Source organism: Lepisosteus platostomus, chromosome 2, assembly GCF_059453375.1.
Source record: "Lepisosteus platostomus isolate fLepPlt1 chromosome 2, fLepPlt1.hap1, whole genome shotgun sequence".
Classification (NCBI taxonomy): domain Eukaryota; kingdom Metazoa; phylum Chordata; class Actinopteri; order Semionotiformes; family Lepisosteidae; genus Lepisosteus; species Lepisosteus platostomus.
The window spans coordinates 24,329,600-24,473,778 of NC_142612.1; positions in this window are offsets into that span (position 1 = coordinate 24,329,600).

The window sequence follows — 144,179 nt, forward strand, 5'->3', positions numbered from 1 at the left end:
TGTAACATGCTGTAACAAGATCGGTTAAACTGCAAAGAAAATGCTTTCAGAGAAAATGTTTCAGGTGTGAAGAACATAGATCTCCAATGCAATTTCAACCAAACCTGTTCCCACACACCCTGCCCCCACTACCATTAGAATATACACAAAGCACTGAAATCTTTCAAGCTAATGATCAGGTGACCCGAGAGAGAGCGAGAGAAACACCAAGGGGTGCAGAACCAGGGAACTATTTACATGGAAAACAGGCGATCTCCCCAGACTGTACGCCTGTTTCACTGTTACCTGGATACCTCTTTATTTAGAACTCACTAACACTGATTTTTAGTTTAGAAGGATTCAAGTAGGGTTTTAGATGAAAGGCAGCGACCTTAATCAAGCCCAAATCATAATTGAACCCATTCAGAGCCTACATTACATTTTAGCGTTTCATTCTGAGCAGAAGACCCTCACACCTGAAGAAGGGGGAGGTGTCTTTCGCTGGAAATCTCGCCTGCTTCTACTTTACAACCGGAGTGCTGGCTGTGACGAATTAAACCGGTTTCACAGTTTTCAATCACAGACCATGTGACATGGGAGTCAGGAAACTAACACACAGTGCCACCGGATTTGATAACGCTATAAAAACACTATAAAATAATGTGACAAGGCACAGAACAAGTTTACAGCACAGTACAATAATAAATGCTGACCATGACTTTAGAAGCATAAATTGCCTTACACTCAATTTAAACACAAGCTGTCTTTAGCCCTCTAAGCTGGTTCATACAGAAATGTAGAGAACCAGGCTCAGAACACACAGCTTCATTAGCGAATACATATGCAGGACAACTAGAGAAGACGTTTTACAGAGGATGGATTTTTAGAAACATCCCATCAGTGACATCACTGAAGTCAACTCCTAGGTACTGTAACTGTCGTGTGGATAGTTTCACAAGAATCAGACAAAGGTTTAAGCATCGCTTGTTCTAGATAAAACTGCAAAAAAAAAACAACAACCCATAATGTACTTCTTTGCGGCTCTGTTTGCCCAAATCATATATTCACAACGTGAAATCTAGAAAATAATATTACGTAACCAAAATCCGCAATATGGAAACAGAACCTGTGTAATTGTTGATAGATGATGTACTCGTAACATTTTTTCAAGACGAACTACAACATTTAAAAAATGACTTGTATGTACTTGATATCTCTAATCAATCCACAGGTCCCAGCACAAAACGAAACTAAAACGCATACCGTTTTGCACTTCTTATTAGTTGCTCAAAAGTAATTTGACCGTATGAAATGCATAATATAAACCTAGAAACATATACGTGAGCAGTACTTAAGCACTGTAGTATCGGTGTTAAGACATACCTCTCAAATACTGTAAATCAAGTTAAAAATATCTCAAGACCGATTCTGGTCATAATGAAGCCATGTTTCGTGTATGTTTTCTTTAAAGTACCGAGAACAGCCATATACTGTATGTTTATGTTCCAAAATTAATATTGTTTATGGCCTTCACACGCGTTGCAGTATGCTCCTATTCTTTTTATGCTCCGCTACTAAGATTTCCCTTCAGTGGTAAAATTAGATATGAATATTCAATACTTAAACGGGCACAGTTAAGACATTAAATATACATATACATACTGTATACAGTAAAGTTTTCATACGGTAATATGTTTATGTTCCTAAATCAATCTCTTTTATGAGCATGTGAAAGGCATGGTGAATCGATTCTCAAAAATTACTGTACTTTGCATGATTGGAAACAAATGCGTGATTGCGAAATGCTGTGGTGTTACATTTACAAAGACGGTCAATGAAAAAAAGAATGTTGACCAGGGCAATACTTTGAGTTTACACTTACAGCTTGTCCAAGGTCATTCATTATTATACTATTAGTAATATCTTCGTTAAAGACTGATGGCCACAGCTCAAACATGAGAGGTTGAGCGTTATTAGCTCCACCTTGCGGAAATTCCGGATACTATTATTTTGCTTGTCGTATTATAGGAGAATTTACGGTAACTAGCGGTATTTACCGGTAGCTTGCGGTAGACTGCGTACAGCGTACCGCAAAATAATGCGGTATCGCCCGCGCATTTTGAATGGCTGCATCTGTAGGTGATGCCGGGCAAAGGCTCTTTCTCTCTCTCTTCTGGAGGGTCCCAGTACAGAGAAAATGCCCCTGACAAATCCACCCAGTTCCTTTTTACCAGCACAACGTTTAAACTTATCAAGGACATTTGGACAATGGAATAGTTGAGGAAAACTTCATTATTCACATTATTCTCAAAATTGAAATATTATTCTAAACAAGTTTGATGTTCAGTTCACGACAATAAATGCATATTTACTTGTCTCTGGAATTTAATGTGATTTAATTATATGAGACTGAAGAATCTATGAGTTATACTGTAACAAGTTATAGTTGATGCATATTTTAATTATGAAGTTAGTAACACTGATCTTTGTGATCTCCGAGGGAATGATCAACATTCCATATCACGGCAGATTGTTTTACAAATATGTGCTTTTGTGTTGTTGATTGTTGCATATTTTGATTATATCAATAAATAGTACATTGCATTGTATATTTAGAATCCAGTTTGTGAGACTGTAAATTATTATGTTTACTCTTGCAATTTACTGTTACAATTTCTGATTCTTACAGCAAATTAAAGCCCCCATCTTTTAAATAATACATTTAAGTTTATATAGTGCCTTTAAAACCACCTTCTCAAAGCTGTTTACAGAAAAGAAAAATGTTAAAACAATGAAAACCGCAACAATGATAGGGAATAAAATTTGCAAAAAGAAACAGAAGGGTTTATAATGTAATAGAAGATGCAAAGGAAAAAATAGACATCAATTAAACAAAAGCCTTTTTAAAGAAGGTTTTGAGTCTGGATTGGAAGACTTTGAGGGAAGATAACTTTCTGATATCCTAGGGGATACAATTTCAGAGTTTTGGGGCATAGTAAGAGAAGATCCTGTCACCCATAAAATGTAGTCGGGCTTGGGGGACAGAAGACCAGAATTAGACGAACGAAGGTTGAGCGGTGGGGAGAAGAATGATAGTAAATCAGGCAAATACTATATGACTAGCCAAGTAGAGCCTTATAGGTGACCATGAGGATTTTGAAGTTTACACAAAACTTGACAGGAAGCCAGTGCAAAGACTCCAGGACAGGAATATTGTGATCCCTTGCAAGAGACGTGTCAAATTCTGGACATACTGAAGTTTGTTCAGAGTTAATTTAGATACCCAGTGAGTAGGGTATTGCAGTAATCAATTCTAGAGAAGACGAATGTGTTGACCAGTAAGAAAGGCACCAAATACGTGTTAGACTGCAGTAGACATGCATACGCAGGTCAGTATACCATGGATTAGAGTGAGTTGGTTCAAGTTATGAGAAGAGTTAAGGTGTCACGAGTAAAAAAAAGAGAGCTATTAAATACCTGAATCTTCTTTTCCAGAGGATCAGAGTTAGAAAAGCAAGGTGAGGATAGAGCATAATCAGCAAACCTAGTCTAGTCAACTGATCTCCAGTATTAAAAACATACATAGTGTGGGGGTGAAGAGTAAGAGACAGGGAATACTAGATCAAAGAGGACAGCTAGGTAGAAAAACCTAGGTCAAGATAAGTGACAATCAAAAGAGTCATTTGCTATTATTAAGTCCAAGGTGCAATCTTTGTTGTGAGTTGGACTGAGAGCAAACTTTATGAGACTAAAGCATTCCAACTAAGCTAGAACATCTTTAGCTAAATTGGAAGGCTGAGAATCAACACTGATATTTTTAAATGACAAACGTAAAAGAAAAAGTAAATCTAATCCCCTAAAAAGGTACTATTATGGTTGGGGGGTTTGTAAACCGTAACAATGACAGAAATATTTAAACAAGTCACTCAAATGAAGAAGGCAGAGGTACAGTAACATGACTTACACAGAAGAGGAAATTATACAGATAAAGCCACTCAGAATTTGCAGTATTACTTCCAAATACGGTAAAAGTTGTGCAATGCATTACAGTATGTAATTTACTGGCCAAAGATGATCAATAGGTGACACTTGGGATGTATTAGATGTTAGTGAAATGATGGCTTTATTTAATCTCTCTACTATTTTTTTTTTAAATGCACTTAATATGGAAAAATAATTTGGAATTTTACAAGTAAAGGGAAATTTTGGTACCTGAGCATAAAATGAACAAGAACATATTGTCTCTGAAAATCATTAACAATATTAAATAAGGAATATAAATGTATAATACATACTGTATATAGCTGGTAGTGGTAGCTAAAATAAAAAAAAACAGTATTGCACTTTCTTCATATACATTTTATGCAACACAGTCTTTAACTCAGTCACTTACTATGGTTATTTCTAACTATATTAAGTTTATATAGTTTATAAAAAGCTATAATGTTTTAACCTTTTCTATGAATACTTGTGCTTGTTATTGCAGTAAAAAATGTGTACTTTTTATAATCTACTTAATAGGGAATATAATATCGTGTATCTAAAGAAATGAATAATGATATTAATTTAAGGATTTATATATATAGTAGCTCAAAGTATAATCGTAGTCCACTTTCTTTGTAAACATCTGCATCAATTTGACTCATTCACTCATGTTTACTTGGAACAGCCAGCAGCCATGTCACCCTGCAGCTTGCAATTGGCAGCCCACTGAAGCTAAGCAAGTGTGAGCCTGGTCAGTACCTGGATGGAAGACTTCCTGGGAAAAACTAAGGTTGCTGCTGGAAGAGGTGTTAGTGAGGCCAGCAGGGGGTGCTCACCCTGTGGTCCATGTGGGCCCTAATGCCCCAGTATAGTGACGGGGACACTATACTGTAAACAAGCGCCGTCTTTCGGATGAGATGTAAAACCGAGGTCCTCTCTCTATGGTCATTAAAAATCCCAGGGTGTTTCTTGAAAATAGTAGGGGTGTAACCCCTTGGTGTCCTGGCCAAATTTCCTATGCCTCCTAAAAATCCCCCTCTATGAACTGGCTACATTATTTTGTTCACCATCCCACTCTGATGGCAGCCAGAGCGACGTGCCGGATGGAGTATTCTCGGTCGCATTTAATGGCAATGTCAGCTCAAGACTTGGTTCAAACCACCAAATGGAGATGGGCGTGCCGCCAAGCGGACCCTGCTGATGCGGGATTAACGCTAGGATGAGAGAGAGACTAATGTTTACTAGGAAACATTTTGCCTGTCCTTTTCAGCTATGGTTTTAGCTGCCAAGGGGCTTGTTAGCATAATGGTTTCAGTGCGTGCACCTGTGTCAATCTAAGTGGTTTTATAATAAATAACATAATAATAATTAACAAAAAAAATAACAATTTGAATTCCAAAAAGATTAACTATAGAATGTCTTTTTTTTCTGTTTCAGCTTAATGAGGCAAATATGAAGTCAAGTCAGTCAGGTTCTCGGAGTGTAACAAGTACAAAAACATTTCGCATATAAAAACCGTGAAAGCAGCAGTCCTTAAATTTAGATTGGGTTTCTCCGTAGGTGTCCGAATAGTTCAACGAAATAAATTGCAATACATTCAGGCAGACAGATTTCAAATTCTTCAAGCATAATTAGATCTTTAAGGTTTGACGAAATCAGATTCTTTGCAATTATTACTTGACTTCTCAAAAGATACTGTACCTGTTTCTCATTTCTCTCATCTTTGCAAAGGTCTGATTTTAAAAAAAATTTTGAGACCTTGGATGGCATGCCTCAGGGACATATTCGTAGTATAATACAAACAAAAGAGCAAAAGGGCACACCGTGATCTTGACATGCAGGTGTGAAGTAGGGTTATAATTTTCTGTTTTATAAGGTTTTGGATTCATGTTAATATTTGTATCTGTTGTAACAGGAAATACAATGGCAAATATAATTGAGGTTCTACTGTTTAAAGTTTAAGCTTTTAAAGTCATGCAATGTCTAAGTTAGGCAGGAACATGCCATTGTTTTTTGTTTTTGATTTTCTTTAAAAAAATGTTTTAAAAAGTCAACTTCCCATTTTCATCTAGCCGTAACTATAGTGGGAATGTAGCATATTTGAGGGCTTCTTTGTAGTGGTCCTTTGTATTATGGTACTGCAGTTTGTATTTCATGTAATTGTGGTGTCGGTTTGGCAGATTTTATTCTGTGCCAAACTTTGGAGGAGTCTGAGAAATGTTGCAAGACATATGTTTTATCGATAGCGGTTAGTGTCTCTGTTTACTGGGGACATATCAGATGTTAAACTGAGGAAGGCATTCACCCCCACACCCCAGAAAGATGAAGGTGATAAAGGTGATACAAATTAATTCAAAAGGGTTCAGTGTGTTAACATGAACTCTAACAGAGCCACTTGTGAGAGCAAGGTGACCTTCTGCTCAGTTAGTCTTCAGTCCACAGCATATTAATGTAGAATTAATAAGGTACATCTGTTTGTTCCTTTGTAAATAAAAAAATCATCCAGCTCCTAATTGTCTGAAGAAACACTATTTATCTTCATCACTTATGTTTGTAGCAGCATGTTCTGTAGGTTTTTTTCTTTAGTTTATCATTTTAAAAATCTTGCCACCATTCATTTGGGATGTATTTTTTTTTCTGCTACTTCAAGCTAGGTTTGTGTATCCTCATACTTCAAAGCACATTTTTCAATAGATGATAAAATCTTTTGTATCTTTCCAGAGGTCTAATCCATCTGTGTCCTGAAACAAAATAAAAAGAAACACATTATCCATCTTAAATGTTTGTTGGAGTAAAATGAATAAATGCATCAATACAATAAAATGAGTATGTAAATATTTCTGTGTTTATAATGATATTCTCGGGATCACTAAAAAATGGGTTGTTCTCTGGGTAAAAACGTTTCTCTAGCATTACTGATATCAGCACTCTACCCAAACCCTGCTTTTATTCCCTGTGTTATTTTTGACTACTAAAACTTTGAAGGGATACCCATGTTTGAATTTCATCCATCCATTTTCTAACTGCTTTAACAGCCAGCAGCCATATCACCCTGCAACTCACAACTGGCAACCCACTGAAGCTAAGCAGGTGTGAGCCTGGTCAGTACCTGGATGGGAGACCTCCTGGGAAAAACTAAGGTTGCTGCTGGAAGAGGTGTTAGCGGGGCCAGCAGGGGGCGCTCACCCTGCGGCTCATGTGGGTCCTAATGCCCCAGTATAGTGATGGGGACACTATACTGTAAACAGGCGCCGTCCTTCGGATGAGACGTAAAACCGAGGTCCTGACTCTCTGTGGTCATTAAAAATCCCAGGGTGTTTCTCGAAAAGAGTAGGGGTGTAACCCCGGCATCCTGGCCAGGTGGATGCTACACATTGGTGGTGGTGGAGGGGAGTCCCCATTACCTGTAAAGCGCTTTGAGTGAAGTGTCCAGAAAAAGCGCTATATAAGTGTGAGCAATTATTATTATTATTTATCCAATACTGTTCATGGGAGAGCTGGAGCCTTTCTCCACAAGCAACGAGCTCAAGGTAAGGACATACAAACTTCACAGTGATAGCGCCCCAGGTCTGGAATTGAACCCATGGCCCCAGTGTCATGAGGCAGCAATGCTGTACCGCCATACTGATCTACTTTTTAATTTCTTTATTTAAATTAACCTTCTTAAAAGCTGGCTATATAAAGAGATTGATTCTTAGTCATCATATTCATGACTAGTAAATTACTGGAGGAAGGCAGAGAAGACAGAGAGAAGATATACCATCATACTCCTTCTAAACTTGTGTCATCCAAGAGGACCTTGTTATGAAGAGTCTTGGAGACCACATTCTGGCTAAGTAATCTGAACCTAATTTTAATGCCCTGTTTATTTTAGGAAATTCTGATTTATTTTGTGTAGAATAGTCCAACTAAAACTGTTCTCTCCTAGTTTGATGATGCATTTTTAAAATAGGGAGATTGATTAACATTCATTTTTGGGCACCTATTTTGAAAGAAAGGAGATTTAGTCCTGAATTATTCTTCTTGTAGGAAAAAGGCCTCTAGTTTGTTCTCTTTTTGATCTAGGCATTACACAATGTTTTATGATACAGGACTAGCTAAGCCCTGGGAGTGTAGAACATAGGCCTCTGTGATGCATACTGTATGCAGTATATGTTAGATTGTAAATGGTATATGTTGCTGTAACATTTATTATTATGTGTTATATGTTGCTGTAACATTTATTATTATGTGTTGTAGGCTGTGATTTTATTGTAAAAAAAATGTTCTGTTGACACTGACCCTGAATTAAGTATTATTTCACCAGAGTTGTGCCAGATAATATAAAGAACACACATGCATCAAATTGTTACCTACCATCAAGTTATACACTTATATTTTAACTGCTGCCCCTGTTCTGTAATAAATGTCAGCAAAAACTATTGAGACAAAAATATTTGGTGGATGCACCATTGGCAACAATTACAGTCGGGAGTCTGTTTCTTTAAAGTCTCTACCAAATTTGCCTACCAGATTGGAACAATTGTTGTACATTCTTCTTGGCAGATATGCTGAAGCTGTCTTAAATTGCTTGGGAATTGTTTATGGTCAGCAGGTTTTCCTGCATTTGTTAATGCTTTGCTCCATCAATATTCCCACCAGTCTTGACAAACTTCATAGTCCCTGCTGATGAGAAGGAGAACTATAACACAATGCAGTCACCATGATTAACAGTACAGATGGTGTTGACTGAGTGATGGGATCTATGTTGGGACCAAAAAATTCTAATTTTGCCTTCTAACCACAAACTCTTTTGCTACATGTTTGTAACAAAACTGAGATACTTAGTTGCAAACCCCATGCAGGATTTGTGATGATCAAGAATCTATGGCTTGTCATCATTAGCCTACTGTTTCATCTTCCTCTGCTCCCACATTATTCCCCTTCCATCTCCCAATACTGTGACCCTTGCTATCAAATATTTAACTTTTGGTAGATTACAAAAGACTGTCTATAATCATGGAATTCCCTTCAAAAAGGAATGCACCTAAGGTTTTTTATTTCTCTCTTTGCCTCTCTCAGATCAAGCAAGTTCTGTCACCCAGCATAGTACCATTTTCTGTGCAATGATATCACACAGCTTGCAGCTAGATGCCAGTTATAAAAATTTGGATTGTCCAGCTACTGCAGTACTCGAATAAAGAAGCTAAAGTCTCCAGCGTAGGTGCCTAGCCAAATCTACTCAATCAAATAAGCTCAATCCATTCCATGCTACATAATGGATGCTGCACATTGGTGGTGGTGGAGGGGAGTCCCCATTACCTGTAAAGCATTGTCCAGAAAAGCGCTATATAAATGTAAGCAATTATTATAATTATCACTGGGTTAATCGCGTCATTTGACGTCATGCTGGAAATTATCCGGCATCACCTTGTAAAACCACCAGTAGGAGCCAATAACGCTTAACCTCTCATGTACAGCATTTGAGCTTTTAAATTTAAACTGTGTATTACAGCATGTTAATCATCAGTCATTAAAATGTTGGTATATTTTATGAAAGCAAGATTGCTCAGTTGGACAAAAGTACACAACCTACCTTTATCAGAAATATTTATGCATCAAAGCCTTTACCGAAGATATTACTAATAGTATTAATAATGAATGACTTTGGACAAGCTGTATACTCAAAGTATCATTTCTTTAGCACATTTGTACAAGCACTTGGAATCTGTCCAAGCCCTACTTTGTCAGGCATTTTATTTTACTTCAATGGACATAAAAACTTGCTTTTAACAGGGCATTTCATAATTTCTAACTACGAAAATTATTTAAAATGCGACACTTATCATTCAACTAGAGCTCAAAATATCACAAGGATCCTCAAGAGCACAGCAAAGACTGTATTAAAAGATACTTGTATCAGATACATGAGAATCCAGGCTTTTTTATCAACGCTTTCTTGTCCGTATACCAGATATTATGGAACCACTTCAGAAGGGTGTCAGCCTGTCAGATTCCAGGAATCGGTGCTTTAAAGAAACAAAAAAACACCAGTATTCCATTTCTCCCTAAACATTTTAAGCATCGAAGTATTTAACTAACGTGAAATAGCGTGTAAAAAAGTGGTAGTTTTAAGCTTTTCTGCTAATATGGAATCGCATATCTAAAGAAATTAATAACGATATGATTATATTTGTGTACTGCGACAGGGCTGTGTAGGGCTGTTTCGCCTCTCTATTCATGTGACTTCCCTTGTAGCCTACTGGTCTATGTGCCTGATTACCAACTTACGGGTTGTGTGTTCAAATCCAGCTCGCAGTGTGACTTTTCTTTTAACAAACATTTCTTCAAAAAAATAGAATAGCAATATTATGGACAATCAATTGACTTTTATATTTCTAAATATCACAACATGATCGAATCTAAGTCATTTTTGATAACAATGAATAGTCATCTTCTTCCCTTATGACAACGGTCCCTGCTTCTGCTTCCTGCTTCTATTGTGTGTGTGTGTGGGGGATCCCTTCAGGTCTCAGATGTAAACCACAGATTACAAAGTAAATACCTAGACAAACGCAAACGCGTTTTTAATAAAATGCTTTTACTCATTCAGCAGAGAGAGAGCGTAAAACCTGGGCGTAACAGCTGTTCCTTTTTCTGATCACTTGCTCTCTGGATAAACGTCTCACCTCTCCTGTTCTTTGTTTTCCTAATTTGCCGATTATGCCTTCTGCGATCCACTCCTACCCTCACACCTAGAATAGAAGACTATTTTAAATTTCCCTTGTATGTGCTGTCCTTAAGGTGATATCACATAAAGGTGATATGTAAAATTATGTTTTTTTATTACTGTATGTTTATGTTCCAAAATTAATATCGTTTATGGCCTTCACACACGTTACAGTATGCTCCTATTCTTTTTATGCTCAGGTACTAAGATTTCCCTTCAGTGGTAAAATTCCATATAAATATTCAATACTACAACGGGCACAGTAAAGATGTTTACTGTAAATCTTTCTACGACAGACCAACGAACCACGAGTGCCCCTGTCGGTCAACCAATCACGTACCGCGGTACCGTGCATCATCTTGCGTCACAGTGCGCGACGCCGTAGTCGATTACCTCCGGTACGTGCCTGTACCAAGCACTTTGAATGGCTGCATCTGTATGATAATATTTTTTATGATGGATGACACTTGAAGCTCAAGTGTAGTATCAGCCAGTTGACTGTAACCTTACTGTAAAACATCATGCTGATCATAGCTCAAATTGCTTTTTGATCTGCCTCTTTGTCAGATTTTTCTCCCTTCATTCTAGCAAAAAGGCTCTTGTTTTATTGACTGCTAGACACAAATTTGACAATTGATGAAAAACCCGATAATGCAAGCTTTGGCCAATAGAACAGTTGTCTCTAAGTAACAGAAAATACCAGTTAGAGTTATGCATTGAGTTCTGAAAAATCGAAATTGCCATCCACCCATCCTCAAATGTACCCAAATATATTATATATACAAATAATATATAATAATTAAAGCTTCATAAATTCCATATTTATTTTAAAATGATAAATATTCATATAAAACTGTATATAATATCACTGTGCATTGTCAGATATCAACTGTTTTTAAAGATGTGTTATCATAAGGATATACTAAAAGTATGTGTTTTTCTCTGTCTGTTTCGTTCTTGTCAATTTTGACAATTATAACGCTTTTCTGGACACTCCACTCAAAATGCTTTACAGGTAATAGGAACTCTCTTTCACAACCACCAAAGTGTAGCACCCCATTGGATAATGTGTGGCAGCCAAAGTGCTCCTATACACACACCACACATCAACGGGAGGAGAACAGAGTAATGAACCCATTTAATAGATTAGGATTATAAGGAGGCCATTATTGGTAAATACCAGGGGGAAGTTTGACCAGGACACTGGAATAGCACCCCTGCTCTTTTCGAGAAACACTCTGGGATTGTCATCTGAAGGACAGCGCCTTTTTTACAGTATACAGCAACCTTAGATTTTCTAGGAGGTCTCCGATCCAGGTATTGGCCAGGCTCTTGACCTGTTTAGCTTCATTTGGTTGCCAGTTGTGAGTTGTAGGGTGATATAGCTGCTAGAAAATATGTTGAGTACAAAGGTGTCTCCTGTTCTCTGTTTTAAATGCTGTTCTCTTAGTTTCTGCACTCTGTGTCTCTCTACTTTCTGCTTGACTTTTGAGACATTCTGAGGACATCCGTTAGGTAGATTGTTTACATGAATTTGAATACTTGAATTATTTTATTTTGTTGTAAACCCTTTTCAAAGACTTAAAAGATTTAATTATTTCATGCTGTCAGATTAGGACATTCTTTAAAGACTGAGAATGTATTCTATCACTCTTGTCTGTTTTGATCCCAGAATAGCACTGTATTTTGTAGCTTGACAAAATATTTTGTATACAGTATTCTAAGTGGGAACTTTCTATTGCATTGTATAATTTTTATTTAACATTCCTTTATATAAATTAAACACTTTTGATTATGTATAATATTATTGTTCTTATTGCTTACCCATATTTCCTAGAAGATTAAAATGATAATTCAACACATATGCCTAAGGCTTTTTCATACATACAGATGCAGCCATTCAAAGTGCGCGGCACAGACACGTACCGGAGGTAATTGGCTATGGCCTCGTGCGTCACGATGCAAAAAACTGCGGTACGTGATTGGTTGACCGACAGGGGCACTCGTGGTCGGTCATAGAAAGATTTACAGTAAATGTCTTTACTGTGCCCATTGTAGTATTGAATATTCATATGGAATTTTACCAGTGAAGGGAAATCTTAGTAGCTGAGCATAAAAAGAATAGGAGCATACCGTAATGCGTGTGAAGACCATAAACGATATTAATTTTGGAGCATAAACATACAGTATATGGCTGGTCTTGGTACTTTAAAGAAAAAATACACACCAGTATTCCATTTCTCCCTCAACATTTTAAGCATCGAAGTCTTTAACTAACGTGATACCAGAGTCAACAAGCATACTTTTAGAATTTGATTAAAATGGAATATAATATGGGATCGCGTATCTAAAGAAATTAATAACGATATAATTATATTCATGTACCGCAACACAAGAATAGTACACGCTGTACATTGTCTGTCGATAATGTTTCTGTAGTGCTTTTTCAGCACTCTGCATGTGACCTTGTGGGTGGTGCTGTGGGTTAGGTTCCTGACTCCTAAGTCACATGGTCTGTGATCGAATCCTACTGGAACTATGACTTTATTCTTTAACAAACATTTCTTTGAAAAAATGAAACGTTTCCCTTGGTCAGAGATTAAATAAAACCTCACTCACACCAAACAAATTTATATTTCTAAATATCACAACATGATCGAATTTAATCTTTTTAATAACAATGAATAGTCACCTATGCGTTACAAAATAAACATTTATATTGATTTGAATCGCGTTTTGATTTAAATCGTAAACGCGTGTTTAAATATATGTGTTTAAAGGCGATATACTGTATAAAAGCGCTGATTCTTATGGAGTGTGTTCCGCCGGGGAGTCAAATTTTTTTTTTTTAATCGCGTATCTAAGGAAAATTGCAGTATAACTTTGTTCATGCACAAACAGTGGCATGTTACATTATTAATTTGGGTGTCTCCTCTTGCCAGAAAGCTCTAAATTGCATTTTGAGTGCGGTTTTTGACTTTTTCTAAATTGCAACCCATAAATAAAGCTGATACAGTTTAGACTTACTGTATTTTAAACTGTATTACAGCAGCACATTGGACAATGCAACGTTAATTGCAAAAATGCACTTGGAATCTGTCCAAGCCCTACTTTGTCAGGCATTTTCTTTTACTGCAACGGACATAAAAACTCTCTTGCTTTTAACAGAGCAGGAAGGACGTCCTGAAAGCAGGACGATTTCAGGAAGCTTTCTGGAGCAGCACTGTCAGAACTGAGTGCTGACAGTCAATCTGGACAAGACCAGAGTTATGGTTTTCCAGAAAAAAAGCCAGACCTCCAGAAAGCTTCCTGAAATAATATATATATTATATATAGAAAGATATAATGATGTGTTCCCGCTTACACATCGCACGACTTTAAAAGCTAGAAAAACAGGTTTCGATTCACATTATCTGGTGAGCCTTGTTTTGTCAAAGGACAGCACAAAAAAAAACAGACATTGTGTGGTATTGCACGGAGCTCAGTCAATTCAAACAAGTTCAGTTTAAAAAAAACTGCAACAGACATAAAAACTCCCTTGCTTTTAACAGAAGGTTTCATAATTGCCAACTACGAAATTTATTTTAACTGCGACACTTATCATTCAACTTTAAATAAACTTTATTTTATATAGCGTTTTAAATGAATAAGTAATTAGATTGCTCATAAACCTAATCGCTTTTTCTACATAAACACAGCGTGATTGCTCTCTGAAAATGCTTTTTCTTTATATTTAGGCTCAGATTTCAACTATAGTTCGTATTATTATAAACTTTCTTGGAAAAATGTCTTTTATGTAAACCATGTTTGCTATTAATTCATTTAGGGCTAGAATATGTTCATTGTCTTCCAATCGAGTCGAGTTGACATTAGAAGCTTGCCAAGCCCGGACTGTTACACCAAGGCATTAGCATGTTAAAGTGATTTCATTGAGGAGCCTAGCTTTCTTAACTAGTAAGTACTGTACTTCCTACTTTGAAAATACCTGTGAAACAGGTTTAATTCGTCACAGCCAGCACTCCCACAGAGAGGGGGGTTGTACTCGTTAATGTCTTAGCACAAAGCAGAAACTTCTCGTATTTTCCGATGACATACAAGTGGAAAGATTACAGATTTTAATCGTCTTTTTTCTGAACCAGGGAAAATCTGATCATGTTTTCTATAACAATAATAAAAAACTTTATTTTACATATCACCTTTAAAAGTGGCATCTCAAAGCAATACAGTAGATGTAAACCACAGATTACAAAGTAAATACCCAGACAAACGCAAACGCGTTTTTAATAAAATGCTTTTATTCATTCAGCAGAGAGAGAGCGTAAGACCTGGGAGTATCAGCTGTTCCTTTTTCTGATCACTCGCTCTCTGGATAAACGTCTCGCCTGTCCTGTTCTTTGTTTTCCTAATTTGCCGATTATGCCTGCTGCGATCCACTCCTACCCTCACACCTAAAGAAGACTATGTCAAATTTCTTTGTGTGGTCCATTGTGCAATTAACCCTTGTATGTGCTGTCCTTAAGGTGATATCACATAAAGGTGATATGTAAAATAATGTTTTTATTATTGTTTTAGAGAAACATGATCAGATTTTCCCCGGTTCAGAAAAAAATATCTAAAGTATACTAGTTTGTCACTAGTATACTTTTAATACAGTCTTTGCTGTGCTTTAGAGGATCCTTGTGATATTTCGAGCTCTGGTTGAATGATAAGTGTCGCAGTTTAAATAAATTTCGTAGTTGGCAATTATGAAACGCTCTGTTAAAAGCAAGGGAGTTTTTATGTCTGTTGCAGTTTTTTTTAAACTGAACTTGTTTGAATTGACTGAGCTCCGTGCTGTACCACACAATGTCTGTTTTTTTTTGTGCTGTCCTTTGACAAGACAAGGCTCACCAGATAATGTGAATCGAAACCTGTTTTTCTAGCTTTTAAAGTCGTGCGATGTGTAAGCGGGAACACATCATTATATCTTACATATGAAAAATACATAATATAGCTCCCAAACAAACGCAAACGTGTTTTTAATAAGATGCTTTTATTCGTTCATAATCCGACGATCTCAGGAAGACTAATGGGGATCTGTCTTTTTTTCTGGAAAACCATAACTCTGGTCTTGTCCAGATTGACTGTCAGCGCTCAGGTCTGACAGTGCTGCTCCAGCAGCGCCAGGTTCTGCCGCAACCTCTGTTCTGTGGGCGACAGCAGGACCAGGTTCCTGCAAAGAGCAGGAACTCGATTTCTGTAATTAATGCAGATCAGTAAATCAATTGACAAAACAGTTATTGCGCCCGGCTCCTCAATGGGCTTTGACGTGCTAATGCGTTGGTTTAACAGTCTGGGTTTGGCAATGTTTTTTATTATTGTTATAAAGAACCATGATCAGATTTTCCCCGGTTCAGGAAAAAAGATCTAAAAGACTGTACTGTATACTAGTTTGTCACTCTTCTCATCCCCTCTTTGCTAAATGGCTTTTGAATAGAGTCACATGAAGAGAGAGGTGAAACAGCCCTACACAGCCCTGTCGCAGTACAAGAATATAATTATATCTTATTAATTTCTTTAGATACGCGATTCTTTTAATACAGTCTTTGCTGTGCTCTAGAGAATCCTTGTGATATTTCGAGCTCTGGTTGAATGATAAGTGTCGCAGTTTAAATAATTTTCGTAGTTAGAAATTATGGAACGCTCTGTTAAAAGCAAGGGAGTTTTTATGTCCGTTGCAGTTTTTTTGCAACATTAATATAATTATATCATTATTAATTTCTTTAGATACGCGATTCCATATTATATTCCCTTTTAATCAAATTCTAAAAGTATGCTTGTTTACTCCGGTATCATGTTAGTTAAAGACTTCGATGCTTAAAATGTTTAGGGAGAAATGGAATACTGGTGTGTATGTTTTCTTTAAAGTACCGAGACCAGCCATATACTGTATGTTTAAGTTCCAAAATTAATATCGTTTATGGCCTTCACACGCGTTGCAGTATGCTCCTATTCTTTTTATGCTCAGGAACTAAGATTTCCCTTCAGTGGTAAAATTCCATATAAATATTCAATACTTAAACGGGCACAGTTAAGACATTAAATATACATTTACATACTGTATACAGTACAGTTTGCATACGGTAATATCTTTATGTTCCTAAATCAATCTCTTTAATGCGCATGTGAAAGGCATGGTGAATCGATTCTCAAAAATTACTGTACTTTGTATGATTGGAAACAAATGCGTGATTGCGTAATGCTGTGGTGTTACTTTTACAAAGACGGTCAATGAAAAAAAGAATGTGGACCAGGGCAATACTTTGAGTTTACAGCTTGTCCAAGGTCATTCATTATTAATACTATTAGTAATATCTTCGTTAAAGACTTTGATGGCGACAGCTCAAACATGAGAGGTTGAGCTTTATTAGCTCCACCTTGCGGAAATTCCGGATACTATTATTTGGTTGTGGTATTACAGGAGAATTTACGGTAACTAGCGGTATTTACCGGTAACTCGCGGTAGACTGCGTACAGCGTACCGGAAAATAATGCGGTATTGCCCGCGCACTTTGAATGGCTGTATCTGTATAATATGGAATCGCGTATCTAAAAAAATTAATAACGATATAATTATACTCATGTACCGCAACACAAGAATTGTTACATAATGTTTTGTAGGGCTTTTTCAACAGTCTTCATGTGACCTCGCCGGTGGCGCTGTGGGTTAGGTTCCTGACTCCCATGTCACACGCTGTGTGTTCGAATCCCACTGGAGCTATGACTTTGTTTTCTTTAACAAACATTTCTTTGAAAAAATAAAATGTTTCCCTGGCTCAGAGATTAAATAAAACTTCACTCGCACCAAACAAATTTATATTTCTAAATATCACAACATGATCGAATTTAAGTCATTTTAATAACAATGAATAGTCACCTAGGCGTTGCAATATAAACATTTATAGTGATTTAAATTGCGTTTAAATCGCCTTTATTTAAAACCCATAAATAAAGCTGATACTGTTTAGACTTTTAATTATTTAAAACTGTATTACAGCAGCACAATGCACAATGCAATGTAAATCGCTATCTTTGTCTTTTGCGTAATAATGTTCACCTCTCTGTCCAGCAAAATAACAATTGTAATAATAATGAACTTTATTGTATATGGCGCCTTTAAAGCTGGCTCCTCAAAGCGCTTTACAGGATAAAAACAATAACAACAACACTGTTAGGCTGGGCAAATGATTTTTTTTAAAGAAATACAAAATATAATGATGTGTTCCGGCTTAGACATTAACGAAGAGCATAACACGTGGGCGGCCTGCGGGAGTGCTGGCTATGACGAATTAAACCGGTTTCACAGGTATTTTCAAAGTAGAAGGGGGCGAGATTTCCAGCGAAAGACACCTCCCCCCCTCCAAAACCAAGGAAGTACAGTACTTACTAGTTAAGGAAGCTAGGCTCCTCAATGAAATCGCTTTAACATGCTAATGCGTTGGTATAACAGTCCGGGCGTGGCAAGCTTCTAATGTCAACCCGACTACAGCGAAAGGAACCCTTCTTTCATTGGAAGACAATGAACATATTCTAGCCCTAAATGAATTAATAGCAAACATGGTTTACATAAAAGACATTTTTCCAAGAAAGTTTAGCCTTTGTCACTAACGAAACCACTAAATAAAGACATAAATGAAGAAATCTTAAGATTTTTAAAATACATGACTTTGCTAAAATTTATTTAAATATAAAAACGTTTACAAACACCAGCATCGAGAGAGGGAGAAGGGGATGGGTGTTGGTTTTGCATAAGGGGCGGGGCTATGGAAATGAGGTCTATTTGGGAATGTGGAGTTACATGTTCTGGCTATTTGTGAATTATCGTTGTTGAGTATGGAGTGTTGAGGTACTGATTTTGTGTAATGCTTTATGTTGAAAATTGAAAAAGCCCTACAAAACATAATGTAACAATTCTTGTGTTGCAGTACATGAGTATAATTATATCGTTATTAATTTCTTTAGATACGCAATTCCATATTATATTCCCTTTTAATCAAATTCTAAAAGTATGCTTGTTGACTCCGGTATCACATTCTTTATTTATTATTATTCTTTATTAGCTCCACTTTGTGGAAATTCCGGATACTATTATTTTACCTGCGGTATTATAGGAGAATTTACGGTAACTCGCGGTAGACTGCGTAAAGCGCACCGCAAAATAATGCGGTATCGCCCACTTGTTTTGAATGGCTGCATCTGTATATTCTTCAAGCACAAGTTTTCCATCTTAAATTACAGTTTAAATGTCTTCTAGTTGCTTGTTCCAACAGCTCCTACTTTAGTCATTTGTCTGGTGTTTTTCTGGTGTCTAAATTTATTTTTATGAAACTGTTTTATTGCCCTTCATAATTTGCTTATATTGTGGTATCATCTGAAATCTTACTGACTATACTAGAATCAATATAAAACATTCACCTCTTACACTCACTGTTTACATCCATTAAACCATCCTCGACCCAAATACATGCATTAATTTTAAAGCCTACCACCTGAAATTTTAGAATGAATGTTTTATGAAGAGATTTATCTAATGCCTTCTGAAAATCTAAATATACCATACCTCAGGCCCTGTTTGAATTTAAGCAGGGAAGTCTGACACCTTAGAACAAGGTTCTGGAAAGTATGTGGTGAAATAAGGTAAAGACTTATCAATATTGGTGCTCAGGATGGATGGCTAAAATTGGCATTAATTTCTCCCAGTTACTGAATTTGCACTAGTTAAAATATACCTTAACATATCACGCATTAAAAGAGTGGTTTATAAAAAATGTTGTTTTTTTAGGAAAATTGATTTATTTAAATATTTTGATGAATGTATTTCCCTGAATGTATACTGCTTAGGTAATAATTTTCTGTCTACATACATATCGCCTTACAAATGACAGTTCATGTTCTAGTTCTGGGACAGCATGCCAAAAAATGACTTGACTCAGCACATGGACCTCAGACTAGGCCGAGTAGTAGCAGCATTTTAGAAGTCTAGGGTAATGTTTGCACATTTCAAATTCCATGTCACTACATTTTACTCCTTAAGTATGTATACACACCATATTACTTAATAATGTAATGCTAACCTTAGAAATGGTGTTAATCTTCGTGCTAATTCCCCTGATTAAATCAATAGCTTTATCTTGATTGTTTTACATTTTCCATACTAATCCTCTCTGATTCTTTGCATCTGATACAAATCCTTAAAAATAACATAATGGATTTTTAAGTAAAGGTTTCCAGTCAAGAATAAAGAATGGATCACGTGAATGTCAACATAATAAGAGCTATCCTTACCTTATTTTGAGAAACAATTTATAATACAGTATGTACAAAAATGGTATTGAACTTGAGAATGTGGATCTGTATCTGGGATGACATTTTAAAAAGTTAATTTTCCATAGAAAAGTAAACATAAAACCAATTCAGCTGTGAAGCTTGAAATGTTTTTATTTTATTTTCATTTTACTGTTCAGCATGGAATTAGACTCTAATTGTTCTCATTTATGTTAAGGCCATGTTTACTCTCATGGAACAGTTTGAAAAAATACATTTATTTTGTTTCTAATAAAACTAGATACTAGATGTTTAGGATCTGACATTGATCTATCAGTTTCTTTATCAATGGAACACTGTTGAAAGTGGGGGGATGGTAACAACTTGATAACCTGATGCAGGCCCCACTTCAGCTTTGCCAGTTAAAGGAGTGCTAAAAGAAAGTTAGAGATTGAGATGCCATCATGTTCTCGGAATGTACAGGAAAGGAGCAACTGTCAAGAGTCCGTGTACAGATGATCTCATCATATTTAAGATTTATAATAGCAAATAAAATACAAACTTTTCTCAGTGATGGTATAGGCTAACAAGTCTAAATAATGCTAGGATGAGTAAGATTGTTTTCAGGTTACAGGCTTTTTATTATTTCCCTGGAAAATGAGTAAAATATTGTTACAAATGGGGGGTCACGAAACTGATGAAAATCAGGATTTGACTGTGCAGTTTGGTCAATAAGAAAAAAATAAATGTTTATAACTCCCAACTTATAAGTAATTTCTAGCAAAATACCCTAGCAGTTTGTATAATTAGAGATGTGTGAATTCTTTGTTCTCTGGCAATGTTTTGGTGAGAAGAGTAATAATCCAGGCACACTTGGCTAAACAAATATTTATTAATGATCACAAACTACACTACATACAACAAAACATACAACACACAAGTTACTCTATGTACAGTATTTACAAACAAGGTGTTTCAGAGGCCTAACTTTTGGTCACCCAGAAAACCCCAGATTGCTACTAAGCATTAAACTCTTAATGCCTACTGAAGCCACATATGAGATAAACTGCCTTCTAACTAAATACAATGCAACCTGCAGTTAAATCTCTCTCTCTGCAACAAAATGGGAGCCTATATCCCTAACCATAAAAATGCACTATAAGCAGGAAAGATGTTTCTAAATAAGGTATTTCTTACCCAGGTAACCCAAGTTCCCTAAAACAAACAGAATACCACGATCTCTCTAGGAAGGTTAGAATACTTAGCTCCAGTCAGGTTTGGTTTGGATAGGTTGATACTTTATTGATCCTGTGAGGGAAATTGCAGTGCAATAGCAGCTTAACACAGACAACACAGCCACAGTGTAACGAATGATACAATAATAATAATACAATACATACAATACAATCAGTACAGTGAGGGGTGCACTAAAAGAGTTACTCACAGTCCAGGACACACAAAAAACAAACTAGAACAGAACAGTACGCAGAAAAATTGTATTGCACATATGAATATAAATATAGGTGTAAATATAGATATAAATATAAATATAAATGTATTGCACGGGTCCCTGGCATATATTGCACAAAAAACGGTTGTAAACGGGAAACGAAAAAGAACAGATGTAGCAGTAGATGTGTAGATGTGTTCAGTCCAGAAACAGGTCACTGTCAATGTTGCCTCTGCCCAGACGCAAGGTGGATGCGTTGTACAGTCTTATGGCAGAAGGCAAGAATGACCTCCTGTAGCGCTCCCTGTCACTGTGGATGAATAATTCTATTGCTGAACGAGCTCTTCATTTCTACAAGCCTGTCATAGAGGGGATGGGAGAAGTTGTCCATGATAGCCTCTAGTTTGGACACCATTCTTCTCTCAGCCACTACCTCCAAGGGGTCCAGGTCAGACCCAATGACAGAGCTTGCTCTCCTGATGAGCTTGTTCAGCCTTTTAGAATCCACTGCTCTAATCCCAGGGCCCCAGCATACCACTGCGTAGAAAATGGCGCTCGCCACCACCGACTGATAGAACATATGTAGCATCTTACTACATACATACAAGGACCTGAGCCTCCTCAAGAAGTAAAGTCGGCTCTGTCCCTTCTTATAGATGGCCACGATGTTCTAAGACCATTCCAGTCTATCGTCAATGTGCACTCCCAGGTACTTGTACGAGTCCACCATCTCCACGCCACTCCCATGGATGTAGAAAGGAGTAGGTTTGACCTTTTCCTCCTGAAATCTACCACCAGTTCCTTTGTCTTTGTTACATTCAGTTCCAAGTGGTTCTCCCCACACCACTCCACAAAGCTGCTGACCAGTCCTCTGTACTCCTCCTCCTGCCCACCCTTGATGCATCCCACAATTGCAGAGTCATCTGAGAACTTCTGCAGGTGACATGACTTTGAGTTGTACTTAAAGTCCGAAGTATAGAGGGTGAAGAGGAATGGAGAAAGAACCGTCCCCTGAGGAGCCCCTGTATTACTCACTACCTGTTCAGACACACAGTTCTGAAGTCTCACAGACTGTGGTCTGCCTGTCAGGTAGTCAGTGATCCACGAGGTCATGGAGGCATCGACTTGCATCTCCTCCAGCTTCCTCCTTAGAAGTAAGGGCTGGATGGTATTGAAGGCACTGGAGAAGTTGAAAAACATGATCCTTACAGTGTTGCCAGCCCTATCCAGGTGTGAGTAGGCCCTTTGCAGCATGTAGATGATCGCATCCTCCACACCAACATTGGGCTGGTAGGCGAACTGTAGGGTGTCCAGTGATGAGCTAACCAGGGGTCTCAGGTGGGATAAGACCAGCCTCTCCAGTGTCTTCATGACGTGAGAAGTCAGTGCAACTGGTCTGTAGTCATCGAGGACAGAGGGGCGCCCTTTCTTTGGTATCGGGACCAGGCATGATGTCTTCCAGAGCACAGGGACTGTCTCCAAGCGCAGGCTCAAGTTGAACAGTCGCTGGAGCACTCCACTCAACCGATAAGCACAGGCCCTCAGAACACTAGGACAGATGTTGTCTGGTCCTGTGGCCTTACCCTGGTGCAGTCTCTTCAGCTCCTTCTTCACCTGGTCAGCCATGATGGTCAGCCTGGCCTGGGGGATGCTGCTCATTGCGCTGTCAGTGCTGTAGGTGTTAATGGTGGAGGTGTTGGAGAATGGCAGCTGTGGGGGATGGGGGGGTGAGTAGCTGTTGGGGGTCGTAGCTGTAGGCGGCCATAATTGTGGGGGGATGGATTGGTAGACTCCAAAGCACCACGTAGATCCTCCATAGCCTCCTGAGACCATCTCCTCACAGTCCTCATGGTCGCAGGTTGACGCTGGACAATAGGTGTGTATAGTGGTGTAAGCAAGACAAGGTTGTGATCTGATCTGCCAAGGGGGATCCACAAACTGGTGGAAAGTAGGCAAAGTGGTGGAAATAGAGACATGGTTAAAGTCCCCTGAAATAGCTATAAAAGCACTAGGGTGCTTTGTTTGTAGCCTGGCTGTGACTGTGTTTATGACTTCACAAGTTGCCTCTGCATTTGCTGTAGGTAGAATGTAAACAACAACAAAGATGGCGCATGTAAACTCCCGCGGCAGATAGTATGGATGATCATGAACTAGGAGCTCTTGCCTGGCGAGACTCTTGTCTCTCCTCTTCTTCTTCCCTGTTTCTTGTTTCTTCTTCTTCCTCTCTCTGTCCTCTTAATGTGATCTTATATTGTGTGTTTCTGTACTGCTCACAACGTATTTAGGTATGTTATGGTAAACATTACAATTGTTTCTGCTCTAGGGACCCCCTAGACCTCAGCACACATCCTCTCTATTTTGAAGCTAGAAGCGTTTACTCTGCCAAATGTCACCAACTAAAGTATTAAAGTATACTAAAATACTATTCATGTCATTCAAAACCCCCCCAAAAATCTGTTTTTTAAAACTGATGAAAATCCTGAAACAGAATATATATTGTTCTGATAAAATCGATTTTGATTAATCTGATTAATTTAGCATATTATTATGAACGGGTATTAAAAGATGCCCAAGACTACTACATAATACATAACCTCCTCTAAATTTGGTTTCAGAAATTTGTTGTCCATATATATTTGTTCTTTTGTGAAAACTGCATGATGGCCTTAATCATGCATTATGGAGAACAGATTGTAAAGCACCTGAACCCTACCCAGGACTCTGGGAAGCTTTAGGGAAGAAAAAGAAGTCATAAGGGTGATGGGAACCAACTCTCTGGTATGAGCATTGTGACAGACTAGCACTGCCTCTCCTTGTTGACTGGACCTTTGCCCCAGACACTTGAGGGTGGTGTGAAAAGTGTGCTGGTCCTACTCATCAATGGGTGTAATGCCCTGAAAGGGCTTTAGATTGATCTGGCAGCTGTGAGGGGTCTGGGTAGTATTGCTGTCCCAATCCACTGATCACTACCATGCATGCCTTCCTGGTCAGGGAATTATCTGGGTCAGGATCATAGTATTTAACTGCTTTCTCAGAAATGTTATTAACAGTTTTTAATTAACATTAGAAAGGAGTTCATTGTACATTATTTAATCAATTGGCAGCAATTTCAAGAGATACATTGTTGTAATTATTTTTTTTACATTGTTACATCTACTGACTGATGTTTAATTACATATGGACAGTATAGTAAGCTTTTACAAAGTTAAATAGTGCCTTATTTATATGACTATGAATAGAGAATTTTTAAGTGAATCCTGAGTTTTATTAAAGTTTGATAAATTATATTTACTGTGAACCACATTGTTTTTGAGTAAGAATGTAACAAATTGTGAAGCCACGTGCAAGTGTTGCTATTGTAGCTGCACATAGTGGCCACGCAAAAAACTACCTGCAATTGTCTTTTCTTATGGAAGCCTGCTGCAAAAGTTAACAATTTACCTTATTTTATTGTCAAACATTGACTTCTAAGTCATTTTTGTAGCCATATTATTTTCTCTGATTAACCTTACTACATCTTCTAAAAACATAGAGGTTGTAACTTCTAAAGAGAGACAGGTTGCTGCTGTTAGTAGTATTGTTGAACTGGTAGGAGGAACTTTCCCTTCTGGACCAGAATTTCTACACTAAAATAAAGTAGGGACATTGTGCTGTAGGATGTTTTTTCCTTCCTATTAAACATTATACTAAGTTCTTGATAACTAGAACTTTAAAAATCCCAAGGTATTATCTTCAAGAGAGTGATGTTAATTTCTACTTCCACAGAAAAAAATCTGGTCTACTTATTTAACTGGTAAAGTAATTGCTTACTTCTCCATCAGATCTGCTTTGAAGTGGGGCTGCTGCACATCACCTTCCTTGGTGTTGCATTTGGGAAATGCCTTTATGATGTGAAGCCCAATATAAATGTGAGTTATTATCGTTATTCATAACCTCCAACTTGTCAGAGATTTCTTCAGAATATACCCAAGTGATTGCTATAATTAGAAGTATGTGAATTCTTTGTTCTCTGGCACAGCTTTGGTGAAAAGAGTAATAATCCAGGCACACTTGGTTAAACAAATTTTTATTAACAATAACAATACAAACACTACACTACAAACAAAATAAACACAAAAGTTAATCTCAGTATGTACACACAAGGCCAGTTCCAGTGGCCAAACATTCTAACCTCCCAGGAAACTCCAGGACTGCTACCAAGTGTGCAATTTTTAAATAAAGCCTACAGAGACCAAAATAAGAGATAAGCTGCCTTCTAAAATAAGTGTAATACAAACTGCAGTTAAATCTCTCTCTCTGCAAACCAGGATGCCACAAAAGAAATCTCCCTAGGGTAAAAATGCACCCCTAAGCAGGGAAGACCATCTTTAACCTAAGTATTCTAGAGTAAGGACATTAAAGTTCCCTAAAAACACAGAATAGTAAGCTCTCTCTAGCAAGGTATAAATACTTAACTCCAATCAGGTTTGTCTGGATGATCATAAAGTAGAGGCTCTTGCCTTGTGCAAAGTTCAAGTTCCAGCTCCTCCTGACTCCTTTTTTCATGTGGTATGACCTTTCCCTTCTCCTTCTCTTCTATGGTCTTCACCTGATCTTCTGTGGTGTCTTTCAGGATTGTTGATTTACAGTTAATAAGTTACCCAGGACTTAATTAACAAAGGTAAACCAAGGTAAGCTTTATGATTGCTTTTAATCACAGGTTCAGGACCCCCTACATTTCTGCTAACAACCTCTATACTTTGAAGCTGAAAATGTTTACAATGTCAGTTGTTACACACTTTATCTAAAACCCTTGAGACACTTCCATCTCTTATAGCTGAAACATTATTATTATAATAATAACATTCCTGTAATAACAGAACATACCTGTGATTTATTTCATTATCACTTTTGGAATGATATATTGTAGGAGATATGAATTGTGTGGGATGCAACAAATTTGCTATGTCGGTGGCCTCTCTGTAGTTTCAAAACAAGGATCCGCTCTCCAGTCTATATTTTTAACAAATTGGAACATTTTGTTTAATTACCTTGCAAGTTATTTTCTCAAAGGTATGTGCATGAAGTTAAAAAACTGAGTAAAATATACTGTATGTAGGAGTCCACATAATCTCATTATAATTAAAACATCCTTTGATATTCACACTTTTAATTGATTAAGAAAGGGAAGAAATGGATCTAAAACTTGATTTGACTGTAATTAGTAAGGCTGGGATTACATTATTATGTGAACATAATCATACAACAATATAAATTCTGCAATGGATTGTTCCTTTGGGAAAACAGTTTTTTTTTTCTTTGATATTTTAATTACATGTTTTTAAATACATGCTGTTTACGTCCCAGTGTGTGTTCTGTGTGTGTTTTTTCTGTTATGTCCACACTGCTGACCCTTGATTGTTCTCCCTTCCCCATTAGACCCACCATTACACCGTACTTTCAGTATGATGTCATCATCAATTAGCTCTCAGCCAATCAGAACACATCTTATTCAGCATATAACATGGAGGTTTCAGGAAGAAAAGGCCTTTCCTTTGACTTCGGTCCTGTTTGGTTTTGGTTACCACTTCGCTTCTGGTTATTGCTTCGGCTTCGTTCGTTCGTTCGATCGTTCGTTCGTTCGTGCGTTCGTGCGTTCGTTCGTGGTCTACAATTAGTCTAGAATGAAATTCTAATATACGTCTAAAGTTATACGTCAATTTTACGTCTATGTTTAGACGTTCATTATACATAAATGGTTGGAGTTCTATTATACGGATAAATTTAGAGGACTATTATACATATATGGTTTGAGTTCCGGATAACTTTAGAGGTCTATTATACGGATAACTTTAGAGGACTATTATACGTATATGGTTAGAGGTCTATTATACGTATAACTTTAGAGGTCTATTATACGTATATGGTTAGAGGTCTATTATACGTATAACTTTAGACGTCTATTATACGTATATGGTTAGAGGTCTATTATACGGATAACTTTAGACGTCTATTATACGTATATGGTTAGAGGTCTATTATACGGATAACATTAGAGGTGTATTATACGTATATGGGTAGAGGTCTATTATACATCAAAGATAGATTTTATAGGTGTAGAAACAAGTAAACCAAGCCAATGATTAGGTTTAGAAATTTATTCTGAAAATACACATTCACACCTGAAACATACGTATTTCAAATTATACATTGTATACAATCAATCAACAATCAACATATGGGCAATAATCATAAAAAACACAACTAGTCTTAAACTTCAGCTACAAATTCTGGTAACATGGCAATATACAGTATAGTAATGACAAACACAAAACTAATTACATTAACACACTAACTCAAAACCACATTTTGATTCAAATATACATTTTAAAATGTACAACTTCTATATTCCCAAGAAAAAAAAACATTACAATGGAAGTTAAGACGATTTTTGTCCACTATTTGCAAACCCTGTCTAATTGCCCTAACAGTTAGAACCAAAAACCTATTATTTTCAGAGTCCAGATCTCCTGGCCCCCTGCCTTGCATATGCATTCTTCAAGTAATACATTGCGTGCTCCTTTATTTCTTTTTCTGTTGATGTAGGGTGGGACTTCAGCACCGCAGCTAGGAGAAAATTATATAATATTACTTCCCAAATAAATGATGATTAATATCTTATTTAGTATCATCTAAAAAATGAACGGTTTACTAAGCTCAAAGCTGAAATAAATGTATAAAATTTGGCTTGCATCATAGCAGTTGAGCAATAAAGTCTGTCCTAATTAAAGAGTACCCAAAGTTTGAAAGTACAACATAGAATAAGAATAAGAGAAACGGCAAAACGATTTTGTGTCATCTTCCCCATTCACACTATTTTATGTGCCATTTTTTTGCTTATTCACGTACTATTTTAATCAAAATAATATTAAGAAAGATCTGTATGTATTCAGATAGTATTATTATTGTTCATACTTACTCGTCAAAAGAGGATTGCTGAGATATTTGCGGATATACTTCTACGTTTGAAAAACGTGTCCAAAATGGTGACCAACGAATACTAGCAATGCATTGTGGTATATAACCGGAAAATATGCTGGGTTCGATATTTTCTCAACGTATGCGTTTATTAATGTTGTCGATATTATGGTTGAAATTTAACATTGATAATACATCGCGGCTATGTGCCCCCTGCTATGAGCTGATGTGCAATTTTAACGCATGCAGTTAGTAAGGATCGGTCACTGTTGTATGGTATTATATATAATGACATTATGGAATAGGATGGGGACAGGCCTGGCAACATGGGGGGAGGGGGGAATGTCGTCCCTTCAGTTTTGGGCAAAAAGATTTACCTAACTTAATTTGCGCCCTAAAAAAATAGTTGTTCTTTGTCAATGGTCAGACAACACTAAATGACACGAACAGTCACTCAGTCTGTTTGATGGGCAGGAGGGCTATCCGTCCAGGAACTGCACATATCAGTGTCGTTATTGAGTGTCAACATTACGATCCTGTTTGCTCAGGTGGACCGATTCCTTGCAGTAGTTTATCATTATACTTAAAATCGTTATATAACTAGGACTAGTTATAGCAGTCTGTGCTTTCTGTTGGTTTTACAACATTTTTTTCTTAACGATTCAGAACGTCCATGTAGCTGCAAAAATGAACGCTTATGGTACTTTTCGCTCCAGGCAATACAAACCGTGAGAGTGACGAAAAATGTGAAACTGAACTTCATCGCAAATACCAGATTGCTAGTCGTATCTTCTATCATGAAGCACTAATCAATGGCATAGCTGCGAGATTTCATTTGGGTAGCTGCACTGTACAGCTCCGTTTCAACCGAAATATCACTCCCCCCTCAGAATTTCAGACGCCCCCCTACAGATTTTTGCCCGGGCACCGCGCACTGATGGGGGACGGGGTGTCCAGGAAATGGTATCAACTTTTGTCAAGAAAATAAAAATAGAAACTCTATAGGCACTCAAACATTTTACTGTTTTTTTTCAGGCAGGTGGCAAGACCCCCTCAGCAAAACCCTTGTATGCCAAGCTGTGGGCATTGATTCGTCGAATATCCGTATATTTACGGCGAAATTATGTCTATACGTATATATACGTCGCCTCGACGTATAATCAACGTCGAATTGCAACCGTAAAATCGACGACATGAATAAACGCATATATAACGTCGAAAACACATCTAACACAGTGCCTGAGGCTTTTTACTGTATGTATCGTGTGTGCGGCAACTAGGAGTATACGGCACTCTGCACAGTGCACGAAGTAAATTATTTTGGCAGTAATTAATTTACACGTGTATAATAAATATAGTAAATATAATAAATTAATTACTGCCAAAATAATTTACTTCGTAATTTACAGTAAAAAGCCTCAGGCACTGTGTTAGATGTGTTTTCGACGTTATATATGCGTTGATTCATGTCGTCGATTTTACGGTTGCAATTCGACGTTGATTATACGTCGAGGCGACGTATATATACGTATAGACGTAATTTCGCCTTAAATATACGTATATTCGACGAATCAATGCCCACTGGGTGTTTACATCTTCCGCCTGAGAACAGTCACCCATTGCTACCCAACGCAGAAACACGGCCACTAACTAGCAAAGAGAGGACATTAGCTAGCCAATATGATAAAGAAATAAATGATTATTTTGTTTATTTCTTTTGCACATTTATTTGAACATATCCATTGAGTGTACAAGCACTTGGAAACTGTCCAATCCCTAGTTCATTAGGCATTTTCTTTTACGCTGCGGGCATTCTCCCGGTCTGGCGCCGGTCTGTGTCTTCTAGGATATAATGCCAGTGATGTTTTGTTAAATTTGGGTTTCCAATAACGCCGCAGCAAACTCTTGTTTTTATGTCCACTGTAACAGACAATCTCCTTTGCTTTTAACCGAGCGTTTAATAATTTCCTAAAATGAAAATGATATACTTTATTTCCCTCATGGGATCAATAAAAGTATCTATCATCTATCTAAACTATGGGACAGAATTCTGGGGTCTCCCTATACCAGAGATTACGGTAGGGCTTCAGAATGGTGATTGGCTGACACCATCTGACACCCCTCTGATTGGAGAAAAAAGACGTGCTGGTCTGCTATACATACTGTACCAGGAAGAGGATTTCTTTCTATTCGAAACGTGTATTTTAAAAGTTTAATTAAGAAGTAAAAACCTTACAGCGTACACAGATTTCTAAACTGATCAGGAGGAAGAAAAATCACCCGTGTTTCATGCATAAAAAGTGGTTATTAACTATGGAAACCTGTTTTATTTATTTTATTTTTATTTAGATTAAGAGTTCCCGTCACCCCCATTCACATTTAAATCACAAACCCGTGTTTAATTAAATATCTTTTAACGTAAATCGTTATCTTTGTCTTATGCATAATGTTCACCACTCTGTCCAGCAAATTAATAATAAACTTTATTTTATATAGTGTTTTAAACGAATAAGTAATTAGAATGCTCATAAACCTAATCACTTATTCTACATAAACACATCGTAATTGCTCTCTGAAAATGCTTTTTCTTTTTATTTCGGCTCAGATTTCAACTATAGATCATACACTAATTACTAGCAGTAAATACTGATGTTTTGCTCCCTCTTACCACAACAATATTAAAATGTATTGTAGCTGGGATGAACTTTTTTTCGAACGTGTCTCTACCTGCAGCGACTCAGACACAGAATGGTTAAAGATGGCTGGTTCAGTAACCTAAAGTATATATCTAAAGTAATAATTTAACAATATGTGTAAATGTTTTAAGATATGTTTATGTTGTGAATGTCTGTAGATTGTATCTTATTTTTAGTTTTTGTTTCAAATGGCCCTGCAGATAAGATACTGTATCAAGGAACAAAACAATTATCGCGCCCGGCTCCTCAATGGAATCGCTTTAACATGCTAATGCGTTGGTGTAACACTCTGTGTCTACAGTACATTGTGAACAAACTGGTTTCACAGGTATTTTCAACCCCCAACCAATGTTGTTTCATCGGTTGTTATCCTGTAAAGCGCTTTGAGGAGCCACCTTTAAAGGCGCTATATAAAATAAAGTTTTTTATTATTATTATTATTATTATTATTAATATTGATCATATTTTTCCTCCCAGAACTTCTAAATTGTTGTTGTTATCCTGTAAAGCGCTTTGAGAAGCATACTGTCCAGCTTGTCAGATGCATTCTTTTGTAAAATAATAAGTAGAGCTTTGGGCTTATTAGTGCTCCACTTACAGCAACCCAATGTAAATACATTTTGTCTCCAAATCCACCACCACTTGAATGAATCATAGCCCTGCCAAAAGATGCAAATTCCACTGCAATGGTAGTGTGCAGGAATTATTCAGTTTGGCAACTCCATGTTCAAGTAAACAGTGCTCTGTGTGCAAATGCAAATGCATTTAAAAAAAGTTTTTTTTTTAAAAGCCACCTTTAAAGGCGCTATACAAAATAAAGTTTATTATTATTATTAATATTGATGATATTGTAATCATAGCCGGCCCAGGGACGCCAAATATGTAACGTTGCCATAGCCAAAATGTAAATGTAGTGGCTCTCTGAAGGCACCAGTTCTGTAGGGTTTGGGCATTTACTGAGACAATTATTAATTGTAGCAGTAAATCACAAAGTTGATTCTTTTGATGGCTTTAGAATCCAACCATGCAACATAACTCAAACAACGCACACACACAGGTACTAATACACGAGGATACATTTATTAATACATAGAATATGCATGTAAAACTAACAGATCCTATCGAGAGGGCTATCAGAATACAAAAGATATATATTCAGTCAGTTACAAAGAGTTACACATATCAAGAGGACATACGTTCAGTATATCATTCATTAAGACCGTTTCGTAAAGTGAACTTGGTTACAACTTCTACATTAGATACTGAAAACAAGTACATAACTCTTAGGAATTAAATTGATATCAACTGGTTTGGATAACAATTGAATTCTCGAGCAGTAATGCATTGAAGTTGAATACTCATCCAATCTCTGGGGATTCAGATCTCCTGCGGGCACAAAGAAACAGTTGCAGGCTTGTTGCTGTCCTGGCACCTAGCTCTCTGGCTAGGTGCCAGGCTGTGCTGTGCGGCTTGCGACAGTGCGCTGCAGATGCTCACTGACCGGCTAGTTAGTGTTGGCTTTAACTAGCAAAGTTTGTGCACAGGAGAAAAGATGACTGTGGGTCCCAGCAAGTCAGGAAGAGGACTGGTTCGTTCCTGATGAAGAGCTAGTTCTGAATAGTGATTCAGCTGTCCACAGTTCTGACCTGTTCACGAGTCCTGCTGCTGGTGCTAACCTCGGGTGGATCCTCTGGTTACTCTCTGGCAACCTCCGCTCTAGACTCTTAGAACAAAGGAAAGTTCTGGCACTCGGACACACTGGCCGTTCCGTGGTTGTCCGGGCTGAGTCTCAGGATGGTCAGGAGGCACGTTGCGAGAATGTCCTGCCCTTGGGAGCCTTCTGCTCCTGGGCCGTCCTGCCCGGGAATTCTCCTTTGAATTCCCTTTAGGAAAGTCCACAGAATTCTCCTGAATCCTCACTGAATCTTACAGGCTCTCTGTGTTGCCTGTTTTTACCTGGAGGAACTTCAGCTCGTTGATTGGCTGAAAGTTCCATGGGCATCAGAGTCCCACGTGGGTTACTCGGCCCTACCAGTCCCTGATTGGTTGATCAAGGTGAGATATGAGTCACTTACTCCTGACACTTAGGAATGCAGTCCAGATGTCCATCTGGCACTCCCTAGACAGATAGGCGCCAATGGATGACCATTGATCATGATAGCCAGGCTTAGCTAAGTGCATCCCCCTTTGGGAGCTGTCCTAGGAAACCTTAAATCAGCCTGCATGAATAGTTTCTCTGTGGCTGCACCACAGAGATGAACAGAGAGATGAGGCCTAATTTGGGAAAGCTCAGAAACACTTAATTCTTTCTTATTAATAAGCCTCGCCGCTACAATATTCTTCTTCCCAGGACTTGTAAAATTGTTTTTGTTATCCTGTAAAGCGCTTTGAGAAGCATACTGTCCAGCATATTGTATTTCATTGCACTTTGACAGATCGTCTTATAATCACTTGTTGTTAGAATATCCCCCAAGAGGATATCCCCCAAGAGGTATCCAGGTAACAGTGAAACGGGCGTACAGTCTGGGGAGATCACCCATTTTCCATGTAAATAGTTCCCTGGTTCGCCACCCCTTGGTCTCTCTCTCTCTCTCTCTCTCTCTCTCTCCCTCCAATTCAATTCAAGGTGCTTTATTAGCATGACCGATGGGTACAATCAGTGTTGCCAAAGCAAATAAAATTAACATGGAACAAAACAAAAATAGAAGTAAAATAAGATCTACAGACATATTACAGACATTTACAACAAAGACTTATTATAAAATATTGACATATACTGTAGGCGGCTGGAGCATTATTGGGAGACAGACTCACTGTTCCTCAGGCTGTGACAGGAGATCACATACTGGGCTGCCAGATCAACTGAGTTCCCTCCTCCCTCTCCCAGTAGGATTGGGACCCGTTGTGACTCTGGCAGGTGTGGGAACTCTGGGATTAGATTTCTGAATTTCGGGAAGAATGTTTCTCTAATCCCAGGGTATCTGTCACAGTGCAGTAGGAAGTGCACCTCTGTCTCTATTTCTCCCCGCTGGCAGTGGGAGCACAGCCTGTCCCCTCTGGGCAGCCAGGTCTGCCTGTGTCGCCCAGTTTCTATGGCCAGGCTGTAGTCACTGAGCCTGTACTTCATCAGGGTCTGTTTCTGTTTGTTATTTTTTATTTTGGTCAAATATTCAGCTAGTGTGTATTGTCTGTTTAGGGTTCTGTAGCATTCCAGTTTATGTTGTGTTTGTGTGTGTGTCCCCCAGTGTGTGAGATATTGCTGTTTGATCTGTGCTGTGATGTGGTTGAGTCTGGGTTGTGGTGCTCTAGCAGTGCTGTCCTGAGGCTGGTTAGTGTCGGTGTGGCTCAGGTCAGTGAGCCTCAGGACCAGCTGGCTCAGGGGGCTCTGTTTTGGGCTCAGCTCTTGGCTCAGCAGGGCTTTGTGATGGTAGGAATTTTGGTCGCTGTTTTTTAGGTGTAGCCAATACTTTAATATTCTTTTCTGTATGTTTATCAATAGTGGGTACTGGCCTAATTTGGCCCTGCACCCGTTGTTAGGAGTTTTTCTCTGCACACGGAGGATGTTTCTACAGATTTCCATGTGCAGAGTTTCTGTGGGGTGTTTGTCCCATTGGGTGTAATCCTGGTCTGTGAGGGGACCCCACACTTCACTGCCGTATAGGGCAATGGGTTGGATTACACTTTCAAATATTTGGAGCCAGATTCTTGTTGGTGGGTTGATGTTGAAGAGCCTCCTTCTTATTGCGTAGAAAGCCCTGAGTGCCTTCTCCCTCAGTGCCTTCACTGCCAGGTCAAAACTCCCGGAAGAGCTGATGGTAAGACCGAGATATGTGTAGCTGGATGTGTGCTCCAATGTGTTGTTCAGTGTGAATTTGTACCTGTTTCCCTGAGGTCTGGCTTTCTTCTGGAAAAGCATAACTCTGGTCTTGTCCAGATTGACTGTCAGTGCCCAGGTCTGACAGTACTGCTCCAGCAGTGCCAGGTTCTGCTGCAGCCCCTGTTCTGTGGGCGACAGCAGGACCAGGTCATCTGCGTAGAGCAGGAACTTGATTTCTGTGTCGTGTAGTGTGAGACCAGGAGCTGCAGACTGCTCCAACATTCCTGCTAATTCGTTGATATAGATATTGAACAGTGTTGGGTTCAGGCTGCAGCCCTGTCTCACCCCGCGGCCTTGGGTGAAGAATTTAGTCCTTTTGTTTCCAATTTTCACTGCACATTTGCTCTCTGAATACATTGATTTAATTATGTCGTACACTTTGCCCCCTATGCCACTTTGGAGTAGTTTGTAAAACAATTTCTCATGCCAAATTGAGTCAAATGCTTTTTTGAAATCGACAAAGCAGGCAAAATTTTTTCCTTTGTGTTTTTGGTGGACGTGTTTGTCTATCAGTGTGTGTAGGGTGTAAATGTGATCAGGTGTGATCTGGCAAGAAGCCAATCTGACTCTTGCTCAGGACATTGTGTTTGGTAAGGAAGGCCAGTATTCGTGTATTTAGGATACTGCAGAATACCTTCCCCAGGTTACTGTTCACACAGATGCCCTGGTAGTTGTTGGGATCGAGTTTATCTCCACTTTTATAGATGGGCATGATCAGTCCTTGGTTCCAGGCCTCGGGGAAACAACCAGCTGTCATAATGGGATTGAGGAGTTTGAGCAGGGCTTGTTGCAACTTTGGGCTGCTGTGTCTCAGCATCTCATTTATGACTCCATCATGGCCACAGGCTTTGCGTGGTCTGAGGGCCTGGAGTTTGTCCAGTAGCTCCTGCTCAGTGATTGGGGAGTCTAATGGGTTTTGGTTGTCTTTGATAGCCAATTCCAAAATTTTGAGTTTTTCATAAATGGTGTTTTGGTCTGATTGATTTGTATTTGGGAGCTTTTTATAGAGATTTTCAAAGTATGTTTGCCAGATTGTTCCATTTTGGATGGCCAATTCTTCTGGTTTTGATTTGTTTAAGTTGTTCCACTTCTCCCAGAAACAGTTCTGATTTAGTGACTCCTCAATTTCTGCAAGTTGTTTGTTTATGTATGTGTTTCTTTTCTTTTTCAGCGTGTGTTTGTAAAGTTTTACCATGTCACAGTACCTGAGGCGCAGATCTGTGTTGTGTGGTTGTCTGTGTTTTTCATTTGAGACTTTTCGTAGTGCATTTCTGATGTTTTTGCACTCCGTATCAAACCACTTTTCTTTTGCTTTTGTTTTTTGATTTAGTTGTTTTTAGCTTAGATTTTGATGCTAGTTTGTGGAATAGGTGATTTAGTTTTTGTGTGGCCAAGTTTATGCCTAATTTGTTGGTTTGATACGGAGTGTTTAGGAATGTGTCCATCAGTGTCTGAATTTCGTCATCGCCCAGTGCAGTTTGGTATCTGTCTAGGCTGTCTGTGTCCCATCTGTATGCCTGGTTGAGGTCATACAGCTGGCTGGGCTGTGTCAGTGTGTCTCTGTGCTGGTGTGCTCTCTTCATGTAGAATGTGATCTGGCTCTGGTCAGAGAGGGGAGTTCGTGGCCTGACAGTGAAGGCACTGATACAGGAGGGGTCCAGGTCAGTGATGGCGTGGTCCACCACACTGCTGCCCAGAGCTGAGCTGTAGGTGAACCTGCCTAGAGAGTCCCCTCTAGTCCTGCCGTTGACGATGTACAGGCCCAGCCCTTGACAGAGCTGGAGCAGCTCGCGCCCGGTGCTGTTGACCGTGGTGTCATGGCTGCACCTGTGTGAGGTGACCAATGTGTGGTACAGAGGGGATTGTCCGAATATGTGAGTGTTTCCCTGTGTGCTGGTGTAGTCTGCCAGTGTGCCTGCTCGTGCATTGAGGTCACCACAGAGCAGCACGTTTCCCTAGCCCTGGAAGTGACCGATCTCCGTGTGGAGACTGGGGAGAATTCCCTCACTGTAGTAGGTGGATTCTGAGGGCGGGATGTAGACAGCACACAGGAAGACCTCATTTTCTGTACAGATGGTATTTCTTTTGATTTTAAGCCAAACTTGTGACTCTTCTTTCTTTACTAATTGTATGGAGTGACTGAGCTCCGCTCTGTACCACACAATGATTCCCCCAGAGTCTCTGCCCCGGGTGATTTGGGTTTTTTTGACAGAGGGCACCATGATCTCCTTGTAGCCTGGGGGACAGTGGGTAGCCAAGTCTCCCCGACACCATGTCTCCTGTAGGATCATGATGTCTGTCTCCTTTACATCCTTGATAAATTCAGGATCAGTGCTCTTCAGCTCAAATTCTGACGAGTTCCACATACTTATCGTTAGAGAGCTCATTGTTATCGTTTGAGTTATCTTTGCAATTTGTTATTGTTTTTCTGGAACTGTATCAAATTAGTGTCGGACATTTACATAATCAACAGAAACAAGTATTGTGCTGGGTTTTTGTCTGTCGCTGTGGGTGATGGAAGTTCAGCTCATAAGCCGGGTGCAGATGAGGTTCAGGAGCTCTCTCTCTCTCTCTCTCTCTCTCTGCCCACTTTAGTATTTAATATTTATATGGAATTTTACCACTGAAGGGAAATCTTAGTAGCTGAGCATAAAAAGAATAGGAACATACTGTAACGCATGTGAAGGCCATAAACGATATTAATTTTGGAACATAAACATACAGTATATGGCTGGTCTCGGTACTTTAAAGAAAACATACACACCAGTATTCCATTTCTCCCTAAACATTTTAAGCATCGAAGTCTGTAACTAACGTGATACCGGAGTCAACAAGCATACTTTTAGAATTTGATTAAAAAAAACATTAATAGTTTCGTTGGAGTTTAAATAAAGTTGATGTTTTATCTAGGGGCTGCTCGCTCGCCTGCGTCTGAAGAGCGGCTTCTAAACTGTGAAAACATGTGTCTGTCTTTCCGTAGGGGGAAGGGAATCTGATCTGCAAGGCCCTTTGGCTACAAAAGTAAAAAGAAGGCGCTCGCTTTCTCTCTCTCTCTTTTGATTATTACATCCAATCATCAAAAATGACACAATAAACATAACCATAATAATGACCAACCAACAAAAACAACCATATAAACATAATACAAACCAAAAACATAGATAACAACCACAATACAAAATCAAATATACAGATGCAGCCATTCAAAGTGCGCGGTACAGACACGTACCGGAGGTAATTGGCTACGGCGTCGTGCATCGTGACGCGCGATGACGCAAAATACCGCGGTACGTGATTGGTTGACCGACAGGGGCACTCGTGGTCCGTTGGTCTGTTGTAGAAAGACTTACTGTAAACGTCTTTACTGTGCCCGTTGTAGATATTGAATTTTACCACTGAAGGGAAATCTTAGTAGCTGAGCATAAAAAGAATAGGAGCATACTGTAACGCGTGTGAAAGCCATAAACGATATTAATTTTGGAACATAAACATACAGTATATAGCTGGTCTTGGTACTTTAAAGAAAAAAATACACACCAGTATTCCATTTCTCCCTAAACATTGTAAGCTTCGAAGTCTTTAACGTGATACCGGAGTCAACAAGCATACTTTTAGAATTTGATTAAAAGGGAATATAATATGGAATCGCGTATCTCAAGAATTTAATAACGGTATGATTATATCCGTGTACTGCGGCAGGGCTGTGTAGGGCTGTTTCGCCTGCCTGTTCATGCGAGCTGTCTTGTAGCCTACTGGTCTAGGTGCGTGACTACCAACTGACAGGTTGTGTGTTCGAATCCAGCTGGTGCTGGACTTTTCATTTTTATTTATTTATTTTTTAATCGCGTAACATAAACATATTACGGTATGCAAACTGTACTGTATACAGTATGTATATGTATATTTAATGTCTTAACTGTGCCCATTTAATTGAATTAAAAAAATTATTTAACACGAACATTAAGCTGTTTACATCTTCCGCCTGAGAACAGTCACCCGTTGCTACCCAACGCAGAAACACAGCCACTAACTAGCAAAGAGAGGACATTAGCTACCCAATATGATAAAGAAATAAATGATTATTTTGTTTATTTCTTTTGCACATTTATTTGAACATTTCCATCGATTGTACAAGCACTTGGAAACTGTCCAATCCCTAGTTCATCAGGCATTTTACCGGTCTGGCGCCGGTCTGTGTCTTCCAGGATATAATGCCAGCGAACTCTTGTTTTTATGTCCACTATAACAGACAATCTCCTTTGCTTTTAACCGAGCGTTTAATAATTTCTTAAAATGAAAATGATTTACTTTATTTCCCTCATGGGATCAATAAAAGTTTCTATCATCTGTCTAAACTATGGGACAGAATTCTGGGGTCTCCCCATACCAGAGATTATGGTAGGGCTTCAGAATGGTGATTGGCTGACACCATCTGACACCTCTCTGATTGGAGAAAAAAGACATGCTGGTTTGCTATACATACTGTACCAGGAAGAGGATTTCTTTCTATTCAAAACCTGTATTTTAAAAGTTTAAGAAGTAAAAACCTTACAGCGTACACAGATTTCTAAACTGATCAGGATCGTTATCTTTGTCTTATGCATAATAATGTTCACCGCTCTGTCCAGCAAATTAATAATAAACTTTATTTTATATAGCGTTTTAAACGAAAAAGTAATTAGATTGCTCATAAACCTAATCACTTGCTTTTTCTTTTTATTTAGGCTCAGATTTCAACTATAGATCGTATTATTAATAACCATAATAACAACCAACCAACAAAAACAACCATATAAACATAATACCAACCAAAAACATAGATAACAACCACAATACAAAATCAAATAATCAAACCATTTTACTCTCGCAAAGTCCTCGCAAAGTTATTATCATAATCCCACCCCTTATGCAAAACCAAACCTTCCTCCCATCCCAGTTTATCCTGTTTATCATAAACAAAATCCACCTCAATTTTCAACATAAAGCATTACACAAAATCAATACCCCAACACTCCATACTCAACAACGATAATTCACAAACAGCCAGAACATGTAACTACACATTCCCAAACAGACCTAATTTCCATAGCCCCGCCCCTTATGCAAAACCAACATCCCTCCCCTGTTCTCTCTCTCCCCTGGCGGTTGTAATTGTTTTTATTTTCAAATAAATTTTAGCGAAGTCATGTATTTTAAAAATCTTAAAATTTTTATATTTATGTCTTTATTTAGAGGTTTCATTAGTGACAAAGGCTAAACTTTCTTGGAAAAATGTCTTTTATGTAAACCATGTTTGCTATTAATTCATTCAGGGCTAAAATATGTTCATTGTCTTCTAATGAAAGAAGGGTTCCTTTCGCCGTAGTCGGGAGCCTAGCCTTTAACTAGTAAGTACTGTACTTACTGGGTTTTTGAGGGGGGGGGAGGTGTCTTTCGCTGGAAATCTCGCCTCCTACTTTGAAAATACCCGTGAAACTGGTTCAATTCGTCACAGCCAGCACTCCTGCAGAGAGGGGGGTTGTACTTGCAGTGTATACAGTACACGCGTTATGCTCTTCGTTAATGTCTGTGAAGTTTTATTTAATCTCTGAGCCATACTGATTCTTCTGGAAGCCAGTTTCCGCCAGGGAGTAAAAAAAAAAACACACTATGGTATTCTCTCCAATGCAGTGCAGTTAAAAACATACCTCTGATGCTGCTCCTAAATGAATATTGTTTATGACCATCAGAAGCTTTATGCTCCTTTTCTTTTTTCCAGTGGATTGAACAGGGAGAGGCATTTCATGATGTACTTTTCACTGATAAAACAACAGTGGCTCTGGAACAGTTTTTAACCAAGTCGTTTTATAAAAAGGGGAGATATGTACACTTTACTGAAGCTAAAAGTTTAGCCTTTGTCACTAATGTAACCACTAAATAAAGACATATAGAAATCCCTACGTTACAGACTGTATATGGCTGGTATTGGTAGTTTAAAGAAAAAATACACACCAGTATTCTACTTTCTCCCTAAACATTTTAAGCATCAGAGTCTTACATGTGGTTATTTCGGAAACGTTTGTACGTGCTCCTTCTGACCATGTTACAGTTTACTGTTACTGACCATATTAAGTTTAAGTGCCTGTGGGCACTTTTCCTGTCCGTGGGGGGTGGACCGTCTTTCATTAGAAGGTTAGTCTGTTCTACTCTGAGAATGTAGAGGGGGTGGAAAGTGCCCGCGGTCATTTAATTAGTATTAAAATTCACACTGATTCCCTTGCGAAGATACGGACATAGGAATATTCGTGCGTGGTCAAAAAATGTCATAAAAACGACAAAGTGAAGGCTGTGAAAACATTCACAATGTACTTTATACACAAAGCAAATATACCCCCCCCCCCCCCTCTCAATTCAATTCAAGCTGCTTTATTAGCATGACAGATGGGTACAATCAGTGTTGGGTATTTACTTTGCTTTGAGATGCCACTTTTAAAGGTGATATATAAAATCAAGGCTTTTATTACTCCGCAAGTCTGAGTTCTTGTGTCTGTCCTATCCGAACCCGAAAGTATTACAATATGTATCTTTATAGCAGGTGGTTTACAGCTTTTTAGTATAGATTACACTTTTCTAAAATGTATTTAAAAAATAAAAACGATTACAATCTAATCTTTGCACGTTTGATCCCAAAATAAATCTAAACGGGGAGAAAGCTATGCTGAAAGTTTATTAAGATACTTAGAAGACAAAGATATCAATTTATGTTGCATTTGTCTGATTGTGAATCAAAAAACACATATATTTAAACCCGCATTTGCGATTTAAATCATAACGTTATTTAAATCAATATAAATGTTTATATTGTAACGCCTAGGTGACTATTCATTGTTATTAAAATGACTTAAATTCGATCATGTTGTGATATTTAGAAATATAAATTTGTTTGGTGCGAGTGAGGTTTTATTTAATCTCTGACTCAGTGATGGCCTGGCATGGTGAGGTGCGCTGGCAGCTATGTGGTGTTACGCAGTGGTGGCCTGACACGGTGAGGTGCCCTGGCAGCTGTATGATGCAGTGGTGGCCTGGCACGGTGAGGTGCGCTTGCAGCTATGTGACGCAGTGGTGGCCTGGCATGGTGAGGTGCGCTGGCAGCTGTGTGATGCAGTGGTGGTCGGGTATGTAGAGGTGCACTGGCAGCTGTGTGTTGTGACGCAGTGGTGGCCTGGCACGGTGAGGTGCTTGCAGCTGTGTGATGCAGTGGTGGCCTGGCACGGTGAGGTGCGCTGACAGCTGTGTGGTGTGGCTCAGTTGTGGCCTGGCACGGTGAAGTGCGCTGGCAGCTGTGTGATGCAGTGGTGGCCGGGCACGGTGAGGTGCGCTGGCAGGTGGGTGACGCAGTGGTGGCCTGGCACGGTGAAGTGCGCTGGCAGCTGTGTGGTGTGACGCAGTGGTGGCCTGGCACGGTGAGGTGCGCTGGCAGCTGTGTGATGCAGTGGTGGTCGGGTATGTAGAGGTGCACTGGGAGCTGTGTGTTGTGACGCAGTGGTGGCCTGGCACGGTGAGGTGCGCTGGCATATAATGAATATATTCATGTGCATCTAACACACAGTTCAACGCTAGCAACTACACAAAATCTAAAATATGAGCTCTACTTGCCACTTACAATACCAACAGTACCAGCTAACTTTAGTAGTGACATTTTCATGGATCTTTTTAACAATAAAATTTACAACATCAGACTTCAGACACAATTAAACAGGCCTCAAAAAAGTCTGGTACAAACATTTTCAGCATGGTGAAACATGGTGAACATTTCCACCACTGCGTCACACCACACAGCTGCCAGCGCACCTCACCGTGCCAGGCCACCACTGCATCACCCAGCTGCCAGCGCACCTCACCGTGCCAGGCCACCACTGCATCACACAGCTGCCAGCGCACCTCACCGTGCCAGGCCACCACAGCGTCACACCACACAGCTGCCAGTGCACCTCTACATAGCCGACCACCACTGCATCACACAGCTGCCAGTGCACCTCACCGTGCCAGGCCACCACTGCATCACACAGATGCCAGCGCACCTCACCGTGCCATGCCACCAGCTGCGTCAAACCACACAGCTGCCAGCGCAACTCACCGTGCCCGGCCACCACTGCATCACACAGCTGCCAGCGCACCTCACCGTGCCAGGCCACCACAGCGTCACACCACACAGCTGTCAGCGCACCTCACCGTGCCAGGCCACCACTGCATCACACAGCTGCCAGCGCACCTCACCGTGCCAGGCCACCACTGCGTCACAACACACAGCTGCCAGTGCACCTCTACATACCCGACCACCACTGCATCACACAGATGCCAGCGCACCTCACCGTGCCAGGCCACCACTGCATCATACAGCTGCCAGGGCACCTCACCGTGTCAGGCCACCACTGCGTCACACATATTTCAGCGCCATATATTTCATGGATATTATGGAATATAATGGATGGATATCTTAGTTATCTTTCTAGTTCACAGGTTTGCATGCATAATTTAATTTTGAAAGCCACTGAGACATCAGGTACTACTGTTGTATTTATGAAAAAGAAACAAAACAAAAAACATACTAACAACTTTGCCATCCTACTCCTTAGTTAATACATTTTATTATTCAAAAACAGTTAACATTTTTAGCAAAATATTTTGAATTATATTTAACCCTATTTTTTCTTTAGTTTTGTATTTAACTTATTATATGATAGTCAGACTTAATGGATATTTGAACAATGAAAATATATTTTTACAAGATTTTACATTAAGCACTTAAAATTAATATGGTTAATAATAGTAAACTGTAACATGCTGTAACAAGATCGGTTAAACTGCGAAGAAAATGCTTTCAGAGAAAATGTTTCAGGTGTGAAGAACATAGATCTCCAATGCAATTTCAACCAAACCTGTTCCCACACACCCTGCCCCCACTACCATTAGAATATACACAAACATTTTAGCGTTTCATTCTGAGCAGAAGACCCTCACACCTGAAGAGTGCTGGCTGTGACAAATTAAACCGGTTTTAAAGGTTTCAATCACAGACCATGTGACATGGGAGTCAGGAAACTACAGTAACACACAGCGCCACCGGATTTGATAACTCTATAAAAACGCTATAAAATAATGTGACTTGGCACAGAACAAGTTTACAGCACAGTACAAAAATAAATGCTGACCATGACTTTAGAAGCATAAATTGCCTTACACTCATTTTAAACACAAGCTGTATTTAGCCCTCTAAGCTGGTTCATACAGAAATGTAGAGATCCAGGCTCAGAACACACAGCTTCATTAGCGAATACATATGCAGGACAACTAGAGAAGACGTTTTACAGAGGATGGATTTTTAGAAACATCCCATCAGACATCCCATCATATTCACAACGTGAAATCTAGAAAATAATATTACGTAACCAAAATCCGCAATATGGAAACAGAACCTGTGTAATTGTTGATAGATGATGTATTTGTAACATTTTTTCAAGACGAACTACAACATTTAAAAAATGACTTGTATGTACTTAATATCTCTAATCAATCCACGGGTCCCAGCACAAAACGAAACTAAAACGCATACCGTTTCGCGCTTCTTATTAGTTGCTCAAAAGTAATTCTAAAAGTATGCTTGTTGACTCCGGTATCACGTTAGTTAAAGACTTCTAAGCTTACAATGTTTAGGGAGAAATGGAATACTGGTGTGTATTTTTTTCTTTAAAGTGCCGATTCCTGGAACACCCCTCTGAAGTGGTTCCATAAAATCTGGTATACGGAAAAGAAAGCGTTGATAAATACAAGTGTCTTTTAATACACTCTTTGCTGTGCTCTTGAGGATCCTTGTGATATTTTAAGCTCTAGTTGAATGATAGGTGTTGCATTTTAAATCATTTTCGTAGTTAGAAATTATGAAACGCCCTGTTAAAAGCAAGGAAGTTTTTATGCCCGTTGAAGTAAAACAAAATGCCTGACAAAGTATGGCTTGGACAGATTCCAAGTGCTTGTACAAATGTGCTAAAGAATTATACTTTGAGTATACAGCTTGTCCAAAGTCATCCATTATTAATACTATTAGTAATATCTTCAGTAAAGGCTTTGATGCATAAATATTTCTGATAAAGGTAGGTTGTGTACTTTTGTCCAACTGAGCAATCTTGCTTTCATAAAATATACCAACATTTGAATGACTGATGATTAACATGCTGTAATACACAGTTCAAAATTAAAGGCTCAAATGCTGTACATGAGAGGTTAAGCTCCCCCTGGCGGTTTTACAAGGCGACGCCGGATAGTTAGTCACGTGACACACGTGAACTGCGTGATACCCCGGTGGGCGTGTCGCGGTATGCCGCGAAATACCTCACCCATTTTGAATGGCTGCATCTGTATCAAACCATTAAAGCAAAACCGTCCTCCAATTATCATCAAATCTCAATATCTTAATATCAATAGCCTGCAAACTCTCAAATTCCTCCAATTATCATAATCCCACCCCTTATGCAAAACCACACCCTCCTCCCATCCCTCCCCTGTTCTCTCTCTCCGCTGGCGTTTGTAATCGTTTTTATTTTTAAATAAATTTGAGCAAAGTCATGTATTTTAAAAATCTTAAGATTTCTATATTTATGTCTTTATTTAGTGGTTTCATTAGTGACAGAGGCTAAACTTTCTTGGAAAAATGTCTTATATGTAAACCATGTTTGCTATTAATTCATTTTGGGCTAGAATATGTTCAATGTCTTCCAATGAAAGAAGGGTTCCTTTCGCTGTAGTCGGGTTGACATTAGAAGCTTGCCACGCCCGGACTGTTACACCAATGCATTAGCATGTTAAAGCGATTTCATTGAGGAGCCTAGGTTTCTTAACTAGTAAGTACTGTACTTCCTTGGTTTTGGAGGGGGGGAGGTGTCTTTCGCTGGAAATCTTGCCCCCTTCTACTTTGAAAATACCTGTGAAACCGGTTTAATTCGTCACAGCCAGCACTCCCGCAGAGAGGGGGGTTGTACTTGCAGTGTATTGGTATACAGTAGACGGGAAAGCCAGAGCCGACTGCTACGCCGCCCACGTCTTATGCTCTTCTTTAATGTCTAAGCCGGAACACATCATTATATCTTATTTTGTATTTCTTTAAAAAAAATTGCCCAGCCTAACAGTATTGTTGTTATTGTTTTTATCCTGTAAAGCGCTTTGAGGAGCCAACTTTAAAGGCGCCATATACAATAAAGTTCTTTATTATTACTATTGTTAATTTGCTGGACAGAGAGGTGAACATTATTACGCAGAAGACAAAGATAGCGATTTACGTTGCATTGTGCTGCTGTAATACAGTTTTAAATAATTAAAAGTCTAAACAGTAACAGCTTTCTTTATGGGTTTTAAAAAAAGGCGATTTAAACGTGATTTAAATCAATATTAATGTTTATATTGTAACGCCTAGGTGACTATTCATTGTTATTAAAATGACTTAAATTCAATCATGTTGTGATATTTAGAAATATCAATTTGTTTGGTGCGAGTGAAGTTTTATTTAATCTCTGAGCCAGGGAAACGTTTTATCGTACAGCATGTACAATTCTTGTGTTGCGGTACATGAATATAATTATATCGTTATTAATTTATTTAGATACGCGATTCCATATTATAGTCCCTGTGAATCAAATTCTAAAAGTATGCTTGTTGACTCCTGTATCACGTTAGTTAAAGACTTCGATGCTTAAAATGTTTAGGGAGAAATGGAATACTGGTGTGTATGTTTTCTTTAAAATACCGAGACCAGCCATATACTGTATGTTTATGTTCCAAAATTAATATTGTTTATGGCCTTCACACGCATTACAGTATGCTCCTATTCTTTTTATGGTCAGCTACTAAGATTTCCCTTCAGTGGTAAATTTCCATATTAATATTCAATACTTAAACGGGCACAGTAAAGACATTAAATATACATATGCATACTGTATACAGTACAGTTTGCATACAGTAATATGTTTATGTTCCTAAATCAATCTCTTTTATGAGCATGTGAAAGGCATGGTAAATCAGAGATTCTCAAAAATTACTGTATCGCCCACTTGTATTGAATGTCTGCATCTGTAGTAGCGTTTTTACATAAACGGAATCAATTTCAATATAACTTCATTCAGAAAATTACAGCAGCTCAATTAATGCTGTCATATTTCAAGTTCATTGTATCATGTAAACTTTATAAATAAAAAGCTTTCCTATTTTTTTCCATGGTAGCTGAATGTAAATACTCATAACTTCCAGGAAAAAAATTCTGGAAGTTATCCAGGAAAAAAAAATGTTAGAATTATTTCAAATTATTCTTCACTGTACTGGTAATGAAATTATTCCTTGTTATTTATTATGGTCACATAACTGAATTTAAAATTGATGTTGCAAAGAAGAATACATTTCAGAAATTATACAGTATATATAAAACTGTGAAGCTGAAAGATATCAATTGATTTCTGTTTTTCCACACATTTAAAAAAAATATTTTATACGGATGGGGGATTGAATCAGGTGGTCTGGGTCCTATGGATCCCCAGTTACTGGCACATCTCTTAAATGATGGCTCAGCTCTCATATGACTGCCTCTGCTCACCGTGCAGTTTCTCTTTTGTTCTGAACATGCTGAACATGCCTCCTACTGTGTTTGTTGGTGGTGTCCTCTGATCCAAGTTCATAGGCTTGTGCCATATGGAGAAGTAGTCCATATCCATCAGGACTTATTAATTACTTAAATTGTATCTTGTAAGAAAGTTAACAAATCTCATACCTTTCTTACTCAGGCCTCTGTCCCAGGCACCATTTGTCCCTAAAACCCATGACAAGACAGGTTTTGTTACAATATCGTTGTTGCAGACCATTTTTAGTTACTCTGCTAGAAATAATCTGTGATTATTAGTTATTATTGATTACTTACATAATTGGTGTAGAGTTTAGAAATTACATTCTCGCATGAGTATAATAAGCAATGTTCGGAGATATAAAAGTTTCCACAGTGTTAGTCAGTGTTTGGGTTTATGGATGTAGTCTGGGAAAGCTGCTGAGGAGTCATTTTCTTTGTAATAGCTATAAAGATTGCACTACTTAGTATCGTCCATCATGAGTTTTAATATTTTCAGATCCCTTTAAGCTCTCTATTTAAGTGTGGAGACTGTCACTATTATGTATTGTTCATAAGCACCATAAATGCAATAACATTTTTTTGTTTTATTAATTTGTGCAAAAAAAAAATTAAATGTAAGGAGAACACAGGACACTACTTGTTGTGATCAAAGGTCATTATTTTATGCAATCAGACATAATTCCTTCACACATATAATAAAAAATAATAATAATGCAGTATTTATGCCATGAAATAATAGAAGTGGGAATTGGGCTGCAGCTTCAGGGTTATATTTACTTGCACATAATGCAAATATTATGCATATTATGCACATAATGATCAGTGTTTCTGTCAGTATGGTATGTCTTTTTTGTCCTCTTCTCTCTCCTTTTAATGTCTCCACTGTGATGCAAACAATACAATAGACAATGGTCTTCATGAAATTGAGTGTTACTTTGTTTGACTAGGTGCCACTAATTGCCACACAGTCTAAGGCAACACATTAGATTTGGAGGGTTATTTTCAGGATTTAATCAGACCTAAGTCAGAAAGAACAGAGAAAGAAGAAAAAGAATGCAGGACAGTATACGGTAACACCTGACCTTCTGCATACAGCCAGTTCCAAATGAAGTCCTCAGTTGTTAATATCTGCCTACACCCTAAGGTCCCCAAGAAATCCCCACCCCTCTTACAAGTCCAGGAGATCTGGCAAGAAAGCATAGAAAGCATAGAAAGCACCTCTCTTGGTCAGGAGAGGTGAGAGGGTTTGGAAATTCTCTTCTTCCCCTGCCCTATTTTCTTGCAAACATCAGGGTAGGGGAAGTATAATGGAAGTATATATGGAACAAATTATTTGGGACAATGGGTATGGAGAAGGATGGAAAAGTCCAAAATATTGCACTGGTGGCTTAGGGGATCTGATACGCTGTGCAGGGAGAAGGGTCCTAACATCTTTAAAATTGTTAGGTGGAATAGTCTGCTACAGTGGCTGCTAATTGTCGCTATTATGGCACTTATTCTGTACTTTAATCCTTAATAAATATTGCATTTCTTGTGTAAGAGAGCTTTATTTTTTCTGGTGAACTAAAATGCAGAAGAAACGTTTTCTTTTAAATTTAATGCACACACTCCAAAAAAGTTTTTCTGAATTTCTTTGGAAATTGTGAAAAACCAGAAGAAGACTTAATTTTTCTATACTTATAGTTTTAATGTATTTTATTTTTAGATTTTACATGTACTTTTCCCAAAACTATCCATCTGCCATACTGTGACTATATTATAATGGTTCAGTGAAGCCTGGAAAATCCCTCCCAGTAATCATGGAATGAAGCAGTTTCAGTAACACAACAGCCTGCACAGTTTAGCATTGATGATTTCTTCACACTGGTGCAGTAATACTAGTAATACCTCACGTATTTGTGCATACAAGTAATCGTAAGTTTTGAGACAGATTGCATTTGCTGTCAATCTATAACTGCAGCAGCAAATACGATTACAGCACTGCCCATCTTACCATTAATTATGGCTGTAACTTCAAATGCCTTAGTGGATAAGTTATTTTGTGAAATAAACCAACCATAATATATTACACCTTTGTATTACACCTTTAGAAAATGTGATTACAGCCTGTATTAGGGTGGCACCACAGCCTATAGGTTTCAGAGTGGCAGCCCCTTTAGGGCAAGTTGCCGATATCTGTCCCCATTATCCACAAGTATAAAATCAATATTTCTTTTCCTGTGAAATACCCCTTGTAGACCCTGTTGGATATACTTTAGGAGAACTTTTCTTTTCTGTTTTCCCTGATACTAACCCTGTAGTTAGCTTCACTCCACTCCTGATCTGCTTAGGCCCCGATTTTAGTCTGTAACTGATTTTCTGAGGAAGACCTCAGAACTCAAAACCAGCAGCTGGTCACATCTGCTTCCTGGTGAGCTCAATGTGTCTTTCTACCAGTGACATAAAATCACTGCTGTTTTGGGGGGCATCTTTTACTAACACTCACATTTTGTAGGACATGCACCAGATATGTAACACTAAATTCCTTCTCTCACTTTCTTGGACGACGGGGTATCTGAGCATCTAATCTGTTTTGGAAGACTCTGGGGTCTTCTAGCTGGGCTGCTATCATCTCCTGTTGATTTTCATTAGTCTTTTGCTGGATCCTGTTTGTTTCTGTTGCACGGCAACAGCCTTAATTAGTATCATTAAAGCTGTCTCCATAGTTTTAACAAGAAAGGTAATATATCTGGAACGGAACGTTGAATTAAGCTGCATCCCACTCTAACGCCAGAAGTAATAATAATAGTAATTGCTTACACTTACATAGCACTTTTCTGGACACTCCACTTAAAATGCTTTACAGGTAATGGGGACTCCCCTCTACCACCACCTTTGTGCAGCATCCACCTGGATGATGCGACGGCAGCCATAGTGCACCAGAATGCTCACCACACATCAACTATCAGTGGGGAGGAGAGCAGAGTAATGAAGCCAATTCATAAATGGGGATTATTAGGAGGCCATGATTGGTAAGGGCCAATGGGAAATTTGGCCAGGACGCCAGGGTTACACCCCTACCCTTTTAGAGAAACGCCCTGGGATTTTTAATGACACAGAGAGTCAGGACCTCTGTTTTATGTCTCATCTGAAGGATGGCGCCTGTTTAAGGTATAGTGTCCCCATCACTATACTGTGGCATTAGGACCCACATGGACCGCAGGGTGAGGGCACCCCTGCTGGCCCCACGAACACCTCTTCCAGCAGAAACCTTAGTTTTTCCCAGGAGGTCTCCCATGCAAGTACTGACCAGGCTCACACCTGCTTAGCTTCAGTAGGTTGCCAGTTGTGAGTTGCAGAGTGATATGGCTGCTGGCAGTGATATGGCTGCTGGCCATTACTAAGTAATTGATCCCCCTTTGATGGTAACATAGTTACCTACCATAGTTACCCATTATATGAATGCAAGAAATTTATTACTGGGACTGTTGTGTTTTGTCAATTGTGTTTTAACCCCATTACTACAGTCCCATACCGGTCATCCTGTTACACGGGAGTAGCCTATTGTTTTCACAGATAAGCTCACAATCCATATCTTTGGTAACATTTTTCACACTTAAGTGTAAACTCAAATGTTTAAGATAAAATGGTGGTTGTTAAGAAAGAAAAGTTAATTTTCTTTCATTTCAGCCCTTTGGAGAGATGAATATGGATTTGTTCAACATGCATTATTTCTCCAGCTGTATATCTATAATGCCCACAGCATTATCCGTCCATTTCACAAAATAAATATTTTTAATTGTATATGAACTTAAAGTTCAGGTCATGAGTCATAAGTATTGTAGCGTTTGCAGGTTCTTTTCAGAACTAAAGAACAGTGGAGACGCGATTAACCAACCAAGCACTAGCTTTATTTGTTAACAACCACACAAACCAAACACAGGATATACACACACATGAGGAGACTGACGGAACACGTACACATCTTTAGGGTGGTAATTACCTAACAACACACTATACTTTTACAGGACTACACAGGGCACTAGAACTACTAGGGCATTATTTACACAGGTAGGGTCAGCCGCTGGTCATCGTGCTGACCCTCAGACTCTCCCCGGCTACCACTCCCAGCATGCCCAGCGGTACTACGAGCGCCTAGGGGCGCTTCCCCCTCACCACCAGGTGAGGGCGTTACAGTATATACAGTGCCTTGCGAAAGTATTCGGCCCCCTTGAACTTTTCAACCTTTTGCCACATTTCAGGCTTCAAACATAAAGATATAAATTTTTTATTTTATGTGAAGAATCACCAACAAGTGGGACACAATTGTGAAGTGGAATGAAATCTATTGGATTTTTGAAACTTTTTTAACTAATAAAAAAATGAAAAGTGGGGCGTGCAAAATTATTCGGCCCCCTTGCGTTAATACTTTGTAGAGCCACCTTTTGCTGCGATTACAGCTGCAAGTCGCTTGGGGTATGTCTCTATCAGTTTTGCACATCGAGAGACTGAAATTCTTGCCCATTCTTCCTTGCAAAACAGCTCGAGCTCGGTGAGGTTGGATGGAGAGCGTTTGTGAACAGCAGTTTTCAGCTCTTTCCACAGATTCTCGATTGGATTCAGGTCTGGACTTTGACTTGGCCATTCAAACACCTGGATATGTTTATTTGTGAACCATTCCTTTGTAGATTTTGCTGTATGTTTGGGATCATTGTCTTGTTGGAAGATAAATCTCCGTCCCAGTTTCAGGTCTTTTGCAGACTCCAACAGGTTTTCATCCAGAATGGTCCTGTATTTGGCTGCATCCATCTTCCCCTCAATTTTAACCATCTTCCCTGTCCCTGCTGAAGAAAAGCAGGCCCAAACCATGATGCTGCCACCACTATGTTTGACAGTGGGGATGGTGTGTTGAGGGTGATGAGCTGTGTTGCTTTTACGCCAAACATATCGTTTTGCATTGTGGCCAAAAAGTTCGATTTTGGTTTCATCTGACCAGAGCACCTTCTTCCACATGTTTGGGGTGTCTCCCAGGTGGCTTGTGGCAAACTTTAGACGAGACTTTTTATGGATATCTTTGAGAAATGGCTTTCTTCTTGCCACTCTTCCATAAAGGCCAGATTTGTGCAGTGTAAGACTGATTGTTGTCCTATGGACAGACTCTCCCACCTCAGCTGTAGTTCTCTGCAGTTCATCCAGAGTGATCATGGGCCTCTTGGCTGCATCTCTGATCAGTCTTCTCCTTGTCTGAGCTGAAAGTTTAGAGGGACGGCCAGGTCTTGGTAGATTTGCAGTGGTCTGATACTCCTTCCATTTCAAGATGATTGCTTGCACAGTGCTCCTTGGGATGTTTGAAGCTTGGGAAATATTTTTGTATCCAAATCCGGCTTTAAACTTCTCCACAACAGTATTACGGACCTGCCTGGTGTGTTCCTTGGTCTTCATGATGCTCTCTGCGCTTTCAACAGAACCTTGAGACTATCACAGAGCAGGTGCATTTATACAGAGACTTGATTACACACAGGTGGATTCTATTTATCACCATCAGTCATTTAGGACAACATTGGATCATTCAGAGATCCTCGCTGAACTTCTGGAGTGAGTTTGCTGCACTGAAAGTAAAGGGGCCGAATAATTTTGCACGCCCCACTTTTCATTTTTTTATTAGTTAAAAAAGTTTCAAAAATCCAATAGATTTCGTTCCACTTCACAATTGTGTCCCACTTGTTGGTGATTCTTCACATAAAATAAAAAATTTATATCTTTATGTTTGAAGCCTGAAATGTGGCAAAAGGTTGAAAAGTTCAAGGGGGCCGAATACTTTCACAAGGCACTGTAAGTAAATATAGCAGTTTAGATGGGTTTCTTGGACCTTATTCATAAGACGTATGTCACAGATAATGACCCCTAAATGCAGGATAATTTTAGCTTTTGTAGCAGACTACACCGCCTAGCGCTAATAAGGATGTTAGGACCCTTTTTCATTTGCAACAAGTTCTTTTTATCTCCCAGACCCACCAGTGCCCAGTGCACCCACAGACAAGACAAGACAGTCATCCTACATAGTATTCAATTTTATTATAAGTGTTGTATAATGTTGTGAATAAATAAAGTCCATGGTAAAACTGTTTGTATTAGCATGCACAATACTTAGTACATAAATAAGCTGTTTATTGCAATTCACATCAATCAACTGTTGAACAATCATCATAGTAGTACTTGAAAACGTCTCTTAAAACTTAAAACTACATATTGTAGGTACTATTTTTAGTTTAGCTGGCAAACTATTGCAAACTTTCACAAAATCAGCAACAGCAGTACATGTCATTATGTCCCTTGGGCCTTGCCTTTGGACTTTTTGGTCGATCACGAGTTCTCACATGGGACCGTTTGAAGCCCTGTGCATCCTGCACTACAGCTTTTTTTACTCCGCTCAGGTTATTAAGTCATCCACTCAGCAGGAAGAATAAATTGGAGGGAACGTAGGTAAAGACTGACCTTCATTAGTATTTCATTTAGCTACAAAGTAGTTTATACTACAAGCATAAACAAAAAAGTGAGGACAGCCTATACAGTTCCCTCTAGTTTTGGTATCATTTGTTCTTAGAAGAAAACACAACCAGGGTTCATTGGTACTTTGTTAACTCTGATGCCTGGCTTGACAAAGATACTATTATAAATGAATTACCAAAACCCACAATGTTTGCAGTAAGTATGGGAAATAACCATAAATCATAAAACATATATACATACAATATAATATTCATTCCTTTACTACTTACTAAATTGTTTATGAAACATTATAAGCCATAGTATTTTTTACAACTATCTGCTACAATCCTCAAGGCATACTGTGATTTTTTTATTTATAACTAATATTTATCATAGTATATTGTACACTGTGAAGCTGTCATCTTTAAGTCAGTGCAGGACAAGTTACAAGATGTCTGACCTTTGTAAGATCTGTTGGAGTCAGCACTTATAACAGGTAGTGATATGTTTAATGCAATTACAGCCAGTGTTGGAAAAATACCTTTTAAATCAAATGAACATTTCACAATGAAGCACCTGTGTTCTGAAATAGCATTGCTATAGATATTTAGATTTTTTTTTTTTACAAAGGAAAGAGCTTTTCACTTTTCACAGTTTTGTTTCACCTATCGGTGATTATACCATATTTACAGTAAGTCAATCAGTTTCAGTGTGTTTATCAGACCTTGCTTTTCACTTGTAATCCACATAAATATCAAAACCTGCACATAACTTATCTCAAATGTTTCATGGATTTCACTATAGAACTGGATGCAATTGGTGTCATATATATATATATTTTCAAATGACACTGTACTTAAAGCTACCAATCACATGATTGATTGTCCATCAACTGCAACAAATCATAGTGAGAAGCTAACACTGTGCTACTGTATGTGTCTGCTACATGCTAACTGTATGGTAACAGATAGAGTATGTGCTTTTAAGCACATCAGGAAATAGTTCTGCAGAAATAAATGTTTTATTTTCTTTCAGTCTAATCTTTCAATACCCATTTGCAATAAACTGCTCTCTAAATCAATAGAAACTATAAATTTGGTCTCATAATTATTTGTAAAAAAATAAAACATGATGAACAGTCAAATGTGACATGCAACATGAATTTCAGTTCCAGTGTGTATATCATAATGTGATAATTCTGTTTCTAGACTTTCAAGTTAATAATTTTTAATTTTAAAGTTAAGGCATTCAAAAGACTCTAAGACAATGGAATGACCTGTGTGACACTCCATTCATTATTTACATGTACTAATGTACTGTGGCATAATGTTAAGGAAAAGTCAGTTTTAAAAAAATATCATAAAATAAAGAACTATGTAAATCATTTTCCAGTTCACCTCAAAATACTGTATGTACTGGTGGCTTAATCAAAGTCTTTTTAATACAGCTGATGCACTGCATAAATGCTTGTAGCACAGCATTCCACCTGCACCTTCTTGAGTGTTAAACCTAATGGCATCATTAGTTAAATTCTGCCAAATTAGGTGCCAGTTCTGGAGGCTGTTTCATTATGTCACATTACACTGGGGACTGGAGATGGCTGATCAGCACAGAGAACAGAGTGAACACATTAGATAGAGCATGTCTAGCGGCCTTTATTAGTAGACACATCTCTATCAGTGCTTCAGCTGCATATTTGTTTATTCCAGTGATAGATACAGACAGATTCTAAATAAATTTGGCATTTGCAGAATCAGACTTGTGTACCTACTGTGCCTGCATGATGTTAACATTGAGAAAAAATGGTACTTCAAAGATCAACTATGTTGCTATGGAAAGCTATTTGGCAGGGTTCCATTGTGAATAATAAGATTGTTTTTTGCTTGGCAGCCTACAATCAAGGTTCAGTTACAGGATTCAGAGAACAGGTCCTGTAACCATAATGGGAAGTTTAATGTTGACAGTGTTGATTTTAGTTAGACTTTAAAATTACAATATGGTGTCCTGGTGGTGATAAAATATGTATCATGGGATTACATTAGCTGCCTCTATTCAAATTCAATGAATTTATCTTGAAATCTGATGACTTGATCATTTCCATTCCTGGGAATGATGGAGCACAGTGTGTATTCATTGTGTGTGTTCATTGACCACAATATAACATTCATGCCTTACTTTGAAATCTCTAGTCCTGAATGTGATTTTGATTTCCATATAACATACTACTCTTCTTACTAAAATAATTTTAAGACAAATGCAACTTTTACATAAAAATTCTCCACAAAGCCTTATGAATTAAAAATGCAAGCAACACAAATTAGAAAGGTGAAAAAGTATTGTGTGTTTTATAAAAGGGGAACTGCAGTTCCAATTTCTCAGACCGGTTATTAAATTAAACAAAATTGACTAAAAAATTTGTTGACATTATAGAAAAAAATTACAAATTTCAAATTAAGCACAAAGCCTTGAACTTTGTGAAAGTACTGTAAGTTGCCTTGTTTGACAAACTTGTAATAGAGTTCCCACGAATTGCCATGAGATGCAGCCTTGCCTGCTCATTAGTCTCTGTAATGACTAATGTAATATGATGAACAAACAAATGATTAGGAAGAAGCAGTTGGAAAATGGATGGTTGAATAGTACATACTGTATATGGATGTTGAAAATTAGGCCTACTTAAATGTCTGTAACAACAACTGATAGTTCTTACCTTTCAATAGTCTCTGCAAAAATATTAATAACAACTCCCAAATGCCTTCTGAAAACTACTCATTTATCACTGATTGATGGGCACCAGTCAGGTTATTAGAGTCATACAAAGTGTTGCATACAGTAGCAGATACAGATGCAGCCATTCAAAATGGGTGAGGTATTTCGCGGCATACCCCGGTGGGCGTGTCGCGGTATCACGCAGTTCACGTGTGTCACGTGACTAACTATCCGGCGTCGCCTTGTAAAACCGCCAGGGGGAGCTTAACCTCTCATGTACAGCATTTGAGCCTTTAATTTTGAACTGTGTATTACAGCATGTTAATCATCAGTCATTAAAATGTTGGTATATTTTATGAAAGCAAGATTGCTCAGTTGGACAAAAGTACACAACCTACCTTAATCAGAAATATTTATGCATCAAAGCCTTTACTGAAGATATTACTAATAGTATTAATAATGGATGACTTTGGACAAGCTGTATACTCAAAGTATAATTTCTTTAGCACATTTGTACAAGCACTTGGAATCTGTCCAAGCCATACTTTGTCAGGCATTTTGTTTTACTTCAACGGGCATAAAAACTTCAACTTTAAAAGGGCGTTTCATAATTTCTAACTACGAAAATGATTTAAAATGCGACACCTATCATGAAAAGAAAAAAATACACACCAGTATTCCATTTCTCCCTAAACATTGTAAGCTTCGAAGTCTTTAACTAACGTGATACCGGAGTCAACAAGCATACTTTTAGAATTTGATTAAAAGGGAATATAATATGGAATCGCGTATCTAAAGAATTTAATAACGGTATGATTATATCCGTGTACTGTGACAGGGCTGTGTAGGGCTGTTTCGCCTGCCTGATCATGCGAGCTGTCTTGTAGCCTACTGGTCTAGGTGCGTGACTACCAACTGGCAGGTTGTGTGTTTGAATCCAGCTGGTGCTGGACCTTTCAGTTTTATTTATTTATTTTTTAATCGCGTAACATAAACATATTACCGTATGCAAACTGTACTGTATACAATATGTATATGTATATTTAATGTCTTAACTGTGCCCGTTTAAGTATTGAATATTCATATCTAATTTTACCACTGAAGGGAAATCTTAACATAAACATACAGTATATGGCTGGTCTCGGTACTTTAAAGAAAAAAATACACACCAGTATTCCATTTCTCCCTAAACATTGTAAGCTTCGAAGTCTTTAACTAACGTGATACCGGAGTCAACAAGCATACTTTTAGAATTTGATCAAAAGGGAATATAATATGGAATCGCGTATCTCAAGAAATTAATAACGATATAATTATATTCATGTTGCAAAAGAACTGCAACGGACATAAAAACTCCCTTGCTTTTAACAGAGTGTTCCATAATTTCTAACTACGAAAATGCCAGGTGAAAGGATTTGTAAACATATTTTGTTAAAGCAAGTCAGTTTTTTCCGCAACACATAAAATACATTTTTCCAAGAAAGTTTAGCCTTTGTCACTAATGAAACCACTAAATAAAGACATAAATATAGAAATCTTAAGATTTGTTTTATTTAATGTTGGTAGCAGGATGAACTGTCAGAGTGTATATTTTGTCGCAAAGTTGCTGCAAGATGTTAACAGTGAAAAAGTTATTTAGAAATGAGTTATTTCAAGATGAAAAAGAAAACATACACGAAACATGGTTTCATTACGACCAGAATCGGTCTTGAGATATTTTTAACTTGATTTACAGTATTTGAGAGGTATGTCTTAACACCGATACTACAGTGCTTAAGTACTGCTCACGTATATGTTTCTAGGTTTATATTATGCATTTCATACGGTCAAATTACTTTTGAGCAACTAATAAGAAGCGCGAAACGGTATGCGTTTTAGTTTCGTTTTGTGCTGGAACCCGTGGATTGATTAGAGATATCAAGTACATACAAGTCATTTTTTAAATGTTGTAGTTCGTCTTAAAAAAATGTTACGAGTACATCATCTATCAACAATTACACAGGTTCTGTTTCCATATTGCGGATTTTGGTTAGGTATTATCATATCCAGTGGCGCTGTGTGTTACTTTACTGAGTCCCATGTCACATGGTCTGTGATTGAAACCTGTAAAACCGGTTTAATTCGTCACAGCCAGCACTCTTCAGGTGTGAGGGTCTTCTGCTCAGAATGAAACGCTAAAATGTTTGTGTATATTCTAATGGTAGTGGGGGCAGGGTGTGTGGGAACAGGTTTGGTTGAAATTGCATTGGAGATCTATGTTCTTCACACCTGAAACATTTTCTCTGAAAGCATTTTCTTCGCAGTTTAACCGATCTTGTTACAGCATGTTACAGTTTACTATTATTAACCATATTAATTTTAAGTGCTTAATGTAAAATCTTGTAAAAATATATTTTCATTGTTCAAATATACATTAAGTCTGACTATCATATAGTAAGTTAAATACAAAACTAAAGAAAAAATAGGGTTAAATATAATTCAAAATATTTTGCTTACAATGTTAACTGTTTATGAATAATAAAATGTATTAACTAAGGAGTAGGATGGCACAGTTATTAGTATGTTTTTTGTTTTGTTTCTTTTTCATAAATACAACAGTAGTACCTGATGTCTCAGTGGCTTTCAAAATTAAATTATGCATGCAAACCTGTGAACTAGAAAGATAACTAAGATATCCATCCACTATATTCCATAATATCCATGAAATATATGGCGCTGAAATATGTGTGACGCAGTGGTGGCCTGACACGGTGAGGTGCCCTGGCACCTGCCAGGCCACCACTGCGTCACCGTGCCAGGCCACCACTGCGTCACAACACACAGCTGCCAGTGCACCTCTACATACCCGACCACCACTGCATCACACAGCTGCCAGCGCACCTCACCGTGCCAGGCCACCACTGCGTCACACCACACAGCTGCCAGCGCACCTCACTGTACCAGGCCACCACTGCGTCACACCACACAGCTGCCAGCACACCTCACTGTACCAGGCCACCACTGCGTCACACCACACAGCTGCCAGCGCACCTCACCGTGCCAGGCCACCACTGCGTCACAACACACAGCTGCCAGTGCACCTCTACATACCCGACCACCACTGCATCACACAGCTGCCAGCGCACCTCACCGTGCCAGGCCACCACTGCGTCACACCACACAGCTGCCAGCGCACCTCACTGTACCAGGCCACCACTGCGTCACACCACAGAGCTGCCAGCGCACCTCACTGTACCAGGCCACCACTGCTTCACACCACACAGCTGCCAGCGCACCTCACCGTGCCAGGCCACCACTGCGTCACAACACACAGATGCCAGTGCACCTCTACATACCCGACCACCACTGCATCACACAGCTGCCAGCGCACCTCACCGTGCCAGGCCACCACTGCGTCACACCACACAGCTGCCAGCGGACCTCACTGTACCAGGCCACCACTGCGTCACACCACACAGCTGCCAGCGCACCTCACCGTGCCAGGCCACCACTGCGTCACAACACACAGCTGCCAGTGCACCTCTACATACCCGACCACCACTGCATCACACAGCTGCCAGCGCACCTCACCGTGCCAGGCCACCACTGCATCACACCACACAGCTGCCAGCGCACCTCACCGTGCCAGGCCACCACTGCGTCACACCACACAGCTGACAGCGCACCTCACCGTACCAGGCCACCACTGCGTCACACCACACAGCTGCCAGCGCACCTCACCGTGCCAGGCCACCACTGCGTCACAACACACAGATGCCAGTGCACCTCTACATACCCGACCACCACTGCATCACACAGCTGCCAGCGCACCTCACCGTGCCAGGCCACCACTGCGTCACACCACACAGCTGCCAGCGGACCTCACTGTACCAGGCCACCACTGCGTCACACCACACAGCTGCCAGCGCACCTCACCGTGCCAGGCCACCACTGCGTCACACCACACAGCTGCCAGCGCACCTCACTGTACCAGGCCACCACTGCGTCACACCACAGAGCTGCCAGCGCACCTCACTGTACCAGGCCACCACTGCTTCACACCACACAGCTGCCAGCGCACCTCACCGTGCCAGGCCACCACTGCGTCACAACACACAGATGCCAGTGCACCTCTACATACCCGACCACCACTGCATCACACAGCTGCCAGCGCACCTCACCGTGCCAGGCCACCACTGCGTCACACCACACAGCTGCCAGCGGACCTCACTGTACCAGGCCACCACTGCGTCACACCACACAGCTGCCAGCGCACCTCACCGTGCCAGGCCACCACTGCGTCACAACACACAGCTGCCAGTGCACCTCTACATACCCGACCACCACTGCATCACACAGCTGCCAGCGCACCTCACCGTGCCAGGCCACCACTGCATCACACCACACAGCTGCCAGCGCACCTCACCGTGCCAGGCCACCACTGCGTCACACCACACAGCTGACAGCGCACCTCACCGTACCAGGCCACCACTGCGTCACACCACACAGCTGCCAGCGCACCTCACCGTGCCAGGCCACCACTGTGTCACACCACACAGCTGCCAGCGCACCTCACTGTACCAGGCCACCACTGCGTCACACCACACAGCTATAAGCGCACCTCACCGTGCCAGGCCACCACTGCGTCACACCACACAGCTGCCAGCGCACCTCACCGTGCCAGGCCACCACTGCGTCACACCACAAGGCTGCCAGCGCACCTCACTGTACCAGGCCACCACTGCGTCACACCACACAGCTGCCAGCGCACCACACCGTGCCAGGCCACCACTGCATCACAACACACAGCTGCCAGTGCACCTCTACATACCCGACCACCAGTGCATCACACAGCTGCCAGCGCACCTCACCGTGCCAGGCCACCACTGCGTCACAACACACAGCTGCCAGTGCACCTCTACATACCCGACCACCACTGCATCACACAGCTGCCAGGGCACCTCACCGTGTCAGGCCACCACTGCGTCACACATATTTCAGCGCCATATATTTCATGGATATTATGGAATATAGTGGATGGATATCTTAGTTATCTTTCTAGTTCACAGGTTTGCATGCATAATTTAATTTTGAAAGCCACTGAGACATCAGGTACTACTGTTGTATTTATGAAAAAGAAACAAAACAAAAAACATACTAACAACTTTGCCATCCTACTCCTTAGTTAATACATTTTATTATTCAAAAACAGTTAACATTTTTAGCAAAATATTTTGAATTATATTTAACCCTATTTTTTCTTTAGTTTTGTATTTAACTTATTATATGATAGTCAGACTTAATGGATATTTGAACAATGAAAATATATTTTTACAAGATTTTACATTAAGCACTTAAAATTAATATGGTTAATAATAGTAAACTGTAACATGCTGTAACAAGATCGGTTAAACTGCGAAGAAAATGCTTTCAGAGAAAATGTTTCAGGTGTGAAGAACATAGATCTCCAATGCAATTTCAACCAAACCTGTTCCCACACACCCTGCCCCCACTACCATTAGAATATACACAAATATTTTAGCGTTTCATTCTGAGCAGAAGACCCTCACACCTGAAGAGTGCTGGCTGTGACGAATTAAACCGGTTTTACAGGTTTCAATCACAGACCATGTGACATGGGACTCAGTAAAGTAACACACAGCGCCACTGGATTTGATAATACCTAACCAAAATCCGCAATATGGAAACAGAACCTGTGTAATTGTTGATAGATGATGTACTCGTAACATTTTTTCAAGACGAACTACAACATTTAAAAAATGACTTGTATGTACTTGATATCTCTAATCAATCCACGGGTTCCAGCACAAAACGAAACTAAAACGCATACCGTTTCACGCTTCTTATTAGTTGCTCAAAAGTAATTTGACCGTATGAAATGCATAATATAAACCTAGAAACATATACGTGAGCAGTACTTAAGCACTGTAGTATCGGTGTTAAGACATACCTCTCAAATACTGTAAATCAAGTTAAAAATATCTCAAGACCGATTCTGGTCGTAATGAAACCATGTATCGTGTATGTTTTCTTTTTCATCTTGAAATAACTCATTTCTAAATACCTTTTTCACTGTTAACATCTTGCAGCAACTCTGCGACAAAATATACACTCTGACAGTTCATCCTGCTACCAACATTAAATAAAACAAATCTTAAGATTTCTATATTTATGTCTTTATTTAGTGGTTTCATTAGTGACAAAGGCTAAACTTTCTTGGAAAAATGTATTTTATGTGTTGCGGAAAAAACTGACTTGCTTTAACAAAATATGTTTACAAATCCTTTCACCTGGCATTTTCGTAGTTAGAAATTATGGAACGCTCTGTTAAAAGCAAGGGAGTTTTTATGTCCGTTGCAGTTCTTTTGCAACATGAATATAATTATATCGTTATTAATTTCTTGAGATACGCGATTCCATATTATATTCCCTTTTGATCAAATTCTAAAAGTATGCTTGTTGACTCCGGTATCACGTTAGTTAAAGACTTCGAAGCTTACAATGTTTAGGGAGAAATGGAATACTGGTGTGTATTTTTTTCTTTAAAGTACCGAGACCAGCCATATACTGTATGTTTATGTTAAGATTTCCCTTCAGTGGTAAAATTAGATATGAATATTCAATACTTAAACGGGCACAGTTAAGACATTAAATATACATATACATATTGTATACAGTACAGTTTGCATACGGTAATATGTTTATGTTACGCGATTACAAAATAAATAAATAAAACTGAAAGGTCCAGCACCAGCTGGATTCAAACACACAACCTGCCAGTTGGTAGTCACGCACCTAGACCAGTAGGCTACAAGACAGCTCGCATGATCAGGCAGGCGAAACAGCCCTACACAGCCCTGTCGCAGTACACGGATATAATCATACCGTTATTAAATTCTTTAGATACGCGATTCCATATTATATTCCCTTTTAATCAAATTCTAAATGTATGCTTGTTGACTCCGGTATCACGTTAGTTAAAGACTTCGAAGCTTACAATGTTTAGGGAGAAATGGAATACTGGTGTGTATTTTTTTCTTTAAAGTACCAAGACCAGCTATATACTGTATGTTTATGTTCCAAAATTAATATTGTTTATGACCTTCACACGCGTTACAGTATGCTCCTATTCTTTTTATGCTCAGCTACTAAGATTTCCCTTCAGTGGTAAAATTCAATATTTACAACGGGCACAGTAAAGACGTTTACAGTAAGTCTTTCTACGACAGACCAACGGACCACGAGTGCCCCTGTCGGTCAACCAATCACGTACCGCGGTATTTTGCGTCATCGCGCGTCAGGATGCACGACGCCGTAGCCAATTACCTCCAGTACGTGTCTGTACCGCGCACTTTGAATGGCTGCATCTGTATGACTTTCGATCATATGCATGTACAAGGACTAGTATGAATGTGTGAATTAGGATCATACACATTGCAACGCTTGATATTTAAAATGTTGTATTTAAGGTGTTTCTTTTCAAATGTCACCAGCCTTGTCCTTTATACCACTCTACCTACAGTATCCCATCATTGGGTCTGGTTTGAGAACATAATAGTGTCTTGCATTATCTTACTTGGCAAACCTTCTGCATGCTTTGAGGGCAATGGCTCTCTTTCCACCAAATATGCATTCAAAGTAAACATATAATCACTCTTCTAAAAAAACTGAGAATAATAAACATGGAAACATCCTTAAGATTTAAAAATGATTTAAGATGAACATTACCTGACACTTATCCTGTTACATTTAAATCAGATACTGAATGCTTCCATAATACATGAATCTAGCTTCTGTCAACTTCACAGCACAGAGACTGCCCTGGTCAAAGTTACTAATGATCTTCTAATAGCTTCTGATTCTGGTTCTCTCTATCCTCATTCTTCTTGATCTCAGTGTTGCTTTCAACACTGTTAACCATGCCATCTTACTGTCTCATCTTGAGACTGTCTGGAGTTTCTGACACTGCTCTCTAATGGTTCAAGTCTTAGCTCACTGATCGCTGTCACTTTGTCTCTCTTGGCGGATTTAGGTCTGAAATTGGTCTCGTTAAGTCTGGTGTTTCTCAGGTTTTGATACTGGGTCCATTACTTTTCAGCATTTACATGTTTCCACTTGGTCAGCTTTTAAGATCACATGGCCTCAACTATCATTTATTTGCTGATGATACTCAAATATACATCCATACCAAACTTGACACTGATGTGGCTGTCTATTCTAATTGCATCTCTGACATAAAAACTTGGATGACTCAAAATTTCCTTAATCTTAACTGTGACAAGACTGAAGTCATGCTTATTGGCACCTCTCATCAAGTTCGTAAATCCAGTCCTGTAACCCTATCTGTAGATGGTTCTGTACTTGAGCTTCAGTCTAAATTGAAAAACCATGAGGTGATATTTGATTCAGGCTTAAGATTCGACCCACATAACAGCATATTGTGAAAACATTTTTCTTTCACCTCAGAAATATTGCTAGACTACACCCTATGTTATCACTAACTGTGGTTGAAAAGCTGATCAACACATCTGTCTTCTCCCGAATTGACTACTGTAATTCTCCACTTGCTGGGGTATCTAAATCCACATTGAACAAACTCCAGTCTAACAGGTCTAGTACAAGTGATCACATTACTCCTGTAGTGTGCTCTCTGAAGGCACCAGTTCTGTAGGGTTTGGGGATTTACTGGGACAATTATTAATTGTAGCAGTAAATCACAAAATGATTCTTTTAATGGCTTTAGAATCCAACCATGCGATATAACTCAAACAACGCAAACACAGATGTACTTATACACGAGGATACATTTATTAATACATAGAATATGCATGTAAACCTAACAGATCTTATCGTGAGGGTTATCGGAATACAAAAGGTATATATTCAGTCAGTTACGAAGTGTTACATTTATCAAGAGGACATACGTTCGGTATATCATTCATTTAGACCGTTTCATAAAGTGAACTTGGTTACAACTTCTACATTAGATACTGAAAACAAGTACATAACTCTTAGGAATTAAATTGATATCAACTGGTTGGGATAACAATTGAATTCTCGACCTGTAATGCATTGAAGTTGAATACTCATTCAATCTCTGGGGATTCAGATCTCCTGCGGGCTCTCTGGCTCCGTGCCAGGCTGTGCTGTGTCGCTTGCGACGGTGCGCTGCTGATGCTCACTGACCGGCTAGTTAGTGTTGGCTTTAACTAGCACGGTTTGTGCACAGGAGAAAAGATAACTGTGGGTTCCAGCAGGTCAGGAAGAAGACCGGTTCGTTCCTGATGAAGAGCTAGTTCTGAATAGTGATTCAGCTGTCCACAGTTCCGACCTGTTCATGAGGCTTGCTGCTGGTGCTAACCTCGGGTGGATCCTCTGGTTACTCTCTGGCAACCTCCGCTCTCGACTCTTAGAACAGAAGAAAGTTCTGGCACTCGGACACACTGGCCGTTCCGTGGTTGTCCGGGCTGAGTCTCAGGATGGTTAGGAGGTGCGCTGCGAGAATGTCCTGCCCTTGGGAGCCTTTCTGCTCCTGGGCCATCCTGCCCTGGAATTGTCTCGCACCCCTGGAATTCTCCTTAGAATTCTCCTACTGGAATAGTCCACTACGGGCTCTCTGTGTTGCCTGTTTTTACCTGGAGGAACTTCAGCTCGTTCATTGGCTGAAAGTTTCATGGGCATCAGAATTCCACGTGGGTTACTCGGCCCTAACCAGTCCCTGATTGGTTGATCAAGGTGAGATATGAGTCACTTACTCCTGACACTTAGGAATGCAGTCCAGATATCCATCTGGCACTCCCTAGACAGATAGGCGCCAATGGATGACCATTGATCATGATAGCCAGGCTTAGCTAAGTGCATCCCCATTTGGGAGCTGTCCCTTATCAAAAGAAAACATCTTTAAATCAGCCTGCATGAATAGCTTCTCTGTGGCTGCACCGAGAGAGAGATGGGGCCTCATTTGGGAAAGCACAACAACACTTAATTCTGTCTTATTAACAAGCATCGCTGCTACACTCCTATCCGGGAGTCCTTGTGCTGGCTTCCTGTCAAGTTTTGTGTGGACTTTAAAATCCTCATGCTCACCTATAAGGCTCTGCATGGCTTGGCACCTCAGTACCTGTCTGAACTATTATCGCCCTACTCCCCACCTCGCAACCTTCGCTCTTCTAATTCTGGCCTCCTAACTGTTCCCCAAGCCCATCTACATTGTATGGGTGACAGGACCTTCTCTTGCTATGCGCCAAAACTCTGGAATTGTATCCCCTAGGATATCAAAGAGTCACCTTCCCTCAAAGTCTTCCAATCCAGACTCAAAACCTTCTTTAAAAAGTAAAGTAAGTAGAATTTGTCAGCAAAACCATCTAAAAATCAGAAGTAATATTTCTATTGGATTATGAAATATTTATTCACAAGCCTGCTTGTTTACAATGTCATTTTGTTGCCTCGTTCTGAATCACAGAACGTGTGTAAATTTCACTTTTATTGCAGTTTGAAATGCACTTGTCAAGGCTAAAGCTTTCTAAACCCCGAAATATGAAAACGGCATTGCACTTCCCCTTTTAGTACTGTAAGATAAGATCACTTTATTGGCCATATACAATGTCTTCCTTTAGAAATTTTCGCATACCCCAGCTTGCTCTCCATGATACACACAGACAGGGAGAGAAGCTTGGGGTCAGAGTGTAGGGTCAGCCATTGTAAAGCACCCCTAGTCACACAATTAAAAAGTTCTGAATTAAAATAAATAAAAATATTTCAATACACTGCATTTTGATAAAAAAAATACATTGAAATACTCCTTTTAAGGCTCCTGTAAGGGGATGGGTGAAATTTAAGAAGGTTGTTTTATGACATTGACTAGCAGTGGCTGACCGATTTAGTGGACAGAAAAGAGTATTCCAAGTTCAATGATGATTTCAGTTACATCCTAACACAGACCTGTGCAATTATTTTCTATTGAGGGCCAAATGAAGAATGCATAATGCCTCCATGGGACAGATGCAAATTTTTATCAAAAACTGAGTAAACCAATGTCTATTTTTATGGCTTACAGTATCTTCACACTATATGTCATGTCATGTTAGAGGACTACTATTTAGAAGTATTCTACTATTAATCATAAGCAATCCTTTTATTTTTGCAGCGAGAAACAGAAAGAGAAATACGACCACACTTCAAGCTCAATTTTGTAACATAACACAATCAAAACTGCACTCACTCAATATGATTGATAGGTGCTACTTGTGGTGCGTTAGATGTGAGTAAAATGATTGCTTCATTTAATCTCTCTACTGTGCAGATTTAAATCTGCTTAATATGGAATATTAATATGGAATTTTACAACTAAAGAGAAATTCTGGTAGCTGAGCATAAAAATAACAGGAGCATAACATCTCTGAATGTCATACTGTTATAAACAATATTCATTTAGGAATGTAATAATATTATAATACATACTGTATATGTCCAGTAGTGGTCGCTAAAATAAATCATACATAGCATTATTCCACTTTCTTCATAAACATTTTATGTATCAAAAGTCTTTAACTTGGAAAGTTTTTACATGCTCCTTCTGACTATATTAAATGTATATACTTTATAAAAACTACTTAATAGGGAATATAATATGGAATCACATAACTAAAGAAATTGATAACAATATTAATTTGAGGATCCAAATATAATATATTTACATACAATTTACAAGTTTAAGTCCCACAGTTTAGACAATAGATGTAGCAGTCATGTGGTTCTATTGTCAGCCAGCCAATTTGGTTCAGTAGAAAGAAGCTGAGTTAGAAGTGATGTGCACTACTTTTTAACATTGGTTAAGATGTCACCAGGTGGAGAGGGTGTCCAAATCCTGAAGGTCCCTGATTGATTGGTCCACTTTTTGGATGATTGGCCATGCCCTACGACTTTAAGATCATGTCTAGATTTACATAGGCTATCTGCTAGACATCCAGGTGCCAGCAGTGGACATCCATCATGGGGAGTACTGGTACTGGATTATTACTGTCCTGGGAAAGAGCCTTATACAGAGGACAAACTCATCTTCCTTACTTTACTTATTTACCCACATGCACAGTCACTGTGTGGCAGATATCACAGAAAGAGGCTTCAATGGACATCCTCACCAACCCCTGATAATGTAGTTTATTAATAAGCATTGGTTCTTAGCATTTTATTTTATGTCCTGTTCTTGATTCACCAGTTTATTTTAACACATACTATTCCCTGTTGTTGAATAGAAATGTGTTAAAAATTGCCAGCCCTCCTCATTTGTTAACTGCAAAATCAAAAACAAATTCCTTCATACTTTCAAAGTTAATTTTTTCACAGCTGCTCAAATTGAGTGGAATACCTTTCACAATTAAACAGGGACTTCCCCCACATAATTTGTACCCATACATTTAAGTCCTGTTGGCACAAACTGTGTGATTTGTTTCCTATTATCAATCACATTAGTCAAGTGCCCCAAATAATTACCCAGTTTAGGATTCCACTCTCCCTCCCAGCTAACAAATGACAGAGTCTGTGTCGTGGTAAAGACAGCGATTTTACAAAGCATTTAACATAAAAGTGTGTATAACTTTAAAAGGGCATAGGTAGAAGTAAACCTACTGTAGCATGTAGAATGTTGGTGATACTTTGCACAGTATAGTGGTCTTTAGTGTATTTCCAGGAGACATGCACGGTGTTCCTCAAATGACTCACAGTTTGAGACCTCATAGTAAGTCTGGGATAAATTGAGTCTTTGCCTGTAGTAGCCCCACAAAGCTGTAAAATGCGATTTTCAAGTGCTGGGTTTTGGCTGGATTCTTATAAATGTTGTCAGGGTCCAACCAGACACTCTCTTTTTCATAATGTTCAGCAATATACTGTTTCATTTTCTCACAACCAGTGCACCAGTCTGGAAACCCTGAAGCTTCTTGTTTACTTTTTAGATGCAGTTTAATGTAGTCAGAAAAAGGCTTCTGAAGACTTCTTAAAATATCAGACCTCATAAATTTCTATATTTAAAAATATAATAAATGTTAAAATGTGCAGGCTCTACAACCTACTTCCAAGACTTTATGCTTTAAATAACAAGAAATACTTTCTTTAAATTGAATTGCTTTTCAATGCACTATCCAACTACTTAAAATAAAACTTAAATTTACTTTTGTTAGTATAAAGACATGTTGTACATGTATAACATAAATTAGAATAAAGGGTTGTAGTGGAGGGACAGATGAGTAAAGGAAATAAGGCATGCTTATCCCAAAGACTCGACTTAATTCGAGCATTATTTGTTTTTGTTAATTGATTTTACAAACAGTTAATTACTCATTAGAGTTTAACAAGGACATATATTTAAAATGAGTCATGATATAGGCTTTCCTTTGTTTAAAAAAAATACCATATTTCTAATTGCTTTTATCCAATTCAGATTATGTATATTTAAAAAAAAAACATTGTGTAGTACATTAAATGATTGTGAAAAACTTTAAAAAAAATTGTTTAGTGTCTATTGAATACTTTAAAACTTTTTAAATATATTTACATTGTTAAATTTCTTATATATGCTATTATTAATAACAACATTGAGAATATCACACTATTTAACCAATCATTAAAATAATGTTTTTTTGTTATAGAATATGTCGTAAAGACAATTGTTTGTAGTGTCTTCAACCATTGTTTAAAGGGGTGAGGAGTGTTTTGTATGCGAGATTAATGATCCCAGCCAGATGGAGCAAACAGATTTGACTGTCAAGTATGAATCAGGACATGAAGAGGTATCATTTACTTAATCAGAAATGTATCAGTCTCTAAGTTCAGTGAGAATTTTGCCAAAAGTTTTGTTCATTTCAAGATCCCAGGGGGCATTTACTATTGCACAAGAAACTGAAAAGGAACTACAGTATGTTGCATGTTACAAACTACTAATTAACCCCCTGCACCCTATTGCTACACATGTTCTGTACTTAAAATGTAGATGGTAAGTTATTGGAAATGACAATGATAATGTAAAAAAGAATCATTGCTATTTAAGTACAATGGTCTCAAGTAAAAGCTATGCTTATATGTGGAAAATTTTACATTGTGACACTCCCACCCACAATCCTGTCCAGTTTTTATTATGTTTTACTGACCCCTGTGAGACATTGGCTGAAGAATGAAGAATTTCTCAAGAATTGTTAGAAAACGTGCTTTACATCCATCTTTCTACAAGACTAGAATTGAAGGTCAAAGAAAGGAATTCTGGTGTAGTCAAACTTGTAAAAGAGATAGAGATGTTTGTACAGAGCATGAATTACATTATTACAAATCTGCTGTATTCAGATCAGAAACCAGTGCTAGCGGCAGGGTCTATTAAAAAATACACTGGCAGCACCATACCCTTGATTACTAAATTTATTTATTTTTTACTATGCTAGATAGATTCTCTCAACTCTGTCTTTATGGATATATGGCTGGTGAAGAAAAATAAATCAGAAGGTGCTAATTCTCATTCTGCAGTTAGTTATTGTGATGAGGAACTCATTTTCACACCAACATTTTAAAAATATTGAACTTAAGTTTATTGTGTTTGTAATGACTTTCTCTGATTAGTTAACCATAAACTGAATTATGGTTTAAACTACATTCTGTTTGCTCTACTTTGTGTAGATATTTGGAAAGATACTGCTGTAAATAAAATGGAGCACGTTCCATATTCCTGTTGCTCTGAGAGTTTTCTTTGCTATGACACCCTACCTCAGTGTATGTGTCATAGTGAGGTGACCCCTCAAACAAGAATTATTTTCTGCCCCATAACAACTACGGCACCTAGCAATATAAACAGGGTGCTAGGCACTGTCTATTTTACGACAGATTCTGTTCATCTCCCAGAATCACCAATGCACACACAGACCAGAGATAAGCATTAGTATCACGTAAGTGGCCTTTTTATTTTCTGATTACATCAACATTTACTATCACTTCAAGACACAAAGAAAACATTTGTAGCAACAGAGGTGGCTTCCAGGGGTCATAATGAATTCTTGAGGGTCAGCTGTCCTTTTAGGTGATGAGGAGAGGGTGTTAGAAAGTCTTGGTGGTACAGAGAAGAACAGTAATACATAGAAGAGGGATTCCACCCAGTCCAATTTCCCCAGTCTCCATTTGGGCTATATCAGGAGTCCTTGTTTAGGCTGCACTATGTTCCCCTTGGTTCAGTAACGACTCAACAGGCCAGTTTCTTTACTCCTTTCTCCAAGTATTAAATGAGAAAATAATTTTTTTAGCCATATACAATTTCTTGTATTCGGAATTAATCTTTTTTGCATACCCCAGGTTGCTCTCCCTGAGACACACAGACACAAAGACAGGGAGAGAGGCCTGGGGTCAGAGCACAGCATCAGCCATTGTACAGTGCCCCTGGAGCAGCTGGCGTTAAGGGCCTTGCTCAGGGGCCCAATGGTGTAGGATTCCTCTGCCAACCACGGGATTTGAACTGGCAACTTTCTAGCCACATGCACAGATCCTTAGCCACAGAGCCACCACTCCACTCTGCCTAAAGTCTGATTCAGACTGGCTCAGCAACCCCTCATACCTCCATGTGTCAGTACCTAATTGCTTCCTGGACAACCTGGGTGTGACCATTGTTAGTATTTGTTTCCTGCTCCACTGTCACATTGATACTATCCTGGCCATCAACACAACCAGACAAATCACAGCCTGTTACTGCTTCAACAGCCCACATCCTGTGACATATGTTTGTGTTTTCAATGCTGCATCCTCTGTGTGTGTGTGTGCATGCACTGCTGTGCATAGTTTGGCATATGCTAACCAAACAAGGCAATTATTTTGGGGGATTGTGTATATAGTACTTCTTAAAATTCAAAATGAATGCTATCTTACAACTCTGATCCCTCTCTGGTAGGAGTGTCTGAACATTAGACACCTGAGGTTCCACCACCTGGGTTGTGCACTGTGTAAGAGTGCAGCTCAGACAACCACTCTAACACCTAGCCACAGTTTGAGCACCCACTCCAGGATCACAGGGCCCAAACCAGACTCCACACTGCTCTACCTCCGCAACTCCTCAGAGGAAAAATATAACTCCCTGAAATTATCTAGGGACATGATAACCTACAGTCAATTCAAAACTGCACAGTTATTTAAAAACATACAGACACAGCTACCCCATGTCATTGGCACCTATAGGAGTAGGACTTACATACAAATAATGAATACTCATTGGATCTCCTTCCTGGTTCTTAAGTTGTTAAAATGAAAATGTCTTCCAGCAGCTGGTCAGGGGACTGAGAGTATCAGCTCATTTCCCCAGAGCTTCCTGGAAAATGTGTTCCAGACAGGGGTTCCATTTTGTCTGAAAATGCTGTTCTCCTACGTTGGTGTTTTTTTTTTTCGTTTTGTGTGAAAGAAGAATGAATCATTCTTGAGCTTGTGACAAAGTTTAAAGGCAAAACCTGTTTGCTTATTAGTACAGTGTGTATAGTGTATACTGTTTATTGTTAAAAAGAGCTAAGCTGTGCATTTTATTATAATAAATGTTGTTTGTGAATAACCAATTAGGTTTACTTCCCTCCACTAATTTGTTACTGCATTTAAAATAAAAAAAAATGTATGTTATATAAGCACTTCAAATCAGAACTAGAACCAAAACTACTATCAAGTCATTTTTTCAAAATATTGTGTATTTACTGATTTTGGTTTGTATACATTTCACTTAAAATTAATACTGAAATATAATAACAAAACTATAATGACAATTTGTATAAGGCTTTACATACCAAATAATACCAAAATTCCACCGAATGAATTAAGAGAAAGGTTTCAGTAGGCCAGATGTTCATGTCTAAAAAATACAGGACATCCCTACTGCTTTGCACAGCACCATAGTTAAATGACCAAATTGTAAAGACCCTACTTTTATCCCTCATAGGAATGATAGCACCTACTGTAGCACAGTGTCCCCAGTCACCACAGTAGGAGCAGGATTACAAATCCTGGTCTGGTGAGACGGTTATCTTCTACTGATTTTGTGTATTGTGTATATTTGACTGTTATAATAAAGATATATGCATTTCTAGCTTCCCTTTCTTTCCTTGTATAAATTTCAAGGATCATACTGTCACACTGCCTTTGCTCTCTGGAATAATTTACTGTATTCTGTATTATTATTAAAGACAAACAAATTGAAACATTTTTAAATTATGATAAATCATAATTTATAAACTGTAGTGTAATGAAACCATCTTAATATGCTTTCCAATAAAACAACATTAGAAAGTACCTTGATGTTTCATTTTCAAATTTGCTCTGGAATATTCAGAGCATTTTTACTGTCTTATTAAAGGTCTTCATGTCTTTCACTTATGCTATTTGATATACAGTATTACCATACCTTTTTGATTCTGTCATTCTCATCTGAACATTGTGTAACCAGTAATATTATATTCAACTCCATTGTTCAATCTTGATGATTACATTTTCATCAGATATCATTCAGTTTTTGATAGCAAAGTATATCATACACCAGCATATTCTCCTCTGTTATGCTCCCACAACACTGTAGTTTGAACAAGCAAATATATGTCTGTCATTCGAACGATGATATATACTAAAATATACAGTACTATTACAAGTTGTATTGCTTGTGAGTTAAGATATTTTTGCAAAATAATGTAATGGTATATTTTTGTATGACAATTTATATATTTTTTATTTCTTTTTGCTTGAAGGTATAGGGTTACAGCTCTGTTCTATTCTTGAACATTCTACACTGTTTTCTTCTCACTTCTCACTTCTCACTCAGCTATCTGAAGCGTAGGTATTAGGAAATATTTATTTTTATGTATTAATTTATAATTTAAGTTCACATGCATCTGTATGTTTATAATGTTAGAAATAGGGGTTATGGAATTGTTGAAAATCAGGAATTGACCGAGTAGTTTAATAAGTAAAATAATATTTATAACCTCCAGAATATACCCAAGCGGTTGGTATAATTAGAGTCATCTGAACTCTTTTTTCTCTGGCACAACCTTGGTGAAAAGAGTACTGTTTTAGTATACTCTATGTAAACAGTATTTACAGACAAGGCTTTTCAGAGGCCTAACATTCTAATCACCCACAAACCACCAAGACTTTTGTATTATTTGGAGTCAGCTATGTACAGTGTGCACACTACAGCATTAGCAAGAAATTCATATTAAACAATGCTAGAACCATAACCATCAATGCAGATAAAGAAAAAACACCTAAAACATTATTTTTTATTTAAAAAGCACTTCCTTAAAACATCTTTATATACCTGAAAGATGTGTTGTGTCACTGACAAGTATGAGCATGAAATGAATTCTCAAACATATCTTAATTTTCTTGCAAATGCATTTGCAAATTGCCTATCTTCATTTTAAACTAAAAAATCTCTATAACACTAGCATTAGAATAATTGCTTAATTAACCATAATAAAGTGAAGACTGAATTGACATACAATACTAAACAGATCTATCTATACAATACACCGGTAAGAGATTTTACACGCTGTACGATGTCTGTTGATAACGTTTGTAGGGCTTTTGCAACAGTCCTCATGTGATCTTGCCGGTGGCGCTACGGGTTAGGTTCCTGACCTCCGAAACCATGACTTTTTTTTTTTAACAAACATTTCTTTGAAAAAATAAAACGTTTCCCTGGGTCAGAGATTAAATAAAACTTCACTCGCACCAAACAAATTTATTTTTCTAAATATCACAACATTTAAGTCGTTTTAATAACAATGAATAGTCACCTATGCATTACAATATAAACATTTATATTGATTTAAATAGCGTTTAAATCACCTTTATTTAAAACTCATAAATAAAGCTGATACTGTTTAGACTTTTAATTATTTAAAACTGTATTACAGCAGCACAATGCACAATGCAACGTAAATTGCTATCTTTGTCTTCTGCGTAATAATGTTCACCTCTCTGTCCAGCAAATTAACAATAGTAATAATAATTAACTTTATTGTATATGGCGCCTTTAAAGCTGGCTCCTCAAAGTGCTTTACAGGATAAAAACAATAACAACAATACTGTTAGGCTGGGCAAACGATTTTTTATTTTTTTTTAAAGAAATACAAAATGAGATATAATGATGTGTTCCGGCTTAGACATTAACGAAGAGCATAAAGAAGGTCATAAAGGTCATAAACGATATTAATTTTGGAACATCAACATATTATGTAAACTGTATGTTGCTGTTATTGGTATTTTAAAGAAAAAATACTGTAAAATCCTGGGTTCAGTACAATGATTCAGGCATTCATGTGAAGGACAACAGAGCTTTCACTGGCTCAAAAAGACAAAAAGACAAAAAGAATAATGGACACAGCGCGAGCCTGAGTTCTCTCCTCAGCTGTCCACACCACACTTTTCCCTGGGTCAGAGATTAAATAAAACTTCAATTGCACCAAACAAATTACCACACACTGAACACTGAACATGTTAACCCAAATATGTCTCACAATACTTTTATGGTACATTACTTTGCTAAAATGTATTTAAAAATAAAAACGATTACAAAGGCCAGCAGAGAGAGAGACACACACATAGTTCTTCATTGTCAAAAAGTAATTGTTTTTTACTTTGTCAGGACCCAGACAAATGCAAACGCGTTATTAATGAAATGCTTTTATTCATTCTTAATCGAACTCACAAGTTGTCATCTGCTGTTGAAGCTGTGTGAGACTAGACTCACACATGGCTAGACTTGACTCGGCTCTGGCTTTCCCATCTATACCGATGCACTGCAAGTACAACCCCCCTCTCTGCGGGAGTGCTGGCTGTGACGAATTAAACCGGTTTCACAGGTATTTTCAAAGTAGAACTAGTAAATACTGTACTTATTGGGTTTTGGAGGAGGGGGGAGGTGTCTTCCGATGGAAATCTCGCCCCCTTCTACCTTGAACTCCCCCCTGTGTATTGTCCGTTTAGGGCAAGCGAGAGAGAGTGTGCTGTCCTTTGACAAAACAAGGCTCGCCAGATAATGTGAATCGAAACTTGTTTTTCTTTTATAAGCTTTTATAAGCTTTTATAGTCGTGCAATGTGTAATCATTATATCTTACATATGAAAAATGCATAATATAGCTCCCAAATGAACGCAAACATGTTTTTAATAAAATGCTTTTATTCACTCATAATCTGACAATTTCAGGAAGACTAAGGAAGGACTAAGGAAATTGTCATCTGTTGTTGAAGCTCTGTGAGCTCAGTGACTTTGGGACCACTTGTTATCCCAAGTTGTTTGAATCACCACAATTCAAATAGAGAAAAAAGAGCTGACTGACAAGATTTAAGATGTGGCTGTCAATGTTGGATTAAAAAAAAACACGTTGCCCGACGTTAGTTGCATTGCTTGAAAAATAATTTTATTTCGAGAGACTGGATAAGTAATTCAAGTGTTTTTTTAACTTCCTGATAAACAAGTAATAATATGTGCAAACGTTTTTTTATGATATGTTGGTGTTGTGAATGTCAGTGGAGTGTATCTTATTTGCCTGTCTGTCCTGGCTGTGCTCTCTTGATCGCCCTCCCCCCCTCTCTCTCTCAATTCAATTCAATTCAAGGACATGAGTTTTAGCATGACAGATGGGTACAATCAGTGTTGGGTATCTACTTTGTAATCTGTATTGCTTTGAGATGCCACTTTTAAAGGTGATATATAAAATCAAGGCTTTAACTTGCTTTAACTCCGCAAGTCTGAGTTCTTGTGTCCGTCCTATCCGAGCCTGAAAGTATTACAATATGTATCTTTATAGCAGGTGGTGTACAGATCTAATCTTTCCACGTTTGATCCCAAGATCCCAAGTAAAATACATCTAAACTAGGAGAAAGCTATGCTGAAAGTTTATTAAGATACTTAGAAGACAAAGATATCAATTTATGTTGCATTTGTCTGATTGTGAATCAAAAAACATATATATAAACACACATTTGCGATTTAAATCAAAACGCGATTTAAATTAATATAAATGTTTATATTGTAACGCATACTGTACAGCCTCCATTTCTCTATAAAAATTTAAAAGATCGTGTGCGCAGCCTAAGAGGGGGGTCCACTGTCAGTGACAGCTGACAATCCTCCATACATAAAATTAATAATGCCAATGTAAACGTCGTATTTACAATTTGTTGATAATAGAAATGTTAAGTTCTCTAAAGCTTTGTGATAGTTGACCCAGGAAGCAAAAGATCAGCTGCACTGGTAAAATGCGACACCGAAGATATGATTAATAACCTTTTAAATCTGAAGGGAGATCTAAAGGGATCCCCCCCACACACACATTAGAAGCAGGAAGCAGAAGCAGGGACCGTTGTCAGAAGGGAAGAAGGTGACTATTCTTTGTTATCCAAAATGACTTAAATTTGATCATGTTGTGATTTTTAGAAATATAAAAGTCAATTAATTGTCCTTACTATTGCTATACTATTTACAAACAAACGTTGTACATAACAAATGTTTGTTAAAAGAAAAGTTAAGGCGCCAGCTGGATTTGAACCCACAACCTGTAGGTTTAGTAATCAGGCACATAGACCAGTGGGCTACTAGGGAAGTCACCTGTAGAGAGAGGCGAAACAGCCCTACACAACCCTGTCACAGTACACGAATATACTCATATCGTTATTAATTTCTTTAGATACGCGATTCCATATTATATTAGCAGAAAAGCGTAAAACTACCACTTTTTTACACACTATTTCACATGTTAGTTAAAGACTTCGATGCTTAAAATGTTTAGGGAGAAATGGAATTTGTGTGTATTTTTTCTTTAAAGTACCGATTCCTGGAATCTGACTGGCTGACACCCTTCTGAAGTGGTTCCGCAATATTTGGTATACGGAAAAGAAAGTGTTGATAAAAAAGCCTGGATTCTCATGTATCTGATACAAGTATCTTTTAATACAGTCTTTGATGTGCTCTTGAGGATCCTTGTGATATTTTGAGCTCTGGTTGAATGATAAATGTCGCAGTTTAAATAATGTTGGTAGTTAGAAATTATGAAATGCTCTGTTAAAAGCAAGGGAGTTTTTATGTCCGTTGCAGTAAAATAAAATGCCTGACAAAGTAGGGCTTGGACAGATTCCAAGTGCTTGTACAAATGTGCTAAAGAAATTAGCAAAAAAAGTCATTCCTTTATCATATTGGCTAGCTAATGTCCTGTCCTCGTTAGTTAGATCTACGAAATGCTGTGGTGTTTGTCAACGAAAAAACTAAAATTATTTTAGTTTAAAATGACGGTTAGAAAGAATGTGGACCAGCGTAATACTTTGAGTTTACAGCTTGTCCAAAGTCATTCATTATTAATACTATTAGTAATATCTTCGGTAAAGGCTTTGATGCATAAATATTTCTGATAAAGGTAGGTTGTGTACTTTTGTCCAACTGAGCAATCTTGCTTTCATAAAATATATCAACTTTTTAATGACTGATGATGAACATGCTGTAATACACAGTTTAAATTTAAAAGCTCAAATGCTGTACATGAGAGGTTAAGCTTTATTGGCTCCTCCTGGCGGTTTTACAAGGTGATTCCGGATACTTTCCGGCATGACATCAAATGACGCGATATACCGCGTGATACTGCGTTTTGATGCGACACACCCACCGGGGTATACATCGAAATACCCCACCCATTTTGAATGGCTAGATCTGTATTATAAAGCCAATAAAATATAGTTGCAAACTGCCCCAAAGCCATATACTGTAACAAGCTTGACATCGTAACAAGATTTCAGTTTGTGTTTTCTCATGCATCAACAATAATAATATGGGTGTATTCCAACCCCAATACCACCACTGTGAGGAGACAATACAACCATCAAGGATCAAGACACTCTCATGTTACATAAAAAAAGTTATACTGAAATAGGTGATGCAAGAAAAAGCACTTCAATGTCTTTAGTGTTTCAAAAACACCAAATGAATATAAAAACAATAATTATATCAACTACTTAGAAGAAAGGACAGCTACAGAAAAAAATATACAATACTATACATTTTATTATAACAATGTTACACATAAAAGCTTAAAAAGTCATATTTAAAAGCAACTAAATATATTTAAGCATAAAACACAATAAAATGTGTAAATTCAAAGTCAGATTGCATGCACTATTGAGAGCATCCTGACTGGTTGCATCACTGCCTGGTATGGGAAATGCTCCGCCCGAGATCTCAAAGTACTGCAGAGGGTGGTGAAGTCAGCACAGCTCATTACCGGCTGTGAGCTACCAAAAATTCAGGATATGTACTCAGCTAGATGTCTGAAGAAGGCCAGGTCCATTCTCAAGGACCCCAGTCATCCTAGTCACAAACTGTTTTCCTTCCTACCGTCCAGTAAATGGTACCAAAGCATTCGGTCCTAGTCCAACACTACAGAACAGCTTCTACCTGCAGGCAATAAAACTGTTAAATAGCCAACCTGCAGCTCCTCTCGCAAATCACCTGTAATGGTTACATGGACACACAGTTTTCACTGTATTCAGCATAACCAGACTACTTGTATACAGATGCAGCCATTCAAAATGCGCGGGCGATACCGCATTAATTTGCGGTGCGCTTTACGCAGTCTACCGCGAGTTACCGGTAAATACCGCTAGTTACCGTAAATTCTCCTATTATACCGCAAGTAAAATAATAGTATCCGGAATTTCCGCAAGGTGGAGCTAATAAAGCTCAACCTCTCATGTTTGAGCTGTCGCCATCAAAGTCTTTAAAGATATTACTAATAGTATTCATAATGAATGACCTTGGACAAGCTGTAAACTCAAAGTATTGCCCTGGTCTACATTCTTTTTTTCATTGACCGTCTTTGTAAAAGTAACACCACAGCATTTCGCAATCACGCATTTGTTTCCAATCATGCAGAGTACAGTAATTTTTGAGAATCGATTCACCATGCCTTTCACATGCTCATAAAAGAGATTGATTTAGGAACATAAACATATTGCAAACTGTACTGTATACAGTATGTATATGTATATTTAATGTCTTAACTGTGCCCGTTTAAGTATTGAATATTTATATGGAATTTTACCACTGAAGGGAAATCTTAGTACCTGAGCATAAAAAGAATAGGAGCATACTGTAACGCGTGTGGAGGCCATAAACTATATTAATTTTGGAACTTAAACATACAGTATATGGCTGGTCTCGGTACTTGAAAGAAAACATACACACCAGTATTCCATTTCTCCCTAAACATTTTAAGCATCGAAGTCTTTAACTAACGTGATACCGGAGTCAACAAGCATACTTTTAGAATTTGATTCAAAGGGAATATAATATGGAATCGCGTATCTAAAGAAATTAATAACGATATAATTATATTCATGTTGCAAAAAAACTGCAACGGACATAAAAACTTCCTTGCTTTTAACAGAGCGTTCCATAATTTCTAACTACGAAAATTATTTAAACTGCGACACTTATCATTCAACCAGAGCTCGAAATATCACAAGGATCCCCAAGAGCACAGCAAAGACTGTATTAAAAGAATCGCGTATCTAAAGATATTAATAAGATATAATTATATTCGTGTACTGCGACAGGGCTGTGTAGGGCTGTTTTGCCTCTCTCTTCATGCGACTTACCTTGTAGCCCTCTGGTCTCCGTTCCTGATTACCAACACACGGGTTGTGTGTCCAAATCCAGCTGGCGCTGTGACTTTTCTTTTAACAAACATTTCTTCGAAAAAATAGAATAGCAATATTATGGACAATCAATTGATTTTTATATTTCAAAATATCACAACATGATCAAATCTAAGTTATTTTTGATAACAATGAATAGTCACCTTCTTCCCTTATGACAACGGTCCCTGCTTCTGCTTCCTGCTTCTATTGTGTGTGTGTGTGGGGGGATCCCTTCAGATCTCCCTTCAGATTTAAAAGGTTATTAATCATATCTTCGGTGTCGCATCTTACCAGTGCAGCTGATCTTTTGCTGCCTGGGTGGGTCAACTATCACAAAGCTTTAGAGAACCTAACATTTCTATTATCAACAAATTGTAAATTTGAAATAGAGTAACTTTTTATAGAGAAATGGAGGCTGGACAGTATGCGTTACAATATAAACATTTATATTGATTTAAATCTCGTTTTGATTTAAATCGCAAACGCGTGTTTAATTATATGTGTTTTTTTTCATCATAATCAGACAAATTCAACATAAATTGATACAGTATCTTTGTCTTCTAAGTATCTTAATAAACTTTCAGCATAGCTTTCTCCCCATTTAGATTTATTTTTCTTGGGATTTTGGGATCAAACGTGGAAGGATTAGATTGTAATCGTTTTTATTTTTCAAATACGTTTTAGAAAAGTGTAATCTATACCTGCCCAGACTGTACGCCCGCTTCACTGTGGGACAGCCGCACTGGTCGGCGGCCTTCCTAAACCCCGCCCTGACCACTTTCACTCCTGTCCTGCTCTTCCTCGCGCACCCCAGCCGGGCGCTCTTCGGCCTCTGCCCAGGACGAATGTATATTTAGATATTTACACCCGGTGCGGCACCAAGGGAGCGTCTGCATTTATAACTTAGTTTTTAAAATTAGTCAAGCAATATGAAGCATCTCCTTTTACTTTTAAGTCCCTTAAATACATTGAGCACAGCTTTCTCACCACTTGGATTACTTTTTGATATCATCCTTACACAAAGCAGAAACTTTTTTGTATTTTCCGATGACATACAGTACAAGTGGAAAGATTACAGATTTTAATAATCTTTAATTTTGTTTTGTTATACGTTTTAGGAACGTTTCATCTATACAAACACCACAAAACTATTCTCGATTGTATTTCTGAATGTTATGTTACACCTACAGTAGTTCACTGCTTTAAATACATCGAATTAAGAAAGTTAGGTGTAGCACTTTAGATCTTTTTTTCTGAACCAGGGAAAATCTGATCATGTTTCTCTATTACAATAATAAAAAAACTTTATTTTACATATCACCTTTAAAAGTGGTATCTCAAAGCAATACAGTAGACGTAAACCACAGATTACAAAGTAAATACCCAGACAAACACAAACGCGTTTTTAATAAAATGCTTTTATTCATTCAGCAGAGAGAGAGAGACATCCAGCAGAGAGAGACACACACACAGGTTTTCATTGACAAAAAGTAATTGTATTTTTTGCATTCCTCTTGTCTAACAGGAATGTTTTGTTTGTGGACAGACTGTCCACAAACGTGAGACTGTCTTTCTCAGACTCACATTCCCAAATGTCCCCCGCCCCGGTCAACAATCCTAGGAAGAACACGAAACAGCCTGTTAATAAAATTGTTACAATTTTGTTTGGTCAGTTCCTCCTCCCAGAATTTATAGATCGCATCGATCAGTTCCTGCTTTGTGACGGGTTTAGCAGTTTTCCGAACGTAGTCTTTCAGCGAATGCCAAACCATCTCTATCGGATTTAGATCTGGGGATTCAGCTGGAGTTTTCACCCAGTTCACTCCTTCTGCTACAAGCCTCGCCCTTGCTGCTGTGTGTTTCAGATCGTTGTCTTGAAAGAGACGGTGCCTTGATCCAAAGTGCCCTCTGATATATGGGGCAGCATGCTGTGTGACCACGACTTCCTCGAAGAATTCACGGTCCATAATTCCTTCGAAAATAAGAAGTGGTCCCGGGCCTCTTCTAGATATACCCCCTCAGACGTGAACCTTCAGTGGATGTTTGGGCTTTGGCTTGTCCACATATTTCCCCTTTTTGCAAAATGCCATTGTTGAAAACTGTTCCAGAGCCACTGTTGTTTCGTCGGTGCAAAGTACATCCTGAAATGCCTCCCCCTGTTCAATCCATTGGAGCGCTTGTTTGGGTCTTTCCTCTTTGTTTTTTAGCCTTATCATGGGGCATGTGTTGGTTTTTCTGTATCTCCATCCAAGCCTCCTGCGCACTATTCTTATCGATGTCGGACTAACGGTCACACCGAGGTCAGCCCATAGCCATCTTTGGACTTGCATCACCGGTAGCTCATCATTTTCATCAGTCAGTTTGTCGATAGCTCACACAATAGGACTTGAAAAAAAAGAGATCAACAGTTAGTTTTAAAAATAATGTGCATAATTGTATTTACATGCAAGAAAAGTATTTTTAGAAAGTTATTTACCTTTGAATCGTCCTCGGTTTAGATTCTCTTTGCCTCCTCTCCCCTTTATAATGTCGTCTCACTGTGCTTTCAGAAACGAAGATGTCCATCGAAGCCAAATGCTGTACAATGTCCTGTGTTAACTTCCCGTTTCTTTTCATCTTCATTATTTGGTGTGAGAGAGTCTTCGTGATTTTGGCCATTATCCGTCTCCTTACCAAAGCGATACAGTGGTGCAGCTTGAATTCTGTACCTATATACTGTGTGGTATGGTACAGATAAAACTTACACCATACCGATGAGCTAATACCAGGACACCAGGAAATGTGTCTGATGCATTAGCAAGTTAAAACAATTGCGTCGAAAACCTGGGCGTAACACCATTTCCTTTTTCTGATCACTCGCTTTCTGGATACACGTTTCACCTGTCCTGTTCTTTGTTTTCCTAATTTGCTGATTACGCCTGCTGCGATCCACTCCTACCCTCACACTTAAAGAAGACTATTTTAAATTTCTTGGCGCGGTTCATTGTGCAATTAACCCTTGAATGTGCTGTCCTTAAGGTGATATCACATAAAGGTTATACTACTATTTAATTGGATACGCGATAAAAAAAATAAAAAAATATTTTGAATCCCCGGCAGAACACATTCCATAAGAATCAGCGCTTTTATATATCGCCTTTAAAGGTGGCTTCTCAAAACGCTTTACAGGATAAAAACAACAATAACAGCAACAACAACAATATTGTATTTCATTGCACTTTGAAAGATCGTCCTTAAATCAATTGTTGACTCTTCACTCTTTACTACTTGTTTGGAGTGACTGAGCTCCTCTCTGTACCACACAATGATCACCCCAGAGTCTCTGCCCCGGGTGATTTGGGGTTTTTTGACAGAAGGCAAAAAACTCTCTCTCACTTGCCCCCCCCCCCCCCCTCCATGTATTGTCTGGTTTTTTTGTGCTGTCCTTTGACAAAACAAGGCTCGCCAGATAATGTGAATCGAAACCTGTTTTTCTAGCTTTTAAAGTCGTGCGATGTGTAAGCGGGAACACATCATTATATCTTACATATGAAAAATACATAATATAGCTCCCAAACAAACGCAAACGTGTTTTTAATAAGATGCTTTTATTCACTCATAATCCGACAATTTTAGGAAGACTAAGGAAGGACTAAGGGAATTGTCATTGTTGAAGCTCTGTGAACTCGTTGACTTTGAGACCACTTGTTATCCCAGGTTGTTTGAATCGCCACAATTCAAATAGAGAAAAAAGAGCTGACTGACAAGATTTAAGATGTGGCAGTCAATGTTGGATTGAAAAAAACACATTGCCCGACGTTTGTTGCATTGCTTGAAAAATAACTTTATTTCGAGAGACTGGTAAAGTAATTCAAGTGTTTTTTTTAACTTCCTGAAAAACAACTAATAATTTAACTATATGTGCAAACATTTTATGATATGTCGCTGTTGTGAATGTCTGTGGACATGTGCTGGCTGGACAGGAGGCTCTACTGTACACAGAGAGGGGCGGGAGGGGGGAACAAGCCGATACATACTCTTAGAGTTTGATTAATAGGGAATATAATATATAAAATTTAGTATTAAAAATAAGATACACTCTACAGACATTCACAACAGCGACTGTCAGAAGATAGGACACAGCGGCTCAGACACCCGCTGAATGGAAAGGGGCACTTTAATGTTCTGTATGGCTAATACTAAAGCCAATACTTTAATATTCTTTTCTGTATGTTTAACAATAGTGGGTACTGGCCTAATTCGGCCCTGCTCCCGTTGTTAGGTGTAAATGTGTTGTTGTTAAGTGTGAATTTTTACCTGTTTCCCTGAGGTCTGGCTTTTTTTCTGGAAAACCATAACTCTGGTCTTGTCCAGATTGACTGTCAGCGCCGAGGTCTGACAGTGCTGCTCCAGCAGTGACAGGTTCTGCCGCAGCCTCTGTTCTGTGGGTGACAGCAGGACCAGGTCGTCTGCAAAGAGCAGGAACTCGATTTCTGTAATTAATGCAGATCAGTAAATCAAAGGACAAAACAATTGTTGCGCCCGGCTCCTCAATGGGCTTTGACATGCTAATGCGTTGGTTTAACAGTCCGGGTGTGGCAAGCCTCTGATGTCTCCCAACTTCGGCAAAAGGAACCTGCCTTTCATTGGACGGGAAAGCAAGAGCCGACCGCTACGCCGCCCTCGTGTTTCGAAATCTTGTGACTTTTGAAATTTACTGGGGGTGGACCACGTCTGTAAATTTCGATGGGTCCAGAGGCAAAAGTGCCTTGCCTTGCAATCTCCGGGAAACCATTAGTAGCATGGTGAATCAGAGATTCTCAACCCTTACTTCGTGCGACTGGAAAATAATTCGTGATCGGATCAACGGAATGCTCCGCAGAAGGAAGGGCTCTTTTCCTCTAGTCTAACAGTCTGTCCACAAACAAAACATTCCTGTTAGACAAGAGGAATGTAAAAAAACAATTACTTTTTGTAAATTAAAACCGGTGTGTGTGTCTCTCTCTGCTGGATGTCCCTCTCACTCTCTGCTGAATGAATAAAAGCATTTTATTAAAAGCGCGTTTGCGTTTGTGTGGTATTTACTTTGATCCTTTTAACTGTTTTTCCATCTACTGTATTGCTTTGAGATGCCACTTTTAAAGGTGATATGTAAAATAATGTTTTTTATTATTGTTATAGAGAAACATGATCAGATTTTCCCCGGTTCAGAAAAAAATATCTAAAGTATACTAGTTTGTCACTCTTCTCATCCCCTCTCTGCTAAATGGCTTTTGAATAGAGTCACATGAAGAGAGAGGTGAAACAGCCCTACACAGCCCTGTCGCAGTACACAAATATAATTATATCTTATTATTTTCTTTAGATACGCGATTCTTTTAATACAGTCTTTGCTGTGCTCTTGAGGGTCCTTGTGATATTTCGAGCTCTGGTTGAATGATAAGTGATAAATAATTTTCGTAGTTAGAAATTATGAAATGCTCTGTTAAAAGCAAGGGAGTTTTTATGTCTGTAGCAGTAAAAGAAAATGCCTGACAAAGTAGGGCTTGGACAGATTCCAAGTGCATTTTTGCAATTTACGTTGCATTGTCCATTGTGCTGCTGTAATACAGTTTAAAATAATTCAAAGTCTAAACTGTATCAGCTTTATTTATGGGTTGCAATTTAGAAAAAGCAAAAACCACACTCAAAATGCAATTTACAGCTTTCTGGCGAGAGGAGACACCCAAATTAATAATGTAACATGCCACTGTTTCTGCATGAACAAAGTTATACTGCTATTTCATTAGATACGCGATTAAAAAAAATAAAAAAAAATTTGAATCCCCGGCGGAACACATTCCATAAGAATCAGTGCTTTTATATATCGCCTTTAAAGGTGGCTTCTGAAAACGCTTTACAGGATAAAAACAACAATAACAGCAACAACAACAATATTGTATTTCATTGCACTTTGAAAACCAAGTAATAACTTTACTATATGTGCAAACGTTTTATGATATGTCACTGTTGTGAATGTCAGTGGAGTGTATCTTATTTGCCTGTCTGTCCTTGCTCTCTCGCTCGCCCTCCCCCCTTCTCTCCCTCAATTCAATTCAATTCAAGGTGCTTTATTAGCATGACAGATGGGTACAATCAGTGTTGGGTATTTACTTTGCTTTGAGATTCCACTTTTTAAGGTGATATATAAAATCAAGGCTTTAACTTGCTTTAACTCCGTAAGTCTGAGTTCTCGTGTCTGTCCTATCCGAACCCGAAAGTATTACAATATGTATCTTTATAACAGGTGGTGTACAACTTTTTAGCATAGATTACACTTTTCTAAAATGTATTTAAAAAATTAAAACGATTACAATCTAATCTTTCCACGTTTGATCCCAAGATCCCAAGAAAAATAAATCTAAACGGGGAGAAAGTTATGCTGAAAGTTTATTAAGATACTTAGAAGACAAAGATATCAATTTATGTTGCATTTGTCTGATTGTGAATCAAAAAACACATATATTTAAACACGCGTTTACGATTTAAATCAAAACGCGATTTAAATCAATATAAATGTTTGTATTGTAACGCATAGGTGACTATTCATTGTTATTAAAATGACTTAAATTCGATCATGTTGAGATATTTAGAAATATAAATTTGTTTGGTGTGAGTGAGGTTCTATTTAATCTCTGACCAAGGGAAACGTTTCATTTTTTCAAAGAAATGTTTGTTAAAAAAAAAGTCATGGCTGCAGTGGGATTCAATCACAGACCATGTGACATGGGAGTCAGGAACCTAACCCAGAGCGCCACCAGCAAGGTCACGTGCAGAGTGCTGAAAAAGCACTACAGAAACATTATCAACAGACAATGTACAGCGTGTACTATTCTTGTGTTGCGGTACATGAATATAATTATATTGTTATTAATTTCTTTAGATACGCGATTCCATATTTTATTCCCTTTTAATCAAATTCTAAAAGTATGCTTGTCGACTCCGGTATCTCGTTAGTTAAAGACTTCGATGCTTAAAATGTTTAGGGAGAAATGGAATACTGGTGTATATTTTTTCTTTAAAGTACCAAGACCAGCCATATACTGTATGTTTATGTTCCAAAATTAATATCGTTTATGGCCTTCACACGCGTTACAGTATGCTCCTATTCTTTTTATGCTCAGCTACTAAGATTTCCCTTCAGTGGTAAAATTCCATATAAATATTCAATACTAAAACGGGCACAGTAAAGACGTTTACTGTAAATCTATCTACGACAGACCAACGGACCACGAGTGCCCCTGTCGGTCAACCAATCACATACCGCGGTACCGCGCGTCATCGTGAGTCACAATGCACGACGCCATAGCCAATTACCTTTGGTATGTGTCTGTACCATGCACTTTGAATGGTTGCATCTGTATATTGCATAAACCATGGACACATAGCAGCTCTACTCATATTGAGTAATTGATTCAATTACTATTACATCTATTATTACAGATGCAGCCATCAAAACAAGCGGGATATGCAGCAGTATAACACGGTGGGCATGTCACAGTATACCGCATCATACCATATGCAAACTAGATTATGTTAATAGTATCCAGAATCACCTTGTAAAACTGCCAGGTGGAGCTCATAAAGGTTAACCTCTCCTGTACAGCATTTGAGCTGTCACCAGAAAACGTCGGTTTCGAATCCTGATCACTGCTGAGGGACAATCTTTATTCAATTAAGAATTTAAGTTGTATACTCTTTAGACTTTTAAATTTAAACAGTGTATTACAGCATGTTAATCATTAAACATTAAAAAGGCGGTATATTTTATAAAAGCAAGATTGTTCTGTTGGACAAAAGTACACAACCTACCACCTTTATCATAAATATTTTAATTATGCAGGAATATTTTATGCATCAAAGTCTTTACCGAAGATATTACTAATAGTAATAATAATGAATGACCTTGGACAAGCTGTAAGCTCAAAGTATTACCCTGGTCCACATTCTTTGTAACCGTCTTTGTAAACCAAAAGAGTTTATTTTTTCATTGACAAAAAGTAACACCACAGCATTTAGTTGATCCAATCATGCATTCGTTTCCAATCATACAAAGTAATTCTTGAGAATTTCCGATTCACCATGCCTTTCACATGCTCATAAACGATATTAATTTAGGAACATAAACATATTACTGTATGTAAACTGTACTGTATATTGCTGGTCTTGGTAGTTTAAAGAAAAAATACACACCAGTATTCCATTTCTCCCTAAACATTTTAAGCATCAAAGTCTTACATGTTGTTATTTGGGAAACGTTTTTACGTGCTCCTTCTGACCATATTAGGATTATATACTTTGTGAAAAGTGATAGTCTTTTAACCTTTTCTGTGAATTCGCTTGTTATCTAACAAATGCATACTTTTAGAATTTGATTAACAGGGAATATAATATGGAATTGCATATCTAAACAAATTAATAACGATATAATTATATTCATGTACTGTCTGGCGGAATAAACTGAAGAGGTTAGTTAATGCGACATGGAATTATTAAGAATTATCACCTCTTTTTACACTTAGAACAAATGAGAACATTCCACTCAGTGTGCGGTGCATTGTTATCTCAATCACCTGCTAATTCATTTTACACCACTGGACGACAGGAGAATGTGACTGTACTGTATCTGTACAGAATGTGTGTTTCAATCAATACAGTAATTGATTAAAATCGCAATCGCGTGTTTAATTAAATGCCTTTTTTGATTCACAATCTCAAAAAGAAAACCGCGGTAAAGTCACCTTGAATTTAAAAAAACGATTTTGGCACGCCTGTAGCATTTTCACGAAACCCACAAGAGTTGTGAGAACACTTGCTTTGTGTATAAAATACATTGTGAATGTTTTCACAGCCTTCACTTTGTCGTTTTCATGCCATATTTTTGACCACGCACGAATATTCCTATGGTTGTATCTTCGCAAGGGAATCAGTGCGAATTTTAATACTAATTAAATGACTGTGGGCACTTTCCACCCCCTCTACATTCTCAGAGTAGAACAGACTAACCTTCTAAAGAAAGACGGTCCACCCCCCCACGGACAGGAAAAGTGCCCACAGGCACTTAAACTTAATATGGTCAGTAACAGTAAACAGTAACATGGTCAGAAGGAGCACGTACAAATGTTTCCGAAATAACCACATGTAAGACTCTGATGCTTAAAATGTTTAGGGAGAAAGTGGAATACTGGTGTGTATTTTTTCTTTAAACTACCAATACCAGCCATATATAGTCTGTAACGTAGGGATTTCTATATGTCTTTATGTAGTGGTTACATTAGTGACAAAGGCTAAACTTTTAGCTTCAGTAACGCGTACATATCTCCCCTTTTTATAAAACGACATGGTTGAAAACTGTTCCAGAGCCACTGTTGTTTCATCAGTGAAAAGTACATCATGAAATGCCTCTCCCTGTTCAATCCACTGGAAAAAAGAAAAGGAGCATAAAGCGTCTGAAGGTCATAAACGATATTCATTTAGGAACAGCATCAGAGATATGTTTTTAACTGCACTGCATCGGAGAGAATACCATAGTGTGTTTTTTTTTACTCCCTGGCAGAAACTGGCTTCCATAAGAATCAGTATGGCTCAGAGATTAAATAAAACTTCACTCGCACCAAACAAATGTATATTTCTAAATATCACAACATGATCGAATTTTAGTCATTTTAATAGCAATGAATAGTCACCTATGCGTTACAATATAAACATTTATATTGATTCAAAACGCGTTTAAATCGCCTTTATTTAAAACCCATAAATAAAGCTGATACTGTTTAGACTTTTAATTATTTAAAACTGTATTACAGCAGCACAATGCACAATGCAACGTAAATCGCTATCTTTGTCTTCTGTGTAATCATGTTCACCTCTCTGTCCAGCAAATTAACAATAGTAATAATAATGAACTTTATTGTATATGGCGCCTTTAAAGGTGGCTCCTCAAAGCGCTTTACAGGTTAAAAACAATAACAACAATACTGTTAGGCTGGGCAAACGATTTTTTTTTTAAGAAATACAAAATGAGATATAATGATGTGTTCCAGCTTAGACATTAATGAAGAGCATAACACGTGGGCGGCGTAGCGGTTGGCTCTGGCTTTCCCATCTACTGTATACCGTTGCACTGCAAATAACACCCCCCTCTCTGCGGGAGTGCTGGCTGTGACTAATTAAACCGGTTTCACAGGTATTTTCAAAGTAGAAGGGGGCGAGATTTCCAGCAAAAGACACCTCCCCCCCTCAAAAACCCAGTAAGTACAGTACTTACTAGTTAAGAAAGCTAGGCTTCTCAATGAAATCGCTTTAACATGCTAATGCATTGGTGTAACAGTCCTGGCGTGGCAAGCTTCTAATGTCAACCCGACTACGGCGAAAGGAACCCTTCTTTCATTGGAAGACAATGAACATATTCTAGCCCTAAATGAATTAATAGCAAACATGGTTTACATAAAATACATTTTTCCAAGAAAGTTTAGCCTTTGTCACTAATGAAACCACTAAATAAAGACATAAATATATAAATCTTAAGATTTTTAAAATACATGACTTTGCTTAAATTTATTTAAAAATAAAAACGATTACAAACGCCAGCGGAGAGAGAGAACAGGGGAGGGATGTTGGTTTTGCATAAGGGGCGGGGCTATGGAAATGAGGTCTATTTGGAAATGTGGAGTTACATGTTCTGGCTGTTTGTGAAGTATCGTTGTTGAGTATGGAGTGTTGAGGTATTGATTTTGTGTAATGCTTTATGTTGAAAATTGAGGTGGATTTTGTTTATAATAAAGAGGATAAACTGGGATGGGAGGAGGGTTTGGTTTTGCATAAGGGGCGGGATTATGATAATTAGAGGAATTTGAGAGAGTTTAATGGTTTGATATATTTGATTTTGTATTGTGGTTGTTATCTATGTTTTTGGTTGGTGTTATGTTTATATGGTTGTTTTTGTTGGTTGGTCGTTATTATGGTTATAAATAATACGATCTATAGTTGAAATCTGAGCCTAAATAAAAAGAAAAAGCATTTTCAGTGAGCAATTACGCTGTGTTTATGTAGAATAAGTGATTAGGTTTATGAGCATTCTAATTACTTATTTGTTTAAAACGCTATATAAAATAAAGTTTATTATTAATTTGCTGGACAGAGTGGTGAACATTATTATGCATAAGACAAAGATAACGATTTACGTTAAAAGACATTTAATTAAACACGGCTTTGTGATTTAAATGGGAGTGGGGGTGACGGGAACTCTTAATCTAAATAAAAATAAAATAAATAAAACAGGTTTCGATAGTTAATAACCACTTTTTATGCACGAAACATGGGTGATTTTTCTTCCACCTGATCAGTTTAGAAATCTGTGTACGCTGTAAGGTTTTTACTTCTTAATTAAACTTTTAAAATACACGTTTCGAATAGAAAGAAATCCTCTTCCTGGTACAGTATGTATAGCAGACCAGCACGTCTTTTTTCTCCAATCAGAGGGGTGTCAGATGGTGTCAGCCAATCACCATTCTGAAGCCCTACCGTAATCTCTGGTATAGGGAGACCCCAGAATTCTGTCCCATAGTTTAGATAGATGATAGATACTTTTATTGATCCCGTGAGGAAAATAAAGTAAATCATTTTCATTTTATGAAAATATTAAACGCTCGGTTAACAGCAAAGGAGATTGTCTGTTACAGTGGACATAAAAACAAGAGTTTGCTGCGGCGTTATTGGAAACCCAAATTTAACAAAAAATCACTGGCATTATATCCTAGAAGACACAGACCGGCACCAGACTGGGAGAATGCCCGCAGCGTAAAAGAAAATGCCTAATGAACTAGGGATTGGACAGTTTCCAAGTGCTTGTACAATCAATGGAAATGTTCAAATAAATGTGCAAAAGAAATAAACAAAATAATCATTTATTTCTTTATCATATTGGCTAGCTAATGTCCTCTCTTTGCTAGTTAGTGGCTGTGTTTCTGCGTTGGGTAGCAACGGGTGACTGTTCTCAGGCGGAAGATATAAACAGCTTAATTTTCGTGTTAAATAATTTTTTTAAATTAAAATTCATTCTATACAGCAATTGCATATTTGAGTACTGTTTCATAAAACTTTCATGCTTAAAATGTTTAGGGAGAAATGGAAGACTGGTGTGTATTTTTTCTTTAAACTACCGAGACCAGTCATACACAGTACAGTTTACATACAGTAATGTTTATGTTCCTAAATTAATATCGTTTATGACCTTCAGATGCGTTATGCTCCTCTTCTTTTTATGCTCAGCTACTAAAATTTCCCTTTAGTGGTAAAATTCCATATAAATATTCAATACTAAGCGGATTAAAATGTGCACAGTAAAGAGATTAAATTATTAAATATTTTCACTACCAACCAATGCACCACGATTGCACCTGTCGGTCATTTTGGCCAGCCAATCACTTACCGCGGTGCCCTGCGGTGGCTTGTGGGTAGTTTACGGTACAACGGGTTTGTACCGTGCATTTTGAATGGCTGCATCTGTTTGTAAACTTATTTTCATAACCTCAATTTTGTGATTTTTGTGTTTTTGTGATTTTTATGATTTCTGTGATTGTTGTGATTTTTGTGAGCTCGCAGAACAGACATTTCATTGCCAGCAACTACTGCTGCACGCTGTATTGTTTTGCATTTGATAAATAAACTTTGATTTAGATTTTTTTATTTTTGAGATGTACAGATGCAGCCATTCAAAGTGCGTGGCACAGACATGTATTGGTTGACCGACAGGGGCACTCGTGGTGCGTTGGTCGGTTGTAGAAAGATTTAAATGTCTTTACTGTGCCCGTTTTAGTATTAAATACTTATATGGAATTTTACCACTGAAGGGAAATCTTAGTAGCTGAGCATAAAAAGAATAGGAGCAAAACGCGTGTGAAGGCCATAAACGATATTAATTTTGGAACATAAACATACAGTATTACAGTATATGGCTGGTCTCGGTACTTTAAAGAAAAAATACACACCAGTATTCCATTTCTCCCTTAACATTTTAAGCATCGAAGTCTTTAAGTAACATGTGAAATAACGTATAAAAAGTGGTAGTTTTAAGCTTTTCTGCGAATACGCTCGATACCAGAGTAAACAAGCCTACTTTTAGAATTTGATTAATAGGGAATATAGTATGGAATCGCGTATCTAAAGAAATTAATAAGGATATAATTATATTCATGTACTGCAACACAAGAATAGTATACGCTGTACAATGTCTGCTGATACTGTTTGTGTAGGGCTGTTTCACCACTCCTCATGTGACTTTGCGGGTGGTACTGTGGTCTAGGTGCCCGACAGGTAGGGCGTTCAAATCCAACTGGCGCCGTGACTTCTATTTTAACAAACATTTCTTTGAAAAAATAGAATAGCAATATTATGGACAATTAATTGACAATAAATATAGAAAAGCACATATTAAATTTGCGTCAAAGCGCAATGAAATCTATTACTTGATTCTTATTGACACCCGGTCCCGCCAGGGATTTAAAAAAAACATGCAATCGCGTATCTAAAGAAATAAGAGTATAACTATGTTCATGCACAAACAGTAGCATGTTACATTATTAGTTTGGGTGTCTCCTCTTGCCAGAAAGTTCTAAATTGACTTTTGAGTGTGGTTTTTGACTTTTTTAAATTACAACCCATAAATAAAGCTGATACTGTTATTATTTTAAACTGTATTACAGCAGCACAATGCACAATGCAACGTAAATTGCTACTGTACCTTTGTCTTCTGCGTAATAATGTTCACCTCTCTGTCTAGCAAATTAACAATAGTAATAATAATGAACTTTATTGTATATAGCGCCTTTAAAGGTGGCTCCTCAAAGCGCTTTACAGAATAAAAACAATAACAACAATACTGTTAGGCTGGGCAAACGGTTTTTAATTTTAAAAAAAAAGAAATAAAAAATGAGATATAATGATGTGTTCCAGCTTAGACATTGCACGACTTTAAAACCTATAAAAATAGATTGAGATCGAGATCGAAACTGATTTGAGATGTCAGAACGGATTTATTTTCTGTGTATTTCTGTGTGCGCATTTCCTACATTGCTTCGTTTGTCGAGATTTTAACTTTATATTTAGGCTCAGGATTTCAACTATAAATCGTACACTAATTACTAGCAGTAAATACTGATGTTTTGCTCCCTCTTACCACAAAAATATACAGTGGTGTGAAAAAGTGCTTGCCCCCTTCCTGATTTATTTTTTTGCATGTTTGTCACACTGAAATGTTTCAGATCATCAAACAAATTGAAATATTAGACAGAGATAACACAAGTAAACACAAAATGCAGTTTTTAAATGAAGGTTTTTATTATTAAGGGAAAAAAAATCCAAACCTACATGGCCATGTGTGAAAAAGTGATTGCCCCCCCCCTGTTAAAACATAAATCAACTGTGGTTTATCACATCTTTGGAAAGCTGAGTTCAATTTCTCTAGCCACACCCAGGCCTGATTACTGCCACACCTGTTCTCAATCAAGAAATCACTTAAATAGGACCTGCCTGACAAAGTGAAGTAGACCAAAAGATCCTCAAAAGCTAGACATCATGCTGCGATCCAAAGAAATTCAGGAACAAATGAGAAACAGAGTAATTGAGATTTATCAGTCTGGAAAAGGTTATAAAGCCATTTCTAAAGCTTTGGGACTCCAGCGAACCACAGTGAGAGCCATTATCCACAAATGGCGAAAACATGAAACAGTGGTGAACCTTCCCAGGAGTGGCCGGCTGACCAAAATTACCCCAAGAGCGCAGTGACGACTCATCCAAGAGGCCAGAAAAAACCCCACAACAACATCCAAAGAACTGCCGGCTTCACTTGCCTCAGTTAAGGTCAGTGTTCATGACTCCACCATAAGAAAGAGACTGGTAAAAAATGGCCAGGATGGCAGAGTTCCAAGATGAAAACCACTGCTGAGCAAAAAGAACATAAAGGCTCGTCTCAGTTTTGCCAGAAAACATCTTGATGATCCCCAAGACTTTTGGGAAAATACTCTGTGGACTGACGAGACAAAAGTTGATCTTTTTGGAAGGTGTGTGTCCCATTACATCTGGCGTAAAAGTAGCACAGCATTTCAGAAAAGGAACATCATGCCAACAGTAAAATATGGTAGTGGTAGTGTGATGGTCTGGGGCTGTTTTGCTGCTTCAGGACCTGGAAGACTTGCTGTGGTAAATGGAACCATGAATTCTGCTGTCTACCAAAAAATCCTGAAGGAGAATGTCCGGCCATCTGTTCGTGACCTCAAGCTGAAGCGCACTTGGGTTCTGCAGCCGGACAATGATCCAAAACACACCAGCAAGTCCACCTCTGAATAGCTCAAGAAAAACAAAATGAAGACTTTTGAGTGGTCTAGTCAAAGTCCTGACCTGAATCCGATTGAGGTTGTGGCATGACCTTAAAAAAGCGGTTAAGGCTCGAAAACCCTCCAATGTGGATAAATTACAACAATTCTGCAAAGATGAGTGGGCCAAAATTCCTCCACAGTGCTGTAAAAGACTCATTGCCAGTTATCGCAAATGCTTGATTGCAGTTGTTGCTGCTAAGGGTGGCCCAACCAGTTATTAGGTTTAGGGGGCAATCACTTTTTCACACAGGGCCATGTAGGTTTGGATTTATTTTTCCCTTAATAATAAAAACCTTCATTTAAAAACTGCATTTTGTGTTTACTTGTGTTATGTTTGTCTAATATTTCAATTTGTTTGATGATCTGTAACATTTCAGTGTGACAAACATGCAAAAATATAAGAAATCAGGAAGGGGGCAAACACTTTTTCACACCACTGTATATGTATTGCAGCTGGAATTACCTTTTTTTTCGTATGTGTCTCTACCTACTGAGACACGAATACGGAATGGTTAAAGGTGGCGACAAGTCAGGCACCCAGAGGTGGGGGGGTGCGTCTTTCCGCCTCCATAACAAAAATGCCAAATAGGAGTGGCGCAGAGTGGTTTTCATCACTCTCTGCGGGAGTGCTGGCTGTGACAAATTAAACCGGTTTCACAGGTATTTTCAAAATAGACAAATGTTTTCACTGCTTATTAGTTGCTATTCACCGTGCGGCGAGTAGCTCCAATTTCAGGCGTAAGCGATAAATACTGTATATTTAGCTGAAAAGCTGTACAACGCAAGAATTTTGTTACCGTAGGAGGTTTCGTGAAAAAGCTACAGGCGTGCCAATTGCAATCGTTTTTATTTTTAAATACATTTTAGCAAAGTCATGTACCATAAAAGTATGGTAATTAAAAACCATTAATACTTTCGCTTGGGTTTAAATAAAGTCTATGTTTTCTCTTTTGGCTAGACTTGACTATTTAGCCATGAGATATACAATAGATTGTCATTAAACAACCTTATGTTTATTAATCTTCCTTGTTATGCACAGTGAGAATGATAATATAATGAGAATTAATTTAATCACAGAGTGCTAATAAGCTGATACCCTGGATTCTCCCCAGACACAGCTGTTTGAGCTCCACCAGTCAGGACAGGAGGCTCTACTGTACACAGAGAGGGGCGGGAGGGAGGAACAAGCTGCCCAGCCGTGTGGTTGAAGCTGATACCCTGGATTCTCTCCAGACACAGCTGTATGAGCTCCACCAGTCAGGACAGGAGGCTCTAATGTACACAGAGAGGGGCTGGAGGGGGAAACAAGCTGCTTAGATACGCGATTCTATATTATATTCCCTATTAATCAAATTCTGAAAGTATGCTTGTTGATTCCGGTACCGAGCGTATTCGCAGAAAAGCTTAAAACTACCACTTTTATATACGTTATTTCACGTTAGTTAAAGTTTTCGATGCTTAAAATGTTTAGGGAGAAATGGAATACTGGTGTGTATTTTTTCTTTAAAGTACCGAGACCAGCCATATACAGTTCACATACTGTAATACTGTATGTTGATGTTCCAAAATTAATATTGTTCATGGTCTTCACACGCGTTATGCTCCTATTCTTTTTATGTTCAGCTACTATGATTTCCCTTCAGTGGTAAAATTCCATATAAATATTCAATACTTAAATGGGCACAGTAAAGACATTAAATATACATATACATACTGTATACAGTACAGTTTTGCATACAGTAATATATGTTCCTAAATCAATATCTTTTATGAGGATGTGAAAGGCATGGTGAATCGGAGATTCTCAAAAATTACGGTGCTACTGAGAATATACGGTATTAATACCATAACTTGCAGTACACCGCGTCAAGCACACCGCAAAATAATGCTGTATTGCCTGCTTGTTTTGAATGGCTGCATCTATATTCAATATAAGCATAGGCTGAAAGCTTTTTGTGGCTATTCCACAGCCGATAGCTTTTTCACCACAACACCCATGATGTTCAAAGCAAGTGTTTAACATGGTCCACAGAAATACTGTACTAAACTTGCCCTATCCTAGAGAATTGCATGTATAATAGTGCCATCATATTAAAAAAATCCTAAAAAATTAAAGTTTCACAAATGAAAGAAAGGTTGTAAAAGTATACTGGCACCCTGGAAAGCACTTGGGTTGAACATCATGAAAGCTCTGGTAAAAATGCAACCTAGTATAGAATATCTTTCCTTCTTTCATGAGTAGTTGTGGTATTCCGCATTATATTGTCATATGCAGGTCTTGTGCAGAAATAACAGTAATTGAACAGTAATTCTTGCAGCATGAAATACACCTCGGTTCTGCTTTATTCTAGCCTACTGTATGCATAATTACAAAAAGCTAAGGTTTATAAAAATGCAGCTTATCTCTTCTTTTGGTGTTTGTAGGCCTTATATATGAGTTAAATACTTTGTAGCAGTCTTCAGGTTTTCTGGAAGGTTAGGATGTTAGGCCTCTGAGGTGCCTAATTTGTAAATTTGTAAATAGCGTAACTTCTATGTTCTATGTTTATGTTGTGTGTTGTTTAATGTGTGTATTGCCATTATTAATAAATATTTGTTTCAGCAATTGTGCCTGAGTTATTACTCTTTTAACCAAATCTGTGCCAGAGAACAAAAGGTGAGTCTTATAGTGAAAAAATAAGAAGAGCTAAAGACCTCAAAATACTAAACAGGCTCCTGCTACAGTATGTCAGGGGTATTGGTATTGCTTACTGAGAAGCATCCTACAATGTGGAGTTAGGTTGCTAGTAGGTTCTGCTGCTGGTTTAGGTTAGGTTCTTGGTTAAACAAGAATGAGGGAGAGACAAAACAAGGTTTGAGATTTCCCATCCCCTATGCTTAAGTTTATACAGTTTATAAATCCAAGAGCGTGTTTGGTTTTGAGGATTTCATGAATCTGTGGATGACTGTGCAATGGAGGACATGTGTGGCACAAATCTGCTTCATATAATAGAGGCAGCTACAAGGGATCCTTGGAGCATAATTCCATTGGTTTTGGCTGCTGATATACCCTGCAGTATGTAAATCCTTAGGTTATGAGCTGTTGTAGCCTGAGAGCACTCCCAGAAATTGGTGGCTTGGGGGAAGGAAGTCCACACTCAGTGTGGTTACTGAGTTTTAAATGGGGACAATAAAATCAGAAAAAAACACCAAATACTTTTGTTGTGATATTTGTAGAATTCTGTCTTACAATTTATTGATGTTCTTTGTTTTTGTTAAAAAATGTAAGTTGTGCCTTATAGTTTTGTCAGCTATATATTGAATGACAAATTTTACAACATGTTTATACATCTTTTTAAAATATATATATTATAGGAGTTATTACAAAAATTACATTTAATTTACGTATATTTTAAACACATAAAATCTGAATTTCTATGACTTACATACAAAAAGCAGAAAAAATATCAATCAATTCCTTGTAATTTTATATAATTAGCTGTATACAAATTATGTAATTTTACACTTTCCATTTCATTTACCCCCAATTATTTAAATAGATGACTTTTCCAATTGTAAGAGGAGAATTTTTAAATTAAAACTAATTTTATCCTTTTGATCCATAGCCAAAAATGACCTTGAAAAATTGGAAAAATATACATTTGAAAAAATATGGGTTATTGTTGCAGATTGTATAGCAGGTGTGGTTAGATCTAGATAAACAAAGCTTCTATTATAATATTTATTATATAAATATCTAATTTATTACTTTTATATAATAATATATAAAGTATATTATTATACAATTATCTGTTTAGATTAATGATAAAGAATTATTACTCTGTTCTTTTGTTTTCAAATTAGGAAAAAAAAAGTTCAGGAAAAATGTAACACTATACTCCTATGCAATTTGCTAGTTTAATATGCCATAACTAAAGATTGCCGATATGTGCTTCTATAGCGGTATACTAGACATTGTATCCCAGCCTGAAAATTATGATAAGTAATTTGTTTACCTGTGATGGAGTTATTGCCGAATACATGGTTATACAAGACACTGTGATTGCCGTGCTTAAGGGAAGTCCAAGGGGAGGAATATTAGGTTTTATTACCAAATAGTCTGAATAGTGATTGTTAAGCCTATGAGAAAAACACTATCATGAAACAAAATCATAGCCTCAGGTTTCATTAAAAAATAATAAAAAAACATCCTCACATTTTTAATTTTAAAGGATATTGTCCTAAAATAATGAGAATATTCAGAACGTTCATACTGTACATATAACTTATATGTATGAACAAGTACTAAAACATGAAAAAATATTCAGGTCTGTTCAATGAATATGATGTACTGTATAAGGTGAAAAGTAGGTTCAGCCTTTCATAAAATAACATAAATTCAGAACTGTTCAAAATGTGACCCATAAAAAAACCATACCCCAGAAAAATTATCTGCAGTCTACTCCAGTATGTTATTGGCTGGTCATAATGAACGAAAGGTGGCACTTGTGGTGCATTAGTTGTTAGTGAAATGATTGCTTCATTTAATCTTTTCACTGTGCATGTTTAAATCTGCTTAATATGGAATATAAATATGGAATTTTAAAACTAAAGGGAACTTTTGGTAGCTGAGCATAAAAATAAGGGGAGCATAAGGTCTCTGATACAATATGTATCATAAACAATGTCATTGTTTATGATACATAAACAATATTAACAATATTAATTTAGGAATATGAACATATTATACAAACTGTATATGGCTGGTAGTGGTAGTTTAAATGAAAAATAAACAACAATATTCCACATTATTCATAAACATTTCATGCATCAAAGTCTTACACTTGATTACTTACCATGGTTATTTTGGAAAAGTTTTGACATGCTTATTCTGACAATATTAAGTTTATATAAAGATGCAGCCATTCAAAATGAGCAAGGTAAGCTGCGGTACATGCAAATTAGATTATGTTAATAGTATCCGGAATCACCTTGTAAAACTGCCAGGTGGAGCTAATAAAGCTTAACCTCTCATGTACAGCATTTGAGCTGTCACCAGAAAACACCCGGTTTTGAATTCTGATCACTGCTGAGGGACAATCTTTATCCAATTAAGAATTTAAGTTGTATACTCTTTAGACTTTTAATTTTAAACTGTGTATTACTGTCACGCCCCACACTCTCCCTCGCAAATGGTGTTGCATTCCCAAACCCACTGTTTCACAATCTCACTCCTAATTGAACCCATCACATTCCCTCATTCACCAGATTCCACAAATTCTCACTCCCAAACCAATTATCCTACCACATCCCTTTCCTTTCAGTATTTAAAGTTCCCTCACACCAACCTTTGCTCACTATAGAGAAGCCTCCAGTAGAACTCTTTTGTGTGCATTTCTAAACCTTTTGACTGACTCCTGGTACCTAACTTTGCTCTTGCCTTTTGACTGTGCCTTTTGGATTTTGTTTTTGGATTGTCATTTTTGAATTTCCCTTGTTACAGGACTCTTTGCCACCCTTTTTGACCAAGCCCCTGGATTATGTCTTTTGGTTTGTCCCTATGCTACTCTGTATTCTGTGAGATTCACGGTTACGCATAAAGATCCTCCTATTCTACCAATTGGTTTCCTGACAATTACAGCATGTTAATGATTAAACATTAAAAAGTAGGTATATTTTATAAAAGCAAGATTCTACAGTTAGACAAAAGTACACAACCTACAACCTTTTATCATAAATATTTTAATTCTGCAGAAATTTTATGCATCAAAGTCTTTCCCGAAGATATTACTAATAGTATTAATAATGAACAACCTTGGACAAGCTGTAAGCACAAAGCATTACCATGGTCCACTTTCTTTGTAACTGTCTTTGTAAATGAAAATACTATTTTTTCATTAACAAAAATTACCACCACAGCATTTTGTTGATCCGATCATGTGTTCAGTTCAAATCTTACAAAGTAAGTTTTGAGAATCTCTGATTCACCAACTGTATATGGCTGGTATTTGTATTTAAAAAAAATACATACACCAGTATTCCAATTTCTCCCTAAACATTTTAAGTATCAAAGACTCACAATTGGTTATTTTGGAACATTTTTACATGCTCCTTCTGACCATATTAAGTTTATATACTTTGTGAAAAGTGATAATGTTTTAACCTTTTCTGTGAATTTGCTTGTTTTCAGCGTAAACAAAAGCATACTTTTAGAATTTGATTAACAAGGAATATAATATGGAATCGCGTATCTAAATAAATGAATAATGATATGATTATATTAATATACTCTAGCACAAACAGTAGTATAATTCCAATTTTCCAACATTAAGGCGACACGGAAGATATTATTAATAATGTAATATTGTAGTATTTTTGGGTTCGGAGAGGACGGGCAGTGATTCAGACACTACTCTTTCTGTGTCTAATTTTTAGTTTAGCAGGATTTGCGTGATAAGCACATTGTTTAATGGGGGCGACATTACCCACATCTATTATCACTGTACAACACTAGCTACTTTCAGGTTGTGCTGAAAAATAAAGCGCCATTTTTCATTCAACAAGTGTCTGAGTCACTCTGTCCGTCCTCGCCGAACCCAAAAATGCCACAATATTATAAACGGCTGGGCAAATGAATTTGTAAATAAAAAAAATGAATAATGAGATATAATGATGTGTTCCTGCTTAACTTAGACATTGCATGACTTTAAAAGCTATAAAAACCGGTTTTGATAGTTAATAACCACTTTTTGTGCATGAAAAACGGGTGATCTTTCGTCCTCATGGTCAGCCTAGAATCTTTATGTATGCCGTAAGTTTCACTTTTTTCTCTTTTCTTACCTGCTGCGATTAGGGCACAGAAGGGTTAAAAAAACAGTCAGACAGGCAGAGGGAAGGGGGAGGGGTGAAACTGTTACCTCTCCTGGATAAAGTGGTTAGAAAATAAGTGGATTTACACCTGTGAAAAGCATTCCAATTTTAATGCGATATGGAAGACATTATTCATAATAAATCATCTTGTATGATCTGTAAACTGAAAATTTATATAGGTGACACATTGAGTATCGCCTCTTTTTACACTTGGAAGAATATTCCAATGTTAATGCGACACTGAAGATATCATTAATAACCTTTTAAATCTGAAGGGAGATTAAAGGGAGATCTCTCCTCTGCCCGACGGCTGAGTTCCCTGCTAGCTATTCAGAGGGAAAGGCGGAGACATCACCACGCTGGCAAGCAGGCACAGCATGTAATGTCAGGCATATGCGTTAAATATATTTAGATCTTTAAATTAATGTCATTATTGATTTCTTTAGCCTCAGAACATTGTCCAATAATACTCTTCTTGTGTCTAATATTTAGTTACGCAGGTTATGATCTACAGACCATAAAAAACAGGATTCACTTTTTTCATGTATTAAATGTTCATATATTAAACTTAATATGGTCAGAAGGAGCACGTAAAACGTTTCCAAAATAACCACATGTAAGACTTTGATGCTTAAAATGGTTAGGGAGAAAGTGGAATACTAGTGTGTATTTTTTCTTTAATACCGATAACAGCCATATACAGTTTGTAATGTAGGGATTTCTATATTTATATTTTTATTTAGTGGTTACATTAGTGACAAAGACAAAACTGATAGAATATCAGTAGCAGTTTGAAATTATTCATTGTTATTAATAAATGACTTAGATTCAAACGTTGTGATATTTAGAAATATAAAAAATGTCAATATAGTGTCCATAATATTTTCTATTTTAGTTTTTCAAAGAAATGTTTGTTAAAAGAAAACTCATGGCGAAAGCAGGGCTTAAACTTCAGACCTCAGACATATAAGGGACAAGCTTAAGCCATCACGCCACAGACGCAATTGCTTGGAAAACAGTGAAACAGCAGTACTCATATCCATAGAAAGTCTTATACTACTGTTTGAGCTACAGTATATGAATATAATTATATCATTAATAATTTCTTTAGATACGTGATTCCATATTATATTCCCTTTTAATCAAATTCTAAAAGTATGCTTTTGTTTACTCCGATAACTAGCGTATTCGCAGAAAAGCCCCATCAACTCTCACTGGCCCAAGTCAAGGCAACCACCCACCTGCTGTAACCACTCCAACCCCAGGATACAGTCCTAACGGACTGGGGCGAGGTAGAAGGGGTGTTACACCCTTGCAGCCCCAAACTGCACGGTGAGCTCCCGTTTGCAGAGGACCTCTGTGTACTGCCCCGTCACCGTCCTCAGGCGAAGGCTGGTGGTTTCCCATCCTGGGGGTCCGGCTACCTCAGTGCCCGGCAGGACACCAGGCCGCAGTAGGGTGATGGTCGAACCGGTGTCGATGAGGGCCTGTCAGGGTCTGCCCTCGAGGAGGCAGGGAAGAAATAAGCCCCGGCTGTGGCCAACCCTTCCCACAGTAGCAGGCGGGGTGAAGTGCTCCTTCTGGCTTTCCTGAGCGGGGGTAGCATCGCTCAAGGGCAGCCTTCCCCCTTTTAGGCCATTCCGGCACCCGGGCGATGTGCTCCCTCTCCTAACAGCAGTGGCAGATGACCCGCCGTCGTTGTTCCCCTGGCATCGCTGCGCTGGTCGTCTCTTTCTCCCCATCTGATTCCCCATGTGCCGCCTCCGCTGCCCGGCAGGGAGCACCCCTCCGTTGGTGCCCACCGGTCTCCTCAAATACGGCATCAGCCTGCTCAGCCAGAGCCAGGGCCTACTCCAAGGGGACCGACGCGGCCAGCATCATTTATTTTTCTTGGGATCATGGGATCAAACGTGGAAAGGTTAATCGTTTTTATTTTTTAAATACATTTTAGAAAAGTGTCATTTATACAAAAAAAGTTGCATTTAATACCACTCGATATTTATATTAATAGAGATAAGCTCTCTATTAAAGCTCAGATCAAAGATCAAACAGCAATATCTCATACACAGGGACTGATCTGTGATGTGGTTGAGTGTGAATTGTGGCGCTCTAGCAGGCAAAGTTGTCTGTGCCGAAAAAAAAAAACGGTTTAACAACTCTTAAGCATACTGTAATTTTTGTTAGACCATTAGAAATGCAATACACTTCCTTGTGATCATCTTAGAATCTTTGAGTAAGCTGCAAGTTTTTTTTAATTTTATATACACAATACTGCTGACAGCAGGAAGATTCCCATGCTTTTACTCAGCAGCTTATTAAAAACAGCACCAATGGTGTTTAAACCTATTTTTTTACACAGAAGACTGACACAGCTTCGTGCTGTGAATCTCTTTTTCTAAAAAAACATGTTTCCGTGGGGGGGGGTGTCTTTCGCTGAAAGACTTGCCCCCTTCTACTTTGAAAATACCTGTGAAACTGGTTTAATTCGTCACAGCCAGCACTCCCGCAGAGAATGATGAAAACCATGCAGCGCCAGGTGAATCCACATTATTGTTGGGCTTTTGGGCTCAGGTGGATTTGCACTCTACAGTTCAACCTGTGGTACCGCTGTGTACATACAGTACGAACATGTTGTGTTATTTTGAAATATAAAAAATGTCAATATACTGTATGTATATAATATGTGCTATTTTATTTTTTTAAAGAAATGTTTTTGTTAAAATAAAACTCATAGCAATTGCTGGATTTGAACACCCGACCTCACGCTTAAACTGTAAATTGGTTACTTAAGACATCATGCTACTAATGCAAGTCATTTGATATGCATTGAAACAGCAACACAGATAGAGTAATATGGTTAGAAGGTCAACCACATGTAAGACTTTGATGCTTAAAATGTTTAGGGAGAAATGGAATATTGGTGTGTATTTTTTCTTTAAAATACCAATACCATCAACATACAGTTTACATAATATGTTTATGTTCCTAAATTAATATCGTTTATGACCTTCAGATGCGTTATGCTCCTCTGCTTTTTATGCTTAGCTACTAAAATTTCCCTTTAGTGGTAAATTTCCAATAAATATTCAATAATAAACGGATTAAAATGTGCACAGTAAAAAGATTAAATGATTAAATCTTTTCACTAACAACCAATACACTACAAGCCCGAAACGCAACATTATTAATAATATCTTCCGTGTCGCATTAACATTGGAATGTTTTTTTTACAAGTGTCAAAAGAAGCAATACACAACGTGTCTCCTCTATAACTCTTCAGTTAACGGAGAAATTCCACCAGAGCCTCACAACATTGTCCAATAATACACTTCTTGTGTCTAATTTTTAGTTAAGCAGGATCTGAGCTACAGACCATAACAAAAAACAGAATCCACCTGCAATTCGGGTGTTAACAAAATGTATTTACAAAGAAAGTGAAATACGGTATTACTACCAGCTATATAGATACATAGACTTAGATATTTAGATCCTTAAATTAATATCATTATTATTTCTTTAGATACGTGATTCCATATTATATTCCCGATTATAAAACAGATAATTCCGGTCCTGGAATCTGATTGGCTGACACCCTTCTGAAGCTGTGCCATAATCTCGGTATACACACACCCCAAATTTTGACTTTTTACTGTGTGATAAAGAAATTTTAAAGACTACTTGTTAGAATAGATAAGAAAGCGTAGATAAAAAAGCTTGGATTCTCATGTATCTGATACACATATCTTTTTCTGTTGTCTTTGTTGCGCTCTTGAGGATCCTTGTGATATTTTGAGCTCTCGTTGAATGATAAGTGTCGCATAGTTTAAATCATTTTCATTCTTAGAAATTATGAAACGCTCTGTTAAAAGCAAGGGAGTTTTTATGTCTGTTATAGTAAAAGAAAATGTCTGATGAACTAGGGATTGGACAGTTTTTCAGTGCTTGTACAATCGATGGAAATGTTCAAATAAATGTGCTAAAGAAATAAACAAAAAAAGTCATTTATTTCTTTATCATATTGGCTAGCTAATGTCCTCTCTTTGCTAGTTACTTGTGGCTGTGTTTCTGCATTGTGTAGCAATGAGGGACTATATTCTCAGGCGGAGGTACGTAAACAGCTTAATTTTCATGTTAAATAAATGTTTTAAATAAAAGTTCATTCTATACAGCAAACGCATATTTGGGGACCGTTTTACAAAACGTTGATGATTAAAATGTTTAGGGAGAAATGGAATACTGGTGTGTATTTTTTCTTTAAAGTACCGAGACCAGCCATATACAGTTTCCACAATATGTTTATGTTCCAAACTTAATATCGTTTATGACCTTCAGATGCGCTATGCACCTATTCTTTTTATGCTCAGCTACTAAAATTTCCTTTCAGTGGTAAAATTTCATCTAAATATTCAATACTAAGCGGATTAAAACGTGCACAGTAAAGACATTAAATGATTAAACCTTTTCACGACCGACCAATGCACCACGAGTGCACCTGTCGGTCATTTTGGCCAGCCAATCACGTACCACAGTACGACGCATTATGACGTGTTATGACGTATGGAAATGCCTGCGGTATGTGTTTGTACTGTGCACTTTGAATGGCGGCATCTGTATTCTTTCATTGGAAATTTTGTGTTGAACGGAGAGCTGAATTAATGTACGTTTAGGCTTAAGTGGCCTAAAAGTCCAAACAAATAATACATTTTGGTTTTGACTGTTAATATGCCTGTAATTTCAAAGCCCATGGCAAGAGTTTGAAGTTAAATCAGGTTCTTTCAAACTGTTGCTTGTCAGGCAATTCAAATGTTTTCCTTTTTCCTTTTCCTTTTTGGGGCAAAGTTGTGCATACAGCCATATACAGCCCTTTCAGTCCTAAAACACAGCTATGCCATCAAAAACTGTCTACATTGTATGGAAATAAAACCCTAACCCTAGCTTCGGGTTTTCCTAGTTAGGGTTAGGGTTCAAATATTTCTCAAAGAAAATGTTCTCAATATTCCACTCATTTGACTGAAAAATGTGCTCCTCTGAATCAAAATATTAGTCTGAAAAGACAATACAACACTGCCAAAACCAAAAACAGTGTGTCAGGAATGATCAAATTAATTGTTGAAAGGTATTCTTTCATTGGAAATTTTGGGATGAACGGAGTGCTAAATGTATGTACGTAAAGCTCTAGTGGCCTTAAAGTCCAAAACAACTAATACATTTTGGCTTTAACTGTTAACATTTCTGTGATTTCAAAGCCCATGGAAAGACTTTGAAAGTTAAATCAGGTTCTTTCGAATTGTTGCCTGTCAGGCAATTCAGATGCCATTCCTTTTTGGGGCAAAGCACTGTATACAGCCACATAGGTCAGAAAAAAATGTTTAGAAAACATTAAAAGAACTATATTCCTAAGAATCCATTGAGCCCTAAAAAACAGCCATGCCATCAAACACTTTCTACATTGTATGGGAATAAAACCCTAACCCTAGATATGGGTTTTGCTAGTAAGGGTTAGGGTTCAAATATTTCTCAAAGACAATTTTCTCAATATTCCTCTCATTAGACTGGAAAATGTGCTTCTCTGAATCAGAATATTAGTCTGAAAAGACAATACAACACTGCCAAACCAAAAGAGTGTGTCAGGAATGGTCAAATTCTTTTTTGAAAGTTATTCTTTCATTGGAAATTTTGGGTTGAACGGAGTGCTAAATGAATGTACGTTAAGGCTCAGGTGGCCCAAAAGTCCAAAACAACAAATGCATTTTGGCTTTATTTGTTAATATGCCTGTGATTTGAAAGCCCATGGCAAGAGTCTGAAAGATAAATCAGGTTTTTTCAAAGTGTTGCCTGTCGGGCAATTCAGATGCCATTCCTTTTTGGGGCAAAGCACTGTATACAGCCATTTACAGATGCAGCCATTCAAAATGCATGGGGTACGCCACGGTACAATGCAGTGTGCGTGTCACATGCAAACACGGTATGACGCAATGTAACACGTCATTTGACGTCTTATTGGAAAGCATTCGGAATCACCTTGTAAAACCACCAGGAGGAGCCAATAAAAGCTTAACCTCTCATGTACAGCATTTGAGCTTTTAAATTTAAACTGTGTATTACAGCATGTTAATCAGTCATTAAAAAGTTAGTATATTTTATGAATACAAGATTGCTCAGTTGAGCAAAAGTACACAACCTACCTTTATCATAAATATTTTAATTATGTAGAAATATTTTATGCATCAAAGCCTTCACTGAAGATATTACTAATAGTATTAATAATGAATGACCTTGGACAAGCTGTAAACTCAAAGTATTATGCCGGTCCACATTTTTGTAACCGTCATTTTAAATGAAAATATATTTTTCATTGACAAACACCACAGCATTTCCTTGATCTTACTAACAAGGACAGGACATTAGCTAGCCAATATGATAAAGGAATATGTCCCACAATGGCCTGAGCAAGGCTAAAGTAGGACCATTTTATCTCAAACTGGCTCTACCACAAAAGCACCCAAGCAAACAAGTGCAGTCTATTTACAGTGCTCCCAGTCCCCCCACACCAGAAAACAAAACTAATTATTCAAATAAAGATAAATCCTCTATCTCTCTATCTAACCACCAACAACCAACCCCTCTTAGGCTGAGGAGCCAGCTTAAATAGATTGTAAGTCCCTCCCTTTCTGGAACAAACCATTTCTCTAATTCAAAGTGGTTTTTCCCCTTTACATAAATAACCCTTGAGAAGTGGTGTTAGGTTTGGCCTTTTGAGGCTACCATAGGCTGACTCACCCTGGAAGTACTGACACCAAACAAACAGTGAGTAACATCCATTTTGAGAGCGCTCTCCATTAACACCACAATACTCACTCATACCTGTGTTTAAGTATTTGAATGTATGTGAAATTAGATCTGTTCGTGTATGTGAATGTATGTGAAATTAAGTAATAGCAGTTACTAGTCAAGCCCTGAGTGTGCACCCTCAGGAACTTATCTAGCAACCGCTAAATGGAAGGTGTATAAATGTTATATTTTCTGTGCTATCTGTAACCCGTGATAGACTCCTCTGTCACAGAATAAATTAATTTTTTGGTTAATTTCTTTAGCACATTTATTTGAACATTTCCATTGATTGTACAAGCACTTGGAAACTGTCCAATCCCTAGTTCGTCGGGCATTTTCTTTTACTATAACAGACATAAAAACTCCCTTGCTTTTAACAGAGTGTTTCATAACTTCTAAAAACTAACATGATTTAAACTGCGACACTGGAGGAAGAATGCCTGTGGTCTTTTCAATGATAAACTTGTAAAGCTGTCAACAAAAACCAGCTGTCAAAAAAAAGTTTTTTTTTAAAAGTCAATTGTGTGTCCATAATATTGCTATTTTGCTATTGCTAATTGCTATTACTACTATCTGAGTCTCTGTATCTACATTGTTTGTAAACAAACCGGTTTCACAGGTATTTTCAACCCCCAGCCTCTGTTTCATCAGTTGTTATCCTGTAAAGCGCTATGAGAAGCCACCTTTAAAGGTGCTATATAAAATAGTTTATTATTCTTATTAATATTGATGATATTCTTCCTCCCAGGACTTGTAAATTGTTGTTTTTATTGTTGTTATCCTGTAAAGCACTTTGAGAAGCATACTGTCCAGCATATTGTATTTCATTGCACTTTGACAGATCGTCTTATAACACTTGTTGTCAGAATACCCCCCCCTCCAAAACCCCCTTTATTTTGCTTACAGTAGTACTACTTACAGTAGTACTTAAATACAGTACAGTAAGTACTTACAGTACTTACAGTAGTACTTCTCGCATTAAGAAAGTTAGGTGTTAGCATAAACTATTAGTAATCAATAATATTCAATTTAGCACTGTAATAAATTGTGCTAATAATAAATTCTATTCTACTCTGAGAATGTATGAGGGAGGAAAAATCCCTGTGGTCTTTTCACTGATAAACTTGTCAAGCTGTCAACAAAAAACAGCTGTCAAAAAAAAAGTTTAAAAAAAGTCAATTGAGTGTCCATAATATTGCTATAGTATGCTGTTGCTAATTGCTATTGCTACTATCTGAGTCTCTGTATCTACATTGTTTGTAAACAAACCGGTTTCACAGGTATTTTCAACCCCCAGCCTCTGTTTCATCAGTTGTTATCCTGTAAAGCGCATTGAGAAGCCACCTTTAAATGCGCTATATAAAAGCGCCTTTAGCCTTGTTCTGCGGGCAAGGTTGGCCCAACACCACCGCCTAGTGAGAGAGCCACTGGGTCTGGTCGCCACAGACATGGTCTACTTAGCCCGCCAGGGTTACCCTACCTACCAGGAGATAGCGCTCCAGGCGTTCCTCCTGGCCCTAGTGCTGACTGAGGTGCAGAACCACGTGATGCTGGCCACGCCTGTCTTCTTGGAGCAGACCCTGGCTCAGGCTGAGCAGGCTGATGCCGTATTCGAGGAGACCAGTGGGCACCAGCGGAGGGGCGCACGGGGATTCAGATGGGGAGGAGGAGACGGCCAACGTGGCGACACCGGGGGAGCGATGACGGCGGGTCATCTGCCACTGCTGTGGGGAGAGGGGACACATTGCCCGGGAGTGCCGGGTGCTGAAGCCCCAGGGACTCCCGAGGCCATCGGGAAATGGGAGCAGGGCGTCCTTGAGCGATGCTCTGGAAAGCCAGAAGGAGCGCTTCACCCTGCCTGCTGCCGTGGGAAGGGTTGGCCACAGCCGGGGCTTATTTCTTCCCTGCCTCAGACCCTGCAAGGCCTTCATCGACACCGGTTCAACCATCACCCTACTGCGGCCTGGTGTCCTGCCGGGCACCAAGGCAGCCGGACCCCCAGGATGGGAAGCCACCAGCCTGCGCCTGAGGACGGTGACGGGGCAGTACGCAGAGGTCCTCGGCAAGCGGGCACTCACTGTGCAGTTTAGGCTGTAGTAGGTAATTGGCAGTAGGGTGATGGTCGAACCGGTGTCGACGAGGGCCTGGCAGGGTCTGCCCTCGATAAGGCAGGAAAGAAACATCGATGAAAAACCGGAGGTTTTAAAAAAGAGAATTAGCTCACTGATAGTTTTATGTGCAAGCTGTGAACATTTTCACAACTCGTGGTCTTTAAAATGCATTTATTGGTTCACAATCTGACAACGCAATGTAAATCATTATCTTTGCATTCTAAGTCCCTTAAGTCACTTTAAGCATAGCTTTCTCACTATTTAGATTTTGTTACGACCCCAAGTGTCTAGGGGAAAAGGGGTATAACATTTAGGATAATTCTTTTGGAAGCAGGGGGGGTTTTGGTGAGGGACTAGGAAGCGTGATAAGGGTAAGGAACTAGAGCGGTGCCAAAGGAAAGAAAATAACAAACAAAATGGAGCTGGCTAGGACAGTGAGGGAAAGCTAATCTGACTACAAAAGAAAACCCGAAACACACGGTCTTCGGCGTCTTCAACACCCTAGCTAACCTGCACTGACTACCCAAAACCATAAGACAAACGGCACTCACCCGTACTAAACTAGTGTACTAATACAAAATCAACTAAGTGTGTAAGTGTACCCAACAACCTAAACTAACCTTATATACAAAAGTTCAGACAAAAACACAAGTGAACCAGGAAGACAAATAAGGGAAAACAAGAGTAATAAATAGGAGCAGGGTACAAAAAGAATACAAAAGTTGAACATGTAACACTGGGGCAAGGTAATGACCAAAACAAGGATGAACACACAAACAAACGAAAGTACAAAGAAACTAACGTAAATCCAACAAAACAACAAAGCCGAAGCTATACGAAAACACACACACACAAAGCAAAACAAACCAACAAGCTAAGCGAAGCGATAACCAAAACCGAACGGGACCGAAGTCAAACGAAAGGCCTCTTCTTTCTGAAAGCCTCCATGTTAAATAGTGAATAAAATGTGTTCTGATTGGCTGAGGGCTGATTGATGATGACATCATATTGAAACAGTGGTGTGATGGTTGGCCAATGGGGAAGGGAGAACAATCAAGGGTCAGCAGTGTGGAACATAGAAAAAACACACACAGAACACACACTGGGACGTAACAGATTTATTTTTCATACCATCGTTAAACAAAGTCTACTACTTCCTCATGGGATCAAACGTGGAAAGGTTAGAGTAATCGTTTTTATTTTTTAAGTACATTTTAGAAAAGTGTCATTTATACAAAAAAGTTGCATTTAATACAACTTGATAGTTATATTAATAGAGAGAAGCTCTCTATTAAATATCAGATCAAAGATCAAACAGCAATATCTCATACACAGGGACTGATCTGTGATGTGGTTGTGTGAATTGTGGTGCTCTAGCAGGCAAAGTTGTCTTTGCCGAAAAATAAAAACCGGTTTTAAAAGCATACTGTAGTTTTTGTTAGACCATTAGACATGCTTCCTCGTGATCATCTTAGAATCTTTGAGTAAGCTGCAAGTTTTTTTTATTTAATGTACACAATACTGCTGACATCAGGAAGATTCCCATGCTTTTACTCAGCAGCTTATTAAAAACAGCACCAATGGTGTTTAAACTGATTTTTTTTTTTTACGCAGAAGACTGACAGCTTCGTGCTGTGAATCTCTTTTTCTAAGAAACATGTTTCCGTGAGGCAGGTGTCTTTCGCTGGAAGACTCACCCCCTTCTACTTTGAAAATACCTGTAGAACCGGTTTAATTCGTCACAGCCAGCACTCCCACAGGGAGTGACGAAAACCTCGCAGCGGCAGGCGAATGCACACTAATGTTGGGCTTTTAGGCTCAGGTGGATTTGCGCCCTACAGTTCAACCTGCGGTACCACTGTGTACAGAGAGTACGAACATGTTGTGTTATTTTGAAATATAAAAAATGTAAATATACTGTAGTGTCCATAATATTGCTATTTTAGTTTTTCAAAGAAATGTTTTTGTTAAAAGAAAACTCATAGCGATTGATGGATTTGAACACCCAACCTCACACTTATACTGTAAATCGGTCACTTAAGCCGTCACGCCACCAAGGCAAGTCATGTGACATACACTGAAACAGTAACACAGATAGAGTAAAATGGTCAGAAGGTCAACCACATGTAAGACTTTGATGCTTAAAATCTTTAGGGAGAAATGGAATATTGGTGTTTATTTTTTCTTTAAAATACCAATACCATCAACATACAGTTTACATAATATGTTTATGTTCCTAAATTAATATTGTTTATGACCTTCAGATGCGTTATGCTCCTCTGCTTTTTATGCTTAGCTACTAAAATTTCCCTTTAGTGGTAAATTTCCAATAAATATTCAATACTAAGCGGATTAAAACGTGCACATTAAAGAGATTAAATGATTCAGTCTTTTCACTAACGACCAATACACCACAAGCCCAAAAGCGCAACATTAGTAATATCTTCCGTGTCGCATTAACATTGGAATGTTTTTTTTTACAAGCATAAAAAGAAGCAATACACAACCTGTCTCCTCTATAACTCTTCAGTTTGCAGAGAAATTCTGCCAGAGCCTCACAACATTGTCCAATAATACTCTTCTTGTATCTAATTTTCAGTTAAACAGGATTTGAGCTACAGACCATAACAAAAAACAGAATCCACCTGGCATTCCGGTGATAACAAAACGTGTTTACAAAGAAAGTGAAATACAGTAATACTACCAGCTATATAGATGCATAGATTTAGATATTTAGATCCTTAAATTAATATAATTATTAATTTATTTAGTTACGTGATTCCATATTATATTCCTGATTATAAAACAGATAATTCCGGTCCTGGAATCTTATTGGCTGACAGCCTTCTGAAGCCGTGCCATAATCTCTGGTATATGCCCACCCAAGAAATTTGACTTCTTACTATGTGCTAAAGAAATTTTAAAGACTACTTCTTAGCGTAGATAAGAAAGCGTAGATAAAAAAACTTGGATTCTCATGTATCTGATACACATCTTTTTCTGTGGTCTTTGTTGTGCTCTTGAGGATCCTTGTGATATTTTGAGCTCTCGTTGAATGATAAGTGTCGCAGTTTAAATCATTTTCGTTGTTAGAAATTATGAAACGATCTGTTAAAAGCAAGGGAGTTTTTATGTCTGTTATAGTAAAAGAAAATGCCTGACGAACTAGGGATTGGACAGTTTTTCAGTGCTTGTACAATCGATGGAAATGTTCAAATAAATGTGCTAAAGAAATAAACAAAAAAAGTCATTTATTCCTTTATCATATTGGCTAGCTAATGTCCTCTCTTTGCTAGTTACTTGTGGCTGTGTTTCTGCAACAAGGGACTATATTCTCAAGCGGAGGAACGTAAACAGTTTAATTTTCATGTTAAATAATTTTTTTTTAATTAAAATTCATTCCATACAGCAATCACATATTTGGGGACCATTTTATAAAACTTTGATGCTTAAAATGTTTAGGGAGCAATGGAAGACTGGTGTGTATTTTTTCTTTAAACTACCAAGACCAGCCATATACAGTACAGTTTACATACAGTAATATGTTTGTTCCTAAATTAATATAGTTTATGACCTTCAGATGCGTTATGCTCCTCTTTTATGCTCAGCTACTAAAATTTCCCTTTAGTTGTAAAATTCCATATAAATATTCAATACTAAGCGGATTAAAATGTGCACAGTAAAAACATTAAATGATTAAATCTTTTCCACGACCGACCAACGCACCACGAGTGCACCTGTCAGTCATTTTGGCCAGCCAATCACGTACCGTGGTATGACGCATTATGACGTAGGGAAATGCCTGCGATACGTGTTTGTACCGCGAACTTTGAATGGCTGCATCTGTATATTACAATTATAATCGACAATAAAAATAATAACAATTTCAAACTTTATTTTGTTCAGAGTCATTTGTCACAACCTTCATTTTCTTATTAAAACTCCTATTTTTGAGATAGGATGCTTCAGATGTCAATAACTCTGCCAACAAATGACACAGAACCTTCAAACCATAGGCATATTAAAGATTGCGATTTGTGAAAATTTTCAAAGCTTTTATTTAAACAATATCTAGTATCTGGTTGCATTTTTAGAAACCTAAGTTTGAATTAAGCGTATCTCAGATGTAAGCCAGAAGCATTATAATAAATTTTTATGCAACAGTTGAAATGCTCAGAAGTCTCTCAAAAACATAAAAATGTAACATAATATTGGACTGCATGATGGGCAACTGATTCTTTAAATTTTAAAGAAAATAAAAAATAAGAAACAATAAATTGTGCCTGCCTAAATTAGACATGACTTTAAAATCCATAAAAAACAGATTTTGATAGTTAAAACACTTTTTATGCAAGAAAAATGAGTGATATTTCTTCCTCGTGATCATCTTAGAATCTTTGTGTAAGCTGTTTTTTTTTTCATTTTTTAGTTCATTTTTAATTAAACATTTTAAAACACTTTAAACACAAGCCCGCTGAGCTCCATCAGAGAAGAGGCGGCACTGAGAGGAGGCTTGGAGCTCAGCAATACATGGCACTGAGCGTGTTTGCCTTTAAAATTTAATAATGGAACGCAAATCATTTATTTTAGCTTGAAGTCTTTTAATTATCATTTAACATAGTTTTCTCACTAGATAGTTTTATATTTGAAACCATTGCTAAACAAAGCAGATGCTTATTGTACGTCCTAATGACATTACACGTGAAAAGATTATATATTTTAATCCTTTTTAATTTATTATACATTTTAGAAAAGTTTAATGTGCACAAATATAACAGACTATTTTCGATTGTATTTCTGAATGTTATGTTAAATACAATATTTTTTACACATCTAAATAATAAAGTCAGGTGTTAGCATAAACTATCAGTAATCGATACTTAGTATTAAAATTTGCACTGCGATAAATTGTTGCACTTCTTCCATATCTTATAAAAGCATTAATTTATATATATATCTTAAATCTGACTATCAGAAAAGAAGTCATATACAAACTTATAAAATAAAAAAGTGAAGGTAAAATATAATATAAAATTAAGCCAGGATTCACTTTTTTCTGTCTGTGTCTCTCCCTACTCCTTCTTACCCACTGCGATTCGGGCACAGAATGATTAAAAATAGGAACAAGTCAGGCAGCCAGAAGGAAGGGTAGGGGGTTCGTCTCTCCACCTCTATGACTAAAGTGCCCAAGAGGAATGGCTTAAGCAGCATACAGTGCTGAAAACATTTGGTTTCGTCTTTTCCGCTTTAAAGGTACCCTCCTTGTTGAAGAATTTTCACTTCAAACTTTTACCCACCAACTAATACGCAGACACAAACTGAATAACAATACAAAATGTATTTGCAAGAATAGCGATAACAGACATTTAAAAAACGTACTTGCAAGATCAAAGTAATACACTATTATATTAAAACTAACAATCTATGGGCACTACACTACAAGGGACGGTGTCCACTAACCCCCAGAAACTTCACTGGGGCAACGGGGGCTAATTTACAGCTGGATACAATTTTATTTTGCCTTGTGAAACCAAAAATCCACACCTTTGTCAGCATATTTACTAAAATTATTATTATCTCAGTAATCTCACTGTGCTCCCAGGTGCTCAGTCAATTTTCACACTCCCAATATAATAAATCCTCAATAACAAAACCATCACTTATAATAATTCATCCATATACACACACTCAGGGTAGAGCCAACAACAAGCTATAATAGTGAACTATTTTTATGTATTCGGCTATGTAAGAAACAAACCAAAGGTAATTCCCTGGTCGGGCTTTGAACCACCTGGGTGCAGCGCGCTACATTACAGTCCATTGGCCATTCCCACTATAAGGACATTAAAAGTTTTTTTTTTTAAAAACTGTCAAAATGTTTCCAAAACGTCCACCTGTGATATTTTAGCAGCTTACTTACACGATTCCATATTAATACTACTATCAAGTGGTATTAAATGAGTACAACTTTTTTTTTTACATTAACAGGTGGTGTTCTTACTATGTATTCTAAGAAAAGGATAAAATGTTATAACGTTTTATTAAGTACAGTATATAAACTTTATAATGTTGGAACAAGCATGTTAAAACCATAACCTACCATAAGTTACCAAGTTAAAGACTTTGATGCATAAAACATTTATGAAGAAGGTGGAATACTGTTGTGTCCTTTGTCCAGCTGAGTAATCTTGCTTTTATCAAATATATCTACTTTTTAAATCAGTTTATCAGTTATCTATCAGTTTAATGTTTAACATGCTGTAATACACATCTTAACATTATTAAAATTCTAAACAGCATACAATAATAATAATAAATTCTGTAATTGGAAAAAGATTGTAACTCAGCATTGACCAGGATTTGAAACCAGTTATTTTCTGGCAACAGCCCAAAGGCTTCACATGCTACGTTAAGCTTTCAACACTCTACCTGGCAGTTTGCACTATTGCACCCTATTTAAAAAAATCTGTGGTACCTTGCCAACCGTGCACTGCGAATTACCACAGCATTACTCATGCATTTTGAATGGTTAGATCTGTAGGAAAGAAAATTTAGTTGTGAGTAATATCCATTTTTATTAGCACATGGGTTGTTTCTCTAACTGGCTGGTTTAATCCAGTCAAAGAAGGTGAATAATTCTGGATTTCTAGGCAAATTCTGTAAGAATTTGGACTCACTGAGAGCAAAAAGCTGTCTTTAGCGTTTAGTGTAACCTTTGTGAAACTTTGTTATTGTAATTCCATCCAGTCATCTATTTTTACAGGGTAGCAGGGCAGTAACAATTAATAACAATCAGTTAATTCCTGATCCACCATTTAGTAACAACTGAAAAATGGAAGTGTCATGATTGTATAAGTATACAAACCTAAATTTAAATGGAAAAAAAAAACTTAAAAAGCTTACAGTTTCTGTATAGTCTGTAAGTGAATTTCAACCATGAAAACCAAGTTGGTTTTGAAACTCAGAGATAAAATTGTACAAAGGCTCAGACCAATAAAAAGTAATTAAAAGTTTTAAAGACTTTGAATATATCTTTGAGGAGGATTAATTCAATAATTAAGAAGCATAAGGTGCATCACACTACACAGACACTGCCTAGATCAGGCCGCCCCTCCAAAATGAGCAGCCAAGGAAAATCATTATGGATGACACTCACTTTGTAAGACCAACGGTGACTTTGAAAAGGCTTCACAGTTCAATGGCTGAATGAAAATGTCATCAAGATGAAAGAAAATGTCCATGAGTCCAAACTAGGAGTATAGAGCAGTTGCAAGAATTATTTTGTGGTCAGACCAGACAAAAGTGGAACATTATAGTTTACATGCAAAATGTTCTGTCTAGTGCAGACAACACATCACCAAGTCAACACCATTCCTACAGTCAAGCATGGGAGTAGTAGCTACCATGCTACACCACTTCTGATGCTACACCACTGCTGCTCCTCAGTACCGACTGAAAAGACTTTTAGGATTAAAGGAAAAACAGACAGAACCAAGAGCAATCAAATACTATAGCAAATACCATAGAAAGCATCTGGATACTTTTGCAAGCCACTGTAAGGTAAAAATGCCCCAGTACCAGAGCTGTGTCTCTCATTGATGTCTCCTTTGTGTTAAAGGTCTTTGTTCACACTTGAGTACAAGTGAAAAGAGCCTGGCTGTTATGGACAACATCTCGAGGAATCGTGTGTTGGAGAATGTAAGCACTTCTCTGAGGCACATGTACACAAGATGGAGAAGAAAACACAATGCATGAGTTATTGATATGGTTATAGAAAAGTATTGCAGTATTGTCACTGAAAACTGCAGCACAGTCCAAAAAGAGTCAGCAGCTCAGAGAGCAGACCCTGCCTGAGAGGGAGGAACTGCTTTGTCCTGATTAAGATCTGAGAGAGAGGTGTTTTCACTACCTCCGAAGTCTAAAGAAGCTGAAGATGGATAAGAGGTGTTGGTTTCCTAACCTAAACCTGAGCAAAAATAGGATGAGAAGCCAAAATCAGAGGTGTTGCCTGAGTAGTGAGCATGAGTGCAGTGCTGATAGTGAGAGAAGAGGAAGGATTTCTTGAAGTTTCTTTTGCTGGAGAGAAACAATGAAGAAAGTGCAGCACTAGTTCCTAAAAAGGGAGGCATTGTTCTCCCAAATTCAGAATAGAAAGAAACTAAAACAGACACTTCCTTGAAAATGAAACAAAGCTGAGGAAACCAATGAGTTGACTATTTTAGGGAGACCCCCCTGGATCCATTCCTAAAACACTTGATGTGGAGGTTGGTTTTAATGATGGAGAAGATGTTGTACTTTGATAGATAGAGGCATCTTGGAATATCCAGGAGAAGGGGAAGACTACTGGTCCACCCGCCCCCCCTTCCCAAACTGTTTATTTCCTACCTGAGAATGCAATTAGGGGTTAGTTAGCAGGGTAGTAAAAAACAGATTGGGGTTTATAATCCTTTATTGTACCAGGACTACACAGATGCCAAAACAGCCGGGCAGAGATAATGAAAAAGAGGGACATGGAAGAAATAATTGAGTAGATCTGTTAAGGGTTTCCTCTACTCTCTTTCCCTGGTTGCTGCATGACCGCTGCATTCCTTCAAACCTAGAGCACTTGATTCTGGGTATGCAGCAGTGGCCGGTAGTCACTTGCAAACTTACCTTCACTCATACATTTGAGTGAGACAAAGGATAGAGAAACAAAAAGAACAGTGAAAATAAGAAAATATTTGTCATAAGAATAATAGTAATAGCATTCAAACTTTAAACATTTCATTATTTTGTATATTTTATGGTATATAAAATATTACTTAAATATATAATTTTAACATTATAATGTGGATTTATGGGAATTGACAGTTTTTTTATGAGAATTGTTATTAAAAAGGTTACCTTTAGTAGTAAAAATGTGTATTATTTTCTTGGTGTCACTTACAATATCTAATTGTATACTGTAGTGATTCATAGCCGTTCAGGGACGCCAAATATGTAAGAAAACTGGCTCTCTGAAGGCACCAGTTCTGTAGGGTTTGGGCATTTACTGAGACAATTATTAATTGTAGCAGTAAATCACAAAGTTGATTCTTTTGATGGCTTTAGAATCCAACCATGCGACATAACTCAAACAACGCACACACACAGGTACTAATACACGAGGATACATTTATTAATACATAGAATATGCCTTAAACTAACAGATCTTATCGAGAGGGTTATCAGAATACAAAAGATATATATTCAATCAGTTACGAAGTGTTACATATATCAAGAGGACATACGTTCAGTATATCATTCATTAAGACCGTTTCATAAATGAACTTGATTATAACTTCTACATTAGATACTCGAAACAAGTACATAACTCTTAGGAATTAAATTGATATCAACTGGTTGGGATAACAATTGAATTCTTGAGCTGTAATGCATTGAAGTTGAATACTCATCCAATCTTTGGGGATTCAGATCTCCTGCGGGCACAAAGAAACAGTTGCAGGCTGTTGCTGTCCAATCCGCGCTCTCTGGCTCGGTGCCAGGCTGTGCTGTGCGGCTTGCGACGGTGCGCTGCTGATGCTCACTGACCGGCTAGTTAGTGTTGGCTTTAACTAGCAAAGTTTGTGCACAGGAGAAAAGATGACTGTGGGTCCCAGCAAGTCAGGAAGAGGACCGGTTTGTTCCTAATGAAGAGCTAATTCTGAATAGTGATTCAGCTGTCCACAGTTCCGACCTGTTCACGAGGCCTGCTGCTGGTTACTCTCTGGCAACCTCCACTCTAGACTCTTAGAACAAAGGAAAGTTCTGGCACTCGGACACACTGGCCGTTCCGTGGTTGTCCGGGCTGAGTCTCAGGATGGTCAGGAGGCGCGCTGCGAGGATGTCCTGCCCTTGGGAGCCTTCTGCTCCTGGGCCGTCCTGCCCTGGAATTCTCCTTTGAATTCCCTTTAGAACAGTCCACAGAATCCTCTCCAGAATCCCTTCTGAATCTGAATCTGAATCTCTCAGGCTCTCTGTGTTGCCTGTTTTTACCTGGAGGAACTTCAGCTCATTGATTGGCTGAAAGTTCCATGGGCATCAGAGTCCCACGTGGGTTACTCGGCCCTACCAGTCCCTGATTGGTTGATCAAGGTGAGATATGAGTCACTTACTCCTGACACTTAGGAATGCAATCCAGATGTCCAACTCGCACTCCCTAGACAGATAGGCGCCAATGGATGACGATTGATCATGATAGCCAGGCTTAGCTAAGTGCATCCCCCTTTGGGAGCTGGTTTCTTATCACAAGAAAACATCTTAAATCAGCTTGCATGAATTCTTTCTCTGTGGCTGCACCACAGAGATGAACAGAGAAATTAGGCCTAATTTGGGAAAGCTCAGAAACACTTAATTCTGCCTTATTAATAAGCCTCACCGCTACATATCCCCCCTTTTTGAAGGCCACGAGGTCCCGAGGCATTGTTGCCTTCAAAACAAAACAGAGTTAAGTGATGTCCCTTGCCATTAGAACATTAATCTTAAATGTCTACATTACTCCTCGAGAATTCATACCGGAACCAGCATTGGATACAAACAGGATGAATAACATCTGGAGTATGTATAAACACGGTAGGAGACATTATCTAAGTCTAGGAATTACACATCAGGAAGTTCACTGTCAATATCTGATACCTCTGTAGTAGATATTTGGGGAGAAGTCACTTCCTTTCTTTTGACATGCTACCTTTGACTCATTCATGCTACCCAGAGTACATCTTGATGCGAGAGTACAGCATTCAGAGTACACTGTCAGTCATGATCCAACTACCCGGCAGTAGTGTTACAATAACAACGGTTCCTGTTCCCAGCCCTCCGATAAACCACAACACCTGTGTTGGGTATCTGCTAGGGTGGTTTGGAGGTTTGTTCCATTAAAGCAAACTAACTACCTGTACCTCTTCAGGGCTTACTGTTTCTTGGATTTCTATCCAATTCAATAGTGTGGCACCTGAAGGCATCCAAGACCTCAAGTTTGGTCTTATATCGTCTGGTTCCAGACCGTACAGTGTTAAGTTACCATGCTGTACTATGGCCTCCTCGGGAACTTACAGGAAAACTGTTTGATTAGGTAGCTGCATTGCAGTAGCTGTATCATGCCCGTCACAAGTCATAGTGTCAGTTAAATGTGGTGTGCTGACCAGCCATTTACTTCCCACCTGCTCTTCATGGGGTCCATTAACCTCCCTCTGCTCGTTAGTAGCTTTACACCCTTCATTGGTGAATCGTTTAGACACAGCCAATGGATAGCTTTGGTAGCCATACCCATCTCAAGACTTGGAACCGAATTCAATCTTGGATTGCCTTCTGGGTGAGCTATGAGCGATGGGGTTAATGTCACATACTCCTCTACTGAGAAGAGTGGAATCAAGTGGGTTGGGAATTGTGCCATGGCTAGACTGGCCACAGTGGCACTAAACTCCCTTAACAGGTCTTGTGTCAACATTCTGGCCTGTTGCACACAAGCATAAACCCACTGTATAACACCAACAATCATGTCCACTGTTTGGGGAATAAGGTTTAACCCTGTTGCATAGGAAGTTGCCTGTAGGGTTTTCCCTAAGCTTTCCAACTTTTGCTGCTGTCGATACAGTCTGTCACTACCCTCTGGCCTCTCTGACACCTGCCTTCTTGGGGCAGTCAGGGTGTGAGTGCCAGTAGCACACAAACCTACCAGAAAAAGCAAACGTGCAACAGTGGCGGCAGCAATCAGTCCTCCCAAAAGTCTTTTCGGGTGGCTGATCCCAGTCATCTCCTTCTGAGTGACTGTTGCCTTTCTAAGCTGGTGCAGCGTGTACATGGTGTCTTTCTCAGTATGCCATGTGGCATCTTGGGCACCAACATCCTGGAAATCTGTGGAGATCTGACGCAGCTGCTGATGCTGCTCCTCCTTTTCCAGGGCATTTGCTTTTTCGATTTGTTCATGCCTGTGCTCTAGGAACCCTGCAGGGGGTGGTGCAGTGGTGGAGCATGCCTGACCCTCGGCTGAGTGGTCATCTGGAACACCTGAGTGATCTGGGATTGTTATCCTATTCTCACTGTTCAGGTCCACCCTGAATACTTCCTGATTGAGGAATCCCTCTATCGGCATGTTTACAATCGTTTGCTGGGGGTAGGTGTAGGACACCTGCTCGCTCCCCCCTTCCCTCGCTAGGGGTTCAGGGAGCTGCCACAGCACTGGGATAGCTAGTTCACTGTCTTTGAACTTACTATCACTCACCAGGCCCATGTCAGTGCAGGCGGGGATTCTGACACCTCTCTTTGCGATGTCCTGCACTGGCAGGCGGGTGACTTGACCATCCAGCTCCAGTCTGGCTGAACCACTGTTGGTCAGACTCAGACTGACAGACTGAGCTGGTGGCTGTAAGAAAACCGGCTTGGCTTTCATTCCCTGTCCCTTCTGGGGGACTGGGTGTGTTGGAAACCCTGCCATTGAGGCAGGAACAATCAGGTCAGTCTCACTCACTACCTGGTAGTCGTGAGAAATAATGTTACCTGACTGCAGGTTCCCTGGGTCAAAGCAGAGGGAATCGGCATCTGGGATCAGGTGTGTCCACAGCGCAGTAGTCTCAGCGTCCAGCTGGACCTCCTGTCTAACCTGTGAATGTTGCACCAGGGGCACCTGGCGGTGGCCCTGTGACAGCTGCTCAAGCAGATCCTCACTAATAGAGGACCTCTCAGGGCTAAGGGTGGGGGCTACATCACCAACCTGCTCTCCTGCCATCTGGATCCTTTCCACCACTGCGGGGTGGTGGTCCTGACCCCTCTTGGGTGCCAGGGTGCACAGGGAAAGCTCCTTTTCATCGCCAGGTGGGGAGATCTGCTCCTCTTTAGGGATGTAAAAGGTGTGTGCTTTACCTGGTGGATCAGGCGGCTGCTTGGAGCACCGCTCCTGTGGCAGGGAGGCTGTTGAGACCTCGGCCGGGACACGACTTCCCTGTATATTCGGGGAACAAGAAAATATTTTTATTTCTTGTCCAGAGGGAACAGAAGGAATCTCCGCATGGGCTTCTGTGTTCGGTGGGCACTGTATGAGCACAGTCTGCCTCTTGGCCCCCCTTTCCTTCTGTACAGAAGACTTAGGAGCCTTGACCTGTTTCCACACTTTGCCTTTCTGGTGATCCACCAAAGGTTCCTCTCTGAGTCGCATGCCTTTTTCTTTTTCTACCCGTTTGAGCTTGCCGTGTGACATCAAACACCTTTCAACCTCAGTGTCAATCAGTGTCTCACTGGGTAAGACATCTCCCATGGCAGCCTTGAGGTAAAAGCTTCCTGCTTTTCCTCTCTGTTTTACTGCCTGCTCTGTGACTTCAGGGGTGGAGTCAGCACTCGCTTGGGAGTGGCTGACCTTATCCAGGCAGGAACTCTTCCGCTCAATCAGATAGACTGAGGGAGGGAGAGGGGGCGGGTCTCCGCCTCCTCCAGTGGAGAGTATCAGCTCATTCACGTTTCCGGCAGCCTTGGGGAGCGGTTGTCCCTGTCCTAATAAAGCTTGTTCAAGCCTGGCCAGGCGGGCGGCTACTGAATCCTTTTGTTCAGCTTTTTCTAGCCCTTTCCCTCCCCCGGTGTTCTCATGGCACTTAGGACGCTGGGTGCGGTCCTGTGTGAGTGCTTTGGAACGGGGCTTAGCCAGCTCAGGAGCCTGTGCTCCTTCGAGCAGGGGGGAATTAACCCTGCTGGCTCTGACGGCGAACACAGTCGCTTTAACAGCTTTTTTCTCAGAGCGACTTTGGACATCATACTCCCAGGCTTTCTGCACGAATCTCTTAATATCAGTCATTTTCATGGTCTGTGCATCTATATGCATCAAGATCATCTTTCTGACTGATGGGTGGAGATTCGCAATGAATAAACCCTTGAAATGTGTGTTCTCTTCGCAACCCTCATCATTTCGCCCTGCAAAATAAGTTCGTCTAAGTCTCGTAATATTCGCGAGGGGACTCTGCTCTCTCGTGGTTAATGTTAAGTGCGGCGGCTATCGCGGCAGTCGGGTCAATAAACGCACTGTATTCTTCGATAAGTGCTTGACACAGCTGCTCAAAATCATTACAGACTTCTTTCATCTGCCTAGCCATCCACTCATGTACAGCTCTGCTGGTAGTTTTCCTGACCAGAAACACTTTCTCCTGTTCTGTGGCGTTTGGCAGGTACTGCAGGGTATACCTGAGGTCTTGAATATAACTCTCGATATTATTCTCTGACACTGCGGGGTCAAATCTCTCTATGTCCTTCGCTAGCTCTCTCAGAGAATGGAGATTTATTCTAGCTTCTCCGCTGACGGAGATATGGAAGAGATCGTGGTCAGACCTGTCGCTGCTAGAGAGAGTGCTTAATAGCGACTCGAATTCAGACCTTTTAGCAACCATCGTTAAACTTAAAGAGTATTACTTTTAAGTACGAAATTACAGTTTTACCACAGAAAACCACAAGATCAAGTATGCAATCAACCCGGTAGATCGCAAAAGATCACAAAACAATCAAGAACTGCTTAAAGAGCAAGGGGAACTTTTTTTTCTTTCGGCTTTCAGCACACTGTATTGTCGTGTATGAAACCCACGGCGTTTTATATGAATTATTCGCTTGGTTGACTCATTTCAGTCTTGCCACGCCCGTGCCAGGGACGCCAAATAATGTAGATTAAGCCGGCCCAGGGACGCCAAATAATGTAGTGATTCATAGCCGTTCAGGGACGCCAAATATGTAAGAAAACTGGCTCTCTGAAGGCACCAGTTCTGTAGGGTTTGGGCATTTACTGAGACAATTATTAATTGTAGCAGTAAATCACAAAGTTGATTCTTTTGATGGCTTTAGAATCCAACCATGCGACATAACTCAAACAACGCACACACACAGGTACTAATACACGAGGATACATTTATTAATACATAGAATATGCCTTAAACTAACAGATCTTATCGAGAGGGTTATCAGAATACAAAAGATATATATTCAATCAGTTACGAAGTGTTACATATATCAAGAGGACATACGTTCAGTATATCATTCATTAAGACCGTTTCGTAAATGAACTTGATTATAACTTCTACATTAGATACTCGAAACAAGTACATAACTCTTAGGAATTAAATTGATATCAACTGGTTGGGATAACAATTGAATTCTTGAGCTGTAATGCATTGAAGTTGAATACTCATCCAATCTTTGGGGATTCAGATCTCCTGCGGGCACAAAGAAACAGTTGCAGGCTGTTGTTGTCCAATCCGCGCTCTCTGGCTCGGTGCCAGGCTGTGCTGTGCGGCTTGCGACAGTGCGCTGCTGATGCTCACTGACCAGCTAGTTAGTGTTGGCTTTAACTAGCAAAGTTTGTGCACAGGAGAAAAGATGACTGTGGGTCCCAGCAAGTCAGGAAGAGGACCGGTTCGTTCCTAATGAAGAGCTAATTCTGAATAGTGATTCAGCTGTCCACAGTTCCGACCTGTTCACGAGGCCTCCTGCTGGTTACTCTCTGGCAACCTCCACTCTAGACTCTTAGAACAAAGGAAAGTTCTGGCACTCGGACACACTGGCCGTTCCGTGGTTGTCCGGGCTGAGTCTCAGGATGGTCAGGAGGCGCGCTGCGAGGATGTCCTGCCCTTGGGAGCCTTCTGCTCCTGGGCCGTCCTGCCCTGGAATTCTCCTTTGAATTCCCTTTAGAACAGTCCACAGAATCCTCTCCAGAATCCCTTCTGAATCTGAATCTGAATCTCTCAGGCTCTCTGTGTTGCCTGTTTTTACCTGGAGGAACTTCAGCTCATTGATTGGCTGAAAGTTCCATGGGCATCAGAGTCCCACGTGGGTTACTCGGCCCTACCAGTCCCTGATTGGTTGATCAAGGTGAGATATGAGTCACTTACTCCTGACACTTAGGAATGCAATCCAGATGTCCAACTCGCACTCCCTAGACAGATAGGCGCCAATGGATGACGATTGATCATGATAGCCAGGCTTAGCTAAGTGCATCCCCCTTTGGGAGCTGGTTTCTTATCACAAGAAAACATCTTAAATCAGCTTGCATGAATTCTTTCTCTGTGGCTGCACCACAGAGATGAACAGAGAAATTAGGCCTAATTTGGGAAAGCTCAGAAACACTTAATTCTGCCTTATTAATAAGCCTCACCGCTACAATACAATCCAAATATATTTTGACCTAGTTTGTGGTATTTTTATGTTGTGTAATGAAAGGCTTTTGAATGATGCAGATACAGTATTTTTTATATTTTAAGCACAGTAGCATATACAAGATCATGGGCTAATTAGACAGAGAGCATGCATATAATGAATCAGTTCATGTTGGTATCCATAGTGATCTTCACAAACCATTTGGAAACAGATTGAAAGCATTAATATTTTGTTATATATTTTATATAGCAGTTGTGAATATACATTTAAATTATAAATATACATTAAAAGAAAAAAAAGTTTGTTAGCACTACTTTAATAATACCTCAAAAATCTATAAAAGTATTCTGTTTTTATTGAAAATTATATCAAATGACAACATTGAAAATATATTGCGGGAAATTCTCCTTCTGGATCCAGTGTCACTTTTCTTGCAGTATTTCGTCTTGAACAAAGATATCTAAAGTATTGTGTTATGGTATTGACAACATACAGCATACTGCAAATAGTATTTTGACAACATACAGCAGTTATAGAATACTTATGAATAACTTCAGTAATTCACAAGCAACTTGAAGGACAAATAAAGTGATTGGCTGAGATTCACAGTACCAGCCCAGGACAAACTGATACATTTTTGCAAATGATTTCAAAGTGCTAAGTGAAGCACAGAGGCATTTCTGGATGACATAGCATTTGAACCAGTAATCTTACCAGGGAAGTGTCCCATTTGGTTGAATTACAAATGACGGGTACAGTTTTTCAAATTAAATATTGTAATCAAAACTTAGGTGCTCAAACTGAACACTATTGTTGGTGAAAGAAAAGTCAGTAAAAAATTAATTTCATTCATATCTTTGACCTTGTGCTTTTGGTCATTGTCCTGTACAGTGATATTTTAAAGATACAGTTTTATGTCTTTAGGAGATTGAAACAGACATTTAAAATTCAAATAACTTTAACACCAAACAATTCTCCCTCAATGTCGCTAAACTTCCCTGTCAAAAATCTATAATATATTGCTGATACCATCCTTCTTGACAACAGTGATGGTGCTAACTGCGTGATGCACTATATTGAGATTGCACCAGATGTAAACATTGGATTTTTTTCCCTTTTACCACATTTGCTGTAAAACATTTTTTTTTTCAAATTCCATGTAGGATTTGAAAACCACTCTGCCACACAGCCTGCTTTGTAGAGTGAATGTAATACTGCTGTCATGAATGTTTTCTTACATCTCAGTCACTGAAATCTTTAGCTGTTTCAAAGTCACCCTTGACTTCACATTGGCATCCCTAACTAATTTCTGTAGTGACTGGATTCTACGTTTGTTAAGACTAGAGGTTCAGTCTGATCTAGGCAGTGTCTGCTTCACATTTCACTTCTTATTAATCAATGTAACCATTTGCAAATGGGTTTAAGGTGTTTATTTTTTTGTATACTTCTGCTGAACTGTACATTTATACAGTTTTAGCCCTGAGGTGTATTGAATGCTCATTGGTCTAGTTGCATCTATGATTTAATAATCACTACCATTGTTTGAAATTCACTACCTGAGGGAGACAGGTGTATATATTCTTAAATTATGTGTACACAATTATTGTGTATAATTGTGCTCATTAACAGATCAAGTTTTACCAAAGATAAGAATAGTTATAGAATGGCTATCTTGTGGATCCAGGTAGCTGCTGCACATTGGTGGTGGTGGAGGGAGTGTCCAGAAAAGCTCTATTTAGGTGTAAGCAATTATTATTATTATTATTATTATTATTATTATAAATCAACCTTTTACTTTTTGCTTCTTTTGCTGACACCCTTAAAAATATTCAGTTCGAGCATTCAAGTTTTGATTAATATTTTCACCTTAAGGAAAAGTGTATTTGTCATTTGTAATTCAGCAAAAAGGGACATAATTTTAAGGAGGTGACAAGGTATTGTATGTCTATAAATCTATGTCTCCTAACTTATTCAGTAACCATGTCTTGCTTCTAGACATATCCACACTCTACTTCCATTAGCAAAACAACACAGATTCAGATTCAATAGAATGCACTCTTCTCTAATGAATACAGTGCCTTGCGAAAGTATTCGGCCCCCTTGAACTTTTCAACCTTTTGCCACATTTCAGGCTTCAAACATAAAGATATAATTTTTTTATTTTATGTGAAGAATCACCAACAAGTGGGACACAATTGTGAAGTGGAACGAAATCTATTGGATTTTTGAAACTTTTTTAACTAATAAAAAAATGAAAAGTGGGGCGTGCAAAATTATTCGGCCCCTTTACTTTCAGTGCAGCAAACTCACTCCAGAAGTTCAGCGAGGATCTCTGAATGATCCAATGTTGTCCTAAATGACTGATGGTGATAAATAGAATCCACCTGTGTGTAATCAAGTCTCTGTATAAATGCACCTGCTCTGTGATAGTCTCAAGGTTCTGTTGAAAGCGCAGAGAGCATCATGAAGACCAAGGAACACACCAGGCAGGTCCGTAATACTGTTGTGGAGAAGTTTAAAGCCGGATTTGGATACAAAAAGATTTTCCAAGCTTCAAACATCCCAAGGAGCACTGTGCAAGCGATCATCTTGAAATGGAAGGAGTATCAGACCACTGCAAATCTACCAAGACCTGGCCGTCCCTCTAAACTTTCAGCTCAGACAAGGAGAAGACTGATCAGAGATGCAGCCAAGAGGCCCATGATCACTCTGGATGAACTGCAGAGAACTACAGCTGAGGTGGGAGAGTCTGTCCATAGGACAACAATCAGTCTTACACTGCACAAATCTGGCCTTTATGGAAGAGTGGCAAGAAGAAAGCCATTTCTCAAAGATATCCATAAAAAGTCTCGTCTAAAGTTTGCCACAAGCCACCTGGGAGACACCCCAAACATGTGGAAGAAGGTGCTCTGGTCAGATGAAACCAAAATCGAACTTTTTGGCCACAATGCAAAACGATATGTTTGGCGTAAAAGCAACACAGCTCATCACCCTCAACACACCATCCCCACTGTCAAACATGGTGGTGGCAGCATCATGGTTTGGGCCTGCTTTTCTTCAGCAGGGACAGGGAAGATGGTTAAAATTGAGGGGAAGATGGATGCAGCCAAATACAGGACCATTCTGGATGAAAACCTGTTGGAGTCTGCAAAAGACCTGAAACTGGGACGGAGATTTATCTTCCAACAAGACAATGATCCCAAACATACAGCAAAATCTACAAAGGAATGGTTCACAAATAAACGTATCCAGGTGTTTGAATGGCCAAGTCAAAGTCCAGACCTGAATCCAATCGAGAAGCTGTGGAAAGAGCTGAAAACTGCTGTTCACAAACGCTCTCCATCCAACTTCACTGAGCTCGAGCTGTTTTGCAAGGAAGAATGGGCAAGAATTTCAGTCTCTCGATGTGCAAAACTGATAGAGACATACCCCAAGCGACTTGCAGCTGTAATCGCAGCAAAAGGTGGCTCTACAAAGTATTAACGCAAGGGGGCCGAATAATTTTGCACGCCCCACTTTTCATTTTTTTATTAGTTAAAAAAGTTTCAAAAATCCAATAGATTTCGTTCCACTTCACAATTGTGTCCCACTTGTTGGTGATTCTTCACATAAAATAAAAAATTTATATCTTTAGGTTTGAAGCCTGAAATGTGGCAAAAGGTTGAAAAGTTCAAGGGGGCCGAATACTTTCGCAAGGCACTGTAACTATTAACATCTCAATGAGCTTCTCTGAGACATCATTGTCAGGTTTGTGCCCTCAAAGGAAAACTCAACTTCTAGCAGAACATGAGTAGGGAGACATCATGAAATGGCATTCCCTAAAGTCAGATTTAAACTCTGAATAAATTATTGATACATACTGTATGTGCAAGATAGCCAATGTGGCCACATTCAACAGTGACATTTTTTTTTTCTTTGCTTGATCTTGTCGTGGCATTGATGCCCAGAGAGCAAGGGTAGAATTTTACTTGAAATGGAATGTGTGATTAATTAAGGAATTATAACATTACACTAGAGATTACGATTAAAATGTATGAAAAAACAAATGTTTTCCAGGTAGGCATAGTATACCTATATTAAACTATAAATCACAAAATCACACACAAAATCATGCCCCATTTAATAGTTTTCTGTTTCAAGACTAGAAAAATGTGTAAGTTCAAAATTATTGTGGGAGAATAATATGTGCCATGTATCCATCTACCCCTTCTAATTATTTCCACATATCTTCTGCTGGTTATGTAATAGGTACTTGTCTAGCACTTGCACTCCTGTTTTACAGAGATGATACCAAATCCTTAGCAGGATCAGGCCTGTACCTTTAACAACTTTCCTATACCTCCTTAAGACCCAGATTCTAATGTTCTTTTTGTTTTACAACACCTCTTGATGGTGTTATTTCTGCATCATGGTTTAACTTGTTTATTGTGTAAAAATAAATGTTTCTTGTTCATACAACCTGACATGTTTTCTCATGTGTTATGTTTTATACAGCTTAGTAATTGTTCTTTAATGTTAGTCCCTTTAGAATAAATCGAACAATAATAAAATACAGAAATTCAAATTAATTCTAATTTATGGGTGAAATTACAGAATAATAGACTAATTTGTTGCTGGCATAGCACAAGTTCACTCCATGGTTTTCCATTTGTGGTTATTGCGATCAATTTGTGTTAGACTTTCAAATCATTGTGTGTAACTAATTCAAAGTGGCATGCAACAGATTATCATTGAGCAATTTAAAAGATTTTAATTCACTTTGAATTAAATGTGGTGAGGATAGACAGCATCAGCTAATTATATAATTTATAAAAATAGCCTGTTTCAAATTAAATATATTGGTTAAGAGAAAGTTCCTGAATGTGACTGTTTTCTTTAAAGATAATTTTGCTTGTGACTTCACACACATTATCTTTTAAAGAACATTTTACTATATAAACTAACTCTTTAATCAAAACATCTTTCTGAGTTATTAATTTGCTAGCTATACGGACGTCACAGAATTTAGCTTAAACTCTGTATACTGTATATCCTTGGTGAGTAATACGAGTGATCAGATTCAAATATTCTCTCACTTAAATTTTTTCAGTCAGGAGAATTCATCCCATTACATTTATTAAGCAACAATTGAGGTACATTAATTCCATCACTGGATTTAAAGGAAAACTGAAAGATTTGGAAGAACACTGTAAGAGCCAATAGTCAGTCTAAATTATATTTTTGTGAACTTGTGTTAATAAAAGTATGATTTATTTTTGTAATTAGTCTCTCATATACTGTAACATACTGTTTAGCACGTCTTTTTTCTGCACTCCCGTCAACAATTACTGCAGACCACTGTATATTTTTGTAACTTTCTAGCTCTTTTTACAGCAGCACTGTGGTACAGTAGTTAGCTTTGCTGCCTCAAGGACCTGGGGCCCTGGGTTCAATACATGGGGTGCTATTTGTCTGGAGCTTGCATTTCCTCCACATTATCTTATGGGTTCCCTTGGGTTGCTCTGGTTTCATCACACTGTCCAAAGGCATACTGGTAGGTTAAATGGCTTCTGGAAAGTTGGCCTTGATGTGAACATGTGCATGTTTGTCTGTGGTGTCCAGTGACAGACTAGCATCCTGTCCAGGATATACCCTGCCTTGCTAACCTGCATAAGCTCCGGCTTCTCCCGCAACCCTGTGCTGGATAAAGAGGCTAGAAAAGTAATGGAAAATAATGATGATACGTCACACCAGGGAATGATTTTGCAAGGACACAGCTTTGTTTATTCTCTGATTTATATAGGTGCTCCCTAAAGTGGCAGTATTCTAAAAAAGATAAGGTACCAGACCGTTGGCTAGTTTGATATTGGCTAGTGAACAGTAGATTTTAGCAAAATAGACTGAGCAAAATATGACATAATGTGAATAAGACATACAAGTAATTTCTCCATTCAATAAAGATCTCTTACAAAGATGCGTTATCACCACTTCAAAACATGATTGATTTTTTTATACAATACTTTGCTAAACAAAACATCTAGCTTTTCTGCTAATATAATATGGAATTGCGTATCTAAAGAAATTAATAATGATATAATTGTATTCATATACTGCAACACAGTAGTACACGCTGTACAATGTCTGTTCATTCTGTACGTGTAGGGCTGTTTCACCTCTCCTTATGTGACCTTGTGGGTGGTACTCTGGTCTACGTTCCTGACTTCTGAACCACAGGTTTGGTGTTCAAATCCAGTTGGCGCCATGACTTTTCTTTTAACAAACATTTCTTTTAAAAAATAAAATAGCAATGTTTTTGACAACTAATGGACTTTTTATATTTCTAAATATCACAACATGTTCAAATTTAAATAATTTTTAATAACAATGAATAGTCACCTTCTTTCCTTCTGACAACGGTTCCTGCTTCTGATTCCTGTGTCAATCGTGTGTGTGTGGGGAGTCCCTTTAGATCTCCCTTCAGATTTAAAAGGTTATTAATCATATCTTCGGTGTCGCATCTTCCCAGTGTAGCTGATCTTTTGCTGCCTGGGTAAACTATCACAAAGCTTTAGAGAACTAAACATTTCTATTATCAACAAATTGTAAATCCGATGTTTACATTGGCATTATACATTTTTCACTTGAGTGTATGTAGGATTGTCAGCTGTCACTAAGAGCAGAACCCCCCTCTTAGGCTGCGCAAACGATCTTTTAAATTTTTATAGAGAAATGGAGGCTGTACAGTATGCGTTACAATATAAACATTTATATTGATTTAAATCGCATTTTGATTTAAATCGCAAACGTGTGTTTAATTAAATGTATTTTTTGATTCACAATCAGACAAATGCAACATAAATTGTTATCTTTGTCTTCTAAGTGTCTTAATAAACTTTCAGCATAGCTTACTCCCCGTTTAGATTAATTTTTCTTGGAATTTTGGGATCGAACGTGGAAAGATTAGATCATAATCGTTTTTATTTTTTAAATACATTTTAGAAAAGTGTAATCTATACTAAAAGGCTGTATTTATTTAATACCACTCGATATGTACACATGCTTAAAAGAGAAGAGAGAAAACGCAAGCCTGCTTCAGGTGTGAGGGTCTTCTGCTCAGAATGAAATGCTAGAATGTAATGTAGGCTCTGAATGGGTTCAATTATGATTTGGTCGCTGCCTTTCATCTAAAATCCTGCTTGAATCCTTCTAAACTAAAAACTAGTGTTAGTGAGTTCTAAATAAAGAAGTATCCAGGTAACAGTGAAACTGGCAGACAGTCTGGGGAGATAGCCTGTTTTCCATGTAAATAGTTCCCTGGTTCCGCACCCCTTGGTGTTTCCCTCCCTCTCTCTCAGGTCACCTGATAATTAGCTAGAAAGATTTCAGTGCTTTGTGTATATCTTAACGGCAGTGGGGACAGGGTGTGTGGGAACAAGTTTGGTTGAAATTACGTTGGAGATCTATGTTGTTCACACCTGAAACATTTTCTCTGAAAGCATTTTCTTCGCAGTTTAGCCGATCTTGTTACAGCATGTTACAGTTTACTATTATTAACCATATTAATTTTAAGTGCTTAATGCCATTTTTTGACCACACACGAATAGTCTTATGTCCATATCTTCGCAAGGGAATCAGTGCAAATTGTAATACTAATTAAATGACTTTCCACCCACTTTCCACCCCCTCTGACAGCAGGAACATTCCTATTCTTAGCTCAGCAGCTTATTACAATATAGGGTGTTCAAACCGTTTTTTTGTTACACAGTGACACAGCGTCGCGTTGTGAATCTGTTTTTCCGTGTTTACAAAGAAAGTGGAATACAGTGATACTAACTGCTATATAGATACATATGTTTAGATATTTAGACCCTTAAATTAATATCATTATTAATAATAATGATAATAATGATAATCAGCCAGTGAAAGCTCTGTTGTCCTTCACATGAATGCCTGAAACATTTTACCGAACACAGGATTTTACACTATATTCCTCATTATAAAACGGATAATTCCAGTCCTGAAGTCTGATTGCCTGACATACATTCGAAGAAGTCCTATATTTTCTAATATAGGCACATCCCGGAATTTTGACTTCACTGTGTAATGAAGAAATTTTAAAGACTACTTCTTAGCGTAGATAAAAAAGCTTGGATTCCATGGACAGTATCTTATACATATCTTTTTCTGTTGTCTTTGTTGATCTCTTGAGGATCCTTGTGATATTTTGAGCTCTTGTTGAATGATAAAAGTGTCGCAGTTTAAATCATTTTCATTGTTAGAAATTATGAAATGCTCTGTTAAAAGCAAGGGAGTTTTTATATCTGTTATAGTAAAAGAAAATGCCCGATGGACTAGGGATTGAAACGTTTTTTTAAGTGCTTGTACAATCGATGGAAATGTTCAAATAAATGTGCCAAAGAAATAAACAAAAAAGTAAGTTATTTCTTTATCATATTGGCTAGCTAATGTCCCATCCTTGTTAGATCAACGAAATGCTGTGGTGTTACTTTTTGTCAATGAAAAAATAGTCTTTTCATTTAAAATGACGGTTACAAATAATGTGGACCAGTGTAATACTTTGAGTTTTACTGGTGGAGCTCATACAGCTGTGTCTGGATAACTTGGTCAAATATTCGGCTAGTGTGTATTGTCTGTTTAGGGTTCTGTAGCATTCCATATGGCTGGGCAGCTTGTTGCCCCCTCCCGCCCCTCTCTGTGTACAGTAGAGCCTCCTGTCCTACCACATGTAAGTCTTTAGTGCTTAAAATATTTAGGGAGAAATTGAGTATTGATGTGTATTTTTTCTTTAAAATACCAATAACAGCAACATACAGTTTACATAATGTTTGTTCCTAAATTAATATCGTTTATGACCTTTATGACCTTCATTATGCTCCTCTGGGTTTTATGCTTAGCTACTAAAATTTCCCTTTAGTGGTAAAATTCCATAGAAATATTCAATACTAAGCGGATTAAAATGTGCACAGTAAAGAGATTAAATTATTAAATCTTTTCACTAACGACCAATACATCACATTATCTTCCATGTCGCATTAACATTAGAATGTTTTTTTACAAGTGTCAAAATAAGCGATACACAACCTGTCTCCTCTATAACTCTTCAGTTTACAGAGAAATTCCAGAGCCTCACAACATTGTCCAATAATACTTGTCTTGTGTCTAATTTTAAGTTAAGCAGGATTTGAGCTATAGACCATAACAGACCAAAAAACAGAATCCACTTGAGGTACGATAATCTCTGGTATATGGACGCCATAGAAATTTGACTTTTTACTGTGTGATAAATTTTAAAGACTACTTCTTAGCATAGATAAGAAAGCGTAGATAAAAAGCTTGGATTCTCATATATCTGATACAAGTATTTTTTAATACAGTCTTTGTTGTGCTCTTGAGGATCCTTGTGATATTTTGAGCTCTCGTTGAATGATAAGTGTCACAGTTTAAATAATTTCCGTTGTTAGAAATTAGGAAACGCTCTGTTAAAAGCAAGGGAGTTTTTATGTCCCTTATAGTAAAAGAAACTGCCTGATAAAGTAGGGCTTGGACAGTTTCCAAGTGCTTGTACAAATGTGCTAAAGAAATGAACAAAAAAAGTCATTTATTCCTTTATCATATTGGCTAGCTAATGTCCTGTCCTCGTTAGTTAGATCAACAAAATGCTGTGGTGTTTGTCAATGAAAAAAAGAAAAGTATTTTCATTTAAAATGACGGTTAGAAAGAATGTGGACCAGCGTAATACTTTGAGTTTACAGCTTGTCCAAAGTCATTCATTATTAATACTATTAGTAATATCTTCGGTAAAGGCTTTGATGTATAAAATATTTCTGCATAATTAAAATATTTATGATAAAGGTGGTAGGTTGTGTACTTTTGTCCAACAGAACAATCTTGCTTTTATAAAATATACCGCCTTTTTAATGTTTAATGATTAACATGCTGTAATACACAGTTTAAATTTAAAACCTCAAATGCTGTACATATGAGGTTAAGCTTTATTGGCTCCTCCTGGCAGTTTTAGAAGGTGATTCCGGATACCGTGATACTGCGTGATACCTGTTTTGATGCGACACGCCCACCGTGGTGTACCGCGAAAATACCCAATGAGTTTTGAATGGCTGCATCTGTATGCTTTTACTTAATATAGTATTTTTTATCCTTCTTCAAATTGCAATATTGATTGCACAATTTATTTGTCTCTTTACAAAAGAGACTGCTACAAAGCACATATTTCTAATTTGTTGATTATCTCAATATTTTCTTCTACTAAATAGCTACATGTAGTGTTGACAAAAGGTTGAAGCAATTCAACTCTGTTAAGGTCATGGAAAAAAAAGAACAATTCCTGTGGGAATTCACCAGTACAGCATATTAATTTTCCTCACTAACTGCCTATTCTATACTGTGGTGTTAAGAAAGCAATACTGAAATGTCGTGTCAGACCATTTGTATCATTCTAGTTCCATTTATTCCTACTTTATTCGATAAATGTAAACATTTTGTTTTTTGCCTGTGGCTGTTGTATTTGTTTTCATATTATCCCTATTGCAAATGTTTTAGTGGTGATTTAATAATGGAAAAAAAAATCAATAAGGGAGCAAAGAGATTGGACTTAATCAATTATTCCTGATAGTGTTGATTGTGTTTTACACTTAGGGAAGATGAAGCTGTTATAGCTCTAATGAAAGGAAATATAGATAATCAGACAATGTCTTTTGTCTGCAGGTAAAATATTCCCTTAAAATGCTTACAAATAAAATGGCAGTTTTATAAGTTTTAAATAACTCATTTTCAAGACACAAAATTTTGTATTTCTTTTAAATTTGTGTGCTTTGTGATAGGTCTGTTTTATTTATTCTGATTCCGAAATACTTTTTTAAATGTAGTTGGTTCAGCTCTCCTCATAACCTTCATTATTTTTGTAATTTCATCCTCTTCAATCTGACAAATCTCCTGCACAGTACTTAGTATCACCATGGAAACAGATTCAAAATAACTTCCTTGAAATATTAACCATGGTTTCCTATGTTCACTGATTCATAGTATTATATTAAAAAAAATAAAAATAAATGCAATCAGAAAATTCGAATTGTATCCATTTAATTACAATCTTTATTAGGAATTTAGTTTAAATTAAATTTAAATAACAATAATATAATTGGCAGGAATAGGGAAAAAGAACGATTTTTTTTTCTACTGGAAACGTGTTGTGTTGGATTCCTAAGGCTAAAAGAAACATTATTATAGGTTGCAAGGCAAACCCATCAATTAATTTTTTAATGTGGTATATAACATCTTCTTTTTGTATGTTGTCTTTTGTTCATGTTTTTCAGTAAATGCATAATAAATATTCACTGTCATTTAACTAATTTGATACCACGTCAATGGTATTTTCTTCTTCTTTTCTACACAATACTTAATATTGTTATAGCAGAATATACAAATAATACGCATTTAAGTATTGATCTCTGTCTTTTCACCTTTATTGAGAGAGATGGCTTCCACTTCTTCATAGGTTTACTCATGGCCTGTAAAGTTTCAGTTTTCCTTTTGTTTTCTATTTTTCCTTAATTATAATAATCAGTAGTTAGTTAAACCTTAATGAAGACAGTAGTGTTGTGATTTGATTTAGTTTGATTTAGAATTAGTTTAATTCACCTGGCTGGGAGAATGACAACTTGTCCAACAGGAGGAACATGTCAGAACCCTTTTAGGGTATGAGCTAGGGCACTGCTGTAAGGGTGTAGATGGAGTGGAGGCACAAAATGAAAATACAATAAATTAGCAAAATACAAATACAAATTATGCCTGCTTACATATAAAGAAATTGGTTAAGGTTAGGTTTTAACATCCCTCCAAATTTTCATTTAATACATCAGTGATTTGGTTAAACTATAATTAAGTTAAGACATGATTTGATTTAGTTTGCTTTACAGACATAAATCACATGGCTGAAAAAATAAGCTGTCAACAAGACATGGCTGTTGAAACCCCCAAACAAAGCAAATGGCTCACCATAATGACAAAGCAGAATTCTTAAGCGGCAAAGTTTAAAACAGAATATGAACTAAGATGCAGTCAGGAAACTAAATGAAGAAAAAAAGAAAATGTAAAAGATTCCATGGAATCCTTATTAATATCTTTAAATCAAAGTGGAGAGTTTGGTACTCTGAAGAATGTAGTTTTGAACAACCTTCTTCCACAAAAAACAAACATGCAGGAGTGGAATGGTGCCACAGTTGATAGCACTCTGCATCACAATGCTGGGGCCAGGGATTCAATATTGGCCCTGGGGTGCCATCTGTATAGAGTTTGTAAGTTTTCCCTGTGTTCACGTGGGCTTCCTCTGGGTGATCCGATTTCCTCCCTCAGTCCAAAAACATACTCATGGGTTAATTGGCTTCTGGTAAAATTGGCCCTGGTATGAGTATGTCTGTATGTGTGTTTATGTCTGTGTTACTGCCCTGGAAAGAACTGGTGTTCCATCAAGGGTGCATCTTTCCTTCCACCTGGTTCTTGCTGAGTTAGGATCCAGCTCCCCCGTGACCCTGAATTGGAAGATGCAGTTAGAAAATGGATAGATGTCTAGAACAAGAACGTGCAAACTTAAGAGAACCTCAGTACACATTGGTTCCATTTATAGGTTTCCCTGAAAACATTATTTTCATTAAACCAAGTGATTTATTTAATTGAAGAACTTAGAGACCATGTACAAAAAAAAATCCTTGAGCCTTTAATTGATTGACTTTTTATTCTTATAAGAAAAGATAAACAAATTGCTAATGTTCTATTTCCATTCCATCATGGCAAAATAAACTAAAATATTAAACATTTAATTGTTTACAGCATCTACTCTGCATTTTAATTGGTTTTGTCTAATTCTCCAGAGGAAAAAAATGGTGTAAGCCCCATGTCTTTTACAAAAAGTATTTTCTTCAAGCTCTGTGTTCCTCAGCTTATACAGTATGTCTGATAGTCACCCTGCACTTGTCTACTTCTTAAATTCTTTTGCCAGGGTCTACAGTGTTCACTAGTATTCCTATTGTGGTATCATCTCAAAAATCCTAACCTAGATCATTGATAAACAATTAAGTAGAGCAATAGTCCTGATACAGTTCTCTGTAATGCAATTAGTGGAGTATCACCCTTTATTGAGTACCCATGCCTTAAACAAAACCTGTACATATTATAATGCAAGGACCAGGATTAATGCATGTGCATTATACCTACGGTCTTCAATTTTAAAATGAACATTTTATGTAAAACTTTATTGAAACACTTCAAAATATATATGCATACCATTTGATGAGCTCTGTTTTTATTGCTGTTGTTCTTTCTTAATAGAGCTCTGAAAAGTTAGGTAAGCAATACCTACAGATGGAGCCATTCAAAGTGCGCGGTACAGACACGTACCGGAGGTAATTGGCTACGGCGTCGCGCATCGTGACGCAAGATGACGCGGGGTACCACGGTACGTGATTGGTTGACCGACAGGGGCACTCGTGGTCCGTTGGTCTGTCATAGAAAGACTTACAGTAAACGTCTTTACTGTGCCCGTTGCAGATATTGAATTTTACCACTGAAGGGAAATCTTAGTAGCTGAGCATAAAAAGAATAGGAGCATACTGTAAAGCGTGTGAAGGCCATAAACGATATTAATTTTGGAACATAAACATACAGCATATAGCTGGTCTTGGTACTTTAAAGAAAAAATACACACCAGTATTCCATTTCTCCCTAAACATTTTAAGCATCGAAGTCTTTAACTAAAGAGATACTGGAGTCAACAAGCATACTTTTAGAATTTGATTAAAAGGGAATATAATATGGAATCGCGTATCTAAAGAAATTAATAACGATATAATTATATTCATGTACCGCAACACAAGAATAGTACACGCTGTACATTGTCTGTCGATAATGTTTCTGTAGTGCTTTTTCAGCACTCTGCATGTGACCTTGCCAGTGGTGCTGTGGGTTAGGTTCCTGACTCCCATGTCACATGGTCTGTGATTGAATCCCACTGGAACTATGACTTTTTTTTTAACAAACATTTCTTTGAAAAAATGAAACGTTTCCCTTGGTCAGAGATTAAATAAAACCTCACTCGCACCAAACAAATTCATAGATGGAGCCATTCAAAGTGCGCGGTACAGACACGTACCGGAGGTAATTGGCTACGGCGTCGCGCATCGTGACACAAGATGACGCGGGGTACCACGGTACGTGATTGGTTGACCGACAGGGGCACTCGTGGTCCGTTGGTCTGTCATAGAAAGACTTACAGTAAACGTCTTTACTGTGCCCGTTGCAGATATTGAATTTTACCACTGAAGGGAAATCTTAGTAGCTGAGCATAAAAAGAATAGGAGCATACTGTAAAGCGTGTGAAGGCCATAAACGATATTAATTTTGGAACATAAACATACAGCATATAGCTGGTCTTGGTACTTTAAAGAAAAAATACACACCAGTATTCCATTTCTCCCTAAACATTGTAAGCATCGAAGTCTTTAACTAAAGAGATACCGGAGTCAACAAGCATACTTTTAGAATTTGATTAAAAGGGAATATAATATGGAATCGCGTATCTAAAGAAATTAATAACGATATAATTATATTCATGTACCGCAACACAAGAATAGTACACGCTGTACATTGTCTGTCGATAATGTTTCTGTAGTGATTTTTCAGCACTCTGCATGTGACCTTGCCGGTGGTGCTGTGGGTTAGGTTCCTGACTCCCATGTCACATGGTCTGTGATTGAATCCCACTGGAACTATGACTTTTTTTTTAACAAACATTTCTTTGAAAAAATGAAACGTTTCCCTTGGTCAGAGATTAAATAAAACCTCACTTGCACCAAACAAATTCATATTTCTAAATATCACAACATGATCGGATTTAAGTCTTTTTAAAAACAATGAATAGTCACCTATGCGTTACAAAATAAACATTTATATTGATTTGAATCGCGTTTTGATTTAAATCGTAAACGTGTGTTTAAATATATGTGTTTAAAGGCGATATATAAAAGCGCTGATTCTTATGGAATGTGTTCCGCTGGGGAAACTTTATTTTACATATCACCTTTAAAAGTGGCATCTCAAAAGAATACAGTAGATGTAAACCACAGATTACAAAGTAAATACCCAGACAAACGCAAAGGCGTTTTTAATAAAATGCTTTCATTCATTCAACAGAGAGAAAGCGTAAAACCTGGGTGTAACAGCTGTTCCTTTTTCTGATCACTCGCTCTCTGGATAAACGTCTCACCTGTCCTGTTCTTTGTTTTCCTAATTTGCCGATTATGCCTGCTGCGATCCACTCCTACCCTCACACCTAAAGAAGACTATTTTACATTTCTTTGCGCATCCTTAAGGTGATATCACATAAAGGTG